Below are 144,179 nucleotides of genomic sequence, written 5' to 3'. Positions count from 1 at the left end.
CTTGTACTTAAGTCGGCATTGTGCCTATTGTATTAAATCCGGATGCAATTTCTGTGTTTCATCGTCAATAAGAAGGTCAAAGGGATACAGAGAACCTGACGTGAAGCATCGGAATCTAAAACTGGAATCACAAGAGAGATTCAAATCAAAGAAAGTTAGAGTGTCAGTCCTCTTGTACTTAGGTCGGCATTGTGCCTCTTGTATTAATTTCGGATGCAATTTCTGTGTTTCATCGTCAAAAAGAAGGTCCAAGGGATACAGTAAACCTGAAGTGAAGCATCGGAATCTAAAACTGGACTCACAAGAGAGGTTCTAAACATAGAAACTTAGAGGGTCAGTCCTCTTGTACTTAAGTCGGCATTGTGCCTTTTCTATTAATTTCGGTTTCAATTTCTGTGTTTCATCGTCAATAAGAAGGTCCAAGGGATACAGTAAACCTGAAGTGAAGCCGCGGCATCTAAAACTGTACTCACAAGAGAGGTTCAAATTAGAGAAAATTGGAGTGTCAGTCCTCTTGTACTTAAGTCGGCATTGTGCCTTTTGTATTAAAATCGGATGCAATTTCTGTGCTTCATCGTCAATAAGAAGGTCCAAGGGATACAGTAAACCTGATGTGAAGCATCGGAATCTAAAACTAGACTCACAGGAGAGGTTCAAATCATAGAAAGTTAGAGTGTCAGTCCTCTTGTACTTGAGTCGGCATTGTGCATTTTGTATTAAATTCGGATGCAATTTCCGTGTTTCATCGTCAATAAGAAGGTCCAAGGGATTCAGTTAACCTGATGTGAAGAATCGAAATCGGAAACTGGAATCACAGGTGAGTTTCAAATCATAGAAAGTTAGAGTGTCAGTCCTCTTGTACTTAAGTCGGCATTGTGCCTTTTCTATTAAATTTGGATGCAATTTCTGTGTTCAATTGTAAATATGAAGGTCCAAGGGATACAGAAAACCTGACGTGAAGCATCGGAATCTAAAACTGGAATCACAGGAGAGATTCAAATCAAAGAAAGTTAGAGTGTCAGTCCTCTTGTACTTAGGTCGGTATTGTGCCTTTTGTATTAAATTCGGATGCAATTTCTGTGTTTCATCGTCAAAAAGAAGGTCCAAGGGATACAGTAAACCTGAAGTGAAGCATCGGAATCTAAAACTGGCCTCACAGGAGAGGTTCAAATCATAGAAAGTTAGGGTGTCAGTCCTCTTGTTCTTAAGTCGGCATGGTGCCTTTTGTATTAAATTCGGATGCAATTTCTGTGTTTCATCGTCAATAAGAAAGTCCAAGGGATACAGTAAACTTGAAGTGAAGCATCGGAATCTAAAACTGGTCTCACAGGAGTGGTTCAAATCGTAGAAAGTTAGAGTGTCAGTCCTCTTTTACTTAAGCCTTCATTCTGCCTTTTGTATTAAATTCGGATGCAATTTCTGTGTTTCGTCGTCAACAAGAAGGTCCAAGGGATACAGTAAACCTGAAGTGAAGCATCGGAATCTAAAACTGGACTCACAAGAGAGGTTCAAATCACAGAAAGTTAGAGTGTCAGTCCTCATGTACTTAAGTCGGCATTGTGGATTTTGTATTAAATTCGGATGCAATTTCTGTGTTTCATCGTCAATAAGAAGGTCCAAGGGATTCAGTAAAACTGAAGTGAAGCATCAAAATCTATAACTGGAATCACAGGTGAGGTTCAAATCATAGAAAGTTAGAGTGTCAGTCCACTTGTACTTAAGTCGGCATTGTGCCTTTTGTACTAAATTTGGATGCAATTTCTGTGTTTCATCGTCAAAAAGAAGGTCCAAGGGATACAGTAAACCTGAAGTGAAGCATCGGAATCTAAAACTGGACTCATAGGATAGGTTCAAATCATAGAAAGGTAGGGTGTCAGTCCTCTTGTATATAAGTCGGCATTGTGCCTTTTGTATTAAATTCGGATGCAATTTCTGTGTTTCATCGTCAATAAGAAGGTCCAAGGGATACAGTAAACTTGAAGTGAAGCATCGGAATCTAAAACTGGAATCACAGGATAGGTTCAAATCATAAAAAGTTAGGGTGTCAGTCCTCTTGTACTTAAGTCGGCATTGTGCCTTTTGTATTAAATTCGGATGCTATTTCTGTGTTTCATCGTCAATAAGAGGGTCGAAGGGATACAGTAAACCTGAAGTGAAGCCTCGGCAACAAAAACTGGACTCACAGGAGAGGTTCAAATCATAGAAAGTTAGAGTGTCAGTCCTCTTGTACTTAAGTCGGCATTGTGCCTTTTGTGTTAATTTCGGACGCAATTTCTGTGTTTCATCGTCAATAAGAGGGTCCAAGGGATACAGTAAATCTGAAGTGAAGCATCGGAATCTAAAACTGGACTCACAGGAGAAGTTCAAATCATAGAAAGTTAGAGTGTCAGTCCTCTTGTACATAAGTCGGCATTGTGCCTTTTGTATTAAATTCGGATGCAATTTCTGTGTTTCATCGTCAATAAGAAGGTCCAAGGGATACAGTAAACCTGAAGTGAAGCATCGGAATCTGAAGCTGGCCTCACAGGAGAGGTTCAAATCATAGAAAATTGGAGTGTCTGTCCTTTTGTACTTAAGTCGGCATTGTGCCTTTTGTATTAATTTCGGATGCAATTTCTGTGTTTCATCGTCAATAAGAAGGTCCAAGATATACAGTAAACCTGAAGTGAAGCCTCGGCAACAAAAACTGGACTCACAGGAGAGGTTCAAATCATAGAAAGTTAGAGTGTCAGTCCTCTTGTACTTAAGTCGGCATTGTGCCTTTTGTATTAAATTCGGACGCAATGTCTGTGTTTCATCGTCAATAAGAAGGTCCAAGGGATACAGTAAATCTGAAGTGAAGCATCGGAATCTAAAACTGGACTCACAGGAGAGGTTCAAACCATAGAAAGTTAGAGTGTCAGTCCTCTTGTACTTAAGTCGGCATTGTGCCTTTTGTATTAAATTCGGATGCAATTTCTGTGTTTCATCGTCAATAAGACGGTCCAAGGGATGCAGTAAACTTGAAGTGAAGCATCGGAATCTAAAACAGGAATCACAGGAGAGGTTCAAATCATAGAAAGTTAGAGTGTCGGTCCTCTTGTACTTAAGCCGGCATTGTGCCTTTTGTATTAAATACGGATGCAATTTCTGTGTTTCATTGTCAATAAGAAGGTCCAAGGGATACAGTAAACCTGAAGTGAAGCATCGGAATCTAAAATTGGACTCACAGGAGAGGTTCAAATCAAAGAAAGTTAGAGTTCAGTCCTCTTTTACTTAAGTCGGCATTGTTCCTTTTGTATTAAATTCGGATGCAAATTCTGTGTTTCATCGTCAATAAGAAGGTCTAAGGGATACAGAAAACCTAAAGTGAAGCATCGGAATCTAAAACTGGAATCACAGGAGATGTTCAAATCAAAGAAAGTTCGAGTGTCAGTCCTCTTGTACTTAAGTCGGCATTGTGCCTTTTGTATTAAATTCGGATGCAATTTCTGTGTTTCATCGTCAATAAGAAGGTCCAAGGGATACAGTAAAACTGAAGTGAAGCATCGCAATCTAAAACTGGACTCACAGGAGAGGTTCAAATCATAGAAAGTTAGGGTGTCAGTCCTCTTGTACTTAAGTCGGCATTGTGCCTTTTGTATTAAATTCGGATACAATTTCTGTGTTTCTTCGCCAATAAGAAGGTCCACGGGATACAGTAAACCTGAAGTGAAGCATCGGAATCTAAAACTGGACTCAAAGGAGAGGTTCAAATCATAGGAAGTTAGAGTGTCTGTCCTCTTGTACTTAAAACGGCATTGTGCCTTTTGTATTAATTTCGGATGCAATTTCTGTGTTTCATCGTCAATACGAAGGTCCAAGGGATACAGTAAACCTGAAGTGAATCATCGGAATCTAAAACTGGACTCACAGAAGAGGTTCAAATCAGTGAAAGTTAGAGTGTCAGTCCTCTTGTACTTAAGTCGGCATTGTGCCTTTTGTATTAAATTCGGATGCAATTTCTGTGTTTCATCGTCAATAAGAAGGTCCATGGGATACAGTATACTTGAAGTGAAGCATCGGAATCTAAAACTGGAATCACAGGAGATGTTCATTTCAAAGAAAGTTAGAGTGTCAGTCCTCTTGTACTTAAGACGGCATTGTGCCTTTTGTATTAAATTCGGACGCAATGTCTGTGTTTCATCGTCAATAAGAAGGTCCAAGGGATACAGTAAATCTGAAGTGAAGCATCGGAATCTAAAACTGGACTCACAGGAGAGGTTCAAATCATAGAAAGTTAGAGTGTCAGTCCTCTTGTACTTAAGTCGGCATTGTGCCTTTTGTATTAATTTCGGATGCAATTTCTGTGTTTCATCGTCAATAAGAAGGTCCAAGGGATGCAGTAAACTTGAAGTGAAGCATCGGAATCTAAAACTGGAATCACAGGAGAGGTTCAAATCATAGAAAGTTAGAGTGTCAGTCGTCTGGTACTTAAGCCGGCATTGTGCCTTTTGTATTAAATACGGATGCAATTTCTGTGTTTCATCGTCAATAAGAAGGTCCAAGGGATACAGTAAACCTGAAGTGAAGCATCGGAATCTAAAACTGGACTCACAGGAGAGGTTCAAATCATAGAAAGTTAGAGTGTCAGTGATCTTGTACTTAAGCCGGCATTGTGCCTTTTGTATTAAATTCGGATGGAATTTCTGTGTTTCATCGTCAATTAGAAGGTCCAAGGGAAACAGTAAACCTGAAGTGAAGCATCGGAATCTAAAACTGGACTCACAGGAGAGGTTCAAATCATAGAAAGTTAGAGTGTCAGTCCTCTTTTACTTAAGTCCGGCATTGTGCCTTTTGTATTAAATTCGGATGCAATTTCTGTGTTTCATCGTGAATAAGAAGGTCCAAGGGATACAGTAAACCTGAAGTGAAGCATCTGAATCTAAAACTGGCCTCACAGGAGTGGTTCAAATCATAGAAAGTTAGAGTGTCTGTCCTCTTGTACTAAAGTCGGCCTTGTGCTTTTGTATTAATTTCGGATGCAATTTCTGTGTTTCATCGTCAATACGAAGGTCCAGGGGATACAGTAAACCTGAAGTGAAGCATCGGAATCTTAAACTGGACTCACAGAAGAGGTTCAAATCAGAGAAAGTTAGAGTGTCAGTCCTCTTGTACTTAAGTCGGCATTGTGCCTTTTGTATTAAATTCGGATGCAATTTCTGTGTTTCATCGTCAATAAGAAGGTCCATGGGATACAGTATACTTGAAGTGAAGCATCGGAATCTAAAACTGGAATCACAGGAGAGGTTCAAATCATAGAGTGACAGTCCTCTTGTACTTAAGCCGGCTTTGTGCCTTTTGTATTAAATTCGGATGCAATTTCTTTGTTTCATCGTCAATAAGAAGGACCAAGGGATACAGTAAACCTGAAGTCAAGCATCGGAATCTAAAACTGGACTCACAGGAGAGGTTCAAATCATAGAAAGTTAGAGTGTCAGTCCTCTTGTACTTAAGTCGGCATTGTGCCTTTTGTATTAAATTCGGATGCAATTTCTGTGTTTCATCATCAATAAGAATGTTAAAGGGATACAGTAAACCTGAAGTGGAGCATCGGAATCTAAAACTGGCCTCACAGGAGTGGTTCAAATCATAGAGAGTTAGAGTGTCTGTCCTCTTGTACTTAATTCTGCATTGTGCCTTTTGTATTAATTTCGGATGCAATTTCTGTGTTTCATCGTCAATAAGAAGATCCAAGGGATACAGTAAACCTGAAGTGAAGAATCGGAATCTAAAACTGGACTCACAGGGGAGGTTCAAATCATAGAAATTTAGAGTGTCGGTCCTCTTGTACTTATCTCGGCATTGTGCATTTTGTATTAAATTCGGATTCAATTTCTGTGTTTCATCGTCAATAAGAAGGTCCAAGGGATACAGTAAACCTGAAGTGAAGCATCGGAATCTAAAACTGGACTCACAGGACAGGTTCTAATAATAGACAGTTAGAGTGTCAGTCCTCTTGTACTTAAGTTGGCATTGTGCCTTTTTTTTTAAATTCGGATGCAATTTCTGTGTTTCATTGTCAATAAGAAGGTCCAAGGGTTTCAGTAAACCTGAAGGGAAGCATCGGAAACTAAAACCTGACTCACAGGAGAGGTTCAAATTATAGAGAGTGTCAATCCTCTTGTACTTAAGTCGGCATTGTTCCCTTTGTATTTAATTCGGATGCAATTTCTGTGCTTCATCGTCAATAAGAAGGTCCAAGGGATACAGAAAACCTGAAGTGTAGCATCGGAATCTAAAACTGGAATCACAGGAGATGTTCAAAGCAAAGAAAGTTAGAGTGTCAGTCCTCTAGTACTTAAGCCGGCATTGTGCGTTTTGTATTAAATTTGGATGCAATTTCTGTGTTTCATCGTCAATAAGAAGGTCCAAGGGATACACTAAACCTGAAGTGAAGCATCGGAATCTAAAACTGGACTCACAGGAGGGGTTCAAATCATAGAAACTTAGGGTGTCAGTCCGCTTGTACTGAAGTCGGCATTGTGCCTCTTGTATTAAATTCGAATACAATTTCTGTGTTTCATCATCAATAAGAAGGACCAAGGGATACAGTAAACCTGAAGTGAAGCATCGGAATCTCAAACTAGACTCACAGGAGTAGTTCAAATCATAGAAAGTTAGAGTGTCAGTCCTCTAGTACTTAAGTCGGCACTGTGGCTTTTGTATTAAATTCGGATGCAATATCTGTGTTTCATCGTCAATAAGAATGGCCAAGGGATACAGTAAACCTGAAGTGAAGCCTCGGCAACAAAAACTGGACTCACTGGACAGGTTCAAATCATAGAAAGTTAGAGTGTCAGTCCTGTTGTACTTAAGTCGGCATTGTGCCTTTTGTATTAAATTCGGACGCAATTTCTGTGTTTCATCGTCAGTAAGATGATCCAAGGGATGCAGTAAATCTGAAGTGAAGCATCGGAATCTAAAACTGGACTCACAGGAGAGGTTCAAATCATAGAAAGTTAGAGTGTCAGTCCTCTTGTACTTAAGTCGGCATTGTGCCTTTTGTATTAAATTCGGATGCAATTTCTGTGTTTCATCGTCAATAAGAACGTCCAAGGTATACAGTAAACTTGAAGTGAAGCATCGGAATCTAAAACAGGAATCACAGGAGAGGTTCAAATCATAGGAAGTTAGAGTGTCAGTAATCTTGTACTTAGGCCGGCATTGTGCCTTTTGTATTAAATTCGGATGCAATTTCTGGGTTTCATCGTCAATAAGAAGGTCCAAGGGATACAGTAAACCTGAAGTGAAGCATCGGAATCTAAAACTGGACTCACACGAGAGGTTCAAATCATAGAAAGTTAAAGTGTCAGTGATCTTGTACTTAAGCCGGCATTGTGCCTTTTGTATTAAATTGGGATGCAATTTCTGGGTTTCATCGTCAATAAGAAGGTCCAAGGGTTACAGTAAACCTGAAGTGAAGCATCGGAATCTAAAACTGGCCTCACAGGAGTGGTTCAAATCATAGAAAGTTAGAGTGTCTGTCCTCTTGTACTTAAGTCGGCCTTATGCCTTTTGTATTAATTTCGGATGCAATTTCTGTGTTTCATCGTCAATAAGAAGGTCCAAGGGATACAGTAAACCTGAAGTGAAGCATCGGAATCTAAAACTGGACTCACAGGAGAGGTTCAAATCTGAGAAAGTTAGAGTGTGATTCCTCTTGTACTGAAGTCGGCATTGTGCCTTTTGTATTAAATTCGGATGCAATTTCTGTGTTTCATCGTCAATGAGAAGGTCCATGGGATACAGTATACTTAAAGTGAAGCATCGGAATCTAAAACTGGAATCACAGGAGAGGTTCAAATCATAGAGTGACAGTCCTCTTGTACTTAAGCCGGCATTGTGCCTTTTGTATTAAATTCGGATGCAATTTCTTTGTTTCATCGTCAATAAGAAGGTCCAAGGGATACAGTAAACCTGAAGTCAAGCATCGGAATCTAAAACTGAACTCACAGGAGAGGTTCAAATCATAGAAAGTTAGGGTGTCAGTCCTCTTGTACTTAAGTCGGCAATTTGCCTTTTGTATTAAATTCGGACGCAATTTCTGTGTTTCATCGTCAATAAGAAGATCCAAGGTATACAGTAAACCTGAAGTGGAGCATCGGAATCTAAAACTGGCCTCACAGGAGTGGTTCAAATCATAGAAAGTTAGAGTGTCTGTCCTCTTGTACTTAAGTCGGCATTGTGCCTTTTGTATTAATTTCGGATGCAATTTCTGTGTTTCATCGTCAATAAGAAGGTCCAAGGGATACAGTAAACCTGAAGCGAAGAATCGGAATCTAAAACTGGACTCACAGGGGAGGTTCAAATCATAGAAATTTAGACTGTCGGTCCTCTTGTACTTAAGTTGGCATTGTGCCTTTTTTTTTAAATTCGGATGCAATTTCTGTGTTTCATTGTCAATAAGAAGGTCCAAGGGTTTCAGTAAACCTGAAGGGAAGCATCGGAAACTAAAACCTGACTCACAGGAGAGGTTCAAATTATAGAGAGTGTCAATCCTCTTGTACTTAAGTCGGCATTGTTCCCTTTGTATTTAATTCGGATGCAATTTCTGTGCTTCATCGTCAATAAGAAGGTCCAAGGGATACAGAAAACCTGAAGTGTAGCATCGGAATCTAAAACTGGAATCACAGGAGATGTTCAAAGCAAAGAAAGTTAGAGTGTCAGTCCTCTAGTACTTAAGCCGGCATTGTGCGTTTTGTATTAAATTTGGATGCAATTTCTGTGTTTCATCGTCAATAAGAAGGTCCAAGGGATACACTAAACCTGAAGTGAAGCATCGGAATCTAAAACTGGACTCACAGGAGGGGTTCAAATCATAGAAACTTAGGGTGTCAGTCCGCTTGTACTGAAGTCGGCATTGTGCCTCTTGTATTAAATTCGAATACAATTTCTGTGTTTCATCATCAATAAGAAGGACCAAGGGATACAGTAAACCTGAAGTGAAGCATCGGAATCTCAAACTAGACTCACAGGAGTAGTTCAAATCATAGAAAGTTAGAGTGTCAGTCCTCTAGTACTTAAGTCGGCACTGTGGCTTTTGTATTAAATTCGGATGCAATATCTGTGTTTCATCGTCAATAAGAATGGCCAAGGGATACAGTAAACCTGAAGTGAAGCCTCGGCAACAAAAACTGGACTCACTGGACAGGTTCAAATCATAGAAAGTTAGAGTGTCAGTCCTGTTGTACTTAAGTCGGCATTGTGCCTTTTGTATTAAATTCGGACGCAATTTCTGTGTTTCATCGTCAGTAAGATGATCCAAGGGATGCAGTAAATCTGAAGTGAAGCATCGGAATCTAAAACTGGACTCACAGGAGAGGTTCAAATCATAGAAAGTTAGAGTGTCAGTCCTCTTGTACTTAAGTCGGCATTGTGCCTTTTGTATTAAATTCGGATGCAATTTCTGTGTTTCATCGTCAATAAGAACGTCCAAGGTATACAGTAAACTTGAAGTGAAGCATCGGAATCTAAAACAGGAATCACAGGAGAGGTTCAAATCATAGGAAGTTAGAGTGTCAGTAATCTTGTACTTAGGCCGGCATTGTGCCTTTTGTATTAAATTCGGATGCAATTTCTGGGTTTCATCGTCAATAAGAAGGTCCAAGGGATACAGTAAACCTGAAGTGAAGCATCGGAATCTAAAACTGGACTCACACGAGAGGTTCAAATCATAGAAAGTTAAAGTGTCAGTGATCTTGTACTTAAGCCGGCATTGTGCCTTTTGTATTAAATTGGGATGCAATTTCTGGGTTTCATCGTCAATAAGAAGGTCCAAGGGTTACAGTAAACCTGAAGTGAAGCATCGGAATCTAAAACTGGCCTCACAGGAGTGGTTCAAATCATAGAAAGTTAGAGTGTCTGTCCTCTTGTACTTAAGTCGGCCTTATGCCTTTTGTATTAATTTCGGATGCAATTTCTGTGTTTCATCGTCAATAAGAAGGTCCAAGGGATACAGTAAACCTGAAGTGAAGCATCGGAATCTAAAACTGGACTCACAGAAGAGGTTCAAATCTGAGAAAGTTAGAGTGTGAGTCCTCTTGTACTTAAGTCGGCATTGTGCCTTTTGTATTAAATTCGGATGCAATTTCTGTGTTTCATCGTCAATGAGAAGGTCCATGGGATACAGTATACTTAAAGTGAAGCATCGGAATCTAAAACTGGAATCACAGGAGAGGTTCAAATCATAGAGTGACAGTCCTCTTGTACTTAAGCCGGCATTGTGCCTTTTGTATTAAATTCGGATGCAATTTCTTTGTTTCATCGTCAATAAGAAGGTCCAAGGGATACAGTAAACCTGAAGTCAAGCATCGGAATCTAAAACTGAACTCACAGGAGAGGTTCAAATCATAGAAAGTTAGGGTGTCAGTCCTCTTGTACTTAAGTCGGCAATGTGCCTTTTGTATTAAATTCGGACGCAATTTCTGTGTTTCATCGTCAATAAGAAGATCCAAGGTATACAGTAAACCTGAAGTGGAGCATCGGAATCTAAAACTGGCCTCACAGGAGTGGTTCAAATCATAGAAAGTTAGAGTGTCTGTCCTCTTGTACTTAAGTCGGCATTGTGCCTTTTGTATTAATTTCGGATGCAATTTCTGTGTTTCATCGTCAATAAGAAGGTCCAAGGGATACAGTAAACCTGAAGTGAAGAATCGGAATCTAAAACTGGACTCACAGGGGAGGTTCAAATCATAGAAATTTAGACTGTCGGTCCTCTTGTACTTAAGTCGGCATTGTGCCTTTTGTATTAAATTCGGATGCAATTTCTGTGTTTCATCGTCAATGAGAAGGTCCATGGGATACAGTATACTTGAAGTGAAGCATCGGAATCTAAAACTGGAATCACAGGAGAGGTTCAAATCATAGAGTGACAGTCCTCTTGTACTTAAGCCGGCATTGTGCATTTTGTATTAAATTCGGATGCAATTTCTGTGTTTCATCGTCAATAAGAAGGTCCAAGGGATACAGTAAACCTGAAGTGAAGCATCGGATTCTAAAACTGGACTCACAGGACAGGTTCTAATAATAGACAGTTAGAAAGTCAGTCCTCTTGTACTTAAGTTGGCATTGTGCCTTTTGTATTAAATTCGGATGCAATTTCTGTGTATCATCGTCAATAAGATGGTCCAAGGGATACAGAAAACCAGAAGTGAAGCATCGGAATTTAAAACTGGAATCACAGGAGAGGTTCAAATCAAAGAAAGTTAGAGTGTCAGTACTCTTGTACTTAAGTCGGCATTGATCCTTTTGTATTAATTTCGGATGCCATTTCTGTGTTTCAACGTCAATAAGAAGGTCCAAGGGATACAGTAAACCTGAAGTGAAGCATCGGAATCTAAAACTGGACTCACAGGAGAGGTTCAAATCATAGAAAGTTAGGGTGTCAGTCCTCTTGTACTTACGTCGGCATTGTGCCTTTTGTATTAAATTCGGATGCAATTTCTGTGCTTCATTGTCAATAAGAAGGTCCAAGGGATTCAGTAAACCTGAAGTGAAGCATCGGAAACTAAAACCAGACTCACAGGAGACGTTCAAATTATAGAGAGTGTCAATCCTCTTGTACTTAAGTCGGCATTGTGCCTTTTGTATTAATTTCGGATGCAATTTCTGTGTTTCATCGTCAATAAGAAGGTCCAAGGGATACAGTAAACTTGAAGTGAAGCATCGGAATCTAAAACTGGACTCACAGGAGTGGTTCAAATCGTAGAAATTTAGAGTGTCGGTCCTCTTGTACTTAAGTCGGCATTGTGCATTTTGTATTAAATTCGGATGCAATTTCTGTGTTTCATCGTCAATAAGAAGGTCCAAGGGATACAGTAAACCAGAAGTGAAGCATCGGAATCTAAAACTGGAATCACAGGACAGGTTCTAATAATAGACAGTTAGAGTGTCAGTCCTCTTGTACTTAAGTCGGCATTGTGCCATTTGTATTAAATTCGGACGCAATTTCTGTGTTTCATCATCAATAAGAAGGTCCAAGGGATACAGTAAACTTAAAGTGAAGCCACGGCAACAAAAACTGGACTCTCAGGAGAAGTTCAAATCAGAGAAAGTTAGGGTGTCAGTCCTCTTGTACTTACGTCGGCATTGTGCCTTTTGTATTAAATTCGGATGCAATTTCTGTGTTTCATTGGCAATAAGAAGGTCCAAGGGATTCAGTAAACCTGAAGTGAAGCATCGGAAACTAAAACCTGACTCACAGGAGAGGTTCAAATTATAGAGAGTGTCAGTCCTCTTGTACTTAAGTCGGCATTGTGCCTTTTGTATTAAATTCGGATACAATTTCTGTGTTTCATCAACAATAAGAAGGTCCAAGAGATACAGTAAACCTGAAGTGAAGCATCGGAATCTCAAACTGGACTCACAGGAGTAGTTCAAATCATAGAAAATTAGAGTGTCAGTCCTCTTGTACATAAGTCGGCACTGTGCCTTTTGTATTAAATTCGTATGCAATTTCTGTGTTCCATTGTCAATAAGAAGGTCCAAGGGATTCAGTAAACCTAAAGTGAAGCATCGGAAACTAAAACCTGACTCACAGGAGAGGTTTAAATCATAGAAACTTAGAGTGTCAGTCCTCTTGTACTTATGTCGGCATTGTGCCTTTTGTATTAATTTCGGATGTAGTTTCTGTGTTTCATCGTCAATAAGAAGGGCCAAGGGATACAGTAAACCTGAAGTGAAGCCTCGGCAACAAAAACTGGACTCACAGGAGAGGTTCAAATCATAGAAAATTAGAGTGTCAGTGATCTTGTACTTAAGCCGGCATTGTGCCTTTTGTATTAAATTGGGATGCAATTTCTGTGTTACATCGTCAATAAGAAGGTCCAAGGGATACAGTAAGCCATAAGTCAAGCATCGGAATCTAAAACTGGAGTCACAGGAGATGTTCAAACCATAGAAAGTTAGAGTGTCAGTAATCTTGTCCTCAAGCCGGCATTGTGCCTTTTGTATTAAATTCGGATGCAATTTCTGTGTTTCATCGTCAATAAGAAGGTCCATGGGATACAGTATACTTGAAGTGAAGCATCGGAATCTAAAACTGGAATCACAGGAGAGGTTCAAATCATAGAGTGACAGTCCTCTTGTACTTAAGCCGGCATTGTGCCTTTTGTATTAAATTCGGATGCAATTTCTTTGTTTCATTGTCAATAAGAAGGTCCAAGGGATACAGTAAACCTGAAGTCAAGCATCGGAATCTAAAATTGGACTCACAGGAGAGGTTCAAATCATAGAAAGTTAGAGTGTCAGTCCTCTTGTACTTAAGTCTGCATTGTGCCTTTTGTATTAAATTCGGATGCAATTTCTGTGTTTCATCGTCAATAAGAAGATCCGAGGGATACAGTAAACCTGAAGTGGAGCATCGGAATCTAAAACTGGCCTCACAGGAGTGGTTCAAATCATAGAAAGTTAGAGTGTCTGTCCTCATGTACTTAAGTCGGCATTGTGCCTTTTGTATTAATTTCGGATGCAATTTCTGTGTCTCATCGTCAATAAGAAGGTCCAAGGGATACAGTAAACCTGAAGTGAAGAATCGGAATCTAAAACTGGACTCACAGGGGAGGTTCAAATCATAGAAATTTAGAGTGTCGGTCCTCTTGTACTTCTGTCGGTATTGTGCATTTTGTATTAAATTCGGATGCAATTTCTGTGTTTCGTCGTCAATAAGAAGGTCCAAGGGATACAGTAAACCTGAAGTGAAGCATCGGAATCTGAAACTGGACTTACAGGACAGGTTCTAATAATAGACAGTTAGAGTGTCAGTCCTCTTGTACTTAAGTTGGCATTGTGAATTTTGTATTAAATTCGGATGCAATTTCTGTGTTTCATCGTCAATAAGATGGTCCAAGGGATACAGAAAACCAGAGGTGAAGCATCGGAATCTAAAACTGGAATCACAGGAGAGGTTCAAATCAAAGAAAGTTAGAGTGTCAGTCCTCTTGTACTTAAGTTGGCATTGATCCTTTTGTATTAATTTCGGATGCCATTTCTGTGTTTCATCGTCAATAAGAAGGTCCAAGGGATACAGTAAACCTGAAGTGAAGCATCGGAATCTAAAACTGGACTCACAGGAGAGGTTCAAATCATAGAAAGTTAGGGTGTCAGTCCTCTTGTACTTACGTCGGCATTGTGCCTTTTGTATTAAATTCGGATGCAATTTCTGTGCTTCATTGTCAATAAGAAGGTCCAAGGAATTCAGTAAACCTGAAGTGAAGCATCGGAAACTAAAACCTGACTCACAGGAGAGGTTCAAATTATAGAGAGAGTCAGTCCTCTTGTACTTAAGTCGGCATTGTGCCTTTTGTATTAATTTCGGATGCAATTTCTGTGTTTCATCGTCAATAAGAAGGTCCAAGGGATACAGTAAACTTGAAGTGAAGCATCGGAATCTAAAACTGGACTCACAGGAGTGGTTCAAATCATAGAAATTTAGAGTGTCGGTCCTCTTGTACTTAAGTCGGCATTGTGCATTTTGTATCAAATTCGGATGCAATTTCTGTGTTTCATCGTCAATGAGAAGGTCCAAGGGATACAGTAAACCTGAAGTGAAGCATCGGAATCTAAAACTGGACTCACAGGACAGGTTCTAAAAATAGACAGTTAGAGTGTCAGTCCTCTTGTACTTAAGTCGGCATTGTGCCTTTTGTATTAAATTCGGACGCAATTTCTCTGTTTCACCGTCAATAAGAAGGTCCATGGGATACAGTAAACCTGAAGTGAAGCATCGGAATCTAAAACTGGCCTCACAGGAGTGGTTCAAATCATAGAAAGTTAGAGTGTCTGTCCTCTTGTACTTAAGTCGGCATTGTGCCTTTTGTATTAATTTTGGATGCAATTTCTGTGTTTCATCGTCAATAAGAAGGTCCAAGGGAAGCAGTAAACCTGAAGTGAAGCATCGGAATCTAACACTGGACTCACAGAAGAGGTTCAAATCAGAGAATGTTACAGTGTCAGTCCTCTTGTACTTAAGTCGGCATTGTGCCTTTTGTATTAAATTCATATGCAATTTCTGTGTTTCGTCGTCAATAAGATGGTCCAAGGGATACAGAAAACCAGAAGTGAAGCATCGGAATCTAAAACTGGAATCACAGGACAGGTTCAAATCAAAGAAAGTTAGAGTGTCAGTCCTCTTGTACTTAAGTCGGCATTGATCCTTTTGTATTAATTTCGGATGCAATTTCTGTGCATCATCGTCAATAAGAAGGTCCAAGGGATACAGTAAACCTGAAGTGAAGCATCGGAATCTAAAACTGGACTCACAGGAGAAGTTCAAATCATAGAAAGTTAGGGTGTCAGTCCTCTTGTACTTACGTCGGCATTGTGCCTTTTGTATTAAATTCGGATGAAATTTCTGTGTTTCATCGTCAATATGAGGGTCCAAGGGATACAGTAAACCTGAAGTGGAGCATCGGAATCTAAAACTGGCCTCACAGGAGTGGTTCAAATCATAGAAAGTTAGAGTGTCTGTCCTCTTGTACTTAAGTCGGCATTGTGCCTTTTGTATTAATTTCGGATGCAATTTCTGTGTTTCATCGTCAATAAGAAGGTCCAAGGGATACAGTAAACCTGAAGTGAAGAATCGGAATCTAAAACTGGACTCACAGGGGAGGTTCAAATCATAGAAATTTAGAGTGTCGGTCCTCTTGTACTTATGTCGGCATTGTGCATTTTGTATTAAATTCGGATGCAATTTCTGTGTTTCATCGTCAATAAGAAGGTCCAAGGGATACAGTAAACCTGAAGTGAAGCATCGGAATCTGAAACTGGACTTACAGGACAGGTTCTAATAATAGACAGTTAGAGTGTCAGTCCTCTTGTACTTAAGTTGGCATTGTGCCTTTTGTATTAAATTCTAATGCAATATCTGTGTTTCATCGTCAATAAGATGGTCCAAGGGATACAGAAAACCAGAGGTGAAGCATCGGAATCTAAAACTGGAATCACAGGAGAGGTTCAAATCAAAGAAAGTTAGAGTGTCAGTCCTCTTGTACTTAAGTTGGCATTGATCCTTTTGTATTAATTTCGGATGCCATTTCTGTGTTTCATCGTCAATAAGAAGGTCCAAGGGATACAGTAAACCTGAAGTGAAGCATCAGAATCTAAAACTGGACTCACTGGAGAGGTTCAAATCATAGAAAGTTAGGGTGTCAGTCCTCTTGTACTTACGTCGGCATTGTGCCTTTTGTATTAAATTCGGATGCAATTTCTGTGCTTCATTGTCAATAAGAAGGTCCAAGGGATTCAGTAAACCTGAAGTGAAGCATCGGAAACTAAAACCTGACTCACAGGAGAGGTTCAAATTATAGAGAGTGTCAGTCCTCTTGTACTTAAGTCGGCATTGTGCCTTTTGTATTAATTTCGGATGCAATTTCTGTGTTTCATCGTCAATAAGAAGGTCCAAGGGATACAGTAAACTTGAAGTGAAGCATCGGAATCTAAAACTGGACTCACAGGAGTGGTTCAAATCATAGAAATTTAGAGTGTCGGTCCCCTGGTACTTACGTCGGCATTGTGCCTTTTGTATTAATTTCGGATGCAATTTCTGTGTTTCATCGTCAATAAGGAGGTCCAAGGGATACAGTAAACCTGAAGTGAAGCATCGGAATCTAAAACTGGACTCACAGAAGAGGTTCAAATCAGAGAAAGTTAGAGTGTCAGTCCTCTTGTACTTAAGTCGGCATTGTGCCTTTTGTATTAAATTCGGATGCAATTTCTGTGTTTCATCGTCAATAAGATGGTCCAAGGGATACAGTAAACCTGAAGTGAAGCATCGGAACCTAGAACTGGACTCACAGGAGAGGTTCAAATCATAGAAAGTTAGGGTGTCAGTCCTCTTGTACTTACGTCGGCATTGTATCTTTTGTATTAAATTCGGATGAAATTTATGTGTTTCATCGTCAATATGAAGGTCCAAGGGATACAGTAAACCTGAAGTGAAGCATCGGAATCTAAAACTGGACTCACATGAGAGGTTCTAATAATAGACAGTTAGAGTGTCAGTCCTCTTGTACTTAAGTCGGCATTGTGCCTTTTGTATTAAAATCGGACGCAATTTCTGTGTTTCATCGTCAATAAGAATGTCCAAGGGATACAGTAAACCTGAAGTGAAGCATCGGAATCTAAAACTGGACTCACAGGACAGGTTCAAATCATAGAAATTTAGAGTGTCAGTCCTCTTGTACTTAAGTCGCCATTGTGCCTTTTGTATTAATGTCGGTTGCAATTTCTGTGTTTCATCGTCAATAAGAAGGTCCAAGGGATACAGTAAACCTGAAGTGAAGCTTCGGCAAAAAAAACTGGACTCACAGGAGAGGTTCACATCATAGAAAGATAGAGTGTCAGTTATCTTGTACTTAAGCCGGCATTGTGCCTTTTGTACTAAATTCGGATGCAATTTCTGTGTTTCATCGTCAATAAGAAGGTCCAAGGGATACAGTAAACCTGAAATGAAGCATCGGAATCTAAAACTGGACTCACAAGAGAGGTTCAAATCATACAAACTTAGAGTGTCAGTCCTCTTGTACTTAAGTCGGCATTGTGCCTTTTGTATTAATGTGGGTTGCAATTTCTGTGTTTCATCGTCAATAAGAAGGTCCAAGGGATACAGTAAACCTGAAGTGAAGCCTCGGCAACAAAAACTGGACTCACAGCAGAGGTTCAAATCATAGAAAGTTAGAGTGTCAGTCCTCTTGTACATAAGTGGGCATTGTGCCTTTTGTATTACATTAGGATGCAATTTCTGTGTTTCATCGTCAATAAGAAGGTCCAAGGGATACAGTAAACTTGAAGTGTAGCATCGGAATCTAAAACTGGAATCACAGGAGAGGTTCAAATCATAGAAAGTTTGAGTGTCAGTCCTCTTGTACTTAAGCCGGCATTGTGCCTTTTGTATTAAATACGGATGCAATTTCTGTGTTTCATCGTCAATAAGAAGGTCCAAGGGATACAGTAAACCTGAAGTGAAGCATCGGAATCTAAAACTGGACTCACAGGACAGGTTCAAATCATAGAAAGTTAGAGTGTCAGGCCTCTTGTACTTAAGTCGGCATTGTTCCTTTTGTATTAAATTCGGATGCAATTTCTGTGTATCATAATCATTAAGAAGGTCCAAGGGATACAGAAAACCTGAAGTGAAGCATCGGAATCTAAAACCTGACTCACAGGAGGGGTTCAAATTATGGAAACTTAGAGAGTCAGTCCTCTTGTACTTAAGTCGGCATTATGCCTTTTGTATTAAATTCGGATGCAATTTCTGTGCTTCATCGTCAATAAGAAGGTCCAAGGTATACGGTAAACCTGAAGTGAAGCATCGGAATCTAAAACTGGAATCACAGAAGAGGTTCAAATCATAGAAAGTTAGAGTGTCAGTCCTCCTGTACTTAAGTCGGCATTGTGCTTTTTATATATTAAATTGGGATGCAATTTCTGTGCTTCATCGTCAATAAGAAGGTCCAAGGGATACAGTAAACTTGAAGTGAAGCATCGGAATCTAAAACTGGAATCACAGGAGATATTCAAATCATAGAAAGTTAGAGTGTCAGTCCTCTTGTACTTAAGCCGCCATTGTGCCTTTTGTATTAAATACGGATGCAATTTCTGTGTTTCATCGTCAATAAGAAGGTCCAAGGGATACAGTAATCCTGAAGTGAAGCATCGGAATCTAAAACTGGACTCACAGGAGAGGTTCAAATCATAGAAAGTTAGAGTGTCAGTCTTCTTGTACTTAAGTCGGCATTGTTCCTTTTGTATTAAATTCGGATGCAATTTCTGTGTTTCATCGTCAATAAGAAGGTCCAAGGGAAACAGAAAACCTGAAGTGAAGCATCGGAATCTAAAACCTGACTCACAGGAGAGGTTCAAATCATAGAAACTTAGAGAGTCAGTCCTCTAGTACTTAAGTCGGCATTGTGCCTTTTGTATTAATTTCGGATGCAATTTCTGTGTTTCATTGTCAATAAGAAGGTCCAAGGGATACAGTAATTTGAAGTGACGCCTCGGCAACAAAAACTGGACTCACAGGAGAGGTTCAAATCATAGAATGTTAGAGTGTCTGTCCTCTTGTACTTAAGTCGGCATTGTGCCTTTTGTATTAAATTCGGACGCAATTTCTGTGTTTCATCGTCAATAAGAAGGTCCAAGGGATACAGTAATCCTGAAGTGAAGCATCGGAATCTAAAACTGGACTCACAAGAGAGGTTCTAAACATAGAAAGTAAGAGTGTCAGTCCTCTTGTACTTAAGTCGGCATTGTGCCTTTTGTATTAAATTCGGATGCAATTTCTGTGTTTCATCGTCAATAAGAAGGTCCAAGGGAAACAGTTAACCTGAAGTGAAGCATCGGAATCTAAAACTGGCCTCACAGGTGTGGTTCAAATCATAGAAAGTTAGAGTGTCTGTCCTCTTGTACTTAAGTCGGCATTGTACCTTTTGTATTAATTTCGGATGCCATTTCTGTGTTTCATCGTCAATAAGAAGGTCCAAGGGATAAAGTAAACCTGAAGTGAAGCATCGGAATCTAAAACTGGACTCACAGAAGAGGCTCATATCAGAGAAAGTTAGAGTGTCAATCCTCTTGCACTTAAGTCGGCATTGTACCTTTTGTATTAATTTCGTATGCAATTTCTGCGTTTCACTGTCAATAAGAAGGTCCAAGGGATTCAGTAAACCTGAAGTGAAGAATCGGAATCTAAAACTGGCCTCACAGGTGTGGTTCAAATCATAGAAAGTTAGAGTGTCTGTCCTCTTGTACTTAAGTCGGCATTGTGCTTTTTATATATTAAATTGGGATGCAATTTCTGTGTTTCATCGTCAATAAGAAGGTCCAAGGGATACAGTAAACTTGAAGTGAAGCATCGGAATCTAAAACTGGAATCACAGGAGAGGTTCAAATCATAGAATGTTAGAGTGTCTGTCCTCTTGTACTTAAGTCGGCATTGTGCCTTTTGTATTAAATTCGGACGCAATTTCTGTGTTTCATCGTCAATAAGAAGGTCCAAGAGATACAGTAAACCTGAAGTGAAGCCTTGGCAACAAAAACTGGACTCACAGGAGAGGTTCAAATCATAGAAAGTTTGAGTGTCAGTCCTCTTGTACTTAAGCCGGCATTGTGCCCTTTGTATTAAATACGGATGCAATATCTGTGTTTCATCGTCAATAAGAAAGTCCAAGGGATACAGTAAACCTGAAGTGAAGCATCGGAACCTAAAACTGGACTCACAGAAGAGGTTCATATTACAGAAAGTTAGAGTGTCAGTCCTCTTGTACTTATGTCGGCATTGTGCCTTTTGTATTAAATTCGGATGCAATTTCTGTGTTTCATCGTCAATAAGAAGGTCCAAGGGATACAGTAAACCTGAAGTGAAGCATCGGAGTCTATATCTGGACTCACAGGAGTGGTTCAAATCATTGAAAGTTAGAGTGTCAGTCCTCTTGCACTTAAGTCGGCACTGTGCCTTTTGTATTACATTCGTATGCTATTTTTCTGTGTTTCATTGTCAATAAGAAGGTCCAAGGGATTCAGTAAACCTGAAGTGAAGCATCAGAAACTAAAACCTGACTCACAGGAGAGGTTCAAATCATATAAACATAGAGTGTCAGTCCCCTTGTACTTAGGTTGTCATTGTGCCTTTTGTATTAATTTCGGATGCAATTTCTGTGTTTCATCGTCAATAAGAAGGTCCAAGGGATACAGTAAACCTGAAGTGAAGCCTCGGCAACAAAAACTGGACTCACAGGATAGGTTCAAACAATAGAAAGTTAGAGTGTCAGTCCTCTTGTACTTAAGTCGGCACTGTGCCTTTTGTATTAAATTCGGATGCAATTTCTGTGTTTCATCGTCAATAAGAAGGTCCAAGGGAGACAGTAAACCTGAAGTGAAGCATTAGAATCTAAAACTGGACTCACAGGAGAGGTTCAAATCATAGAAAGTTAGAGTGTCAGACCTCTTGTACTTAGGTCGGCATTGTACCTTTTGTATTAAATTCGGATGTAATTTCTGTGTTTCATCGTTTATAAGAAGGTCCAAGGATACAGTAAACCTGAAGTGAAGCATCAGAATCTAACACGGGACTCACAGGAGTGGTTCAAATATTAGAATGTTAGAGTGTCAGTCCTCTTGTACTTAAGTCAGCATTGTGCATTTTGTATTAAATTCGGATGCAATTTCTGTGTTTCATCGTCAATAAGAAGGTCCAAGGGATACAGTAAACCTGAAGTGAAGCATCGGAAACTAAAACCTGACTCACAGGAGAGGTTCAAATCATAGAAACTTAGAGTGTCAGACCTCTTGTACTTAAGTCGGCATTGCGCCTTTTGTATTAATTTCGGAAGCAATTTCTGTGTTTCATCGACAATAAGAAGGTCCAAGGGATACGGTAAACCTGAAGTGAAGCCTCGGCAACAAAAACTGGACTCACCGGATAGGTTCAAATAAGAGAAAGTTAGGGTGTCAGTCCTCTTGTACTTAAGTCGGCATTGTGCCTTTTGTATTAAGTTCGGATGCAATTTCTGTGTTTCATCGTCAATAAGAAGGTCCAAGGGATACAGAAAACCTGAAGTGAAGCATCGGAATCTAAAACTGGACTCACAGGAGTGGTTCAAATCATAGAAAGATAGAGTGTCAGTCCTCTTGTACTTAAGTCGGCACTGTGCCTTTTGTATTACATTCGTGTGCTATTTTTCTGTGTTTCATTGTCAATAAGAAGGTCCAAGGGATTCAGTAAACCTGAAGTGAAGCATCGGAAACTAAAACCTGACTCACAGGAGAGGTTCAAATCATAGAAACATAGAGTGTCAGTCTTCTTGTACTTAAGTCGGCGTTCTGCCTTTTGTATTAATTTCGGATGCAATTTCTGTGTTTCATCGTAAATAAGAAGGTCCAAGGGATACAGTAAACCTGAAGTGAAGCCTCGGCAACAAAAACTGGACTCACAGGATAGGTTCAAACCATAGAAAGTTAGAGTGTCCGTCCTCTTGTACTTAAGTCGGCATTGTTTCTTTTTTATTAAAATCGCATGCAATTTCTGTGCTTCATCGTCAATAAGAAGGTCCAAGGGATACAGTAAACCTGAAGTGAAGCTTCGGAATCTAAAACTTGACTCACAGGAGAGGTTCATATCATAGAAAGTTATAGTGTAGTCCTCTTGTACTTAAGTCGGCATTGTTCCTTTTGTATCAAATTCGGATGCAATTTCTGTGCTTCATCGTCAATAACAAGGTCCAAGGGATACAGTAAACCTAAAGTGAAGCATCGGAATCTAAAACTGGACACATAGGAGAGGTTCAATCATAGAATGTTAGTGTGTCAGTCATCTTGTACTGATGTCGGCATTGTGCCTTTTGTATTAAATTCGGATGCAATTTCTGTGTTGCATCGTCAATAAGAAGGTCCAAGGGATACAGTAAACCTGAAGTGAAGCGTCGGAATCTAAAACTGGACTCACAGGAGAGGTTCATATCATAGAAAGTTAGAGTGTCAGTCCTCTTTTACTTAAGACGGCATAGTTCCTTTTGTATTAAATTCGGATGCTATTTCTGTGTTTCATTGTCAGTAAGAAGGTCCATGGGATACAGTAAACCTGAAGTGAGGCATCGGAATCTAAAACTGGACTCACAGGAGAGGATCAAATCATAGAAAGTTAGAGTGTCAGTGCTCCTGTACTTAAGTGGCCATTGTGCCTTTTGTATTAAATTCGGATGCAATTTCTGTGTTTGATCGTCAATAAGAAGGTCCAAGGGATAGAGTAAAGCTGAAGTGAAGCATCGGAATCTAAAACTGGACTCACAGGAGAGGTTTCACATCATAGAAAGTTATAGTGTCAGTCATCTTGTAATTAAGTCCGCAATGTGGCTTTTGTATTAAATTCGGATGCAATTTCTGTGTTTCTTCGTCAATAAGAAGGTCCAAGAGATACAGTAAACCTGAAGTGAAGCATCGGAATCTAAAACTTGACTCACAGGAGAGGTTCATATCATAGAAAGTTATAGTGTAGTGCTCTTGTACTTAAGTCGGCATTGTGCCTTTTGTATTAAATTCTGATGCAATTTCTGTATTTCATCTTCAACAAGAAGGTCCAAGGGATACAGTAAACCTGAAGTGAAGCATCGGAATCTAAAACTGGACTCACAGGAGAGGTTCAAATCATAGTAAGTTAGAGTGTGAGTGCTCTTGTACTTAAGTCGGCATTGTGCCTTTTGTATTAAATTCGGATGCAATTTCTGTGTATCTTCGTCAATAAGAAGGTCCAAGAGATACAGTAAACCTAAAGTGAAGCATCAGAATCTAAAACGTGACTCACAGGAGAGGTTCAAATCATAGAAAATTTGAGTGTCAGTCCTCTTGTACTTAAGTCGGCATTGTTCCTTTTGTATTAAATTCGGATGCAATTTCTGCGCTTCATCATCAATAAGAAGGTCCAAGGGATACAGTAAACCTAAAGTGAAGCATCGGAATCTAAAACTGGACACATAGGAGAGGTTCAATCATAGAATGTTAGTGTGTCAGTCATCTTGTACTTAAGTCGGCATTGTGCCTTTTGTATTAAATTCGGATGCAATTTCTGTGCTTCATCGACAATAAGAAGGTCCAAGTAATACAGTATACCTGAAGTGAAGCATCGGAATCTAAAACTGGACTCACAGGAGAGATTCATATCATAGAATGTTAGAGTGTCAGTCCTCTTGTACTTAAGTCGGCATTGTTCCTTTTGTATCAAATTCGGATGCAATTTCTGTGTTTCATCGTCAATAAGAAGGTCCAAGGGATACAGTAAACCTGAAGTGAAGCATCGGAATCTAAAACTGGACTCACAGGAGAGGTTCAAATCATAGAATGTTAGAGTGTCAGTCATCGTGTACTTAAGTCAGCATTGTGCCTTTTGTATTAAATTCGGATGCAATATCTGTCTTCATCGTTAATAAGAAGGGCCAAGGGATACAGTAAACCTGAGGTGAAGCATCGGAACTAAAACTGGACTCACAGGAGAGGATCATATCATTGAAAGTTATAGTGTCAGTCCTCTTGTACTTAAGTCGACATTGTTCCTTTTGTATTAAATTCGGAAGCAATTCCTGTGTTTCATCGTCAATAAGAAGGTCCAAGGTATACAGTAAACCTGAAGTGAGGCATCGGAATCTAAAACTGGACTCACAGGAGAGGATCAAATCATAGAAATTTAGAGTGTCAGTCATCTTGTACTTAAGTCGGCATTGTGCCTTTTGTTTTAAATTCGAATGCAATTTCTGTGTTTCATCGCCAATATGAAGGTCCAAGGGATACAGTAAACATGAAGTGAAGCATCGGAATCTAAAACTGGACTCACAGGAGAGGTTCATATCATGGAAGGATAGAGTGTCAGTCCTCTTTTACTTAAGTCGGCATTGTTCCTTTTGTATTAAATTCGGAAGCAATTTCTATGCTTCATCGTCAATAAGAACGTCAAAGGGATACAGTAAACCTGAAGTGAAGCATCGGAATCTAATACAGGACTCACAGGAGACGTTTAAATCATAGAAAGTTAGAGTGTCAGTCATCTTGTACTGATGTCGGCATTGTGCCTTTTGTATTAAATGCGGATGCAATTTCTGTGTTGCATCGTCAATCAGAAGGTCCAAGGGATACAGTAAACCTGAAGTGAAGCATCGGAATCTAAAATTGGACTCACAGGAGAGGTTCATATCATAGAAAGTTAGAGTGTCAGTCCTCTTTTACTTAAGACGGCATTGTTCCTTTTGTATTAAATTCGGATGCTATTTCTGTGCTTCATCGTCAATAAGACGGTCAAAGGGATACAGTAAACCTGAAGTGAAGCATCGGAATCTAATACCGGACTCACAGGAGAGGTTTAAATCATAGAAAGTTAGAGTGTCAGTCATCTTGTACTTATGTCGGCATTGAACCTTTTGTATTAAATTCGGATGCAATTTCTGTGTTTCATCGTCTATAAGAAGGTCCAAGGGACACAGTAAACCTGAAGTGAAGCATCGGAATCTAAAACTGGACTCACAGGAGAGGTTCAAATCATAGTAAGTTAGAGTGTGAGTGCTCTTGTACATAAGTCGGCATTGTGCCTTTTGAATTAAATTCGGATGCAATTTCTGTGTTTCTTCGTCAATAAGAAGGTCCAAGAGATACAGTAAACCTGAAGTGAGGCATCAGAATCTAAAACTTGACTCACAGGAGAGGTTCAAATCATAGAAAGTTAGTGTGTCAGTCATCTTGTACTGATGTCGGCATTGTGCCTTTTGTATTAAATTCGGATGCAATTTCTGTGTTGCATCGTCAATAAGAAGGTCCAAGGGATACAGTAAACCTGAAGTGAAGCATCGGAATCTAAAACTTGACTCACAGGAGAGGTTCATATCATAGAAAGTTATAGTGTAGTGCTCTTGTACTTAAGTCGGCATTGTGCCTTTTGTATTAAATTCTGATGCAATTTCTGTATTTCATCTTCAACAAGAAGGTCCAAGGGATACAGTAAACCTGAAGTGAAGCATCGGAATCTAAAACTGGACTCACAGGAGAGGTTCAAATCATAGTAAGTTAGAGTGTGAGTGCTCTTGTACTTAAGTCGGCATTGTGCCTTTAGTATTAAATTCGGATGCAATTTCTGTGTTTCTTCGTCAATAAGAAGGTCCAAGAGATACAGTAAACCTAAAGTGAAGCATCAGAATCTAAAACGTGACTCACAGGAGAGGTTCAAATCATAGAAAATTTGAGTGTCAGTCCTCTTGTACTTAAGTCGGCATTGTTCCTTTTGTATTAAATTCGGATGCAATTTCTGTGCTTCATCATCAATAAGAAGGTCCAAGGGATACAGTAAACCTAAAGTGAAGCATCGGAATCTAAAACTGGACACATAGGAGAGGTTCAATCATAGAATGTTAGTGTGTCAGTCATCTTGTACTTAAGTCGGCATTGTGCCTTTTGTATTAAATTCGGATGCAATTTCTGTGCTTCATCGACAATAAGAAGGTCCAAGGAATACAGTATACCTGAAGTGAAGCATCGGAATCTAAAACTGGACTCACAGGAGAGGTTCATATCATAGAATGTTAGAGTGTCAGTCCTCTTGTACTTAAGTCGGCATTGTTCCTTTTGTATCAAATTCGGATGCAATTTCTGTGTTTCATCGTCAATAAGAAGGTCCAAGGGATACAGTAAACCTGAAGTGAAGCATCGGAATCTAAAACTGGACTCACAGGAGAGGTTCAAATCATAGAATGTTAGAGTGTCAGTCATCGTGTACTTAAGTCGGCATTGTGCCTTTTGTATTAAATTCGGATGCAATTTCTGTCTTCATCGTTAATAAGAAGGGCCAAGGGATACAGTAAACCTGAGGTGAAGCATCGGAACTAAAACTGGACTCACAGGAGAGGATCATATCATTGAAAGTTATAGTGTCAGTCCTCTTGTACTTAAGTCGACATTGTTCCTTTTGTATTAAATTCGGAAGCAATTCCTGTGTTTCATCGTCAATAAGAAGGTCCAAGGTATACAGTAAACCTGAAGTGAGGCATCGGAATCTAAAACTGGACTCACAGGAGAGGATCAAATCATAGAAATTTAGAGTGTCAGTCATCGTGTACTTAAGTCGGCATTGTGCCTTTTGTTTTAAATTCGAATGCAATTTCTGTGTTTCATCGCCAATATGAAGGTCCAAGGGATACAGTAAACATGAAGTGAAGCATCGGAATCTAAAACTGGACTCACAGGAGTGGTTCATATCATAGAATGTTAGAGTGTCAGTCCTCTTGTACTTAAGTCGGCATTTTTCCTTTTGTATTAAATTCGGATGCAATTTCTGTGTTTCATCGTCAATAAGAAGGTCCAAGGGATACAGTAAACCTGAAGTGAAGCATCGGAATCTAAATTGGTCTCACAGGAGAGGATCAAATCATAGAAAGTTAGAGTGTCAGTCCTCTTGTACTTAAGTCGGCATTGTGCCTTTTGTATTAAATTCGGATGCAATTTCTGTGTTTGATCGTCAATAAGAAGGTCCAAGGGATAGAGTAAACCTGAAGTGAAGCATCGGAGTCTAAAACTGGTCTCACAGGAGAGGTTTCAAGTCATAGAAAGTTATAGTGTCAGTCATCTTGTAATTAAGTCGGCATTGTGGCTTTTGTATTAAATTCGGATGCAATTTCTGTGTTTCTTCGTCAATAAGAAGGTCCAAGAGATACAGTAAACCTGAAGTGAAGCATCGGAATCTAAAACTTTACTCACAGGAGAGGTTCATATCATAGAAATCTATAGTGTAGTGCTCTTGTACTTAAGTCGGCATTGTGCCTGTTGTACTAAATTCTGATGCAATTTCTGTGTTTCATCGTCAATAAAAAGGTCCAAAGGATACAGTAAACCTGAAGTGAAGCATCGGAACCTAAAACTGGACTCACAGGAGAGGTTCAAGTCATAGAATGTTAGAGTGTCTGTCATCGTGTACTTAAGTCGGCATTGTGCCTATTGTATTAAATTCGGATGCAATTTCTGTGTTTCATCGTTAATAAGAAGGTCCAAGGGATACAGTAAACCTGAAGTGAAGCATCGGAACTAAAACTGGACTCACAGGAGAGGATCATATCATTGAAAGTTATAGTGTCAGTCCTCTTGTACTTAAGTCATCATTGTTCCTTTTGTATTAAATTCGGATGCAATTTCTGTGATTCATGGTCAATAAGAAGGTCCAAGGGATACAGTAAACCTGAAGTGAGGCATCGGAATCTAAAACTGGACTCACTAGAGAGGATCAAATCATAGAAAGTTAGAGTGTCAGTCATCTTGTACTTAAGTCGGCATTGTGCCTTTTGTTTTAAATTCGGATGCAATTTCTGTGTTTCATCGCCAATAAGAAGGTCCAAGGGATACAGTAAACATGAAGTGAAGCATCGGAATCTAAAACTGGACTCACAGGAGAGGTTCATATCATAGAAAGTTAGAGTGTCAGTCCTCTTTTACTTAAGTCGGCATTGTTCCTTTTGTATTAAATTCGGAAGCAATTTCTGTGTTTCATGGTCAATAAGAAGGTCCGAGGGATACAGTAAACCTGAAGTGAGGCATCGGAATCTAAAACTGGACTCACAGGAGAGGATCAAATCATAGAAAGTTAGAGTGTCAGTCCTCTTGTACTTAAGTCGGCATTGTGACTTTTGTATTAAATTCGGATGCAATTTCTGTGTTTCATCGTTAATAAGAAGGTCCAAGGGATAGAGTAAACCTGAAGTGAAGCATCGGAATCTAAAACTGGTCTCACAGGAGAGGTTTCAAGTCATAGAAAGTTATAGTGTCAGTCATCTTGTAATTAAGTCGGCATTGTGGCTTTTGTATTAAATTCGGATGCAATTTCTGTGTTTCTTCGTCAATAAGAAGGTCCAAGAGATACAGTAAACCTGAAGTGAAGCATCGGAATCTAAAACTTGACTCACAGGAGAGGTTCATATCATAGAAATCTATAGTGTAGTGCTCTTGTACTTAAGTCGGCATTGTGCCTTTTGTACTAAATTCTGATGCAATTTCTGTGTTTCATCGTCAATAAGAAGGTCCAAAGGATACAGTAAACCTGAAGTGAAGCATCGGAACCTAAAACTGGACTCACAGGAGAGGTTCAAGTCATAGAATGTTAGAGTGTCTGTCATCGTGTACTTAAGTCGGCATTGTGCCTATTGTATTAAATTCGGATGCAATTTCTGTGTTTCATCGTTAATAAGAAGGTCCAAGGGATACAGTAAACCTGAAGTGAAGCATCGGAACTAAAACTGGACTCACAGGAGAGGATCATATCATTGAAAGTTATGGTGTCAGTCCTCTTGTACTTAAGTCATCATTGTTCCTTTTGTATTAAATTCGGATGCAATTTCTGTGACTCATGGTCAATAAGAAGGTCCAAGGGATACAGTAAACCTGAAGTGAGGCATCGGAATCTAAAACTGGACTCACTAGAGAGGATCAAATCATAGAAAGTTAGAGTGTCAGTCCTCTTTTACTTAAGTCGGCATTGTTCCTTTTGTATTAAATTCGGAGGCAATTTCTGTGTTTCATGGTCAATAAGAAGGTCCAAGGGATACAGTTAACCTGAAGTGAGGCATCGGAATCTGAAACTGGACTCACAGGAGAGGATCAAATCATAGAAAGTTAGAGTGTCAGTCCTCTTGTACTTAAGTCGGCATTGTGCCTTTTGTATTAAATGCGGATGCAATTTCTGTGTTTCATCGTTAATAAGAAGGTCCAAGGGATACAGTAAACCTGACGTGAAGCATCGGAACTAAAACTGGACTCACAACAGAGGATCATATCATTGAAAGTTATAGTGTCAGTCCTCTTGTACTTAAGTCGGCATTCTTCCTTTTGTATTAAATTCGGATGCAAATTCTGTGTTTCATGGTCAATAAGAAGGTCCAAGGTATACAGTAAACCTGAAGTGAGGCATCGGAATCTAAAACTGGACTCACAGGAGAGGATCAAATCATAGAAAGTTAGAGTGTCAGTCCTCTTGTACTTAAGTCGGCATTGTTCCTTTTGTATTAAATTCGGATGCAATTTCTGTGTTTCATGGTCAATAAGAAGGCCCAAGGGATACAGTAAACCTGAAGTGAAGCATCGGAATCTAAAACTGGACCCACAGGAGAAGATCAAATCATAGAAAGTTAGAGTGTCAGTGCTCCTGTACTTAAGTGGCCATTGTGCCTTTTGTATTAAATTCGGTTGCAATTTCTGTGTTTGATCGTCAATAAGAAGGTCCAAGGGATAGAGTAAAGCTGAAGTGATGCATCGGAATCTAAAACTGGACTCACAGGAGAGGTTTCAAATCATAGAAAGTTATAGTGTCAGTCATCTTGTAATTAAGTCGGCATTGTGGCTTTTGTATTAAATTCGGATGCAATTTCTGTGTTTCTTCGTCAATAAGAAGGTCCAAGAGATACAGTAAACCTGAAGTGAAGCATCGGAATCTAAAACTTGACTCACAGGAGAGGTTCATATCATAGAAAGTTATAGTGTAGTGCTCTTGTACTTAAGTCGGCATTGTGCCTTTTGTATTAAATTCTGATGCAATTTCTGTGTTTCATCTTCAACAAGAAGGTCCAAGGGATACAGTAAACCTGAAGTGAAGCATCGGAATCTAAAACTGGACTCACAGGAGAGGTTCTTATCATAGAATGTTAGAGTGTCAGTCCTCTACTACTTAAGTCGGCATTGTTCCTTTTGTATCAAATTCTGATGCAATTTCTGTGTTTCATCGTCAATAAGAAGGTCCAAGGGATACAGTAAACCTGAAGTGAAGCATCGGAATCTAAAACTGGACTCACAGGAGAGGTTCAAATCATAGAATGTTAGAGTGTCAGTCATCCTGCACTTAAGTCGGCATTGTGCCTTTTGTATTAAATTCGGATGCAATTTCTGTGTTTCATCGTTAATAAGAAGGTCCAAGGGATACAGTAAACCTGAAGTGAGGCATCGGAATCTAAAACTGGACTCACAGGAGAGGAGTAAATCATAGAAATTTAGAGTGTCAGTCATCTTGTACTTAAGTCGGCATTGTGCCTTTTGTTTTAAATTCGAATGCAATTTCTGTGTTTCATCGCCAATAAGTAGGTCCAAGGGATACAGTAAACATGAAGTGAAGCATCGGAATCTAAAACTGGACTCACAGGAGAGGTTTAAATCATAGAAAGTTAGAGTGTCAGTCATCTTGTACTGATGTCGGCATTGTGCCTTTTGTATTAAATTCGGATGCAATTTCTGTGTTGCATCGTCAATAAGAAGGTCCAAGGGATACAGTAAACCTGAAGTGAAGCATCGGAATCTAAAACTGGACTCACAGGAGAGGTTCATATCATAGAAAGTTTGAGTGTCAGTCCTCTTTTACTTAAGACGGCATTGTTCCTTTCGTATTAAATTCGGATGCTATTTCTGTGCTTCATCGTCAATAAGAAGGTCAAAGGGATACAGTAAACCTGAAGTGAAGCATCGGAATCTAATACCGGACTCACAGGAGAGGTTTAAATCATAGAAAGTTAGAGTGTCATTCATCTTGTGCTTATGTCGGCATTGAGCCTTTTGTATTAAATTCGGATGCAATTTCTGTGTTTCATCGTCTATAAGAAGGTCCAAGGGATACACTAAACCTGAAGTGAAGCATCGGAATCTAAAACTGGGCTCACAGGAGAGGTTCATATCATTGAAAGTTATTGTCAATCCTCTAGTTCTTAAGTCGGCATTGTGCTTTTGTATTATATTCGGATGCAATTTCTGTGTTTCAACGTCAATAAGAAGGTCCAAGGGGTACAGTAAACCTGAAGTGAAGCATCGGAATCTAAAATTTGACTCACAGGAGAGGTTCATACCATAGAAAATTATAGTGTCAGTCATCTTGTACTTAAGTCGGCATTGTGCTTTTTGTATTAAATTCGGATGTAATTTTTATGTTTAATCGTCAATAAGAAGGTCCAAGAGATACAGTAAACCTGAAGTGAAACATCGGAATCTAAAACTTGTCTCACAGGAGAGGTTCATATCATAGATAGTTAGAGTGTCAGTGCTCCTGTACTTCAGTGGTCATTGTGCCTTTTGTATTAAATTCGAATGCAATTTCTGTGTTTGATCGTCAATAAGAAGGTCCAAGGGATAGTGTAAACCTGAAGTGAAGCATCGGAATCTAAAACTGGACTCACAGGAGAGGTTTCAAATCATAGAAAGTTATAGTGTCAGTCATCTTGTAATTAAGTCGGCATTGTGGCTTTTGTATTAAACTCGGATGTAATTTCTGTGTTTCTTCGTCAATAAGAAGGTACCAGAGATAGAGTAAACCTGAGGTGAAGCAACGGAATCTAAAACTTGACTCACAGGAAAGGTTCATATCATAGAAAGTTATAGTGTAGTGCTCTTGTACTGAAGTCGGCATTGTGCCTTTTGTATTAATTTCTGATGCAATTTCTGTGTTTCATCGTCAATAATTAGGTCCAAGGGATACAGTAAACCTGAAGTGAAGCATCGGAATCTAAAACTGGACTCACAGGAGAGGTTCAAATCATAGTAAGTTAGAGTGTGGGTGCTCTTGTACATAAGTCGGCATTGTGCCTTTTGAATTAAATTCGGATGCAATTTCTGTGTTTCTTCGTCAATAAGAAGGTCCAAGAGATACAGTAAACCTGAAGTGAGGCATCAAAATCTAAAACTTGACTCACAGGAGAGGTTCAAATCATAGAAAGTTAGAGTGTCAGTCCTCTTGTACTTAAGTCGGCATTATTCCTTTTGTATTAAATTCGGATGCAATTTCTGTGCTTCATCGTCAATAAGAAGGTCCAAGGGATACAGTAAACCTGAAGTGAAGCATCGGAATCTAAAACTGGACTCACAGGAGAGGTTCAAATCATAGAAAGTTAGTGTGTCAGTCATCTTGTACTTAAGTCGGCATTGTTCCTTTTGTATTAAATTCGGATGCAATTTCTGTGTTTCATCGTCAATAAGAAGGTCCAAGGAATACAGTATACCTGAAGTGAAGCATCGGAATCTAAAACTGGACTCACAGGAGAGGTTCATATCATAGAATGTTAGAGTGTCAGTCCTCTTGTACTTAAGGCGGCATTGTTCCTTTTGTATTAAATTCGGATGCAATTTCTGTGTTTCATCGTCAATAAGAAGGTCCAAGGGATACAGTAAACCTGAAGTGAAGCATCGGAATCTAAAACTGGACTCACAGGAGTGGTTCAAATCATAGAATGTTAGAGTGTCAGTCATCGTGTACTTAAGTCGGCATTGTGCCTTTTGTATTAAATTCGGATGCAATTTCTGTGTTTCATCGTTAATAAGAAGGTCCAAGGGATACAGTAAACCTGAAGTGAAGCATCGGAACTAAATCTGGACTCACAACAGAGGATCATATCATTGAAAGTTAGTGTGTCAGTCATCTTGTACTTAAGTCGGCATTGTGCCTTTTGTATTAAATTGGGATGCAATTACTGTGTTTGATCGTCAATAAGAAGGTCCAAAGGATAGAGTAAACCTGAAGTGAAGCATCGGAATCTAAAACTGGACTCACAGGAGAGGTTCATATCATAGAATTTTATAGTGTAGTGCTCTTGTACTTACGTCGGCATTGTGCCTTTTGTATTAAATTCTGATGCAATTTCTGTGTTTCATCGTCAAGAAGAAGGTCCAAGGGATACAGTAAACCTCAAGTGAAGCATCGGAATCTAAAACTGGACTCACAGGTGAGGTTCAAATCATAGTAAGTTAGAGTGTGAGTGCTCTTGTACTTAAGTCGGCATTGTGCCTTTTGTATTAAATTCGGATGCAATTTCTGTGTTTCATCGTCAATAAGAAGGTCCAAGGAATACAGTATACCTGAAGTGAAGCACCGGAATCTAAAACTGGACTCACAGGAGATGTTCATATTATAGAATGTTAGAGTGTCAGTCCTCTTGTACTTAAGTCGGCATTGTTCTTTTTGTATTAAATTCGGATGCAATTTCTGTGTTTCATCGTCAATAAGAAGGTCCAAAGGATACAGTAAACCTGAAGTGAAGCATCGGAACCTAAAACTGGACTCACAGGAGAGGTTCAAGTCATAGAATGTTAGAGTGTCTGTCATCGTGAACTTAAGTCGCCATTGTGCCTATTGTATTAAATTCGGATGCAATTTCTGTGTTTCATCGTTAATAAGAAGGTCCTAGGGATACAGTAAACCTGAAGTGAAGCATCGGAACTAAAACTGGACTCACAGGAGAGGATCATATCATTGAAAGTTATAGTGTCAGTCCTCTTGTACTTAAGTCATCATTGTTCCTTTTGTATTAAATTCGGATGCAATATCTGTGATTCATGGTCAATAAGAAGGTCCAAGGGATACAGTAAACGTGAAGTGAGGCATCGGAATCTAAAACTGGACTCACAGGAGAGGATCAAATCATAGAAAGTTAGAGTGTCAGTCATCTTGTACTTAAGTCGGCATTGTGCCTTTTGTTTTAAATTCGGATGCAATTTCTGTGTTTCATCGCCAATAAGAAGGTCGAAGGGATACAGTAAACATGAAGTGAAGCATCGGAATCTAAAACTGGACTCACAGGAGAGGTTCATATCATAGAAAGTTAGAGTGTCAGTCCTCTTTTACTTAAGTCGGCATTGTTCCTTTTGTATTAAATTCGGAAGCAATTTCTGTGTTTCATGGTCAATAAGAAGGTCCAAGGGATACAGTAAACCTTAAGTGAGGCATCGGAATCTAAAACTGGACTCACAGGAGAGGATCAAATCATAGAAAGTTAGAGTGTCAGTCCTCTTGTACTTAAGTCGTCATTGTGCCTTTTGTATTAAATTCGGATGCAATTTCTGTGTTTCATCGTTAATAAGAAGGTCCAAGGGATACAGTAAACCTGAAGTGAAGCATCGGAATCTAAAACTGGACTCACAGGAGAGGTTCAATCATAGAAAGTTAGTGTGTCAGTCATCATGTATTTAAGTCGGCATTGTGCCTTTTGTATTAAATTCGGATGGAATTTCTGTGATTCATGGTCAATAAGAAGGTCCAAGGGATACAGTAAACATGAAGTGAAGCATCGGAATCTAAAACTGGACTCACAGGAGAGGTTCATATCATAGAAAGTTATAGTGTCAGTCCTCTTTTACTTAAGTCGGCATTGCTCCTTTTGTATTAAATTCGGAAGCAATTTCTATGCTTTATCGTCAATAAGAACGCCAAAGGGATACAGTAAACCTGAAGTGAAGCATCGGAATCTGAAACTGGACTCACAGGAGAGGTTTAATTCATAGAAAGTTAGAGTGTCAGTCATCTTGTACTTATGTCGGCATTGTGCCCTTTGTATTAAATTCGAATGCAATTTCTGTGTTTCATCGTCAATAAGAAGGTCCAAGAGATACAGTAAACCTGAAGTGAAGCATTGGAATCTAAAACTGGACTCACAGGAGAGGTTCAAATCATAGAAAGTTAGGGTCAGTCCTCTTGTACTTAAGTCGGCATTGTTCCTATTGTATTAATTTCGGGTGCAATTTCTGTGTTTCATCGTCAATAAGAAGGTCCAAGGGATCCAGTAAACCTGAAGTGAAGCATCGGAATCTAAATCTGGTCTCACAGGAGAGGTTCAAATCATAGAAAGTTAGAGTGTCAGTCATCGTGTACTTAAGTCAGCATTGTGCCTTTTGTATTTAATTCGGATGCAATTTCTGTGTTTCATCGTCCATAAGAAGGTCCATGGGATACAGTAAACGTGAAGTGAAGCATCGGAATCTAAAACTGGCCTCACAGGAGAGGATCAAATCATAGAAAGTTAGAGTGTCAGTCATCTTGTACTTAAGTCGGCATTGTGCCTTTTGTATTAAATTCGGATGCAATTTCTGTGCTTCATTGTCAATAAGAAGGTCAAAGGGATACAGTAAACCTGAAGTGAAGCATCGGAATATAATACCGGACTCACAGGAGAGGTTGAAATCATAGAAAGTTATTGTGTCAGTCATCTTGTAATTAAGTCGGCATTGTGCCTTTTGTATTAAATTCGAATGCAATTTCTGTGTTGCTTCGTCAATAAGAAGGTCCAAGGGATACAGTAAACCTGAAGTGAAGCATCGGAATGTAAAACTGAACTCACAGGAGAGGTTCATATCAAAGAAAGTTAGAGTGTCAGTCCTCTTGTACTTAAGTCGGCATTGTTCCTTTTGTATTAAATTCGGATGCAATTTCGGTGTTTCATCGTCAATAAGATGGTCCAAGGGATACAGTAAACCTGAAGTGAAGCATCGGAATCTAAAACTGGACTCACAGGAGAGGTTCAAATCATTGAAAGTTATAGTGTCAGTCATCTTGTAATTAAGTCGGCATTGTGCCTTTTGTATTAAATTCGAATGCAATTTCTGTGTTGCTACGTCAATAAGAAGGTCCAAGAGATACAGTAAACTTGAAGTGACGCTTCGGAATCTAAAACTTGACTCACAGGAAGGGTTCATATCATAGAAAGTTATAGTGTAGTGCTCTTGTACTTAAGTCGGCATTTTGCCTTTTGTATTAAATTCGGATGCAATTTCTGTGTTTCATCGTCAATAAGGAGGTCCAAGGGATACAGTAAACCTGAAGTGAAGCATCGGAATGTAAAACTGAACTCACAGGAGAGGTTCAAATCATAGAAAGTTAGAGTGTCAGTGCTCTTGTACTTAAGTCGGCATTGTGCCTTTTGTATTAAATTCGGATGCTATTTCTGTGTTTCTTCGTCAATAAGAAGGTCCAAAAGATACAGTAAACCTGAAGTGAAGCATCAGAATCCAAAACTTGACTCACAGGAGAGGTTCAAATCATAGAAAGTTAGAGTGTCAGTCCTCTTGTACTTCAGTCGGCATATTTCCTTTTGTATTAAATTCGGATGCAATTTCTGTGCTTCATCGTCAATAAGAAGGTCCAAGGGATACAGTAAACAGGATGTGAAGCATCGGAATCTAAAACTGGACTCACAGGAGAGGTTCAAATCATAGAAAGTTAGAGTGTCAGTCATCGTGTACTTAAGTCGGCATTGTGCCTTTTGTATTAAATTCGGATGCAATTTCTGTGTTGCTTCGTCAATAAGAAGGTCCAAGGAATACAGTAAACCTGAAGTGAAGCATCGGAATCTAAAACTGGACTCACTGGAGAGGTTCAAATCATAGAAAGTTAGAGTGTCAGTCATCGTGTACTTAAGTCGGCATTGTGCCTTTTGTATTAAATTCGGATGCAATTTCTGTGTTGCTTCGTCAATAAGAAGGTCCAAGGAATACAGTAAACCTGAAGTGACGCATCGGAATCTAAAACTTGACTCACAGGAGAGGTTCATATCATAGAAAGTTATAGTGTAGTGCTCTTGTACTTAAGTCGGCATTGTTCTTTTTGTATTAAATTCGGATGCAATTTCTGTGTTTCATCGTCAATAAGAAGGTCCAAAGGATACAGTAAACCTGAAGTGAAGCATCGGAACCTAAAACTGGACTCACAGGAGAGGTTCAAGTCATAGAATGTTAGAGTGTCTGTCATCGTGAACTTAAGTCGCCATTGTGCCTATTGTATTAAATTCGGATGCAATTTCTGTGTTTCATCGTTAATAAGAAGGTCCTAGGGATACAGTAAACCTGAAGTGAAGCATCGGAACTAAAACTGGACTCACAGGAGAGGATCATATCATTGAAAGTTATAGTGTCAGTCCTCTTGTACTTAAGTCATCATTGTTCCTTTTGTATTAAATTCGGATGCAATATCTGTGATTCATGGTCAATAAGAAGGTCCAAGGGATACAGTAAACGTGAAGTGAGGCATCGGAATCTAAAACTGGACTCACAGGAGAGGATCAAATCATAGAAAGTTAGAGTGTCAGTCATCTTGTACTTAAGTCGGCATTGTGCCTTTTGTTTTAAATTCGGATGCAATTTCTGTGTTATCGCCAATAAGAAGGTCGAAGGGATACAGTAAACATGAAGTGAAGCATCGGAATCTAAAACTGGACTCACAGGAGAGGTTCATATCATAGAAAGTTAGAGTGTCAGTCCTCTTTTACTTAAGTCGGCATTGTTCCTTTTGTATTAAATTCGGAAGCAATTTCTGTGTTTCATGGTCAATAAGAAGGTCCAAGGGATACAGTAAACCTTAAGTGAGGCATCGGAATCTAAAACTGGACTCACAGGAGAGGATCAAATCATAGAAAGTTAGAGTGTCAGTCCTCTTGTACTTAAGTCGGCATTGTGCCTTTTGTATTAAATTCGGATGCAATTTCTGTGTTTCATCGTTAATAAGAAGGTCCAAGGGATACAGTAAACCTGAAGTGAAGCATCGGAATCTAAAACTGGACTCACAGGAGAGGTTCAATCATAGAGAGTTAGTGTGTCAGTCATCATGTATTTAAGTCGGCATTGTGCCTTTTGTATTAAATTCGGATGCAATTTCTGTGATTCATGGTCAATAAGAAGGTCCAAGGGATACAGTAAACATGAAGTGAAGCATCGGAATCTAAAACTGGACTCACAGGAGAGGTTCATATCATAGAAAGTTATAGTGTCAGTCCTCTTTTACTTAAGTCGGCATTGCTCCTTTTGTATTAAATTCGGAAGCAATTTCTATGCTTTATCGTCAATAAGAACGCCAAAGGGATACAGTAAACCTGAAGTGAAGCATCGGAATCTGAAACTGGACTCACAGGAGAGGTTTAATTCATAGAAAGTTAGAGTGTCAGTCATCTTGTACTTATGTCGGCATTGTGCCTTTTGTATTAAATTCGAATGCAATTTCTGTGTTTCATCGTCAATAAGAAGGTCCAAGAGATACAGTAAACCTGAAGTGAAGCATTGGAATCTAAAACTGGACTCACAGGAGAGGTTCAAATCATAGAAAGTTAGGGTCAGTCCTCTTGTACTTAAGTCGGCATTGTTCCTATTGTATTAATTTCGGGTGCAATTTCTGTGTTTCATCGTCAATAAGAAGGTCCAAGGGATCCAGTAAACCTGAAGTGAAGCATCGGAATCTAAATCTGGTCTCACAGGAGAGGTTCAAATCATAGAAAGTTAGAGTGTCAGTCATCGTGTACTTAAGTCAGCATTGTGCCTTTTGTATTTAATTCGGATGCAATTTCTGTGTTTCATCGTCCATAAGAAGGTCCATGGGATACAGTAAACGTGAAGTGAAGCATCGGAATCTAAAACTGGCCTCACAGGAGAGGATCAAATCATAGAAAGTTAGAGTGTCAGTCATCTTGTACTTAAGTCGGCATTGTGCCTTTTGTATTAAATTCGGATGCAATTTCTGTGCTTCATTGTCAATAAGAAGGTCAAAGGGATACAGTAAACCTGAAGTGAAGCATCGGAATATAATACCGGACTCACAGGAGAGGTTGAAATCATAGAAAGTTATTGTGTCAGTCATCTTGTAATTAAGTCGGCATTGTGCCTTTTGTATTAAATTCGAATGCAATTTCTGTGTTGCTTCGTCAATAAGAAGGTCCAAGGGATACAGTAAACCTGAAGTGAAGCATCGGAATGTAAAACTGAACTCACAGGAGAGGTTCATATCAAAGAAAGTTAGAGTGTCAGTCCTCTTGTACTTAAGTCGGCATTGTTCCTTTTGTATTAAATTCGGATGCAATTTCGGTGTTTCATCGTCAATAAGATGGTCCAAGGGATACAGTAAACCTGAAGTGAAGCATCGGAATCTAAAACTGGACTCACAGGAGAGGTTCAAATCATTGAAAGTTATAGTGTCAGTCATCTTGTAATTAAGTCGGCATTGTGCCTTTTGTATTAAATTCGAATGCAATTTCTGTGTTGCTTCGTCAATAAGAAGGTCCAAGAGATACAGTAAACTTGAAGTGACGCTTCGGAATCTAAAACTTGACTCACAGGAAGGGTTCATATCATAGAAAGTTATAGTGTAGTGCTCTTGTACTTAAGTCGGCATTTTGCCTTTTGTATTAAATTCGGATGCAATTTCTGTGTTTCATCGTCAATAAGGAGGTCCAAGGGATACAGTAAACCTGAAGTGAAGCATCGGAATGTAAAACTGAACTCACAGGAGAGGTTCAAATCATAGAAAGTTAGAGTGTCAGTGCTCTTGTACTTAAGTCGGCATTGTGCCTTTTGTATTAAATTCGGATGCTATTTCTGTGTTTCTTCGTCAATAAGAAGGTCCAAAAGATACAGTAAACCTGAAGTGAAGCATCAGAATCCAAAACTTGACTCACAGGAGAGGTTCAAATCATAGAAAGTTAGAGTGTCAGTCCTCTTGTACTTCAGTCGGCATATTTCCTTTTGTATTAAATTCGGATGCAATTTCTGTGCTTCATCGTCAATAAGAAGGTCCAAGGGATACAGTAAACAGGATGTGAAGCATCGGAATCTAAAACTGGACTCACAGGAGAGGTTCAAATCATAGAAAGTTAGAGTGTCAGTCATCGTGTACTTAAGTCAGCATTGTGCCTTTTGTATTAAATTCGGATGCAATTTCTGTGTTGCTTCGTCAATAAGAAGGTCCAAGGAATACAGTAAACCTGAAGTGAAGCATCGGAATCTAAAACTGGACTCACTGGAGAGGTTCAAATCATAGAAAGTTAGAGTGTCAGTCATCGTGTACTTAAGTCGGCATTGTGCCTTTTGTATTAAATTCGGATGCAATTTCTGTGTTGCTTCGTCAATAAGAAGGTCCAAGGAATACAGTAAACCTGAAGTGACGCATCGGAATCTAAAACTTGACTCACAGGAGAGGTTCATATCATAGAAAGTTATAGTGTAGTGCTCTTGTACTTAAGTCGGCATTGTGCCTTTTGTATAAAATTTGGATGCAATTTCTGTCTTTCATCGTCAATAAGAAGTTCCAAGGGATACAGTAAACCTGAAGTGAAGCATCGGAATGTAAAACTGACTCACAGGAGAGGTTCATATCAAAGAAAGTTAGAGTGTCAGTCCTCTTGTACTTAAGTCGGCATTGTTAATTTTGTATTAAATTCAAATGCAATTTCTGTGTTTCATCGTCATATGATTGTCCAAGGGATACAGTAATCCTTAAGTGAAGCATCGAAATCTAAAACTGGACTCACTAGAGAGGTTCAAGTCATTGAAAAGTAGAGTGTCAGCCATTTTGTACTTATGTCGGCATTATGCCTTTTGTACTAATTCGGATGCAATTTCTGTGTTTCATCGTCAATAAGAAGGTCCAAGGGATACAGTAAACCTGAAGTGAAGCATCGGAATCTAATACCGGACTCACAGGAGAGGTTTAAATCACAGAAAGTTAGAGTGTCAGTCATCTTTTACTTATGTCGGCATTGTGCCTTTTGTATTAAATTCGGATGCAATGTCTGTGTTTCATCGTCAATAAGAAGGTCCAAGGGATACAGTAAACCTGAAGTGAAGCATCGGAATCTAAAACTGGACTCACAGGAGAGGTTCATATCATAGAAAGTTATTGTCAATTCTCTTGTACTTAAGTCGGCATTGTGCTTTTGTATTATATTCGGTTGCAATTTCTGTGTACTCATCGTCAATAAGAAGGTCCAAGGGATACAGTAAACCTGAAGTGAAGCTTCGGCATCTAAAACTTGACTCACAGGAAAGGTTCATACCATAGAAAATTATAGTGTCAGTCATCTTGTACTTAAGTCCGTATTGTGCTTTTTGTATTAAATTCGGATGCAATTTCTATGTTTCATCGTCAATAAGAAGGTCCAAGAGATACAGTAATCCTGCAGTGAAGCTTCGGAATCTTAAACTTGTCTCACAGGAGGGGTTCATATCATAGAAAGTTATAATGTCAGTCATCTTGTAATTAAGTCGGCATTGTGCCTTTTGTATTAAATTCGGATGCAATTTCTGTGTTTCTTCGTCAATAAGAAGGTCTAAGAGATACAGTAAACCTGAAGTGAAGCAGCAGAATCTAAAACTTGACTCACAGGAGAGGTTCGAATCATAGAAAGTTAGAGTGTCAGTCCTCTTGTACTTAAGTCGGCATTGTTCCTTTTGTATTAAGTTCGGATGGAATTTCTGTGCTTCATCGTCAATAAGAAGGTCCAAGGGATACAGTAAACCTGAAGTGAAGCATCGGAAAGTAAAACTGGACTCACAGGAGAGGTTCAATCATAGAAAGTTAGTGTGTCAGTCATCTTGTACTTACGTCGGCATTGTGCCTTTTGTATTAAATTCGGATGCAATTTCTGTGATTCATCGTCAATAAGAAGGTCCAAGGAATACAGTATACCTGAACTGAAGCATCGGAATCTAAAACTGGACTCACAGGAGAGGTTCATATCATAGAATGTTAGAGTGTCAGTCCTCTTGTACTTAAGTCGGCATTGTTCCTTTTGTATTAAATTCGGATGCAATTTCTGTGTTTCATCGTCAATAAGAAGGTCCATGGTATACAGTAAACCTGAAGTGAAGCATCGGAATCTAAAACTGGACTCACACGAGAGGTTCAAATCATAGAATGTTAGAGTGTCAGTCATCGGGTACTTAAGTCGGCATTGTGCCTTTTGTATTAAATTCGGATGCAATTTCTGTGTTTCATTGTTAAAAAGAAGGTCCAAGGGATACAGTAAACCTGAAGGGCAGCATCGGAACTAAAACTGGACTCACAGGAGAGGATCATATCATTGAAAGTTATAGTGTCAGTCCACTTCTACTTAAGTCGGCATTGTTACTTTTGTATTAAATTCGGATGCAATTTCTGTGTTTCATGGGCAATAAGAAGGTCCAAGGGATACAGTAAACCTGAAGTGAGGCATCCGAATCTAAAACTGGACTCACAGGAGAGGATCAAATCATAGAAAGTTAGAGCGTCAGTCATTTTGTACTTAAGTCGGCATTGTGCCTTTTGGATTAAATTCGGATGCAATTTCTGTGTTTCATCGTCAATAAGAAGGTCCAAGGGATACAGTAAACATGAAGTGAGGCATCGGAATCTAAAACTGGACTCACAGGAGAGGTTCATATCATAGAAAGTTAGAGTGTCAGTCCTCTTTTACTTAAGTCGGCATTGTTGCTTTTGTATTAAATTCGGAAGCAATTTCTGTGCTTCATCGTCAATAAGATGGCCAAAGGGATACAGTAAACCTGAAGTGAAGCATCAGAATCTAATACCGGACTCACAGGAGAGGTTTAAATCATAGAAAGTTAGAGTGTCAGTCATCTTGTACTTATGTCGGCATTGTGCCTTATGTATTAAATTCGGATGCAATTTCTGTGTTTCATCGTCAATAAGAAGGTCCAAGGGATACAGTAAACCTGAAGTGAAGCATCGGAATCTAAAACTTGACTCACAGGAGAGGTTCATACCATAGAAAATTATAGTGTCAGTCATCTTGTACTTAAGTCGGCATTGTGCTCTTTGTATTAAATTCGGATGCAATTTCTGTGTTTGATCGTCAATAAGAAGGTCCAAGGGATTGAGTAAACCTGAAGTGAAGCATCGGAATCTAAAACAGGTCTCACAGGAGAGGTTCAAATCATAGAAAAATATAGTGCCAGACATCTTGTAATTAAGTCGGCATTATGCCCTTTGTATTAGATTCGGATGTAATTTCTGTGTTTCATCGTCAATAAGAAGGTCCAAGGGATATAGTAAACCTGAAGCGAAGCATCGGAATCTGAAACTGGACTCACAGGAGAGGTTTATTTCATAGAAAGTTAAAGTGTCAGTCATCTTGTACTTAAGTCAGCATTGTGCCTTTTGTATTAAATTCGGATGAAATTTCTGTGGTTTATCGTTAATAAGAAGGTCCAAGGGATACAGTAAACCTGAAGTGAAGCATCGGAACTTAAACGTGACTCACAGGAGAGTTTCATACCATTGAAATATATAGTGTCAGTCCTCTTGTACTCAAGGCCGCATTGTTCCTTTTGTATTAAATTGGGATGCAATTCCTGTGTTTCATCATCAATAAGAAGGTCCAAGGGATACAGTACACCTGAAGTGAAGCACCGGAATCTAAAACTGGCCTCACAGGAGAAGATCAAATCATAGAAAGTTAGAGTGTCAGTCATCTTGTACTTAAGTCGGCATTGTGCCTTTTGTATTAAATTCGGATGCAATTTCTGTGCTTCATCGTCACTAAGAAGGTCAAAGGGATACAGTAAACCTGAAGTGAAGCATCGGAATCCAATACCGGACTCACAGGAGAGGTTTAAATCATAGAAAGTTAGAGTGTCACTCATCTTGTACTTATTTCGGCATTGTGCCTTTTGTATTAAATTCGGATGCAATTTCTGTGTTTCATCGTCAATAAGAAGGTCCAAAGGATACAGTTAACCTGAAGTGTAGCATCGGAATCTAAAACTGGACTCACAGGAGAGGTTAATATCATAGAAAGTTATTGTCAATCCTCTTGTACTTAAGTCGGCATTTCGCTTTTGTATTAAATTCGGATGCAATTTCTGTGTTTCATGGTCAATAAGAAGGTCCAAGAGATACAGTAAACCTGAAGTGAAGCATCGGAATCTAAATCTTGTCTCACATTAGAGGTTCATATCATAGAAATTAGAGTGTCAGTGCTCCTGTACTTAAGTGGGCATTGTGCCTTTTGTATTAAATTCGGATGCAATTTCTGTGTTTGATCGTCAATAAGAAGGTCCAAGGGATAGAGTAAACCTGAAGTGAAGCATCGGAACCTAAATCTGGACTCACAGGAGAGCTTCAAATCATAGTAAGTTATAGTGTCAGTCCTCTTCTACTTAAGTCGGCATTGCTCCTTTAGTATTAAATTCGGATGCAATTTCTGTGTTTCATGGTCAATAAGAAGGTCCAAGGGATACAGTAAACCTGAAGTGAGGCATCCGAATCTAAATTTGGACTCACAGGAGAGGTTCATATCATAGAAAGTTAGAGTGTCAGTCATCTTTTACTTAAGTCGGCATTGCTCCTTTTGTATTACATTCGGAAGCAATTTCTGTGCTTCATCGTCAATAAGAAGGCCAAAGGGATACAGTAAACCTGAAGTGAAGCATCGGGATCTAATACCGGACTCACAGGAGAGGTTTAAATCATAGAAAGTTAGAGTGTCAGTCATCTTGTACTTATGTCGGCATTGTGCCTTTTGTATTAAATTCGGATGCAATTTCTGTGTTGCATCGTCAATAAGAAGGTCCAAGGGATACAGTAAACCTGAAGTGAAGCATCGGAATCTAAAACTGGTCTCACAGGAGAGGTTCATGTCTTAGAAAGTTAGTGTCAATCCTCTTGTACTTAAGTCGGCATTGTGCCTTTTGTATTAAATTCGGATGCAATTTCTGTGTTTCATCGTCAATAAGAAGGTCCAAGGGATACAGTAAACCTGAAGTGAAGCATCGGAATCTAAAACTTGACTAACAGGAGAGGTTCATACCATAGAAAATTATAGTGTCAGTCATCTTGTACTTAAGTCGGCATTGTGCTTTTTGTATTAAATTCGGATGCAATTTCTGTGTTTGATCGTCAATAAGAAGGTCCAAGGGATAGAGTAAACCTGAAGTGAAGCATCGGAATCTAAAACTGGTCTCACAGGATAGGTTCAAATCATAGAAAAATATAGTGCCAGACATCTTGTAATTAAGTCGGCATTATGCCCTTTGTATTAGATTCGGATGTAATTTCTGTGTTTGATCGTCAATAAGAAGGTCCAAGGGATACAGTAAACCTGAAGCGAAGCATCGGAATCTGAAACTGGACTCACAGGAGAGGTTTATTTCATAGAAAGTTAGAGTGTCAGTCATCTTGTACTTATGTCGGCATTGTGCCTTTTGTATTAAATTCGAATGTTATTTCTGTGTTTCATCGTCAATAAGAAGGTCCAAGGGATACAGTAAACCTGAAGTGAAGCATCGGAATCTTAAACTGGACTCACAGGAGAGGTTCAAATCATAGAAAGTTGGAGTCAGTCCTCTTGTACTTACGTCGGTATTGTTCCTTTTGTATTAATTTCGGATGCAATTTCTGTGTTTCACCGTCAATAAGAAGGTCCAAGGGATCCAGAAAACCTGAAGTGAAGCATCGGAATCTAAATCTGGACTCACAGGAGAGGTTCAAATCATAGAAAGTTATAGTGTCAGTCATCTTGTACTTAAGTCAGCATTGTGGCTTTTGTATTAAATTCGGATGCAATTTCTGTGTTTTATCGTTCATAAGAAGGTCCAAGGGATACAGTAAACCTGAAGTGAAGCATCGGAACTAAAACGTGACTCACAGGAGAGTTTCATATCATTGAAATATATAGTGTCAGTCCTCTTGTACTTAAGTCGGCATTGTTCCTTTTGTATTAAATTGGGATGCAATTTCTGTGTTTCATCGTCAATAAGAAGGTCCAAGGGATACAGTACACCTGAAGTGAAGCACCGGAATCTAAAACTGGCCTCACAGGAGAGGATCAAATCTTAGAAAGTTATAGTGTCAGTCATCTTGTACTTAAGTCAGCATTGTGCCTTTTGTATTAAATTCGGATGCAATTTCTGTGTTTTATCGTTAATAAGAAGGTCCAAGGGATACAGTAAACCTGAAGTGAAGCATCGGAATCTAAAACTTGACTCACAGGAGAGATTCATACCATAGAAAATTATAGTGTCAGTCATCTAGTACTTTAGTCGGCATTGTGCTTTTTGTATTCAATTCGGATGCAATTTCTATGTTTCATCGTCAATAAGAAGGTCCAAGAGATACAGTAAACCTGAAGTGAAGCATCGGAATCTAAAACTTGTCTCACAGGAGAGGTTCATATCATAGAAAGTTAGAGTGTCAGTGCTCCTGTACTTAAGTGAGCATTGTGCCTTTTGTATTAAATTCGGTTGCAATTTCTGTGTTTCATCGTCAATAAGAAGGTCCAAGGGATACAGTAAACCGGAAGTGAAGCATCGGAATCTGAAACTGGACTCACAGCAAAGGTTCAAATCATAGAAAGTTAGAGTGTCAATGCTCTTGTACTTAAGTCGGCATTGTGCCTTTTGTATTAAATTCGGATGCAATTTCTGTGTTTCTTCGTCAATATGAAGGTCCAAGAGATACAGTAAACCTGAAGTGAAGCATCAGAATCTAAAACTTGACTCACAGGAGAGGTTCAAATCTTAGAAAGCTAGGGTGTCAGTCCTCTTGTACTTAAGTCGGTACTGTTCCTTTTGTATTAAATTCGGATGCAATTTATGTGTTTCATCGTTAATAAGAAGGTCCAAAGGATACAGTAAACCTGAAGTGAAGCATCGGAACTAAAACTTGACTCACAGGACAGGATCATATCATTGAAAGTAATAGTGTCAGTCCTCCTGTACTTAAGTCGGCATTGTTCCATTTGTATTAAACTCGGATGCAATTTCTGTGTTTCATCGTCAATAGGAAGGTCCAAGGGATACAGTAAACCTGAAGTGAAGCATCGGAATCTAAAACTGGAGTCACAGGACAGGATCAAATCATCGAAAGTTAGAGTGTCAGTCATCTAGTACTTAAGTCGGCATTGTGCCTTTTGTATTAAATTCGAATGCAATTTCTGTGTTTCATCGTCAATAAGAAGGTCCAAGGGATACAGTAAACCTGAAGTGAAGCATCGGAATCTAAAACTGGACTCACAGGAGAGGTTCATATCATTGAAAGTTAGAGTGTCAGTCCTCTTTTACATAAGTCGGCATTGTTCCTTTTGTATTAGATTCGGATGCAATTTCTGTGCTTCATCGTCAATAAGAAGGTCAAAGGGATACAGTAAACCTGAAGTGAAGCATCGGAATTTAATACCGGACTCACAGGAGAGGATCAAATCATAGAAAGTTAGAGTGTCAGTCATCTTGTACTTATGTCAGCATTGTGCCTCTTGTATTAAATTCGGATGCAATTTCTGTGTTTCATCGTCAATAAGAAGGTCCAAGGGATACAGAAAACCTGAAGTGAAGCATCGGAATCTAAAACTGGTCTCACAGCAGAGATTCATATCATTGAAAGTTAGTGTCAATCCTCTTGTACTTAAGTCGGCATTGTGCATTTTGTATTAAATTCGGATGCAATTTTTGTGTTTCATCGTCAATAAGAAGGTCCAAGGGTTACAGTAAACCTGAATTGAAGCATCGGAATCTAAAACTTGACTCACAGGAAAGGTTCATACCATAGAAAATTATAGTGTAAGTCATCTTGTACTTAAGTCGGCATTATGCTTTTTGTATTAAATTCGGATGCAATTTCTATGTTTCATCGTCAATAGGAAGGTCCAAGAAATACAGTAAACCTGAAGTGAAGCATCGGAATCTAAAACTTGTCTCACAGGAGAGGTTCATACCATAGAAAGATAGAGTGTCAACGCACCTGTATTTAAGTCGGCATTGTGCCTTTTGTATTAAATTCGAATGCAATTTCTGTGTTTGATCGTCAATAAGAAGGTCTAAAGGATAGAGTAAACCTGAAGTGAAGCATCGGAATCTAAAACTGGTCTCACAGGAGAGGTTCAAATCACAGAAAAATATAGTGTCAGTCATCTTGTACTTAAGTCGGCATTGTGCCTTTTGTATTAAATTCGGATGCAATTTCTGTGCTTCATCGTCTATAAGAAGGTCCAAGGATACAGTAAACCTGAAGTGAAGCATCGGAATCTAAAACTTGACTCACAGGAGAGGTTCATATCATAGAAAGTTATAGTGTCAGTCCTACTGTACTTAAGTCGGCATTGTTCCTTTTCTATTAAATTCGGATGCAATTTCTGTGTTTCATCGTCAATAGGAAGGTCCAAGGGATACAATAAACCTGAAGTGAAGCATCGGAATCTAAAACTGGACTCACAGGAGAGGATCAAATCATAGAAAGTTAGAGTGTCAGTCATCTTGTACTTAAGTCGGCATTGTGCCTTTTGTATTAAATTCGGATGCAATTTCTGTGTTTCATCGTCAATAAGAAGGTCCAAGGGATACAGTAAACCTGAAGTGAAGCATCGGAATCTAAAACTGGACTCACAGGAGAGGTTCATATCATAGAAAGTTAGAGTGTCAGTCCTCTTTTACTTAAGTCGGCATTGTTCCTTTTGTATTAAATTCGGACGCAATTTCTGTGCTTCATCGTCAATAAGAAGGTCAAAGGGATACAGTAAACCTGAAGTGAAGCATCGGAATCTAATACCGGACTCACAGGAGAGGTTCAAATCACAGAAAAATATAGTGTCAGTCATCTTCTACTTAAGTCGGCATTGTGCATTTTGTATTAAATTCGGATGCAATTTCTGTGCTTCATCGTCAATAAGAAGGTCCAAGGTTAGAGTAAACCTGAAGTGAAGCATCGGAACTAAAACTTGACCCACAGGAGAGGTTCATATCATAGAAAGTTATAGTGTCAGTGCTCTTGTACTTAAGAAGGCATTGTGCCTTTTGTATTAAATTCGGATGCAATTTCTGTGTTTCATCGTCAATAAGAAGGTCCAAGGATTACAGTACCTGAAGTGAAGCATCGGAATCTAAAACTGGACTCACAGGAGAGGTTCAAATCATAGAAAGTTAGAGTGTCAGTGCTCTTTTACTTAAGTCGGCATTGTGCCTTTTGTATTAAATTCGGATGCAATTTCTGTGTTTCTTCGTCAATAAGAAGGTCCAAGAGATAGAGTAAACCTGAAGTGAAGCATCGGAGTCTAAAACTTGACTCACAGGAGAGGTTCATATCATAGAAAGTTATAGTGTGGTTCTCTTGTACTTAAGTCGGCATTGTGCCTTTTGTATTAAATACGGATGCAATTTCTGTGATTCATCGTCAATAAGAAGGTCCAAGGAATACAGTATACCTGAAGTGAAGCATCGGAATCTAAAACTGGACTCACAGGAGAGGTTCAAATCATAGAATGTTATGGTGACAGTGCTCTTGTACTTAAGTCGGCATTGTGCCTTTTGTATTAAATTCGGATGCAATTTCTGTGTTTCTTCGTCAATAAGAATGTCCAAGAGATACAGTAAACCTGAAGTGAAGCATCGGAATCTAAAACTTGACTCACAGGGGAGGTTCAAAACATAAATAGTTAGAGTGTCAGACCTCTTGTTCTTAAGTCGGCATTTTTCCTTTTGTATTAAATTCGGGCTCAAATTCTGTGTTTCATCGTCAATAAGAAGGTCCAAGGGATATAGTAAACCTTAAGTGAAGCATCGGAATCTGAAACTGGACTCACAGGAGAGGTTCAAATCATAGAAAGTTAGAGTGTCAGTGCTCTTGTACTTAAGTCGGCATTGTGCCTTTTGTATTAAATTCGGATGCAATTTCTGTGTTTCATCGTCAATAAGAGGGTCCAAGGGATACAGTAAACCTGAAGTGAAGCATCGGAATCTAAAACTGGACTCATAGGAGAGGTTCAAATCATAGACAGTTAGAGTGTCAGTCTTCTTGTACTTAAGTCGGCATTGTGCCTTTTGTATTAAATTCGGATGCAATTTCTGTGTTTCATCGTCAATAAGAAGGTCCAAGGAATACAGTATACCTGAAGTGAAGCATCGGAATCCAAAACTGGACTCACAGGAGAGGTTTATATCATAGAATGTTAGAGTGTCAGTCCTCTTGTACTTAAGTCGGCTTTGTTCCTTTTGTATTACATTCGGATGCAATTTCTGTGTTTCATCGTCAATAAGAAGGTCCAAGATATAGAGTAAACCTGAAGTGAAGCATCGGAGTCTAAAACTTGACTCACAGGAGAGGTTCATATCATAGAAAGTTATAGTGTAGTTCTCTTGTACTTAAGTCGGCATTGTGCCTTTTGTATTAAATTCAGATGCAATATCTGTGTTTCATCGTCAATAAGAAGGTCCAAGGGATACAGTAAACCAGAAGTGAAGCATCGGAATCTTAAACTGGACTCATAGGAGAGGTTCAAATCATAGAAAGTATTGGGTGTCAGTCATCTTGTACTTAAGTCGGCATTGTGCCTTTTGTATTAAATTCGGATGCAATTTCTGTGTTTCATCGCCAATAAGAAGGTCCAAGGAATACAGTATACCTGAAGTGAAGCATCGGAATCTAAAACTGGACTCACAGGAGAGGTTCATATCATAGAATGTTAGAGTGTCTGTCCTCTTGTACTTAAGTCGGCTTTGTTCCTTTTGTATTACATTCGGATGCAATTTCTATGTTTCATCGTCAATAAGAAGGTCCAAGGGATACAGTAAACCTGACGTGAAGCATCGGAATCTAAAATCGGACTCACAGGAGAGGTTTAAATCATAGAAAGTTAGAGTGTCAGTCGTCTTGTACTTATGTCTGCATTGTGCCTTTTGTATTAAATACGGATGCAATTTCTGTGTTTAATCGTCAATAAGAAGGTCCAAGGGATACAGTAAACCAGAAGTGAAGCATCGGAATGTAACACTGGACTCACAGGAGAGGTTCAAATCATAGAAAGTTAGAGTGTCAGTGCTCTTGTACTTAAGTCGGCATTGTGCCTTTTGTATTAAATTCGGATGCAATTTCTTTGTTTCATCGTCAATAAGAGGGTCCAAGGGATACAGTAAACCTGAAGTGAAGCATCGGAATCTAAAACTGGACTCACAGGAGAGGTTCAAATCATAGACAGTTAGAGTGTCAGTCATCTTGTACTTAAGTCGGCATTGTGCCTTTTGTATTAAATTTGGATGCAAATTCTGTGTTTCATCGTCAATAAGAAGGTCCAAGGAATACAGTATACCTGAAGTGAAGCATCGGAATCTAAAACTGGACTCACAGGAGAGGTTCATATCATAGAATGTTAGAGTGTCTGTCCTCTTGTACTTAAGTCGGCTTTGTTCCTTTTGTATTACTTTCGGATGCAATTTCTGTGTTTCATCGTCAATAAGAAGGTCCAAGGTATACAGTAAACCTGAAGTGAAGCATCGGAATCTAACACTTGACTCACAGGAGAGGTTCATACCATAGAAAATTATAGTGTCAGTCATGTTGTACTTAAGTCGGCATTGTTCCTTTTGTATTAAATTCGGATGCAATTTCTGTGGTTCATCGTGAATAAGAAGGTCCAAGGGATACAGTAAACCTGAAGTGGAGCATCGGAATCTAAAACTGGACTCACGGGAGAGGTTCAAATCATAGAAAGTTAGAGTGTCAGTCATCGTGTACTTAAGTCGGCATTGTGCCTTTTGTATTAATTTCGGATGCAATTTCTGTGTTTCATCGTCAATAAGAAGGTCCAAGGAATACAGTATACCTGAAGTGAAGCATCGGAATCCAAAACTGGACTCACAGGAGAGGTTTATATCATAGAATGTTAGAGTGTCAGTCCTCTTGTACTTAAGTCGGCTTTGTTCCTTTTGCATTACATTCGGATGCAATTTCTGTGTTTCATCGTCAATAAGAAGGTCCAAGATATAGAGTAAACCTGAAGTGAAGCATCGGAGTCTAAAACTTGACTCACAGGAGAGGTTCATATCATAGAAAGTTATAGTGTAGTTCTCTTGTACTTAAGTCGGCATTGTGCCTTTTGTGTTAAATTCAGATGCAATATCTGTGTTTCATCGTCAATAAGAAGGTCCAAGGGATACAGTAAACCAGAAGTGAAGCATCGGAATCTTAAACTGGACTCACAGGAGAGGTTCAAATCATAGAAAGTATTGGGTGTCAGTCATCTTGTACTTAAGTCGGCATTGTGCCTTTTGTATTAAATTCGGATGCAATTTCTGTGTTTCATCGCCAATAAGAAGGTCCAAGGAATACAGTATACCTGAAGTGAAGCATCGGAATCTAAAACTGGACTCACAGGAGAGGTTCATATCATAGAATGTTAGAGTGTCTGTCCTCTTGTACTTAAGTCGGCTTTGTTCCTTTTGTATTACATTCGGATGCAATTTCTATGTTTCATCGTCAATAAGAAGGTCCAAGGGATACAGTAAACCTGACGTGAAGCATCGGAATCTAAAATCGGACTCACAGGAGAGGTTTAAATCATAGAAAGTTAGAGTGTCAGTCGTCTTGTACTTATGTCTGCATTGTGCCTTTTGTATTAAATACGGATGCAATTTCTGTGGTTAATCGTCAATAAGAAGGTCCAAGGGATACAGTAAACCAGAAGTGAAGCATCGGAATGTAACACTGGACTCACAGGAGAGGTTCAAATCATAGAAAGTTAGAGTGTCAGTGCTCTTGTACTTAAGTCGGCATTGTGCCTTTTGTATTAAATTCGGATGCAATTTCTTTGTTTCATCGTCAATAAGAGGGTCCAAGGGATACAGTAAACCTGAAGTGAAGCATCGGAATCTAAAACTGGACTCACAGGAGAGGTTCAAATCATAGACAGTTAGAGTGTCAGTCATCTTGTACTTAAGTCGGCATTGTGCCTTTTGTATTAAATTTGGATGCAAATTCTGTGTTTCATCGTCAATAAGAAGGTCCAAGGAATACAGTATACCTGAAGTGAAGCATCGGAATCTAAAACTGGACTCACAGGAGAGGTTCATATCATAGAATGTTAGAGTGTCTGTCCTCTTGTACTTAAGTCGGCTTTGTTCCTTTTGTATTACTTTCGGATGCAATTTCTGTGTTTCATCGTCAATAAGAAGGTCCAAGGTATACAGTAAACCTGAAGTGAAGCATCGGAATCTAACACTTGACTCACAGGAGAGGTTCATACCATAGAAAATTATAGTGTCAGTCATCTTGTACTTAAGTCGGCATTGTGCCTTTTGTATTAGATTCGGATGCAATTTCTGTGTTTCATCGTCAATACGAAGGTCCAAGGATACAGTAAACCTGAAGTGAAGCATCGGAATCTAAAACTGGACTCACAGGAGAGGTTTATATCATAGAAAGTTAGAGTGTCAGTCCTCTTTTACATAAGTCGGCATTGTTCCTTTTGTATTAAATTCGGAAGCAATTTCTGTGCTTCATCGTCAATAAGAAGGTCAAAGGGATACAGTAAACCTGAAGTGAAGCATCGGAATCTAATACCGGACTCACAGGAGAGGTTTAAATCATAGAAAGTTAGAGTGTCAGTCATCTTGTACTTATGTCAGCATTGTGCCTTTTGTATTAAATTCGGATGGAATTTCTGTGTTTCATCGTCAATAAGAAGGTCCAAGGGATACAGTAAACCTGAAGTGAAGCATCGGAATCTAAAACAGGTCTCACAGGAGAGGTTCAAATCATAGAAAAATATAGTGTCAGTCATCTTGAACTTAAGTCGGCATTGTCCCTTTTGTATTAAATTCGGATCCAATTTCTGTGCTTCATCGTCAATAAGAAGGTCCAAGGTTACAGTAAACCTGAAGTGAAGCATCGGAATCTAAAACTTGACTCACAGGAGAGGTTCATATCATAGAAAGTTATAGTGTCAGTGCTCTTGTACTTAAGAAGGCATTGTGCCTTTTGTATTAAATTCGGATGCAATTTCTGTGTTTCTTCGTCAATAAGAAGGTCCAAGAGATACAGTAAACCTGAAGTGAAGCATCGGAGTCTAAAACTTGACTCACAGGAGAGGTTCATATCATAGAAAGTTATAGTGTAGTTCTCTTGTACTTAAGTCGGCATTGTGCCTTTTGTATTAAATTCGGATGCAATATCTGTGTTTCATTGTCAATAAGAAGGTCCAAGGGATACAGTAAACCAGAAGTGAAGCATCGGAATCTTAAACTGGACTCACAGGAGAGGTTCAAATCATAGAAAGTTAGAGTGTCACTTCTCTTGTACTTAAGTCGGCATTGTGCCTTTCGTATTAAATTCGGATGCAATTTCTGTGTTTCATCGTCAATAAGAAGGTCCAAATGATACAGTAAACCTGAAGTGAAGCATCGGAATCTAAAACTGGACTCACAGGAGATGTTCAAATCATAGAAAGCAATAGTGTCAGTCATCTTGTACTTAAGTCGGCATTGTGCCTTTTGTATTAAATTCGGATGCAATTTCTGTGTTTCATCGCCAATAAGAAGGTCCAAGGAATACAGTATACCAGAAGTGAAGCATCGGAATCTAAAACTGGACTCACAACAGAGGTTAATATCATAGAATGTTAGAGTGTCTGTCCTCTTGTACTTAAGTCGGCTTTGTTCCTTTTGTATTACATTCGGATGCAATTTCTGTGTTTCATCGTCAATAAGAAGGTCCAAGGGATACAGTAAACCTGACGTGAAGCATCGGAATCTAAAATTGGACTCACAGGAGAGGTTCAAATCATAGACAGTTAGAGTGTCAGTCATCTTGTACTTAAGTCGGCATTGTGCCTTTTGTATTAAATTCGGATGCAATTTCTGTGTTTCATCATCAATAAGAAGGTCCAAGGGATACAGTAAACCAGAAGTGAAGCATCGGAATCTAACACTGGACTCACAGTAGAAGTTCAAATCATAGAAAGTTAGAGTGTCAGTGCTCTTGTACTTAAGTCGGCATTGTGCCTTTTGTATCAAATTCGGATGCAATTTCTGTGTTTCATCGTCAATAAGAGTGTCCAAGGGATACAGTAAACCTGAAGTGAAGCATCGGAATCTAAAACTGGACTCACAAGAGAGGTTCAAATCATAGACAGTTAGAGTGTCAGTCATCTTGTACTTAAGTCGGCATTGTGCCTTTTGTATTAAATTCGGATGCAATTTCTGTGTTTCATCGTCAATAAGAAGGTCCAAGGAATACAGTATACCTGAAGTGATGCATCGGAATCTAAAACTGGACTCACAGGAGAGCTTCATATCATAGAATGTTAGAGTGTCAGTCCTCTTGTACTTAAGTCGGCTTTGTTCCCTTTGTATTACATTCGGATGCAATTTCTGTGTTTCATCGTCAATAAGAAGGTCCAAGGGATACAGTAAACCTCAAGTGAGCATCGGAATCTAAAACTTGACTCACTGGAGAGGTTCATACCATAGAAAATTATACTGTCACTCATCTTGTACTTAAGTCGACATTGTGCCTTTTGTATTAGATTCGGATGCAATTTCTGTGTTTCATCGTCAATACGAAGGTCCAAGGATACAGTAAACCTGAAGTGAAGCATCAGAATCTAAAACTTGACTCTCAGGACAGGTTCATATCATAGAAAGATATAGTGTCAGTGGTCTTGTGCTTAAGTCGGCATTGTGACTTTTGTATTAAATTCGAATGCAATTTCTGTGTTTCATCGTCAATAAGAAGGTCCAAGAGATACAGTAAACCTGAAGTGAAGCATCGGAATCTATAACTGGACTCACAGGAGAGGTTCAAATCATAGAAAGTTATGGTGTCAGTGCTCTTGTACTTAAGTCGGCATTGTGCCTTTTGTATTAAATTCGGATGCAATTTCTGTGTTTCTTCGTCAATAAGAATGTCCAAGAGATACAGTAAACCTGAAGTGAAGCATCGGAATCTAAAACTTGACTCACAGGAGAGGTTAAAAACATAGATAGTTAGAGTGTCAGACCTCTTGTACTTAAGTCGGCATTTTTCGTTTTGTACTAAATTCGGGCGCAATTTCTGTGTTTCATCGACAATAAGAAGGTCCAAGGGATACAGTAAACCTTAAGTGAAGCATCGGAATCTGAAACTGGACTCACAGGAGAGGTTCAAATCATAGAAAGTTAGAGTGTCTGTCATCTGGTACTTAAGTCGGCATTGTGCCTTTTGTATTAAATTCGGATGCAATTTCTGTGTTTCATCGTCAATAAGAAGGTCCAAGGATTATAGTAAACCTGAAGTGAAGCATCGGAATCTAAAACTGGACTCACATTAAAGGTTCAAATCATAGAAAGTTAGAGTGTCTGTCATCTGGTACTTAAGTCGGCATTGTGCCTTTTGTATTAAATTCGGATGCAATTTCTGTGTTTCATCGTCCGTAAGAAGGTCCAAGGAATACAGTAAACCTGAAGTGAAGCATCGGAATCTAAAACTGGACTCACAGGAGATGTTTAAATCATAGAAAGTTTGAGTGTCAGACATCCTGTACTTATGTCGGCATTGTGCCTTTTGTATTAAATTCGGATGCAATTTCTGTGTTCCGTCGTCAATAAGAAGGTCAAAGGGATACAGTAAACCTGAAGTGAAGCATCGGAATCTAAAACTAGACTCACAGTAGTGGTTCATATCATAGAATGTTAGTGTGTCAGTCCTCTTGTACATAAGTCGGCATTGTTCCTTTTGTATTAAATTCGGATGCAATTTTTGTGTTTCATCGTCAATAAGAAGGTCCAAGGGATACAGTAAACCTGATGTGAAGCATCGGAATCTAAAACTAGACTCACAGGAGAGGTTCAAATCATAGAAAGTTCGAGTGTCAGTTATCTTGTACTTAAGTCGGCATTGTGCCTTTTGTATTAAATTCGAATGCAATTTCTGTGTTTCATCGTCAATAAGAAGGTCCAAGTTATACAGTAAACCTGAAGTGTAGCATCGGAACTAAAACTTGACTCACAGGAGAGGTTCATATCATTGAAAGTTATAGTGTCAGTCCTCTTGTACTTAAGTCGGCATTGTTCCTTTTGTAATAAATTCGGATGCAATTTCTGTGTTTCATCGTCAATAAGAAGGTCCAAGGCATACAGTAAACCTGAAGTGAAGCATCGGAATCTAAAACTGGTCTCACAGGAGAGGTTCAAATCATAGAAAGTTAGAGTGTCAGTCTTCTTGTACTTAAGTCGGCATTGTGCCTTTTGTATTAAATTCGGATGCAATTTCTGTGTTTCATCGTCAATAAGAAGGTCCAAGGGATACAGTAAACCTGAAGTGAAGCATTGGAATCCAAAACTTGACTCACAGGAGAGGTTAAAGTCATAAAAAGTTAGATTGTCAGTCCACTTGTACGTAAGTCGGCATTGTTCCTTTTGTATGAAATTCGGATGCAATTTCTGTGTTTCATCGTCAATAAGAAGGTCCAAGTTATACAGTAAACCTGAAGTGAAGCATCGGAATCTAAAACTGGACTCACAGGAGAGGTTCAAATCATAGTAAGTTAGAGTGTCAGTCATCTTGTACTTAAGTTGGCTTTGAGCCTTTTGTATTAAATTCGGATGCAATTTCTGTGTTTCATCGTCAATAAGAAGGTCCAAGGGATACAGTAAACATGAAGTGAAGCATCGGAATCTATAACTGGACTCACAGGAGAGGCTCAAATTGTAGGAAGTTAGAGTGTCAGTCATCTTGTAGTTAAGCCTTCACTGTGCCTTTTGTATTAAATTCCGATGCAATATCTGTGTTTCATTGTCAATAAGAAGGTCCAAGGGATACAGTAAACCTGAAGTGAAGCATCGGAATCTATAACTTGACTCAGAGGAGAGGTTCATATCATAGAAAGTTAAAGTGTCAGTGCTCTTGTACTTAAGTCGGCATTGTTCCTTTTGTATTAAATTCGGATGCAATTTCTGTAATTCATCGTCAATAAGAAGGTCCAAGGTACACAGTAAACCTGAAGTGAAGCATCGGAATCTAAAACTGGACTCACAGGAGAGGATCAAATCATAGAAAGTTAGAGCGTCAGTCCTCTTGCACTTAAGTTGGCATTGTTCCTTTTGTATTAAATTCGGATGCAATTTCTGTGTTTCATCGTCAATAAGAAGGTCCAAGGGATACAGTAAATCTGAAGTGAAGCATCGGAATCTAAAACTTGACTCACAGGAGACGTTCATATCAAAGAAAGTTATAGTGTCAGTGCTATTGTACTTAAGTCGGCAATGTGACTTTTGTATTAAAGTCGGATGCAATTTCTGTGTTTCATCGTCAATAAGAAGGTCCAAGAGATACAGTAAACCTGAAGTGAAGCATCGGAATCTAAAACTTGACTCACAGGAGAGGTTCATATCATAGAAAGTTATTGTGTCAGTGCTCTTGTACTTAAGTCGGCATTGTGACTTTTGTATTAAATTCGGATGCAATTTCAGTGTTTCATCGTCAATAAGAAGGTCCAAGGTATACAGTAAACCTGAAGTGAAGCATCGGGATCCAAAACTGGACTCACAGGAGAGGCTCAAGTCATAGAAAGTTAGAGTGACAGTCCTCTTTTACTTAAGTGGGCATTGTTCCGTTTGTATTAAATTCGGATGCAATTTCTGTGCTTCATCGTCAATAAGAAGGTCCAAGGGGTACAGTAAACCTGAAGTGAAGCATCGGAATCTAAAACTTGACTCACAGGAGAGGTTAAAAACATAGATAGTTAGAGTGTCAGACCTCTTGTACTTAAGTCGGCATTTTTCGTTTTGTACTAAATTCGGGCGCAATTTCTGTGTTTCATCGACAATAAGAAGGTCCAAGGGATACAGTAAACCTTAAGTGAAGCATCGGAATCTGAAACTGGACTCACAGGAGAGGTTCAAATCATAGAAAGTTAGAGTGTCTGTCATCTGGTACTTAAGTCGGCATTGTGCCTTTTGTATTAAATTCGGATGCAATTTCTGTGTTTCATCGTCAATAAGAAGGTCCAAGGATTATAGTAAACCTGAAGTGAAGCATCGGAATCTAAAACTGGACTCACATTAAAGGTTCAAATCATAGAAAGTTAGAGTGTCTGTCATCTGGTACTTAAGTCGGCATTGTGCCTTTTGTATTAAATTCGGATGCAATTTCTGTGTTTCATCGTCCGTAAGAAGGTCCAAGGAATACAGTAAACCTGAAGTGAAGCATCGGAATCTAAAACTGGACTCACAGGAGATGTTTAAATCATAGAAAGTTTGAGTGTCAGACATCCTGTACTTATGTCGGCATTGTGCCTTTTGTATTAAATTCGGATGCAATTTCTGTGTTCCGTCGTCAATAAGAAGGTCAAAGGGATACAGTAAACCTGAAGTGAAGCATCGGAATCTAAAACTAGACTCACAGTAGTGGTTCATATCATAGAATGTTAGTGTGTCAGTCCTCTTGTACATAAGTCGGCATTGTTCCTTTTGTATTAAATTCGGATGCAATTTTTGTGTTTCATCGTCAATAAGAAGGTCCAAGGGATACAGTAAACCTGATGTGAAGCATCGGAATCTAAAACTAGACTCACAGGAGAGGTTCAAATCATAGAAAGTTCGAGTGTCAGTTATCTTGTACTTAAGTCGGCATTGTGCCTTTTGTATTAAATTCGAATGCAATTTCTGTGTTTCATCGTCAATAAGAAGGTCCAAGTTATACAGTAAACCTGAAGTGTAGCATCGGAACTAAAACTTGACTCACAGGAGAGGTTCATATCATTGAAAGTTATAGTGTCAGTCCTCTTGTACTTAAGTCGGCATTGTTCCTTTTGTAATAAATTCGGATGCAATTTCTGTGTTTCATCGTCAATAAGAAGGTCCAAGGCATACAGTAAACCTGAAGTGAAGCATCGGAATCTAAAACTGGTCTCACAGGAGAGGTTCAAATCATAGAAAGTTAGAGTGTCAGTCTTCTTGTACTTAAGTCGGCATTGTGCCTTTTGTATTAAATTCGGATGCAATTTCTGTGTTTCATCGTCAATAAGAAGGTCCAAGGGATACAGTAAACCTGAAGTGAAGCATTGGAATCCAAAACTTGACTCACAGGAGAGGTTAAAGTCATAAAAAGTTAGATTGTCAGTCCACTTGTACGTAAGTCGGCATTGTTCCTTTTGTATGAAATTCGGATGCAATTTCTGTGTTTCATCGTCAATAAGAAGGTCCAAGTTATACAGTAAACCTGAAGTGAAGCATCGGAATCTAAAACTGGACTCACAGGAGAGGTTCAAATCATAGTAAGTTAGAGTGTCAGTCATCTTGTACTTAAGTTGGCTTTGAGCCTTTTGTATTAAATTCGGATGCAATTTCTGTGTTTCATCGTCAATAAGAAGGTCCAAGGGATACAGTAAACATGAAGTGAAGCATCGGAATCTATAACTGGACTCACAGGAGAGGCTCAAATTGTAGGAAGTTAGAGTGTCAGTCATCTTGTAGTTAAGCCTTCACTGTGCCTTTTGTATTAAATTCCGATGCAATATCTGTGTTTCATTGTCAATAAGAAGGTCCAAGGGATACAGTAAACCTGAAGTGAAGCATCGGAATCTATAACTTGACTCAGAGGAGAGGTTCATATCATAGAAAGTTAAAGTGTCAGTGCTCTTGTACTTAAGTCGGCATTGTTCCTTTTGTATTAAATTCGGATGCAATTTCTGTAATTCATCGTCAATAAGAAGGTCCAAGGTACACAGTAAACCTGAAGTGAAGCATCGGAATCTAAAACTGGACTCACAGGAGAGGATCAAATCATAGAAAGTTAGAGCGTCAGTCCTCTTGCACTTAAGTTGGCATTGTTCCTTTTGTATTAAATTCGGATGCAATTTCTGTGTTTCATCGTCAATAAGAAGGTCCAAGGGATACAGTAAATCTGAAGTGAAGCATCGGAATCTAAAACTTGACTCACAGGAGACGTTCATATCAAAGAAAGTTATAGTGTCAGTGCTATTGTACTTAAGTCGGCAATGTGACTTTTGTATTAAAGTCGGATGCAATTTCTGTGTTTCATCGTCAATAAGAAGGTCCAAGAGATACAGTAAACCTGAAGTGAAGCATCGGAATCTAAAACTTGACTCACAGGAGAGGTTCATATCATAGAAAGTTATTGTGTCAGTGCTCTTGTACTTAAGTCGGCATTGTGACTTTTGTATTAAATTCGGATGCAATTTCAGTGTTTCATCGTCAATAAGAAGGTCCAAGGTATACAGTAAACCTGAAGTGAAGCATCGGGATCCAAAACTGGACTCACAGGAGAGGCTCAAGTCATAGAAAGTTAGAGTGACAGTCCTCTTTTACTTAAGTGGGCATTGTTCCGTTTGTATTAAATTCGGATGCAATTTCTGTGCTTCATCGTCAATAAGAAGGTCCAAGGGGTACAGTAAACCTGAAGTGAAGCATCGGAATCTAAAACTGGACTCACAGGAGAGGTTCAAATCATACAAAGTTAGAGTGTCAGTCATCTTATACTTAAGTCGGCATTATACCCTTTGTATTAAATTCAGATGCAATTTCGGTGTTTCATCGTCAATAAGAAGGTCCAAGGGATACAGTAAACCTGAAGTGAAGCATCGGAATGTAAAACTGACTCACAGGAGAGGTTCATATCATAGAAAGTTATAGTGTCAGTCCTCTTGTACCTAAGTCGGCATTCTTCCTTTTGTATTAAATTCGGATGCAATTTCTGTGTTTCATTGTCAATAAGAAGTTCCAAGGTATACAGTAAACCTGAAGTGAAGCATCGGAATCTAAAACTGGACTCACAGGAGAGATTCAAATCATAGAAAGTTAGAGTGTCAGTCATCTTGTACTTAAGTCGGCATTGTGCCTTTTGTATTAAATTCCGATGCAATTTCTGTGTTTCATTGTCAATAAGAAAGTCCAAGGGATACAGTTAACCCAAAGTGAAGCATCTGAATCAAAACTTGACTCACAGGAGAGGTTCATATCATAGAAAGTTATAGTGTCAGTGCTCTTGTACTTAAGTCGGCATTGTGCCTTTTGTTTTGAATTCGGATGCAATTTCTGTGTTTCATCGTCAATAAGAAGGTCCAAGGGATTCAGTAAACCTGAAGTGAAGCATCGGAATCTAAAACTGGACTCACAAGAGAGATTTAAATCATAGAAAGTTAGAGTGTCAGTCATCTTTTCCATAAGTCGGCATTGTGCCTTTTGTATTAAATTCGGATGCAATTTCTGTGTTTCATCGTCAATAAGAAGGTCCAAGGGATACAGTAAACCTGAAGTGAAGCATCGGAATCTAAAACTGGACTTTCATGAGAGGCTCAAGTCATAGAAAGTTTGAGTGTCAGTCATCTTGTACTTATGTCGGCATTGTGACTTTTGTATTAAATTCGGATGCAATTTCTGTGTGTCATCGTCAATAGGAAGGTTCAAGGGATACAGTAAACCTGAAGTGAAGCATCGGAATCTAAATCCGGTCTCACAGGAGAGGCTCAAATTGTAGAAAGTTAGAGTGTCAGTCATCTTGTACTTAATACTTCATTGTGCCTTTTGTATTAAATTCGGATGCAATTTCTGTGTTTCGTCGTCGATAAGAAGGTCCAAGGGATACAGTAAACCTGAAGTGAAGCATCGGAATCTAAAACTTGACTCACAGAAGAGGTTCATATCATAGAAAGTTATAGAGTCAGTGCTCTTGTACTTAAGTCGGCATCGTGCCTTTTGTATTAAAGTCAGATGCAATTTCTGTGTTTCATCGTCAATAAGAAGGTCCAAGGGATACAGTAAACCTGAAGTGAAGCTTCGCAAAGTGAAACTTGACTCACAGGAGAGGTTCATATCATAGAAAGTTATAGTGTCAGTGCTCTTGTACTTAAGTCGGCATTGTGCCTTTTGTATTAAATTCAGATGCAATTTCTGTGTTTCATCGTCAATAAGAAGGTGCAAGGGACACAGTAAACCTGAAGTGAAGCATCGGAATCTAAAACTTGACTCACAGGAAACGTTCTAATCATAGAAAATTAGAGTGTCAGTCATCTTGTACTTAAGTCGGCATTGTGCCTTTTGTATTAAATTCCGATGCAATATCTGCGTTTCATCGTCAATAAGAAGGTCCAAGGGATACAGTAAACCTGAAGGGTAGCATCGGAATCTAAAACTGGACTCACAGGAGAGATTCAAATCATAGAAAGTTAGAGTGTCAGTCATCTTGTACTTAAGTCGGCATTGTGCCTTTTGTATTAAATTCGGATGCAATTTCTGTGTTTCGTCGTCGATGAGAAGGTCCAAGGGATACAGTAAGCCTGAAGTCAAGCATCGGAATCTAAAACTTGACTCACAGAAGAGGTTCATATCATAGAAAGTTATAGAGTCAGTGCTCTTGTACTTAAGTCGGCATTGTGCCTTTTGTATTAAAGTCAGATTCAATTTCTGTGTTTCATTGTCAATAAGAAGGTCCAAGGGATACAGTAAACCTGAAGTGAAGCATCGGAATCTAAAACCGGTCTCACAGGAGAGGTTCAAATCATAAAAAGTTAGAGTGTCAGTCATCTTATACTTAAGTCGGATTATACCCTTTGTATTAAATTCAGATGCAATTTCTGTGTTTCATCGTCAATAAGAAGGTGCAAGGGACACAGTAAACCTGAAGTGAAGCATCGGAATCTAAAACTTGACTCACAGGAAAGGTTCTAATCATAGAAAGTTAGAGTGTCAGTCATCTTGTACTTAAGTCGGCATTGTGCCTTTTGTATTAAATTCGGATGCAATATCTGCGTTTCATCGTCAATAAGATGGTCCAAGGGATACAGTAAACCTGAAGGGTAGCATCGGAATCTAAAACTGGACTCACAGGAGAGATTCAAATCATAGAAAGTTAGAGTGTCAGTCATCTTGTACTTAACTCGGCATTGTGCCTTCTGTATTAAATTCCGATGCAATTTCTGTGTTTCATCATCAATAAGAAGGTCCAAGGGATACAGTAAACCTGAAGTGAAGCATCGGAATCTAAAACTTGATTCACAGGAGAGGTTCGTACCATAGAAAGTTATAGTGTCGGTGCTCTTGTCCTTAAGTCGGCATTGTGCCTTTAGTATTAAATTCGGATGCTATTTCTGTGTTTCATCGTCAATAAGAAGGTCCAAGGTATACAGTAAACCCGAAGTGAAGCATCGGAATCTAAAACTGGACTCACAGGAGAGATTCAAATCATAGAAAGTTAGAGTGTCAGTCATCTTGTACTTAAGTCGGCATTGTGCCTTTTGTATTAAATTCGGATGCAATTTCTGTGTTTCGTCGTCGATGAGAAGGTCCAAGGGATACAGTAAACCTGAAGTGAAGCATCGGAATCTAAAACTTGACTCACAGAAGAGGTTCATATCATAGAAAGTCATAGAGTCAGTGCTCTTGTACTTAAGTCGGCATTGTGCCTTTTGTATTAAAGTCAGATGCAATTTCTGTGTTTCATCGTCAATAACGATGTCCAAGGGATACAGTAAACCTGAAGTGAAGCATCGGAATCTAAAACCGGTCTCACAGGAGAGGTTCAAATCATAAAAAGTTAGAGTGTCAGTCATCTTATACTTAAGTCGGATTATACCCTTTGTATTAAATTCAGATGCAATTTCTGAGTTTCATCGTCAATAAGAAGGTGCAAGGGACACAGTAAACCTGAAGTGAAGCATCGGAATCTAAAACTTGACTCACAGGAAAGGTTCTAATCATAGAAAGTTAGAGTGTCAGTCATCTTGTACTTAAGTCGGCATTGTGCCTTTTGTATTAAATTCGGATGCAATATCTGCGTTTCATCGTCAATAAGAAGGTCCAAGGGATACAGTAAACCTGAAGGGTAGCATCGGAATCTAAAACTGGACTCACAGGAGAGATTCAAATCATAGAAAGTTAGAGTGTCAGTCATCTTGTACTTAACTCGGCATTGTGCCTTCTGTATTAAATTCCGATGCAATTTCTGTGTTTCATCATCAATAAGAAGGTCCAAGGGATACAGTAAACCTGAAGTGAAGCATCGGAATCTAAAACTTGATTCACAGGAGAGGTTCGTACCATAGAAAGTTATAGTGTCGGTGCTCTTGTCCTTAAGTCGGCATTGTGCCTTTAGTATTAAATTCGGATGCAATTTCTGTGTTTCATCGTCAATAAGAAGGTCCAAGGTATACAGTAAACCTGAAGTGAAGCATCGGAATCTAAAACTGGACTCACAGTAGAGGTTGAAATCATAGAAAGTTAGAGTGTCAGTCATCTTGTACTTAAGTCGGCATTGTGCCTTTTGCTTTAAATTCGGATGCAATTTCTGTGTTTCATCGTCAATAAGAAGGTCCAAGGGATACAGTAAACCCGAAGTGAAGCATCTGAATCTAAAACTTGACTCACAGTAGAGGTTCATATCATAGAAAGTTATAGTGTCAGTGCTCTTGTACTTAAGTCGGCATTGTGCCTTTTATATTGAATTCGGATGCAATTTCTGTGTTTCATCGTCAATAAGAAGGTCCAAGGGATACAGTAAACCTGAAGTGAAGCATCGGAATCTAAAACTTTACTCACAGGAGAGGTTCAATTCATAGAACGTTAGAGTGTCGGTCCTCTTGTACCTAAGTCGGCATTGTTCCTTTTGTATTAAATTCGGATGCAATTTCTGTGTTTCATCGTCAATAAGAAGGTCCAAGGGATACAGTAAACCTGAAGTGAAGCATCGGAATCTAATACTGAACTCACAGGAGAGGTTCAAATCATAGAAAGCTATAGTGTCAGTGCTCTTGTAGTTAAGTCGGCATTGTGCCTTTTGTACGAAATTCGGATGCAATTTCTGTGTTTCATCTTCAATAAGAAGGTCCAAGGGATACAGTAAACCTGAAGTGAAGCATCGGAATCTAGAACTGGACTCACAGGAGAGGTTCATATCATAGAAAGTTTGAGTGTCAGTCCTCTTTTACTTAAGTCGGCATTGTTCCTTTTGTATTAAATTCGGATGCAATTTCTGTGTTTCATCGTGATAAAGTAGGTCCAAGGGATACAGTAAACCTGAAGTGATGCATCGGAATGTAAAACTGGAATCACAGGAGAGGTTCAAATCATAGAAATTTAGAGTGTCAGTCATCTTGTACTTAAGTCGGCATTATGAACTTTGTATTAAATTCGGACGTAATTTCTGTGTTTCATCGTCAATAAGAAGGTTCATGGGATACAGTAAACCTGAAGTGAAGCATCGGAATCTAAGACTTGACTCACAGGAAAGGTTCAAATCATAGAAAGTTAGAGTGTCAGTCATCTTGTACTTAAGTCGGCATTGTGCCTTTTGTATTAAATTCGGATGCAATATCTGCGTTTCATCGTCAATAAGAAGGTCCAAGGGATACAGTTAACCTGCAGGGTAGCATCGGAATCTAAAACTGGACTCACAGGAGAGATTCAAATCATAGAAAGTTAGAGTGTCAGTCATCTTGTACTTATGTCGGCATTGTGCCTTCTGTATTAAATTCCGATGCAATTTTTGTGTTTCATCGTCAATAAGAAGGTCCAAGGGATACAGTAAACCTGAAGTGAACCATCGGAATCTAAAACTTGATTCACAGGAGAGGTTCGTATCATGGAAAGTTATAGTGTCGGTGCTCTTGTCCTTAAGTCGGCATTGTGCCTTTAGTATTAAATTCGGATGCAATTTCTGTGTTTCATCGTCAATAAGAAGGTCCAAGGTATACAGTAAACCCGAAGTGAAGCATCTGAATCTAAAACTTGACTCACAGTAGAGGTTCATATGATAGAATGTTATAGTGTCAGTGCTCTTGTACTTAAGTCGGCATTGTGCCTTTTATATTGAATTGGGATGCAATTTCTGTGTTTCATCGTCAATAAGAAGGTCCAAGGGATACAGTAAACCTGAAGTGAAGCATCGGAATCTAAAACTTGACTCACAGGACAGGTTCAATTCATAGAACGTTAGAGTGTCGAACCTCTTGTACCTAAGTCGGCATTGTTCCTTTTGTACTAAATTCGGATGCAATTTCTGTGTTTCATCGTCAATAAGAAGATCCAAGAGTAACAGTAAACCTGAAGTGAAGCATCGGAATCTAAAACTGAACTCACAGGAGAGGTTCAAATCATAGAAAGCTATAGTGTCAGTGCTCTTGTAGTTAAGTCGGCATTGTGCCTTTTGTACTAAATTCGGATGCAATTTCTGTGTTTCATCGTCAATAAGAAGGTCCAAGGGATACAGTAAACCTGAAGTGAAGCATCGGAATCTACAACTGGACTCACAGGAGAGGTTCATATCATAGAAAGTTTGAGTGTCAGTCCTCTTTTACTTAAGTCGGCATTGTTCCTTTTGTATTAAATTCGGATGCAATTTCTGTGCCTCATCGTCAATAAGAAGGTCCAAGGGAGACAGTAAACCTGAAGTGAAGCATCAGAATCTAAAACTGGACTCACAGGAGAGGTTCAAATCATAGAAAGTTAGAGTGTCAGTCATCTTATACTTAAGTCGGCATTATACCCTTTGTATTAAATTCAGATGCAATTTCTGTGTCTCATCGTCAATAAGAAGGTCCAAGGAATACAGTAAACCTGAAGTGAAGCATTGGAATCTAAAACTGGACTCACAGGAGAGGTTCATATCATAGAAAGTTAGAGTGTCAGTCCTCTTTTACTTAAGTGGGCATTGTTCCTTTTGTATTAAATTCGGATGCAAATTCTGTGCTTCATCGTCAATTAGAAGGTCCAAGGAATACAGTAAACCTGAAGTGAAGCCCGGAATCTAAAACTTGACTCACAGGAGAGGTGGAATTCATAGAACGTTAGAGTGTCGGTCCTCTTGTACCTAAGTCGGCATTGTTCCTATTGTATTAAATTCGGATGTAATTTCTGTGTTTCATCGACAATAAGAAGGTCCAAGGGATACAGTAAACCTGAAGTGAAGCATCGGAATCTAAAACTTGACTCACAGGAAAGGTTCAAATCATAGAAAGTTAGAGTGTCAGTCATCTTGTACTTAAGTCGGCATTGTGCCTTTTGTACTAAATTCGGATGCAATTTCTGTGTTTCATCGTCAATAAGAAGGTCCAAGGGATACAGTAAACCTGAAGTGAAGCATCGGAATCTAGAACTGGACTCACAGGAGAGGTTCATATCATAGAAAGTTAGAGTGTCAGTCCTCTTTTACTTAAGTGGGCATTGTTCCTTTTGTATTAAATTCGGATGCAATTTCTGTGCTTCATCGTCAATAAGAAGGTCCAAGGAATACAGTAAACCTGAAGTGAAGCCCGGAATCTAAAACTTGACTCACAGGAGAGGTTGAATTCATAGAACGTTAGAGTGTCGGTCCTCTTGTACCTAAGTCGGCATTGTTTCTATTGTATTAAATTCGGATGTAATTTTTGAGTTTCATCGACAATAAGAAGGTCCAAGGGATACAGTAAACCTGAAGTGAAGCATCGGAATCTAAAACTTGACTCACAGGAAAGGTTCAAATCATAGAAAGTTAGAGTGTCAGTCATCTTGTACTTAAGTCGGCATTGTGCCTTTTGTACTAAATTCGGATGCAATTTCTGTGTTTCATCGTCAATAAGAAGGTCCAAGGGATACAGTAAACCTGAAGTGAAGCATCGGAATCTAGAACTGGACTCACAGGAGAGGTTCATATCATAGAAAGTTTGAGTGTCAGTCCTCTTTTACTTAAGTCGGCATTGTTCCTTTTGTATTAAATTCGGATGCAATTTCTGTGTTTCATCGTGATAAAGTAGGTCCAAGGGATACAGTAAACCTGAAGTGATGCATCGGAATGTAAAACTGGAATCACAGGAGAGGTTCAAATCATAGAAATTTAGAGTGTCAGTCATCTTGTACTTAAGTCGGCATTATGAACTTTGTATTAAATTCGGATGTAATTTCTGTGTTTCACCGTCAATAAGAAGGTTCAAGGGATACAGTAAACCTGAAGTGAAGCATCGGAATCTAAGACTTGACTCACAGGAAAGGTTCAAATCATAGAAAGTTAGAGTGTCAGTCATCTTGTACTTAAGTCGGCATTGTGCCTTTTGTATTAAATTCGGATGCAATATCTGCGTTTCATCGTCAATAAGAAGGTCCAAGGGATACAGTAAACCTGATGTGAAGCATCGGAATCTAAAACTGGACTCACAGGTGAGGTTCAAATCATAGACAGTTACAGTGTCGGTCCTCTTGTACTTAAGTCAGCATTGTGCCTTTTGTATTAATTTCGGATGCAATTTCTTTGTTTCATCGTCAATAAGAAGGTCCAAGGGATACAGTAAACCTGAAGTGAAGCACCGGAATCTAAAACTGGACTCACAGGTGAGGTTCAAATCATAGACAATTACAGTGTCGGTCCTCTTGTACTTAAGACGGCATTGTGCATTTTGTATTAAATTCGGATGCAATTTCTGTGTTTCATCGTCAATAAGAAGGTCCATGGGATACAGTAAACCTGAAGAGAAGCATCGGAATCTAAAACTGGACTCACAGGACAGGTTCTAATAATAGACAGTTAGAGTGTCGGCCCTCTTGTACTTAAATCGGCACTGTGCCTTTTGCATTAAGTTCGTATGCAATTTCTGTGTTTCATTGTCAATAGGAAGGTCCAAGGGATTCAATAAACCTGAAGTGAAGCATCGGAAACTAAAACCTGACTCACAGGAGAGGTTCAAATCATAGAAACTTAGAGTGTCAGTCATCTTGTACTTAAGTCGGCATTGTGCCTTTTGTATTAATTTCGGATGCAATTTCTGTGTTTCATCGTCAACAAGAGGGTCCAAGGGATACAGAAAAACCTGAAGTGAAGCCTTGGCAACAAAAACTGGACTCACAGGAGCGGTTCAAGTCATGGAAAGTTAGAGTGTCAGTCCTCTTGTACTTAAGTCGGCATTGTGCCTTTTGTATGAAATTCGGATGCAATTTCTGTGTTTCATCGTCAATAAGAAGGTCCAAGGGATACAGTAAACCTGAAGTGAAGCATCGGAATCTAAAACTTGATTCACAGGAGAGGTTCGTATCATAGAAAGTTATAGTGTCGGTGCTCTTGTCCTTAAGTCGGCATTGTGCCTTTAGTATTAAATTCGGATGCAATTTCTGTGTTTCCTCGTCAATAAGAAGGTCCAAGGGATACAGTAAACCTGAAGTGAAGCATCGGAATCTACAACTGGACTCACAGGAGAGGTTCATATCATAGAAAGTTTGAGTGTCAGTCCTCTTTTACTTAAGTCGGCATTGTTCCTTTTGTTTTAAATTCGGATGCAATTTCTGTGCCTCATCGTCAATAAGAAGGTCCAAGGGAGACAGTAAACCTGAAGTGAAGCATCGGAATCTAAAACTGGACTCACAGGAGAGGTTCAAATCATAGAAAGTTAGAGTGTCAGTCATCTTATACTTAAGTCGGCATTATACCCTTTGTATTAAATTCAGATGCAATTTCTGTGTCTCATCGTCAATAAGAAGGTCCAAGGAATACAATAAACCTGAAGTGAAGCATCGGAATCTAAAACTGACTCACAGGAGAGGTTCATATCATAGAAAGTTATAGTGTCAGTCCTCTTCTACCTAAGTCGGCATTTTTCCTATTGTATTAAATTCGGATATAATTTCTGTGTTTCATCGTCAATAAGAAGGTCCAAGGGATACAGTAAACCTGAAGTGAAGCATCGGAATGTAAAACTGGAATCACAGGAGAGGTTCAAATCATAGAAACTTAGAGTGTCAGTCATCTTGTACTTAACTCGGCATTATGCCCTTTGTATTAAATTCGGATGTAATTTCTGTGTTTCATCGTCAATAAGAAGGTTCAAGGGATACAGTAAACCTGAAGTGAAGCATTGGAATCTAAAACTGGAGTCACAGGAGAGGTTCATATCATAGAAAGTTAGAGTGTCAGTCCTCTTTTACTTAAGTGGGTATTGTTCCTTTTGTATTAAATTCGGATGCAAATTCTGTGCTTCATCGTCAATAAGAAGGTCCAAGGAATACAGTAAACCTGAAGTGAAGCCCGGAATCTAAAACTTGACTCACAGGAGAGGTTGAATTCATAGAACGTTAGAGTGTCGGTCCTCTTGTACCTAAGTCGGCATTGTTCCTATTGTATTAAATTCGGATGTAATTTCGGTGTTTCATCGACAATAAGAAGGTCCAAGGGATACAGTAAACCTGAAGTGAAGCATCGGAATCTAAAACTTGACTCACAGGAAAGGTTCAAATCATAGAAAGTTAGAGTGTCAGTCATCTTGTACTTAAGTCGGCATTGTGCCTTTTGTACTAAATTCGGATGCAATTTCTGTGTTTCATCGTCAATAAGAAGGTCCAAGGGATACAGTAAACCTGAAGTGAAGCATCGGAATCTAGAACTGGACTCACAGGAGAGGTCCATATCATAGAAAGTTTGAGTGTCAGTCCTCTTTTACTTAAGTCGGCATTGTTCCTTTTGTATTAAATTCGGATGCAATTTCTGTGCCTAATCGTCAATAAGAAGGTCCAAGGGAAACAGTAAACCTGAAGTGAAGCTTCGGAATCTAAAACTGGACTCACAGTAGAGGTTGAAATCATAGAAAGTTAGAGTGTCAGTCATCTTGTACTTAAGTCGGCATTGTGCCTTTTGTATTAAATTCGGATGCAATTTCTGTGTTTCATCGTTAATAAGAAGTTCCAAGGGATACAGTAAACCCGATGTGAAGCATCTGAATCTAAAACTTGACTCACAGTAGAGGTTCATATCATAGAATGTTATAGTGTCAGTGCTCTTGTACTTAAGTCGGCATTGTGCCTTTTATATTGAATTGGGATGCAATTTCTGTGTTTCATCGTCAATAAGAAGGTCCAAGGGATACAGTAAACCTGAAGTGAAGCATCGGAATCTAAAACTTGACTCACAGGAGAGGTTCAATTCATAGAACGTTAGAGTGTAGAACCTCTTGTACCTAAGTCGGCATTGTTCCTTTTGTATTAAATTCGGGTGCAATTTCTGTGTTTCATCGTAAATAAGAAGGTCCAAGAGTAACAGTAAACCTGAAGTGAAGCATCGGAATCTAAAACTGAACTCACAGGAGAGGTTCAAATCATAGAAAGCTATAGTGTCAGTGCTCTTGTAGTTAAGTCGGCATTGTGCCTTTTGTACTAAATTCGGATGCAATTTCTGTGTTTCATCGTCAATAAGAAGGTCCAAGGGATACAGTAAACCTGAAGTGAAGCATCGGAATCTACAACTGGACTCACATTAGAGGTTCATATCATAGAAAGTTTGAGTGTCAGTCCTCTTTTACTTAAGTCGGCATTGTTCCTTTTGTATTAAATTCGGATGCAATTTCTGTGCCTCATCGTCAATAAGAAGGTCCAAGGGAGACAGTAAACCTGAAGTGAAGCATCGGAATCTAAAACTGGACTCACAGGAGAGGTTCAAATCATAGAAAGTTAGAGTGTCAGTCATCTTATACTTAAGTCGGCATTATACCCTTTGTATTAAATTCAGATGCAATTTCTGTGTCTCATCGTCAATAAGAAGGTCCAAGGAATACAATAAACCTGAAGTGAAGCATCGGAATCTAAAACTGACTCACAGGAGAGGTTCATATCATAGAAAGTTATAGTGTCAGTCCTCTTCTACCTAAGTCGGCATTTTTCCTATTGTATTAAATTCGGATATAATTTCTGTGTTTCATCGTCAATAAGAAGGTCCAAGGGATACAGTAAACCTGAAGTGAAGCATCGGAATGTAAAACTGGAATCACAGGAGAGGTTCAAATCATAGAAACTTAGAGTGTCAGTCATCTTGTACTTAACTCGGCATTATGCCCTTTGTATTAAATTCGGATGTAATTTCTGTGTTTCATCGTCAATAAGAAGGTTCAAGGGATACAGTAAACCTGAAGTGAAGCATTGGAATCTAAAACTGGACTCACAGGAGAGGTTCATATCATAGAAAGTTAGAGTGTCAGTCCTCTTTTACTTAAGTGGGTATTGTTCCTTTTGTATTAAATTCGGATGCAAATTCTGTGCTTCATCGTCAATAAGAAGGTCCAAGGAATACAGTAAACCTGAAGTGAAGCCCGGAATCTAAAACTTGACTCACAGGAGAGGTTGAATTCATAGAACGTTAGAGTGTCGGTCCTCTTGTACCTAAGTCGGCATTGTTCCTATTGTATTAAATTCGGATGTAATTTCGGTGTTTCATCGACAATAAGAAGGTCCAAGGGATACAGTAAACCTGAAGTGAAGCATCGGAATCTAAAACTTGACTCACAGGAAAGGTTCAAATCATAGAAAGTTAGAGTGTCAGTCATCTTGTACTTAAGTCGGCATTGTGCCTTTTGTACTAAATTCGGATGCAATTTCTGTGTTTCATCGTCAATAAGAAGGTCCAAGGGATACAGTAAACCTGAAGTGAAGCATCGGAATCTAGAACTGGACTCACAGGAGAGGTCCATATCATAGAAAGTTTGAGTGTCAGTCCTCTTTTACTTAAGTCGGCATTGTTCCTTTTGTATTAAATTCGGATGCAATTTCTGTGCCTAATCGTCAATAAGAAGGTCCAAGGGAAACAGTAAACCTGAAGTGAAGCTTCGGAATCTAAAACTGGACTCACAGTAGAGGTTGAAATCATAGAAAGTTAGAGTGTCAGTCATCTTGTACTTAAGTCGGCATTGTGCCTTTTGTATTAAATTCGGATGCAATTTCTGTGTTTCATCGTTAATAAGAAGTTCCAAGGGATACAGTAAACCCGATGTGAAGCATCTGAATCTAAAACTTGACTCACAGTAGAGGTTCATATCATAGAATGTTATAGTGTCAGTGCTCTTGTACTTAAGTCGGCATTGTGCCTTTTATATTGAATTGGGATGCAATTTCTGTGTTTCATCGTCAATAAGAAGGTCCAAGGGATACAGTAAACCTGAAGTGAAGCATCGGAATCTAAAACTTGACTCACAGGAGAGGTTCAATTCATAGAACGTTAGAGTGTAGAACCTCTTGTACCTAAGTCGGCATTGTTCCTTTTGTATTAAATTCGGGTGCAATTTCTGTGTTTCATCGTAAATAAGAAGGTCCAAGAGTAACAGTAAACCTGAAGTGAAGCATCGGAATCTAAAACTGAACTCACAGGAGAGGTTCAAATCATAGAAAGCTATAGTGTCAGTGCTCTTGTAGTTAAGTCGGCATTGTGCCTTTTGTACTAAATTCGGATGCAATTTCTGTGTTTCATCGTCAATAAGAAGGTCCAAGGGATACAGTAAACCTGAAGTGAAGCATCGGAATCTACAACTGGACTCACATTAGAGGTTCATATCATAGAAAGTTTGAGTGTCAGTCCTCTTTTACTTAAGTCGGCATTGTTCCTTTTGTATTAAATTCGGATGCAATTTCTGTGCCTCATCGTCAATAAGAAGGTCCAAGGGAGACAGTAAACCTGAAGTGAAGCATCGGAATCTAAAACTGGACTCACAGGAGAGGTTCAAATCATAGAAAGTTAGAGTGTCAGTCATCTTATACTTAAGTCGGCATTATACCCTTTGTATTAAATTCAGATGCAATTTCTGTGTCTCATCGTCAATAAGAAGGTCCAAGGAATACAATAAACCTGAAGTGAAGCATCGGAATCTAAAACTGACTCACAGGAGAGGTTCATATCATAGAAAGTTATAGTGTCAGTCCTCTTCTACCTAAGTCGGCATTTTTCCTATTGTATTAAATTCGGATATAATTTCTGTGTTTCATCGTCAATAAGAAGGTCCAAGGGATACAGTAAACCTGAAGTGAAGCATCGGAATGTAAAACTGGAATCACAGGAGAGGTTCAAATCATAGAAACTTAGAGTGTCAGTCATCTTGTACTTAACTCGGCATTATGCCCTTTGTATTAAATTCGGATGTAATTTCTGTGTTTCATCGTCAATAAGAAGGTTCAAGGGATACAGTAAACCTGAAGTGAAGCATTGGAATCTAAAACTGGACTCACAGGAGAGGTTCATATCATAGAAAGTTAGAGTGTCAGTCCTCTTTTACTTAAGTGGGCATTGTTCCTTTTGTATTAAATTCGGATGCAAATTCTGTGCTTCATCGTCAATAAGAAGGTCCAAGGAATACAGTAAACCTGAAGTGAAGCCCGGAATCTAAAACTTGACTCACAGGAGAGGTTGAATTCATAGAACGTTAGAGTGTCGGTCCTCTTGTACCTAAGTCGGCATTGTTCCTATTGTATTAAATTCGGATGCAATTTCGGTGTTTCATCGACAATAAGAAGGTCCAAGGGATACAGTAAACCTGAAGTGAAGCATCGGAATCTAAAACTTGACTCACAGGAAAGGTTCAAATCATAGAAAGTTAGAGTGTCAGTCATCTTGTACTTAAGTCGGCATTGTGCCTTTTGTACTAAATTCGGATGCAATTTCTGTGTTTCATCGTCAATAAGAAGGTCCAAGGGATACAGTAAACCTGAAGTGAAGCATCGGAATCTAGAACTGGACTCACAGGAGAGGTCCATATCATAGAAAGTTTGAGTGTCAGTCCTCTTTTACTTAAGTCGGCATTGTTCCTTTTGTATTAAATTCGGATGCAATTTCTGTGCCTTATCGTCAATAAGAAGGTCCAAGGGAAACAGTAAACCTGAAGTGAAGCATCGGAATCTAAAACTGGACTCACAGTAGAGGTTGAAATCATAGAAAGTTAGAGTGTCAGTCATCTTGTACTTAAGTCGGCATTGTGCCTTTTGTATTAAATTCGGATGCAATTTCTGTGTTTCATCGTTAATAAGAAGTTCCAAGGGATACAGTAAACCCGATGTGAAGCATCTGAATCTAAAACTTGACTCACAGTAGAGGTTCATATCATAGAAAGTTATAGTGTCAGTGCTCTTGTACTTAAGTCGGCATTGTGCCTTTTATATTGAATTTGGATGCAATTTCTGTGTTTCATCGTCAATAAGAAGGTCCGAGGGATACAGTAAACCTGAAGTGAAGCATCGGAATCTAAAACTTGACTCACAGGAGAGGTTCAATTCATAAAACGTTAGAGTGTCGGTCTTCTTGTACCTAAGTCGGCATTGTTCCTTTCGTATTAAATTCGGATGCAATTTCTGTGTTTCATCGTCAATAAGAAGGTCCAAGGGTAACAGTAAACCTGAAGTGAAGCATCGGAATCTAAAACTGAACTCACAGGAGAGGTTCAAATCATAGAAAGCTACAGTGTCAGTGCTCTTGTAGTTAAGTCGGCATTGTGCCTTTTGTACTAAATTCGGATGCAATTTCTGTGTTTCATCGTCAATAAGAAGGTCCAAGGGATACAGTAAACCTGAAGTGAAGCATCGGAATCTACAACTGGACTCACAGGAGAGGTTCATATCATAGAAAGTTTGAGTGTCAGACCTCTTTTACTTAAGTCGGCATTGTTCCTTTTGTATTAAATTCGGATGCAATTTCTGTGCCTCATCGTCAATAAGAAGGTCCAAGGGAGACAGTAAACCTGAAGTGAAGCATCGGAATCTAAAACTGGACTCACAGGAGAGGTTCAAATCATAGAAAGTTAGAGTGTCAGTCATCTTATACTTAAGTCGGCATTATACCCTTTGTATTAAATTCAGATGCAATTTCTGTGTCTCATCGTCAATAAGAAGGTCCAAGGAATACAATAAACCTGAAGTGAAGCATCGGAATCTAAAACTGACTCACAGGAGAGGTTCATATCATAGAAAGTTATAGTGTCAGTCCTCTTCTACCTAAGTCGGCATTTTTCCTATTGTATTATATTCGGATGCAATTTCTGTGCTTCATCGTCAATAAGAAGGTCCAAGGAATACAGTAAACCTGAAGTGAAGCCCGGAATCTAAAAATTGACTCATAGGAGAGGTTGAATTCATAGAACGTTAGAGTATCGGTCCTCTTGTACCTAAGTCGGCATTGTTCCTATTGTATTAAATTCGGATGTAATATCTGTGTTTCATCGTCAATAAGAAGGTCCAAGGGATACAGTAAACCTGAAGTGAAGCATCGGAAACTAAAACTTGACTCACAGGAAAGGTTCAAATCATAGAAAGTTAGAGTGTCAGTCATCTTGTACTTAAGTCGGCATTGTGCCTTTTGTACTAAATTCGGATGCAATTTCTGTGTTTCATCGTCAATAAGAAGGTCCAAGGGAAACAGTAAACCTGAAGTGAAGCATCGGAATCTAGAACTGGACTCACAGGAGAGGTTCATATCATAGAAAGTTTGAGTGTCAGTCCTCTTTTACTTAAGTCGGCATTGTTCCTTTTGTATTAAATTCGGATGCAATTTCTGTGTTTCATCGTGAAAAAGTAGGTCCAAGGGATACAGTAAACCTGAAGTGATGCATCGGAATGTAAAACTGGAATCACAGGAGAGGTTCAAATCATAGAAATTTAGAGTGTCAGTCATCTTGTACTTAAGTCGGCATTGTGCCTTTTGTATTAAATTCGGATGCAATATCTGCGTTTCATCGTCAATAAGAGTATCCAAGGGATACAGTAAACCTGTAGGGTAGCATCGGAATCTAAAACTGGACTCACAGGAGAGATTCAAATCATAGAAAGTTAGAGTGTCAGTCATCTTGTACTTAAGTCGGCATTGTGCCTTCTGTATTGAATTCCGATGGAATTTCTGTGTTTCATCGTCAATAAGAAGGTCCAAGGGTAACAGTAAACCTGAAGTGAAGCATCGGAATCTAAAACTTGATTCACAGGAGAGGTTCGTATCATAGAAAGTTATAGTGTCGGTGCTCTTGTCCATAAGTCGGCATTGTGCCTTTAGTATTAAATTCGGATGTAATTTCTGTGTTTCATCGTCAATAAGAAGGTCCAAGGGATACAGTAAACCTGAAGTGAAGCATCGGAATGTAAAACTGAAATCACAGGAGAGGTACAAATCATAGAAAGTTAGAGTGTCAGTCATCTTGTACTTAAGTCGGTATTATGCCCTCTGTATTAAATTCGGATGTAATTTCTGTGTTTCATCGTCAATAAGAAGGTTCAAGGGATACAGTAAACCTGAAGTGAAGCATCGGAATCTAAAACTGGACTCACAGGAGAGGTTCATATCATAGAAAGTTAGAGTGTCAGTCCTCTTTTACTTAAGTGGGCATTGTTCCTTTTGTATTAAATTCGGATGCAATTTCTGTGCTTCATCGTCAATAAGAAGGTCCAAGGAATACAGTAAACCTGAAGTGAAGCCCGGAATCTAAAACTTGACGCACAGGAGAGGTTGAATTCATAGAACGTTAGAGTGTCGGTCCTCTTGGACCTAAGTCGGCATTGTTCCTATTGTATTAAATTCGGATGTAATTTCTGTGTTTCATCGTCAATAAGAAGGTCCAAGGGATACAGTAAACCTGAAGTGAAGCATCGGAATCTAAAACTTGACTCACAGGAAAGGTTCAAATCATAGAAAGTTAGCTCGCCAGTCATCTTGTACTTAAGTCGGCATTGTGCCTTTTGTACTGAATTCGGATGCAATTTCTGTGTTTCATCGTCAATAAGAGGGTCCAAGGGATACAGTAAACCTGAAGTGAAGCATCGGAATCTAGAACTGGACTCACAGGAGAGGTTCATATCATAGAAAGTTTGAGTGTCAGTCCTCTTTTACTTAAGTCGGCGTTGTTCCTTTTGTATTAAATTCGGATGCAATTTCTGTGCCTCATCGTCAATAAGAAGGTACAAGGGAAACAGTAAACCTGAAGTGAAGCATCGGAATCTAAAACTGGACTCACAGGAGAGGTTCAAATCATAGAAAGTTAGAGTGTCAGTCATCTTATACTTAAGTCGGCATTATACGCTTTGTATTAAATTCAGATGCAATTTCTGTGTCTCATCGTCAATAAGAAGGTCCAAGGGATACAGTAAACCTGAAGTGAAGCATCGGAATCTAAAACTGACTCACAGGAGAGGTTCATATCATAGAAAGTTATAGTGTCAGTCCTCTTCCACCTAAGTCGGCATTTTTCCTATTGTATTAAATTCGGATGTAATTTCTGTGTTTCATCGTCAATAAGAAGGTCCAAGGGATACAGTAAACCTGAAGTGAAGCATCGGAATGTAAAACTGGAATCACAGGAGAGGTTCAAATCATAGAAAGTTAGAGTGTCAGTCATCTTGTACTTAAGTCGGCATTATGCCCTTTTTATAGAATTCGGATGTAATTTCTGTGTTTCATCGTCAATAAGAAGGTTCAAGGGATACAGTAAACCTGAAGTGAAGCATCGGAATCTAAAACTGGACTCACAGGAGAGGTTCATTTCATAGAAAGTGAGAGTGTCAGTCCTCTTTTACTTAAGTGGGCATTGTTCCTTTTGTTTTAAATTCGGATGCAATTTCTGTGCTTCATCGTCAATAAGAAGGTCCAAGGAATACAGTAAACCTGAAGTGAAGCCCGGAATCTAAAACTTGACTCACAGGAGAGGTTGAATTCATAGAACGTTAGAGTGTCGGTCCTCTTGTACCTAAGTCGGCATTGTTCCTATTGTATTAAATTCGGATGTAATTTCTGTGTTTCATCGTCAATAAGAAGGTCCAAGGGATACAGTAAACCTGAAGTGAAGCATCGGAATCTAAAACTTGACTCACAGGAAAGGTTCAAATCATAGAAAGTTAGAGTGTCAGTCATCTTGTACTTAAGTCGGCATTGTGCCTTTTGTATTAAATTCGGATGCAATATCTGCGTTTCATCGTCAATAAGAAGGTCCAAGGGATACAGTAAACCTGAAGGGTAGCATCGGAATCTACAACTGGACTCACAGGAGAGGTTCATATCATAGAAAGTTTGAGTGTCAGTCCTCTTTTACCTAAGTCGGCATTGTTCTTTTTGTATTAAATTCGGATGCAATTTCTGTGCTTCATCGTCAATAAGAGGGTCCAAGGGATGCTGTAAACCTGTAGTGAAGCATCGGAATCTAAAACTGGACTCACAGGAGAGGTTCAAATCATAGAAGTTTGAGTGTCAGTCATCTTATTGTTAAGTCGGCATTATACCCTTTGTATTAAATTCAGATGCAATTCCTGTGTTTCATCGTCAATAAGAAGGTCCAAGGGATACAGTAAACCTGAAGTGAAGCATCGGAATCTAAAACTGACTCACAGGAGAGGTTCATATCATAGAAAGTTATAGTGTCAGTCCTCTTGTACTTAAGTCGGCATTGTTCCTTTTGTATTAAATTCGGATGCAATTTCTGTGTTTCATCGTCAATACAAAGGTCCAAGGTATACAGTGAACCTGAAGTGAAGCATCGGAATCTAAAACTGGACTCACAAGAAAGGTTCAAATCATTGAATGTTAGAGTGTCAGTCATCTTGTACTTAAGTCGGCATTGTGCCTTTTGTACTAAATTCGGATGCAATTTCTGTGTTTCATCGTCAATAAGAAGGTCCAAGGGATACAGTAAACCTGAAGTGAAGCATCGGAATCTAGAACTGGACTCACAGGAGAGGTTCACATCATAGAAAGATTGAGTGTCAGTCCTCTTTTACTTAAGTCGGCTTTGTTCCTTTTGTATTAAAATCGGATGCAATTTCCGTGTTTCATCGTGAAAAAGTAGGTCCAAGGGATACAGTAAACCTGAAGTGAAGCATCGGAATGTAAAACTGGAATCACAGGAGAGGTTCAAATCATAGAAATTTAGAGTGTCAGTCATCTTGTACTTAAGTCGGCATTATGAACTTTGCATTAAATTCGGATGTAATTTCTGTGTTTCATCGTCAATAGGAAGGTTCAAGGGACACAGTAAACCTGAAGTGAAGCATCGGAATCTAAAACTGGACTCACAGGAGAGGTTCATATCATAGAAAGTTAAAGTGTCAGTCCTCTTTTACTTAAGTGGGCATTGTTCCTTTTGTATTCAATTCGGATGCAATTTCTGTGCTTCATCGTCAATAAGAAGGTCCAAGGGATACTGTAAACCTGTAGTGAAGCATCGGAATCTAAAACTGGACTCACAGGAGAGGTTCAAATCATAGAAAGTTAGAGTGTCAGTCATCTTATAGTTAAGTCGGCATTATACCCTTTGTATTAAATTCAGATGCAATTCCTGTGTTTCATCGTCAATAAGAAGGTCCAAGGGATACAGTAAACCTGAAGTGAAGCATCGGAATCTAAAACTGACTCACAGGAGAGGTTCATATCATAGAAAGTTATAGTGTCAGTCCTCTTGTACTTAAGTCGGCATTGTTCCTTTTGTATTAAATTCGGATGCAATTTCTGTGTTTCATCGTCAATACGAAGGTCCAAGGTATACAGTGAACCTGAAGTGAAGCATCGGAATCTAAAACTGGACTCACAGGAGAGGTTCAAATCATAGAAAGTTAGAGTGTCAGTCATCTTGTACTTAAGTCGGCATTGTGCCTTTTGTATTAAATTCGGATGCAATTTCTGTTTTCATCGTCATTAAGAAGGTCCAAGGGATACAGTAAACCCGAAGTGAAGCATCTGAATCTAAAACGTGACTCACAGGAGAGGTTCATATCATAGAAGGTAAGAGTGTCAGTCCTCTTGTACATAAGTCGGCATTGTTCCTTTTGTATTAAATTCGGATGCAATTTCTGTGTTTCATCATCAATAAGAAGGTCCAAGGGATACAGTAAACCAGAAGTGATGCATCGGAATCTAAAACTGGACTCACAGGAGAGGTCCAAATCATAGAAAGTTAGAGTGTGATTCATCTTGTACTTAAGTCGGCATTGTGCCTTTTGTATTAAATTCGGATGCAATTTTTGTGTTTCATCGTCAATAAGAAGGTCCAAGGGATACAGTAAACCTGAAGTGAAGCATCGGAATCTAAACCTGGGCTCACTGGAGAGGCTCAAGTCATAGAAAGTTCAAGTGTCAGTCATCTTGTACTTATGTCGGTATTGTGGCTTTTGTATTAAATTCCGATGCAATTTCTGTGTTTCATCGTCAATAAGAAGGTCCAAGGGAAACAGTAAAACCTGAAGTGAAGCATCGGAATCTAAAACTGGACTCACAGGAGAGGCTCAAATCGTACAAAGTTAGAGTGTGAGTCATCTTGTACTTAAGTCGGCATTGTGCCTTTTGTATTAAATTCGGATTCAATTTCTGTGTCTCATCGTCAATAAGAAGGACCAAGAGATACAGTAAACCTGAAGTGAAGCATCGGAATCTAGAACTGGACTCACAGGAGGGGTTCATATCATAGAAAGTTAGAGTGTCAGTCCTCCTTTACTTACGTCGCCATTGTTCCTTTTGTATTAAATTCGGATACAATTTCTGTGTTTCATCATCAATAAGAAGGTCCAAGGGATACAGTAAACCAGAAGTGAAGCATCGGAATCTAGAACTGCACTCACAGGAGAGGTTCATATCATAGAAAGTTAGAGTGTCAGTCCTCTTTTACTTAAGTCGGCGTTATTCCTTTTGTATTAAATTCGAATGCAATTTCTGTGTTTCATCGTCAATAAGAAAGTCCAAGGGCACAGTAAACCCGAAGTGAAGGATCGGAATCTAAAACTTCACTCACAGGAGAGGTTCAAATCATAGAAAGTAAGAGTGTCAGTCCTCTTGTACTTAAGTCGGCATTGTTCCTTTTGTATTAAATTCGGATGCAATTTCTGTGTTTCATCATCAATAAGAATTTCCAAGGGATGCAGTAAACCAGAAGTGAAGCATCGGAAACTAAAACTGGACTCACAGGAGAGGTCCAAATCATAGAAAGTTAGAGTGTGACTCATCTTGTACTTAAGTCGGCATTGTGCCTTTTGTATTAAATTCGGATGCAATTTCTTTGTTTCATCGTCAATAAGAAGGTCCAAGGGACACAGTAAACCTGAAGTGAAGCATTGGAATCTTAACCTGGGCTCACAGGAGAGGCTCAAGTCATATAAATTTAGTGTGTCAGTCATCTTGTACTTATGTCGGCATTGTGCATTTTGTATTAAATTCGGATGCAATTTCTGTGTTGCATCGTCAATAAGAAGGTCCAAGGGATACAGTAAACCTGAAGTGAAGCATCGGAATCTAGAAATGGACTCACAGGAGAGGTTCATATCATAGAAAGTTTGAGTGTCAGTCCTCTTTTACTTAAGTCGGCATTGTTCCTTTTGTATTAAATTCGGATGCAATTTCTGTGTTTCATCGTGAAAAAGTAGGTCCAAGGGATACAGTAAACCTGAAGTGAAGCATCGGAATGTATAACTGGAATCACAGGAGAGGTTCAAATCATAGAAATTTAGAGTGTCAGTCATCTTGTACTTAAGTCGGCATTATGAACTTTGTATTAAATTCATATGTAATTTCTGTGTTTCATCGTCAATAAGAAGGTTCAAGGGATACAGTAAACCTGAAGTGAAGCATCGGAATCTAAAACTGGACTGACAGGAGAGGTTCATATCATAGAAAGTTAGAGTGTCAGTCCTCTTTTACTTAAGTGGGCATTGTTCCTTTTGTATTCAATTCGGATGCAATTTCTGTGCTTCATCGTCAATAAGAAGGTCCAAGGGATACTGTAAACCTGTAGTGAAGCATCGGAATCTAAAACTGACTCACAGGAGAGGTTCATATCATAGAAAGTTATAGTGTCAGTCCTCTTGTACTTATGTCGGCATTGTTCCTTTTGTATTAAATTCGGATGCAATTTCTGTGTTTCATCGTTAATGCGAAGGTCCAAGGAATACAGTGAACCTGAAGTGAAGCATCGGAATCTAAAACTGCACTCACAGGAGAGGTTCAAATCATAGAAAGTTAGAGTGTCAGTCATCTTGTACTTAAGTCGGCATTGTGCCTTTTGTATTAAATTCGGATGCAATTTCTGTTTTCATCGTCATTAGGAAGGTCCAAGGGATACAGTAAACCCGAAGTGAAGCATCTGAATCTAAAACGTGACTCACAGGAGAGGTTCATATCATAGGAAGTTATAGTGTCAGTGCTGTTGTACTTAAGTCGGCATTGTGCCTTTTATATTGAATTCGGATGCAATTTCTGTGTTTCATCGTCAATAAGAAGGTCCAAGGGATACAGTAAACCCGAAGTGAAGCATCGGAATTTAAAACTTGACTCACAGGAGAGATTCAATTCATAGAACGTTAGAGTGTCAGTCCTCTTGTACCTAAGTCGGCATTGTTCCTTTTGTATTAAATTCGGATGTAATTTCTGTGTTTCATCGTCAATAAGAAGGTCCTAGGGATACAGTAAACCTGAAGTGAAGCATCGGAATCTAAAACTTGACTCACAGGAGAGGTTCAAATCATAGAAAGTTAGAGTGTCAGTCATCTTATACTTAAGTCGGCATTATACCCTTTGTATTAAATTCAGATGCAATTCCTATGTTTCATCGTCAATAACAAGGTCCAAGGGATACAGTAAACCTGAAGTGAAGCATCGGAATCTAAAACTGACTCACAGGAGAGGTTCATATCATAGAAAGTTATAGTGTCAGTCCTCTTGTACTTATGTCGGCATTGTTCCTTTTGTATTAAATTCGGATGCAATTTCTGTGTTTCATCGTTAATGCGAAGGTGCAAGGAATACAGTGAACCTGAAGTGAAGCATCGGAATCTAAAACTGCACTCACAGGAGAGGTTCAAATCATAGAAAGTTAGAGTGTCAGTCATCTTGTACTTAAGTCGGCATTGTGCCTTTTGTATTAAATTCGGATGCAATTTCTGTTTTCGTCGTCATTAAGAAGGTCCAAGGGATACAGTAAACCCGAAGTGAAGCATCTGAATCTAAAACGTGTCTCACAGGAGAGGTTCATATCATAGGAAGTTATAGTGTCAGTGCTGTTGTACTTAAGTCGGCATTGTGCCTTTTATATTGAATTCGGATGCAATTTCTGTGTTTCATCGTCAATAAGAAGGTCCAAGGGATACAGTAAACCCGAAGTGAAGCATCGGAATTTAAAACTTGACTCACAGGAGAGATTCAATTCATAGAACGTTAGAGTGTCAGTCCTCTTGTACCTAAGTCGGCATTGTTCCTTTTGTATTAAATTCGGATGTAATTTCTGTGTTTCATCGTCAATAAGAAGGTCCAAGGGATACAGTAAACCTGAAGTGAAGCATCGGAATCTAAAACTTGACTCACAGGGAAGGTTCAAATCATAGAAAGTTAGAGTGTCAGTCATCTTGTACTTAAGTCGGCATTGTGCCTTTTGTATTAAATTCCGATGCAATTTCTGTGTTTCATCGTCAATAAGAAGGTCCAAGGGATACTGTAATCCTGAAGTGAAGCATCGGAATCTAAAACTTGATTCACAGGAGAGGTTCATATCATAGAAAGTTATAGTGTCAGTGCTCTTGTCCTTAAGTCGGCATTGTGCCTTTAGTATTAAATTCGGATGCAATTTCTGTGTTTCATCGTCAATAAGAAGGTCCAAGGGATACAGTAAACCTGAAGTAAAGCATCGGAATCTAAAACTTGACTCTCAGGAGAGGTTCCAATCATAGAAAGTTAGAGTGTCAGTCATCTTGTACTTAAGTCGGCATTGTTCCTTTTGTATTAAATTCGGTGCAATTTCTGTGTTTCATCGTCAATAAGAAAGTCCAAGGGCACAGTAAACCTGAAGTGAAGCATCGGAATCCAAACTTTCACTCACAGGAGAGGTTCAAATCTTAGAAAGTAAGAGTGTCAGTCCTCTTGTACATAAGTCGGCATTGTTCCTTTTGTATTAAATTCGGATGCAATTTCTGTGTTTCATCATCAATAAGAAGGTCCAAGGGATACAGAAAACCAGAAGTGATGCATCGGAATCTAAAACTGGACTCACAGGAGAGGTCCAAATCGTAGAAAGTTTGAGTGTGATTCATCTTGTACTTAAGTCGGCATTGTGCCATTTGTATTAAATTCGGATGCAATTTCTGTGTTTCATCGTCAATAAGAAGGTCCAAGGGATACAGTAAACCTGAAGTGAAGCATCGGAATCTAAACCTGGGCTCACAGGAGAGGCTCAAGTCATAGAAAGTTCGAGTGTCAGTCATCTTGTACTTATGTCGGTATTGTGGCTTTTGTATTAAATTCGGATGCAATTTCTGTGTTTCATCGTCAATAAGAAGGTCCAAGGGAGACAGTAAAACCTGAAGTGAAGCATCGGAATCTAAAACTGGACTCACAGGAGAGGCTCAAATCGTACAAAGTTAGAGTGTCAGTCATCTTGTACTTAAGTCGGCATTGTGCCTTTTGTATTAAATTCGGATTCAATTTCTGTGTTTCATCGTCAATAAGAAGGTCCAAGAGATACAGTAAACCTGAAGTGAAGCATCGGAATCTAGAACTGGACTCACAGGAGGGGTTCATATCATAGAAAGTTAGAGTGTCAGTCCTCCTTTACTTAAGTCGGCATTGTTCCTTTTGTATTAAATTCGGATGCAATTTCTGTGTTTCATCATCAATAAGAAGGTCCAAGGGATACAGTAAACCAGAAGTGAAGCATCGGAATCTAGAACTGGACTCACAGGATAGGTTCATATCATAGAAAGTTAGAGTGTCAGTCCTCTTTTACTTAAGTCGGCGTTATTCCTTTTGTATTAAATTCGAATGCAATTTCTGTGTTTCATAGTCAATAAGGAAGTCCAAGAGCACAGTAAACCTGAAGTGAAGGATCGGAATCTAAAACTTCACTCACAGGAGAGGTTCAAATCATAGAAAGTAAGAGTGTCAGTCCTCTTGTACTTAAGTCGGCATTGTTCCTTTTGTATTAAATTCGGATGCAATTTCTGTGTTTCATCATCAATAAGAAGGTCCAAGGGATGCAGTAAACCAGAAGTGAAGCATCGGAATCTAAAACTGGACTCACAGGAGAGGTCCAAATTATAGAAATTTAGAGTGTGACTCATCTTGCACTTAAGTCGGCATTGTGCCTTTTGTATTAAATTCGGATGCAATTTCTGTGTTTCATCGTCAATAAGAAGGTCCAAGGGATACAGTAAACCTGAAGTGAAGCATCGGAATCTTAACCTGGGCTCACAGGAGAGGCTCAAGTCATATAAATTTAGAGTGTCAGTCATCTTGTACTTATGTCAGCATTGTGCATTTTGTATTAAATTCGGATGCAATTTCTGTGTTGCATCGTCAATACGAAGGTCCAAGAGATACGGTAAACCTGAAGTGAAGCATCGGAATCTAGAACTGGACTCACAGAGGAGGATCATATCATAGAAAGTTTGAGTGTCAGTCCTCTTTTACTTAAGTCGGCATTGTTCCTTTTGTATTAAATTCGGATGCAATTTCTGTGTTTCATCGTCAATAAGTAGGTCCAAGGGATACAGTAAAAATGAAGTGAAGCATCGGAATGTAAAACTGAAATCACAGGAGAGGTTCAAATCATTGAAAGTTAGAGTGTCCGTCATCTTGTACTTAAGTCGGCATTATGCCCTTTGTATTAAATTCGCATGTGATTTCTGTGTTTCATCGTCAATAAGAAGGTTCAAGGGATACAGTAAACCTAAAGTGAAGCATTGGAATCTAAATCTGGACTCACAGGAGAGAATTAAATCATAGAAAGTTAGAGTGTCAGTCATCTTGTACTTATGTCGGCATTGTGCCTTTTGTTTTAAATTCGGATGCAATCTCTGTGTTTCATCGTCAATAAGAAGGTCCAAGGGTATACAGTAAACCTGAAGTGAAGCATCGGAATCTAAAACTGGACTCACAGGAGAGGTTCTTATCATAGAAAGTTAGAGTGTCAGTCCTCTTTTACTTAAGTGGGCATTGTTCCTTTTGTATTAAATTCGGATGCAATTTCTGTGTTTCATCATCAATAAGAAGGTCCAAGGGATACAGTAACCAAAAGTGAAGCATCGGAATCTAGAAGTGGACTCACAGGTGAGGTTCATATCATAGAAAGTTAGAGTGTCAGTCCTCTTTTACTTAAGTCGGCATTATTGTTTTTCTATTAAATTCGGATGCAATTTCTGTGTTTCATCGTCAATAAGAAAGTCCAAGGGCACAGTAAACCTGAAGTGAAGGATCGGAATCTAAAACTTCACTCACAGGAGAGGTTCAAATCATAGAAAGTAAGAGTGTCAGTCCTCTTGTACTTAAGTCGGCATTGTTATTTTGTATTAAATTCGGATGCAATTCCTGTGTTTCATCATCAATAAGAAGGTCCAAGGGATGCAGTAAACCAGAAGTGAAGCATCGGCATCTAAAACTGGACTCACAGGAGAGGTCCAAATCATAGAAAGTTAGAGTGTGACTCATCTTGTACTTAAGTCGGCAATGTGCCTTTTGTATTAAATTCGGATGCAATTTCTGTGTTTCATCGTCAATAAGAAGGTCCAAGGGATACAGTAAACCTGAAGTGAGGCATCGGAATCTTAACCTGGGCTCACAGGAGAGGCTCAAGTCATATAAATTTAGAGTGTCAGTCATCTTGTACTTATGTCGGCATTGTGCATTTTGTATTAAATTCCGATGCAATTTCTGTGTTGCATCGTCAATAAGAAGGTCCTAGAGATACAGTAAACCTGAAGTGAAGCATCGGAATCTAGAACTGGACTCACAGAGGAGGATCATATCATAGAAAGTTAGAGTGTCAGTCCTCTATTACTTAAGTCGGCATTGTTCCTTTTGTATTAAATTCGGATGCAATTTCTGTGTTTCATCGTCAATAAGTAGGTCCAAGGGATACAATAAACCTGAAGTGAAGCATCGGAATGTAAAACTGAAATCACAGGAGAGATTGAAATTATAGAAAGTTAGAGTGTCAGTCATCTTGTACTTATGTCGGCATTGTGCCTTTTGTATTAAATTCGGATGCAATCTCTGTGTTTCATCGTCAATAAGAAGGTCCAAGGGTATACAGTAAACCTGAAGTGAAGCATCGGAATCTAAAACTGGACTCACAGGAGAGGTTCATATCATAGAAAGTTAGAGTGTCAGTCCTCTTTTACTTAAGTGGGCATTGTTCCTTTTGTATTAAATTCGGATGCAATTTCTGTGCTTCATCGTTAATAAGAAGGTCCAAGGGATACAGTAAACCTGAAGTGAAGCATCGGAATCTAAAACTGGACTCACAGGAGAGGTTCAAATCATAGAAAGTTAGAGTGTCAGTCATCTTGTACTTAAGTCGGCATTATACCCTTTGTATTAAATTCAGATGCAATTTCTGTGTTTCATCGTCAATAAGAAGGTCCAAGGGATACAGTAATTCTGAAGTGAAGCATCGGAATCTAAAACTAACTCACAGAAGACGTTCATATCATAGAAAGTTATAGTGTCAGTCCTCTTGTACTTAAGTCGGCATTGTTCCGTTTGTATTAAATTCGGATGCAATTTCTGTGTTTCATCGTCAATAAGAAGGTCCAAGGTATACAGTAAACCTGAAGTGAAGCATCAGAATCTAAAACTTGACTCACAGGAGAGGTTCAAATCATAGAATGTTAGTGTTTCAGTCCTCTTGTACTTATGTTGGCATTGTTCTTTCGTATTAAATTCGGATGCAATTTCTGTGTTTCATCGTCAATAAGAAGGTCCAAGGGATACAGTGAACCTGAAGTGAACCGTCGGAATCTAAAACTGGACACTCAGGAGAGATTCCAATCATAGAAAGTTAAAGTGTCAGTCATCTTGTACTTAAGACGGCATTGTGCCTTTTGTATTACATTCCGATGCAATTTCTGTGTTTCATCGTCAATAAGTAGGTCCAAGGGCTACAGTAAACCTGAAGTTAAGCATCGGAATCTAAAACTTGACTCACAGGAGAGGTTCAATTCATAGATCGTTAGAGTTTCGGTCCTCTTGTACCTAAGTCGGCATTGTGCCTTTTGTATTAAATTCCGATGCTATTTCTGTGTTTAATCGTCAGTAAGAAGGTCCACGGGATACAGAAAAAATGAAGTGAAGCATCGGAATCTAAACCTTGGCTCACAGGAGAGGTTCAAATCATAGAAAGTTAGAGTGTCGGTCCTCTTGTACTTAAGTCGGCATTGTGCCTTCTGTATTTAATTCCGATGCAATTTCTGTGTTTCATCGTCAATAAGATGGTCCAAGGGATACAGTAAACCTGAAGTTAAGCATCGGAATCTAAAACTTGATTCACAGGAGAGGTTCGTATGATAGAAAGTTATAGTGTCGGTGCTCTTGTCCTTAAGTCGGCATTGTGCCTTTAGTATTAAATTCGGATGCAATTTCTGTGTTTCATCGTCAATAAGAAGGTCCAAGGTATACAGTAAACCTGAAGTGAAGCATCGGAATCTAAAACTGGACTCACAGTAGAGGTTGAAATCATAGAAAGTTAGAGTGTCAGTCATCTTGTACTTAAGTCGACATTGTGCCTTTTGTATTAAATTCGGATGCAATTTCTGTGTTTCATCGTCAATAAGAAGGTCCAAGGGATACAGTAAACCCAAAGTGAAGCATCTGAATCTAAAACTTGACTCACTGTAGAGGTTCATAACATAGAAAGTTATAGTGTCAGTGCTCTTGTACTTAAGTCGGCATTGTGCCTTTTATATTGAATTTGGATGCAATTTCTGTGTTTCATCGTCAATAAGAAGGTCCAAGGGATACAGTAAACCTGAAGTGAAGCATCGGAATCTAAAACTTGACTCACAGGAGAGGTTCAATTCATAGAAAGTTTGAGTGCCAGTCCTCTTTTACTTAAGTCGGCATTGTTCATTTTGTATTAAATTCGGATGCAATTTCTGTGCCTCATCGTCAATAAGAAGGTCCAAGGGATACAGTAAACCTTAAGTGAAGCATCGGAATCTAAAACTGGACTCACAGGAGAGGTTCAAATCATAGAAAGTTTGAGTGTCAGTCATCTTATACTTAAGTCGGCATTATACTCTTTGTATTAAATTCAGATGCAATTTCTGTGTTTCATCGTCAATAAGAAGGTCCAAGGGATACTGTAAACCTGAAGTGAAGCATCGGAATCTAAAACTGGACTCACAGGAGAGGTTCAAATCATAGAAAGTTAGAGTGTCAGTCATCTTATACTTAAGTCGGCATTATACCCTTTGTATTAAATTCAGATGCAATTTCTGTGTTTCATCGTCAATAAGAAGGTCCAAGGAATACAGTAAACCTGAAGTGAAGCATCGGAATCTAAAACTGACTCACAGGAGAGGTTCATATCATAGAAAGTTATAGTGTCAGTCCTGTTCTACCTAAGTCGGCATTTTGCCTATTGTATTAAATTCGGATGTAATTTCTGTGTTTCATCGTCAATAAGAAGGTCCAAGGGATACAGTAAACCTGAAGTGAAGCATCGGAATGTAAAACTGGAATCACAGGAGAGGTTCACATCATAGAAAGTTAGAGTGTCAGTCCTCTTTTACTTAAGTCGGCATTGTTCCTTTTGTATTAAATTCCGATGCAATTTCTGTGTTTCATCGTGAAAAAGTAGGTCCAAGGGGTACAGTAAACCTGAAGTGAAGCATCGGAATGTAAAACTGGAATCACAGGAGAGGTTCAAATCATAGAAATTTAGAGTGTCAGTCATCTTGTACTTAAGTCGGCATTATGAACTTTGTGTTAAATTCGGATGTAATTTCTGTGTTTCATCGTCGATAAGAAGGTTCAAGGGATACAGTAAACCTGAAGTGAAGCATCGGAATCTAAAACTGGACTCACACGAGAGGTTCATATCATAGAAAGTTAGAGTGTCAGTCCTCTTTTACTTAAGTGGGCATTGTTCCTTTTGTATTAAATTTGGATGCAATTTCTGGGCTTCATCGTCAATAAGAAGGTCCAAGGGATACTGTAAACCTGAAGTGAAGCATCGGAATCTAAAACTGGACTCACAGGAGAGGTTCAAATCATAGAAAGTTAGAGTGTCAGTCATCTTATACTTAAGTCGGCATTATACCCTTTGTATTAAATTCAGATGCAATTTCTGTGTTTCATCGTCAATAAGAAGGTCCAAGGGATACAGTAAACCTGAAGTGAAGCATCGGAATCTAAAACTGACTCACAGGAGAAGTTCATATCATAGAAAGTTATAGTGTCAGTCATCTTGTACTTATGTCGGCATTGTTCCTTTTGTATTAAATTCTGATGCAATTTCTGTGTTTCATCGTCAATAAGAAGGTCCAAGGTGTACAGTGAACCTGAAGTGAAGCATCGGAATCTAAAACTGGACTAGCAGGAGAGGTTCAAATCATAGAAAGTTAGAGTGTCAGTCATCTTGTACTTAAGTCGGCATTGTGCCTTTTGTAGTAAATTCGGATGCACTTTCTGTGTTACATCGTCAATAAGAAGGTCCAAGGGATGCAGGAAACCTGAAGTGAAACATCGGAATCTAAAAGTGGACTCACAGGAGAGTTTCAAATCATAGAAAGTTAAAGTGTCAGTCATCTTGTACTTAAGTCGGCATTGCGCCTTTTGTATTACATTCCGATGCAATTTCTGTGTTTCATCGTCAATAAGAAGGTCCGAGGGATACAGTAAACCCGAAGTGAAGCATCTGAATCTATAACTTGACTCACAGGAGAGGTTCAAATCACAGAAAGTTAAAGTGTCAGTCATCTTGTACTTAAGACAGCTTTGTGCCTTTAGTATTACATTCCGATGCAATTTCTGTGTTTCATCGTCAATAAGTAGGTCCAAGGGCTACAGTAAACCTGAAGTTAAGCATCGGAATCTAAAACTTGACTCACAGGAGAGGTTCAATTCATAGATCGTTAGAGTTTCGGTCCTCTTGTACCTAAGTCGGCATTGTGCCTTTTGTATTAAATTCCGATTCAATTTCTGTGTTTAATCGTCAGTAAGAAGGTCCACGGGATACAGTAAAAATGAAGTGAAGCATCGGAATCTAAACCTTGACTCACAGGAGAGGTTCAAATCACAGAAAGTTAGAGTGTCGGTCCTCTTGTACTTAAGTCGGCATTGTTCCTTTTGTATTAAATTCGGATGCAATTTCTGTGTTTTATCGTCAATAAGAAGGTCCAAGGGATACAGTGAACCTGAAGTGAAGCGTCGGAATCTAAAACTGGACTCACAGGAGAGATTCAAATCATAGAAAGTTAAAGTGTTAGTCATCTTGTACTTAAGACGGCATTGTGCCTTTTGTAATACATTCCGATGCAATTTCTGTGTTTCATCGTCAATAAGTAGGTCCAAGGGCTACAGTAAACCTGAAGTTAAGCATCGGAATCTAAAACTTGACTCACAGGAGAGGTTCAATTCATAGATCGTTAGAGTTTTGGTCCTCTTGTACCTAAGTCGGCATTGTGACTTTTGTATTAAATTCCGATGCTATTTCTGTGTTTAATCGTCAGTAAGAAGGTCCACGGGATGCAGAAAAAATGAAGTGAAGCATCGGAATCTAAACCTTGACTCACAGGAGAGGTTCAAATCATAGAAAGTTAGAGTGTCGGTCCTCTTGTACTTAAGTCGGCATTGTGCCATCTGTATTAAATTCCGATGCAATTTCTGTGTTTCATCGTCAATAAGAAGGTCCAAGGGATACAGTAAACCTGAAGTGAAGCATCGGAATCTAAAACTTGATTCACAGGAGAGGTTAGTATCATAGAAAGTTATAGTGTCGGTGCTCTTGTCCTTAAGTCGGCATTGTGCCTTTAGTATTAAATTCGGATGCAATTTCAGTGTTTCATCGTCAATAAGAAGGTCCAAGGTATACAGTAAACCTGAAGTGAAGCATCGGAATCTAAAACTGGACTCACAGTAGAGGTTGAAATCATAGAAAGTTAGAGTGTCAGTCATCTTGTACTTAAGTCGACATTGTGCCTTTTGTATTAAATTCGGATGCAATTTCTGTGTTTCATCGTCAATAAGACGGTCCAAGGGATACAGTAAACCCGAAGTGAAGCATCTGAATCTAAAACTTGACTCACTGTAGAGGTTCATATCTTAGAAATTTATAGTGTCAGTGCTCTTGTACTTAAGTCGGCATTGTGCCTTTTATATTGAATTTGGATGCAATTTCTGTGTTTCATCGTCAATAAGAAGGTCCAAGGGATACAGTAAACCTGAAGTGAAGCATCGGAATCTAAAACTTGACTCACAGGAGAGGTTCAATTCATAGAACGTTAGAGTGTCGGTCCTCTTGTACCTAAGTCGGCATTGTTCCTTTTGTATTAAATTCGGATGCAATTTCTGTGTTTCATCGTCAATAAGAAGGTCCAAGGGATACAGTAAACCTGAAGTGAAGCATCGGAATCTAAAACTGAACTCACAGGAAAGGTTCAAATCATAGAAAGCTGTAGTGTCAGTGCTCTTGTAGTTAAGTCGGCATTGTGCCTTTTGTACTAAAATCGGATGCAATTTCTGTGTTTCATCGTCAATAAGAAGGTCCAAGGGATACAGTAAACCTGAAGTGAAGCATCGGAATCTAGAACAGGACTCACAGGAGAGGTTCATATCATAGAAAGTTTGAGTGTCAGTCCTCTTTTACTTAAGTCGGCATTGTTCCTTTTGTATTAAATTCGGATGCAATTTCTGTGCCTCATCGTCAATAAGAAGGTCCAAGGGATACAGTAAACCTTAAGTGAAGCATCGGAATCTAAAACTGGACTCACAGGAGAGGTTCAAATCATAGAAAGTTAGAGTGTCAGTCATCTTATACTTAAGTCGGCATTATACCCTTTGTATCAAATTCAGATGCATTTTCTATGTTTCATCGTCAATAAGAAGGTCCAAGGGATACAGGAAACCTGAAGTGAAGCATCGGAATGTAAAACTGACTCACAGGAGAGGTTAATATCATAGAAAGTTATAGTGTCAGTCCTGTTCTACCTAAGTCGGCATTTTTCCTATTGTATTAAATTCGGATGTAATTTCTATGTTTCATCGTCAATAAGAAGGTCCAAGGGCTACAGTAAACCTGAAGTTAAGCATCGGAATCTAAAACTTGACTCACAGGAGAGGTTCAATTCATATATCGTTAGAGTTTCGGTCCTCTTGTACCTAAGTCGGCATTGTGCCTTTTGTATTAAATTCCGATTCAATTTCAGTGTTTAATCGTCAGTAAGAAGGTCCACGGGATACAGTAAAAATGAAGTGAAGCATCGGAATCTAAACCTTGACTCACAGGAGAGGTTCAAATCACAGAAAGTTAGAGTGTCGGTCCTCTTGTACTTAAGTCGGCATTGTTCCTTTTGTATTAAATTCGGATGCAATTTCTGTGTTTTATGGTCAATAAGAAGGTCCAAGGGATACAGGAAACCTGAAGTGAAGCATCGGAATCTAAAACTGGACTCACAGGAGAGGTTCAAATCATAGAATGTTAGTGTTTCAGTCCTCTTGTACTTATGTTGGCATTGTTCTTTCGTATTAAATTCGGATGCAATTTCTGTGTTTCATCGTCAATAAGAAGGTCCAAGGGATACAGTGAACCTGAAGTGAACCGTCGGAATCTAAAACTGGACTCACAGGAGAGATTCCAATCATAGAAAGTTAAAGTGTCAGTCATCTTGTACTTAAGACGGCATTGTGCCTTTTGTATTACATTCCGATGCAATTTCTGTGTTTCATCGTCAATAAGTAGGTCCAAGGGCTACAGTAAACCTGAAGTTAAGCATCGGAATCTAAAACTTGACTCACAGGAGAGGTTCAATTCATAGATCGTTAGAGTTTCGGTCCTCTTGTACCTAAGTCGGCATTGTGCCTTTTGTATTAAATTCCGATGCTATTTCTGTGATTAATCGTCAGTAAGAAGGTCCACGGGATACAGAAAAAATGAAGTGAAGCATCGGAATCTAAACCTTGGCTCACAGGAGAGGTTCAAATCATAGAAAGTTATAGTGTCGGTGCTCTTGTCCTTAAGTCGGCATTGTGCCTTTAGTATTAAATTCGGATGCAATTTCTGTGTTTCATCGTCAATAAGAAGGTCGAAGGTATACAGTAAACCTGAAGTGAAGCATCGGAATCTAAAACTGGACTCACAGTAGAGGTTGAAATCATAGAAAGTTAGAGTGTCAGTCATCTTGTACTTAAGTCGACATTGTGCCTTTTGTATTAAATTCGGATGCAATTTCTGTGTTTCATCGTCAATAAGAAGGTCCAAGGGATACAGTAAACCCAAAGTGAAGCATCTGAATCTAAAACTTGACTCACTGTAGAGGTTCATAACATAGAAAGTTATAGTGTCAGTGCTCTTGTACTTAAGTCGGCATTGTGCCTTTTATATTGAATTTGGATGCAATTTCTGTGTTTCATCGTCAATAAGAAGGTCCAAGGGATACAGTAAACCTGAAGTGAAGCATCGGAATCTAAAACTTGACTCACAGGAGAGGTTCAATTCATAGAAAGTTTGAGTGCCAGTCCTCTTTTACTTAAGTCGGCATTGTTCATTTTGTATTAAATTCGGATGCAATTTCTGTGCCTCAACGTCAATAAGAAGGTCCAAGGGATACAGTAAACCTTAAGTGAAGCATCGGAATCTAAAACTGGACTCACAGGAGAGGTTCAAATCATAGAAAGTTTGAGTGTCAGTCATCTTATACTTAAGTCGGCATTATACTCTTTGTATTAAATTCAGATGCAATTTCTGTGTTTCATCGTCAATAAGAAGGTCCAAGGGATACTGTAAACCTGAAGTGAAGCATCGGAATCTAAAACTGGACTCACAGGAGAGGTTCAAATCATAGAAAGTTAGGGTGTCAGTCATCTTATACTTAAGTCGGCATTATACCCTTTGTATTAAATTCAGATGCAATTTCTGTGTTTCATCGTCAATAAGAAGGTCCAAGGAATACAGTAAACCTGAAGTGAAGCATCGGAATCTACAACTGACTCACAGGAGAGGTTCATATCATAGAAAGTTATAGTGTCAGTCCTGTTCTACCTAAGTCGGCATTTTGCCTATTGTATTAAATTCGGATGTAATTTCTGTGTTTCATCGTCAATAAGAAGGTCCAAGGGATACAGTAAACCTGAAGTGAAGCATCGGAATGTAAAACTGGAATCACAGGAGAGGTTCACATCATAGAAAGTTAGAGTGTCAGTCCTCTTTTACTTAAGTCGGCATTGTTCCTTTTGTATTAAATTCCGATGCAATTTCTGTGTTTCATCGTGAAAAAGTAGGTCCAAGGGGTACAGTAAACCTGAAGTGAAGCATCGGAATGTAAAACTGGAATCACAGGAGAGGTTCAAATCATAGAAATTTAGAGTGTCAGTCATCTTGTACTTAAGTCGGCATTATGAACTTTGTGTTAAATTCGGATGTAATTTCTGTGTTTCATCGTCAATAAGAGGGTTCAAGGGATACAGTAAACCTGAAGTGAAGCATCGGAATCTAAAACTGGACTCACACGAGAGGTTCATATCATAGAAAGTTAGAGTGTCAGTCCTCTTTTACTTAAGTGGGCATTGTTCCTTTTGTATTAAATTTGGATGCAATTTCTGGGCTTCATCGTCAATAAGAAGGTCCAAGGGATACTGTAAACCTGAAGTGAAGCATCGGAATCTAAAACTGGACTCACAGGAGAGGTTCAAATCATAGAAAGTTAGAGTGTCAGTCATCTTATACTTAAGTCGGCATTATACCCTTTGTATTAAATTCAGATGCAATTTCTGTGTTTCATCGTCAATAAGAAGGTCCAAGGGATACAGTAAACCTGAAGTGAAGCATCGGAATCTAAAACTGACTCACAGGAGAAGTTCATATCATAGAAAGTTATAGTGTCAGTCATCTTGTACTTATGTCGGCATTGTTCCTTTTGTATTAAATTCTGATGCAATTTCTGTGTTTCATCGTCAATAAGAAGGTCCAAGGTGTACAGTGAACCTGAAGTGAAGCATCGGAATCTAAAACTGGACTAGCAGGAGAGGTTCAAATCATAGAAAGTTAGAGTGTCAGTCATCTTGTACTTAAGTCGGCATTGTGCCTTTTGTAGTAAATTCGGATGCACTTTCTGTGTTACATCGTCAATAAGAAGGTCCAAGGGATGCAGGAAACCTGAAGTGAAACATCGGAATCTAAAAGTGGACTCACAGGAGAGTTTCAAATCATAGAAAGTTAAAGTGTCAGTCATCTTGTACTTAAGTCGGCATTGCGCCTTTTGTATTACATTCCGATGCAATTTCTGTGTTTCATCGTCAATAAGAAGGTCCGAGGGATACAGTAAACCCGAAGTGAAGCATCTGAATCTATAACTTGACTCACAGGAGAGGTTCAAATCACAGAAAGTTAAAGTGTCAGTCATCCTGTACTTAAGACAGCTTTGTGCCTTTAGTATTACATTCCGATGCAATTTCTGTGTTTCATCGTCAATAAGTAGGTCCAAGGGCTACAGTAAACCTGAAGTTAAGCATCGGAATCTAAAACTTGACTCACAGGAGAGGTTCAATTCATAGATCGTTAGAGTTTCGGTCCTCTTGTACCTAAGTCGGCATTGTGCCTTTTGTATTAAATTCCGATTCAATTTCTGTGTTTAATCGTCAGTAAGAAGGTCCACGGGATACAGTAAAAATGAAGTGAAGCATCGGAATCTAAACCTTGACTCACAGGAGAGGTTCAAATCACAGAAAGTTAGAGTGTCGGTCCTCTTGTACTTAAGTCGGCATTGTTCCTTTTGTATTAAATTCGGATGCAATTTCTGTGTTTTATCGTCAATAAGAAGGTCCAAGGGATACAGTGAACCTGAAGTGAAGCGTCGGAATCTAAAACTGGACTCACAGGAGAGATTCAAATCATAGAAAGTTAAAGTGTTAGTCATCTTGTACTTAAGACGGCATTGTGCCTTTTGTAATACATTCCGATGCAATTTCTGTGTTTCATCGTCAATAAGTAGGTCCAAGGGCTACAGTAAACCTGAAGTTAAGCATCGGAATCTAAAACTTGACTCACAGGAGAGGTTCAATTCATAGATCGTTAGAGTTTTGGTCCTCTTGTACCTAAGTCGGCATTGTGACTTTTGTATTAAATTCCGATGCTATTTCTGTGTTTAATCGTCAGTAAGAAGGTCCACGGGATGCAGAAAAAATGAAGTGAAGCATCGGAATCTAAGCCTTGACTCACAGGAGAGGTTCAAATCATAGAAAGTTAGAGTGTCGGTCCTCTTGTACTTAAGTCGGCATTGTGCCATCTGTATTAAATTCCGATGCAATTTCTGTGTTTCATCGTCAATAAGAAGGTCCAAGGGATACAGTAAACCTGAAGTGAAGCATCGGAATCTAAAACTTGATTCACAGGAGAGGTTAGTATCATAGAAAGTTATAGTGTCGGTGCTCTTGTCCTTAAGTCGGCATTGTGCCTTTAGTATTAAATTCGGATGCAATTTCAGTGTTTCATCGTCAATAAGAAGGTCCAAGGTATACAGTAAACCTGAAGTGAAGCATCGGAATCTAAAACTGGACTCACAGTAGAGGTTGAAATCATAGAAAGTTAGAGTGTCAGTCATCTTGTACTTAAGTCGACATTGTGCCTTTTGTATTAAATTCGGATGAAATTTCTGTGTTTCATCGTCAATAAGACGGTCCAAGGGATACAGTAAACCCGAAGTGAAGCATCTGAATCTAAAACTTGACTCACTGTAGAGGTTCATATCTTAGAAAGTTATAGTGTCAGTGCTCTTGTACTTAAGTCGGCATTGTGCCTTTTATATTGAATTTGGATGCAATTTCTGTGTTTCATCGTCAATAAGAAGGTCCAAGGGATACAGTAAACCTGAAGTGAAGCATCGGAATCTAAAACTTGACTCACAGGAGAGGTTCAATTCATAGAACGTTAGAGTGTCGGTCCTCTTGTACCTAAGTCGGCATTGTTCCTTTTGTATTAAATTCGGATGCAATTTCTGTGTTTCATCGTCAATAAGAAGGTCCAAGGGATACAGTAAACCTGAAGTGAAGCATCGGAATCTAAGACTGAACTCATAGGAAAGGTTCAAATCATAGAAAGCTGTAGTGTCAGTGCTCTTGTAGTTAAGTCGGCATTGTGCCTTTTGTACTAAAATCGGATGCAATTTCTGTGTTTCATCGTCAATAAGAAGGTCCAAGGGATACAGTAAACCTGAAGTGAAGCATCGGAATCTAGAACAGGACTCACAGGAGAGGTTCATATCATAGAAAGTTTGAGTGTCAGTCCTCTTTTACTTAAGTCGGCATTGTTCCTTTTGTATTAAATTCGGATGCAATTTCTGTGCCTCATCGTCAATAAGAAGGTCCAAGGGATACAGTAAACCTTAAGTGAAGCATCGGAATCTAAAACTGGACTCACAGGAGAGGTTCAAATCATAGAAAGTTAGAGTGTCAGTCATCTTATACTTAAGTCGGCATTATACCCTTTGTATCAAATTCAGATGCATTTTCTATGTTTCATCGTCAATAAGAAGGTCCAAGGGATACAGTAAACCTGAAGTGAAGCATCGGAATGTAAAACTGACTCACAGGAGAGGTTAATATCATAGAAAGTTATAGTGTCAGTCCTGTTCTACCTAAGTCGGCATTTTTCCTATTGTATTAAATTCGGATGTAATTTCTGTGTTTCATCGTCAATAAGAAGGTCCAAGGGATACAGTAAACCTGAAGTGAAGCATCGGAATGTAAAACTGGAATCACAGGAGAGGTTCACATCATAGAAAGTTAGAGTGTCAGTCCTCTTTTACTTAAGTCGGCATTGTTCCTTTTGTATTAAATTCGGATGCAATTTCTGTGTTTCATCGTGAAAAAGTAGGTCCAAGGGGTACAGTAAACCTGAAGTGAAGCATCGGAATGTAAAACTGGAATCACAGGAGAGGTTCAAATCATAGAAATTTAGAGTGTCAGTCATCCTGTACTTAAGTCGGCATTATGAAATTTGTGTTAAATTCGGATGTAATTTCTATGTTTCATCGTCAATAAGAAGGTTCAAGGGATACAGTAAACCTGAAGTGAAGCATCGGAATCTAAAACTGGACTCACACGAGTGGTTCATATCATAGAAAGTTAGAGTGTCAGTCCTCTTTTACTTAAGTGGGCATTGTTCCTTTTGTATTAAATTCGGATGCAATTTCTGGGCTTCATCGTCAATAAGAAGGTCCAAGGGATACTGTAAACCTGAAGTGAAGCATCGGAATCTAAAACTGACTCACAGGAGATGTTCATATCATAGAAAGTTAGAGTGTCAGTCATCTTATACTTAAGTCGGCATTATACCCTTTGTATTAAATTCAGATGCAATTTCTGTGTTTCATCGTCAATAAGAAGGTCCAAGGGATACAGTAAACCTGAAGTGAAGCATCGGAATCTAAAACTGACTCACAGGAGATGTTCATATCATAGAAAGTTATAGTGTCAGTCATCTTGTACTTATGTCGGCATTGTTCCTTTTGTATTAAATTCTGATGCAATTTCTTTGTTTCATCGTCAATAAGAAGGTCCAAGGTGTACAGTGAACCTGAAGTGAAGCATCGGAATCTAAAACTGGACTAGCAGGAGAGGTTCAAATCATAGAAAGTTAGAGTGTCAGTCATCTTGTACCTAAGTCGGCATTGTGCCTTTTGTAGTAAATTCGGATGCAATTTCTGTGTTACATTGTCAATAAGAAGGTCCAAGGGATGCAGGAAACCTGAAGTGAAACATCGGAATCTGAAAGTGGACTCACAGGAGAGTTTCAAATCATAGAAAGTTAAAGTGTCAGTTTTCTTGTCCTTAAGTCGGCATTGTGCCTTTTGTATTACATTCCGATGCAATTTCTGTGTTTCATCGTCAATAAGAAGGTCCGAGGGATACAGTAAACCCGAAGTGAAGCATCTGAATCTACAACTTGACTCACAGGAGAGGTTCAAATCATAGAAAGTTAAAGTGTCAGTCATCTTGTACTTAAGACGGCTTTGTGCCTTTAGTATTACATTCCGATGCAATTTCTGTGTTTCATCGTCAATAAGTAGGTCCAAGGGCTACAGTAAACCTGAAGTTAAGCATCGGAATCTAAAACTTGACTCACAGGAGAGGTTCAATTCATAGATCGTTAGAGTTTCGGTCCTCTTGTACCTAAGTCGGCATTGTGCCTTTTGTATTAAATTCCGATTCAATTTCTGTGTTTAATCGTCAGTAAGAAGGTCCACGGGATACAGTAAAAATGAAGTGAAGCATCGGAATCTAAACCTTGACTCACAGGAGAGGTTCAAATCACAGAAAGTTAGAGTGTCTGTCCTCTTGTACTTAAGTCGGCATTGTTCCTTTTGTATTAAATTCGGATGCAATTTCTGTGTTTTATCGTCAATAAGAAGGTCCAAGGGATACAGGAAACCTGAAGTGAAGCATCGGAATCTAAAACTGGACTCACAGCAGAGGTTCAAATCATAGAATGTTACTGTGTCAGTCCTCTTGTACTTATAATGGCATTGTTCTTTAGTATTAAATTCGGATGCAATTTCTGTGTTTCATCGTCAATAAGAAGGTCCAAGGGATACAGTGAACCTGAAGTGAAGCGTCGGAATCTAAAACTGGACTCACAGGAGAGATTCAAATCATAGAAAGTTAAAGTGTCAGTCATCTTGTACTTAAGACGGCATTGTGCCTTTTGTAATACATTCCGATGCAATTTCTGTGTTTCATCGTCAATAAGTAGGTCCAAGGGCTACAGTAAACCTGAAGTTAAGCATCGGAATCTAAAACTTGACTCACAGGAGAGGTTCAATTCATAGATCGTTAGAGTTTTGGTCCTCTTGTAATTAAGTCGGCATTGTGCCTTTTGTATTAAGTTCCGATGATATTTCTGTGTTTAATCGTCAGTAAGAAGGTCCACGGGATACAGAAAAAATGAAGTGAAGCATCGGAATCTAAACCTTGACTCACAGGAGAGGTTCAAATCATAGAAAGTTAGAGTGTCGGTCCTCTTGTACTTAAGTCGGCATTGTGCCATCTGTATTAAATTCCGATGCAATTTCTGTGTTTCATCGTCAATAAGAAGGTCCAAGGGATACAGTAAACCTGAAGTGAAGCATCGGAATCTAAAACTGGACCCACAGTAGAGGTTGAAATCATAGAAAGCTATAGTGTCAGTGCTCTTGTAGTTAAGTCGGCATTGTGCCTTTTGTACTAAATTCGGATGCAATTTCTGTGTTTCATCGTCAATAAGAAGGTCCAAGGGATACAGTAAACCTGAAGTGAAGCATCGGAATCTACAACTGGACTCACAGGAGAGGTTCATATCATAGAAAGTTTGAGTGTCAGTCATCTTGTACTTAAGTCGACATTGTGCCTTTTATATTAAATTCGGATGCAATTTCTGTGTTTCATCGTCAATAAGAAGGTCCAAGGGATACAGTAAACCCGATGTGAAGCATCTGAATCTAAAACTTGACTCACTGTAGAGGTTCATATCTTAGAAAGTTATAGTGTCAGTGCTCTTGTACTTAAGTCGGCATTGTGCCTTTTATATTGAATTTGGATGCAATTTCTGTGTTTCATCGTCAATAAGAAGGTCCAAGGGATACAGTAAACCTGAAGTGAAGCATCGGAATCTAAAACTTGACTCACAGGAGAGGTTCAATTCATAGAACGTTAGAGTGTCGGTCCTCTTGTACCTAAGTCGGCATTGTTCCTTTTGTATTAAATTCGGATGCAATTTCTGTGTTTCATCGTCAATAAGAAGGTCCAAGGGATACAGTAAACCTGAAGTGAAGCATCGGAATCTAAAACTGAACTCACAGGAGAGGTTCAAATCATAGAAAGCTGTAGTGTCAGTGCTCTTGTAGTTAAGTCGGCATTGTGCCTTTTGTACTAAATTCGGATGCAATTTCTGTGTTTCATCGTCAATAAGAAGGTCCAAGGGATACAGTAAACCTGAAGTGAAGCATCGGAATCTAGAACTGGACTCACAGGAGAGGTTCATATCATAGAAAGTTTGAGTGTCAGTCCTCTTTTACTTAAGTCGGCATTGTTCCTTTTGTATTAAATTCGGATGCAATTTCTGTGCCTCATCGTCAATACGAAGGTCCAAGGGATACAGTAAACCTTAAGTGAAGCATCGGAATCTAAAACTGGACTCACAGGAGAGGTTCAAATCATAGAAAGTTAGAGTGTCAGTCATCTTATACTTAAGTCGGCATTATACCCTTTGTATTAAATTCAGATGCAATTTCTGTGTTTCATCGTCAATAAGAAGGTCCAAGGAATACAGTAATCCTGAAGTGAAGCATCGGAATCTAAAACTGACTCACAGGAGAGGTTCATATCATAGAAAGTTATAGTGTCAGTCCTGTTCTACCTAAGTCGGCATTTTTCCTATTGTATTAAATTCGGATGTAATTTCTGTGCTTCATCGTGAATAAGAAGGTCTAAGGGATACAGTAAACCTGAAGTGAAGCATCGGAATGTAAAACTGGAATAACAGGAGAGGTTCACATCATAGAAAGTTAGAGTGTCAGTCATCTTGTACTTAAGTCGGCATTATGCCCTTTGTATTAAATTCGGATGTAATTTCTGTGTTTCATCGTCAATAAGAAGGTTCAAGGGATACAGTAAACCTGAAGTGAATCATCGGAATCTAAAACTGGACTCACAGGAGAGGTTCATATCATAGAAAGTTAGAGTGTCAGTCCTCTTTTACTTAAGTGGGCATTGTTCCTTTTGTACTAAATTCGGATGCAATTTCTGTGCTTCATCGTCAATAAGAAGGTCCAAGGAATCCAGTAAACCTGAAGTGAAGCATCGGAATCTAAAACTTGACTCACAGGAGAGGTTGAATTCATAGAACGTTAGAGTGTCGGTCCTCTTCTACCTAAGTCGGCATTGTTCCTACTGTATTAAATTCGGATGTAATTTCTGTGTTTCATCGTCAATAAGAAGGTCCAAGGGATACTGTAAACCTGAAGTGAAGCATCGGAATCTAAAACTGGACTCACAGGAGAGGTTCAACTCATAGAAAGTTAGAGTGTCAGTCATCTTATACTTAAGTCGGCATTATACCCTTTGTATTAAATTCAGATGCAATTCCTGTGTTTCATCGTCAATAAGAAGGTCCAAGGGATACAGTACACCTGAAGTGAAGCATCGGAATCTAAAACTGACTCACAGGAGAAGTTCATATCATAGAAAGTTATAGTGTCAGTCATCTTGTACTTAAGTCAGCATTGTTCCTTTTGTATTAAATTCGGATGCAATTTCTGTGTTTCATCGTCAATAAGAAGGTCCAAGGTATACAGTGAACCTGAAGTGAAGCATCGGAATCTAAAACTGGACTCACAGGAGAGGTTCATATCATAGAAAGTTTTAGTGTCAGTCCTCTTTTACTTAAGTCGGCATTGTTCCTTTTGTATTAAATTCGGATACAATTTCTGTGTTTCATCGTGAAAAAGTAGGTCCAAGGGGTACAGTAAACCTGAAGTGAAGCATCGGAATGTAAAACTGGAATCACAGGAGAGGTTCAAATCATAGAAATTTAGAGTGTCAGTCATCTTGTACTTAAGTCGGTATTATGAACTTTGTGTTAAATTCGGATGTAATTTCTGTGTTTCATCGTCAATAAGAAGGTTCAAGGGATACAGTAAACCTGAAGTGAAGCATCGGAATCTAAAACTGGACTCACAGGAGAGGTTCAAATCATAGAAAGTTAGAGTGTCAGTCATCTTATACTTAAGTCGGCATTATACCCTTTATATTAAATTCAGATGCAATTTCTGTGTTTCATCGTCAATAAGAAGGTCCAAGGGATACAGTAAACCTGAAGTGAAGCATCGGAATCTAAAACTGACTCACAGGAGAAGTTCATATCATAGAAAGTTATAGTGTCAGTCATCTTGTACTTAAGTCGGCATTGTTCCTTTTGTATTAAATTCTGATGCAATTTCTGTGTTTCATCGTCAATAAGAAGGTCCAAGGTATACAGTGAACCTGAGGTGAAGCATCGGAATCTAAAACTGGACTCACAGGAGAGGTTCAAATCATAGAAAGTTAGAATGTCAGTCATCTTGTACTTAAGTCGGCATTGTGCCTTTTGTATTAAATTCGGATGCAATTTCTGTGTTTCATCGTCATTAAGAAGGTCCAAGGGATACAGTAAACCCGAAGTGAAGCATCTGAATCTAAAACGTGACTCACAGGAGAGGTTCAAATCATAGAAAGTTATAGTGTCAGTGCTCTTGTGCTTAAGTCGGCATTGTGCCTTTTATATTGAATTCGGATTCAATTTCTGTGTTTCATCGTCAACAAGAAGGTCCAAGAGATACAGTAAACCTGAAGTGAAGCATCGGAATTTAAAACTTGACTCACAGGAGAGATTCAGTTCATAGAACGTTAGAGTGTCGGTCCTGTTGTACCTAAGTCGGCATTGTGCCTTTTGTATTAAATTCGGATGCAAATTCTGTGTTTCATCGTCAATAAGAAGGTCCAAGGGATACAGTAAACCTGAAGTGAAGCATCGGAATCTAAACCTGGGCTCACAGGAGAGGCTCAAGTCATAGAAAGTTCGAGTGTCAGTCATCTTGTACTTATGTCGGCATTGTGGCTTTTGTATTAAATTCGGATGCAATTTCTGTGTTTCATCGTCGATAAGAAGGTCCAAGGGAAACAGTAAAACCTGAAGTGAAGCATCGGAATCTAAAACTGGACTCACAGGAGAGGCTCAAATCGTACAAAGTTAGAGTGTCAGTCATCTTGTACTTATATCGGCATTGTGCCTTTTGTATTAAATTCGGATTCAATATCTGTGTTTCATCGTCAATAAGAAGGTCCAAGAGATACAGTAAACCTGATGTGAAGCATCGGAATCTAGAACTGGACTCACAGGATGGGTTCATATCATAGAAAGTTAGAGTGTCAGTTCTCCTTTACTTAAGTCGGCATTGTTCCTTTTGTATTAAATTCGGATGCAATTTCTGTGTTTCATCATCAATAAGAAGGTCCAAGGGTTACAGTAAACCAGAAGTGAAGCATCGGAATCTAGAACTGGACTCACAGGAGAGGTTCATATCATAGAAAGTAAGAGTGTCAGTCCTCTGTTACTTAAGTCGGCATTGTTCCTTTTGTATTAAATTCGGATGCAATTTCTGTGTTTCATCGTCAATAAGTAGGTCCAAGGGATACAGTAAACATGAAGTGAAGCATCGGAATGTAAAACTGGAATCACAGGAGAGGTTCAAATCATTGAAAGTTAGAGTGTCCGTCATCTTGTACTTAAGTCGGCATTATGCCCTTTGTATTAAATTCGCATGTGATTTCTGTGTTTCATCGTCAATAAGAAGGTTCAAGGGATACAGTAAACCTGAAGTGAAGCATTGGAATCTAAAACTGGACTCACAGGAGAGATTTAAATCATAGAAAGTTAGAGTGTCAGTCATCTTGTGCATATGTCGGCATTGTGCCTTTTGTATAAAATTCGGATGCAATCTCTGTGTTTCATCGTCAATAAGAAGGTCCAAGGGTATACAGTAAACCTGAAGTGAAGCATCGGAATCTAAGACTGGACTCACAGGAGAGGTTAATATCATAGAAAGTTATAGTGTCAGTCCTCTGTTACTTAAGTGGGCATTGTTCCTTTTGTATTAAATTCGGGTGCAATTTCTATGCTTCATCGTCAATAAGAAGGTCCAAGGGATACAGTAAACCTGAAGTGAAGCATCGGAATCTAAAACTGGACTCACAGGAGAGGTTCAAATCATAGAAAGTTAGAGTGTCAGTCATCTTGTACTTAAGTTGGCATTATACCCTTTGTATTAAATTCTGATGCAATTTCTGTTTTTCATCGTCAATAAGAAGGTCCAAGGGATACAGTTATTCTGAAGTGAACCATCGGAATCTAAAACTGACTCACAGGAGACGTTCATATCATAGAAAGTTATAGTGTCAGTCCTCTTGTACTTAAGTCAGCATTGTTCCTTTTGTATTAAATTCGGATGCAATTTCTGTGTTTCATCGTCAATAAGAAGGTCCAAGGTATACAGTAAACCTGAAGTGAAGCATCGGAATCTAAAACTTGACTCACAGGAGAGTTAAAATCATAGAAAGTTAGAGTGTCAGCCCTCTTGTACTTAAGTTGGCATTGTTCCTTTTGTATTAAATTGGGATGGAATTTCTGTGTTTCATCGTCAATAAGAAGGTCCAAGGGATGCAGGAAACCTGAAGTGAAGCATCGGAATCTAAAACTGGACTCACAGGAGAGTTTCAAATCATAGAAAGTTAAAGTGTCAGTCATCTTGTACTTAAGACGGCATTGTGCCTTTTGTATTACATTCCGATGCAATTTCTGTGTTTCATCGTCCATAAGAAGGTCCGAGGGATACAGTAAACCCGAAGTGAAGCATCTGAATCTATAACTTGACTCACAGGAGAGGTTCAAATCATAGAAAGTTAAAGTGTCAGTCATCTTGTACTTAAGACGGCTTTGTGCCTTTTGTATTACATTCCGATGCAATTTCTGTGTTTCATCGTCAATAAGTAGGTCCAAGGGCTACAGTAAACCTGAAGTTAAGCATCGGAACCTAAAACTTTACTCACAGGAGAGGTTCAATTCATAGATCGTTAGAGTTTCGGTCCTCTTGTACCTAAGTCGGCATTGTGCCTTTTGTATTAAATTCCGATGCAATTTCTGTGTTTAATCGTCAGTAAGAAGGTCCACGGGATACAGTAAAAATGAAGTGAAGCATCGGAATCTAAACCTTGACTCACAGGAGAGGTTCAAATCATAGAAAGTTAGAGTGTCGGTCCTCTTGTACTTAAGTCGGCATTGTTCCTTTTGTATTAAATTCGGATGCAATTTCTGTGTTTTATCGTCAATAAGAAGGTCCAAGGGATACAGCAAACCTGAAGTGAAGCATCGGAATCTAAAACTGGACTCACAGGAGAGGTTCAAATCATAGAAAGTTAGTGTGTCAGTCCTCTTGTACTTATGTTGCCATTGATCTTTTGTATTAAATTCCGATGCAATTTCTGTGTTTCATCGTCAATGAGAAGGTCCAAGGGATACAGTGAACCTGAAGTGAAGCGTCGGAATCTAAAACTGGACTCACAGGAGAGATTCAAATCATAGAAAGTTAAAGTGTCAGTCATCATGTACTTAAGACGGCATTGTGCCTTTTGTATTACATTCCGATGCAATTTCTGTGTTTCATCGTCAATAAGTAGATCCAACGGCTACAGTAAACCTGAAGTTAAGAATCGGAATCTAAAACTTGACTCACAGGAGAGGTTCAATTCATAGATCGTTAGAGTTTCGGTCCTCTTGCACCTAAGTCGGCATTGTGCCTTTTGTAATGAATTCCGATGCAATTTCTGTGTTTAATCGTCAGTAAGAGGGTCCACGGGATACAGTAAACCTGAAGTGAAGCATCGGAATCTAAAACTGGACCCACAGGAGAGGTTCATATCATTGATAGGTAGAGTGTCAGTTCTCTTTTACTTAAGTTGGCATTGTTTCTTTTGTATTAAATTCGGATGCAATTTCTGTGTTTCATCGTCAATAAGAAGGTCCAAGGAATACAGTAAACCTGAAGTGATTCATCGTAATCTAAAACTGGACTCACAGGAGAGGTTCAAATCATAGGAAGTTAGAGTGTCAGTCATCTTGTACTTAAGTCGGCATTGTGCCTTTTGTATTAAATTCCGATGCAATTTCTGTGTTTAATCATCAATAAGAAGGTCCAAGGGATTCAGTAAACCTGAAGTGAAGCATCGGAATCTAAAACTTGACTCACAGGAGAGGTTCAAATCATAGAAAGTTAGAGTGTCGGTCCTCTTGTACTTAAGTCGGCATTGTTCTTTGTATTAAATTCGGATGCAATTTCTGTGTTTCATCGTCAATAAGAAGGTCCAAGGGATAGAGTAAAGCTGAAGTGAAGCATCGGAATCTAAAACTTCACTCACAGGAGAGGTTCAAATCATAGAAAGTAAGAGTGTCAGTCCTCTTGTACTTATGTTGGCATTGTTCTTTTGTATTAAATTCCGATACAATTTCTGTGTTTCATCGTCAATAAGTAGGTCCAAGGGCTACAGTAAACCTGAAGTTAAGCATCGGAATCTAAAACTTTACTCACAGGAGAGGTTCAATTCATAGATCGTTAGAGTTTCGGTCCTCTTGTACCTAAGTCGGCATTGTGCCTTTTGTATTAAATTCCGATGGAATTTCTGTGTTTAATCGTCAGTAAGAAGGTCCACGCGATACAGTAAAAATGAAGTAAAGCATCGGAATCTAAACCTTGACTCACAGGAGAGGATCAAATCATAGAAAGTTAGAGTGTCGGTCCTCTTGTACTTAAGTCAGCATTGTTCCTTTTGTATTAAATTCGGATGCAATTTCTGTGTTTTATCGTCAATAAGAAGGTCCAAGGTATACAGTAAACCTGAAGTGAAGCATCGGAATCTAAAACTTGACTCACAGGAGAGTTAAAATCATAGAAAGTTATAGTGTCAGCCCTCTTGTACTTAAGTTGGCATTGTTCCTTTTGTATTAAATTGGGATGGAATTTCTGTGTTTCATCGTCAATAAGAAGGTTCAAGGGATACAGTAAACCTGAAGTGAAGCATCGGAATCTAAAACTGGACTCACAGGAGAGGTTCAAATCATAGAAAGTTAGAGTGTCAGTCATCTTATACTTAAGTCGGCATTATACCCTTTGTATTAAATTCAGATGCAATTTCTGTGTTTCATCGTCAATAAGAAGGTCCAAGGGATACAGTAAACCTGAAGTGAAGCATCGGAATCTAAAACTGACTCACAGGAGAAGTTCATATCATAGAAAGTTATAGTGTCAGTCATCTTGTACTTAAGTCGGCATTGTTCCTTTTGTATTAAATTCTGATGCAATTTCTGTGTTTCATCGTCAATAAGAAGGTCCAAGGTATACAGTGAACCTGAGGTGAAGCATCGGAATCTAAAACTGGACTCACAGGAGAGGTTCAAATCATAGAAAGTTAGAATGTCAGTCATCTTGTACTTAAGTCGGCATTGTGCCTTTTGTATTAAATTCGGATGCAATTTCTGTGTTTCATCGTCATTAAGAAGGTCCAAGGGATACAGTAAACCCGAAGTGAAGCATCTGAATCTAAAACGTGACTCACAGGAGAGGTTCAAATCATAGAAAGTTATAGTGTCAGTGCTCTTGTGCTTAAGTCGGCATTGTGCCTTTTATATTGAATTCGGATTCAATTTCTGTGTTTCATCGTCAACAAGAAGGTCCAAGAGATACAGTAAACCTGAAGTGAAGCATCGGAATCTAAAACTGACTCACAGGAGAAGTTCATATCATAGAAAGTTATAGTGTCAGTCATCTTGTACTTAAGTCGGCATTGTTCCTTTTGTATTAAATTCTGATGCAATTTCTGTGTTTCATCGTCAATAAGAAGGTCCAAGGTATACAGTGAACCTGAGGTGAAGCATCGGAATCTAAAACTGGACTCACAGGAGAGGTTCAAATCATAGAAAGTTAGAATGTCAGTCATCTTGTACTTAAGTCGGCATTGTGCCTTTTGTATTAAATTCGGATGCAAATTCTGTGTTTCATCGTCAATAAGAAGGTCCAAGGGATACAGTAAACCTGAAGTGAAGCATCGGAATCTAAACCTGGGCTCACAGGAGAGGCTCAAGTCATAGAAAGTTCGAGTGTCAGTCATCTTGTACTTATGTCGGCATTGTGGCTTTTGTATTAAATTCGGATGCAATTTCTGTGTTTCATCGTCAATAAGAAGGTCCAAGGGAAACAGTAAAACCTGAAGTGAAGCATCGGAATCTAAAACTGGACTCACAGGAGAGGCTCAAATCGTACAAAGTTAGAGTGTCAGTCATCTTGTACTTATATCGGCATTGTGCCTTTTGTATTAAATTCGGATTCAATATCTGTGTTTCATCGTCAATAAGAAGGTCCAAGAGATACAGTAAACCTGATGTGAAGCATCGGAATCTAGAACTGGACTCACAGGATGGGTTCATATCATAGAAAGTTAGAGTGTCAGTCCTCCTTTACTTAAGTCGGCATTGTTCCTTTTGTATTAAATTCGGATGCAATTTCTGTGTTTCATCATCAATAAGAAGGTCCAAGGGTTACAGTAAACCAGAAGTGAAGCATCGGAATCTAGAACTGGACTCACAGGAGAGGTTCATATCATAGAAAGTAAGAGTGTCAGTCCTCTTGTACTTAAGTCGGCATTGTTCCTTTTGTATTAAATTCGGATGCAATTTCTGTGTTTCATCATCAATAAGAAGGTCCGAGGGAAACAGTAAAACCTGAAGTGAAGCATCGGAATCTAAAACTGGACTCACAGGAGAGGTCCAAATCATAGAAAGTTAGAGTGTGACTCATCTTGTACTTAAGTCGGCATTGTGCCTTTTGTATTAAATTCGGATGCAATTTGTGTATTTCATCGTCAATAAGAAGGTCCAAGGGATACAGTAAACCTGAAGTGAAGCATCGGAATCTAAACCTGGGCTCTCAGGAGAGGCTCAAGTCATAAAAATTTAGAGTGTCAGTCATCTTGTACTTATGTCGGCATTGTGCATTTTGTATTAAATTCGGATGCAATTTCTGTGTTGCATCGTCAATAAGAAGGTCCTAGAGATACAGTAAACCTGAAGTAAAGCATCGGAATCTAGACCTGGACTCACAGAGGAGGTTCATTTCATAGAAAGTTAGAGTGTCAGTCCTCTGTTACTTAAGTCGGCATTGTTCCTTTTGTATTAAATTCGGATGCAATTTCTGTGTTTCATCGTCAATAAGTAGGTCCAAGGGATACAGTAAACATGAAGTGAAGCATCGGAATGTAAAACTGGAATCACAGGAGAGGTTCAAATCATTGAAAGTTAGAGTGTCCGTCATCTTGTACTTAAGTCGGCATTATGCCCTTTGTATTAAATTCGCATGTGATTTCTGTGTTTCATCGTCAATAAGAAGGTTCAAGGGATACAGTAAACCTGAAGTGAAGCATTGGAATCTAAAACTGGACTCACAGGAGAGATTTAAATCATAGAAAGTTAGAGTGTCAGTCATCTTGTACATATGTCGGCATTGTGCCTTTTGTATAAAATTCGGATGCAATCTCTGTGTTTCATCGTCAATAAGAAGGTCCAAGGGTATACAGTAAACCTGAAGTGAAGCATCGGAATCTAAGACTGGACTCACAGGAGAGGTTAATATCATAGAAAGTTATAGTGTCAGTCCTCTGTTACTTAAGTGGGCATTGTTCCTTTTGTATTAAATTCGGGTGCAATTTCTATGCTTCATCGTCAATAAGAAGGTCCAAGGGATACAGTAAACCTGAAGTGAAGCATCGGAATCTAAAACTGGACTCACAGGAGAGGTTCAAATCATAGAAAGTTAGAGTGTCAGTCATCTTGTACTTAAGTTGGCATTATACCCTTTGTATTAAATTCTGATGCAATTTCTGTTTTTCATCGTCAATAAGAAGGTCCAAGGGATACAGTTATTCTGAAGTGAACCATCGGAATCTAAAACTGACTCACAGGAGACGTTCATATCATAGAAAGTTATAGTGTCAGTCCTCTTGTACTTAAGTCAGCATTGTTCCTTTTGTATTAAATTCGGATGCAATTTCTGTGTTTCATCGTCAATAAGAAGGTCCAAGGTATACAGTAAACCTGAAGTGAAGCATCGGAATCTAAAACTTGACTCACAGGAGAGTTAAAATCATAGAAAGTTAGAGTGTCAGCCCTCTTGTACTTAAGTTGGCATTGTTCCTTTTGTATTAAATTGGGATGGAATTTCTGTGTTTCATCGTCAATAAGAAGGTCCAAGGGATGCAGGAAACCTGAAGTGAAGCATCGGAATCTAAAACTGGACTCACAGGAGAGTTTCAAATCATAGAAAGTTAAAGTGTCAGTCATCTTGTACTTAAGACGGCATTGTGCCTTTTGTATTACATTCCGATGCAATTTCTGTGTTTCATCGTCCATAAGAAGGTCCGAGGGATACAGTAAACCCGAAGTGAAGCATCTGAATCTATAACTTGACTCACAGGAGAGGTTCAAATCATAGAAAGTTAAAGTGTCAGTCATCTTGTACTTAAGACGGCTTTGTGCCTTTTGTATTACATTCCGATGCAATTTCTGTGTTTCATCGTCAATAAGTAGGTCCAAGGGCTACAGTAAACCTGAAGTTAAGCATCGGAACCTAAAACTTTACTCACAGGAGAGGTTCAATTCATAGATCGTTAGAGTTTCGGTCCTCTTGTACCTAAGTCGGCATTGTGCCTTTTGTATTAAATTCCGATGCAATTTCTGTGTTTAATCGTCAGTAAGAAGGTCCACGGGATACAGTAAAAATGAAGTGAAGCATCGGAATCTAAACCTTGACTCACAGGAGAGGTTCAAATCATAGAAAGTTAGAGTGTCGGTCCTCTTGTACTTAAGTCGGCATTGTTCCTTTTGTATTAAATTCGGATGCAATTTCTGTGTTTTATCGTCAATAAGAAGGTCCAAGGGATACAGCAAACCTGAAGTGAAGCATCGGAATCTAAAACTGGACTCACAGGAGAGGTTCAAATCATAGAAAGTTAGTGTGTCAGTCCTCTTGTACTTATGTTGCCATTGATCTTTTGTATTAAATTCCGATGCAATTTCTGTGTTTCATCGTCAATGAGAAGGTCCAAGGGATACAGTGAACCTGAAGTGAAGCGTCGGAATCTAAAACTGGACTCACAGGAGAGATTCAAATCATAGAAAGTTAAAGTGTCAGTCATCATGTACTTAAGACGGCATTGTGCCTTTTGTATTACATTCCGATGCAATTTCTGTGTTTCATCGTCAATAAGTAGATCCAACGGCTACAGTAAACCTGAAGTTAAGAATCGGAATCTAAAACTTGACTCACAGGAGAGGTTCAATTCATAGATCGTTAGAGTTTCGGTCCTCTTGCACCTAAGTCGGCATTGTGCCTTTTGTAATGAATTCCGATGCAATTTCTGTGTTTAATCGTCAGTAAGAGGGTCCACGGGATACAGTAAACCTGAAGTGAAGCATCGGAATCTAAAACTGGACCCACAGGAGAGGTTCATATCATTGATAGGTAGAGTGTCAGTTCTCTTTTACTTAAGTCGGCATTGTTTCTTTTGTATTAAATTCGGATGCAATTTCTGTGTTTCATCGTCAATAAGAAGGTCCAAGGAATACAGTAAACCTGAAGTGATTCATCGTAATCTAAAACTGGACTCACAGGAAAGGTTCAAATCATAGGAAGTTAGAGTGTCAGTCATCTTGTACTTAAGTCGGCATTGTGCCTTTTGTATTAAATTCCGATGCAATTTCAGTGTTTAATCATCAATAAGAAGGTCCAAGGGATTCAGTAAACCTGAAGTGAAGCATCGGAATCTAAAACTTGACTCACAGGAGAGGTTCAAATCATAGAAAGTTAGAGTGTCGGTCCTCTTGTACTTAAGTCGGCATTGTTCTTTGTATTAAATTCGGATGCAATTTCTGTGTTTCATCGTCAATAAGAAGGTCCAAGGGATAGAGTAAAGCTGAAGTGAAGCATCGGAATCTAAAACTTCACTCACAGGAGAGGTTCAAATCATAGAAAGTAAGAGTGTCAGTCCTCTTGTACTTATGTTGGCATTGTTCTTTTGTATTAAATTCCGATACAATTTCTGTGTTTCATCCTCAATAAGTAGGTCCAAGGGCTACAGTAAACCTGAAGTTAAGCATCGGAATCTAAAACTTTACTCACAGGAGAGGTTCAATTCATAGATCGTTAGAGTTTCGGTCCTCTTGTACCTAAGTCGGCATTGTGCCTTTTGTATTAAATTCCGATGGAATTTCTGTGTTTAATCGTCAGTAAGAAGGTCCACGCGATACAGTAAAAATGAAGTAAAGCATCGGAATCTAAACCTTGACTCACAGGAGAGGATCAAATCATAGGAAGTTAGAGTGTCGGTCCTCTTGTACTTAAGTCGGCATTGTGCCTTTTGTATTAAATTCGGATGCAATTTCTGTGTTTTATCGTCAATAAGAAGGTCCAAGGGATACAGGAAACCTGAAGTGAAGCATCGGAATCCAAAACTGGACTCACAGGAGAGGTTCAAATCATAGAAAGTTAGTGTGTCAGTCCTCTTGTACTTATGTTGGCATCGTTCTTTTGTATTAAATACCGATGCAATTTCTGTGTATCATCGTCAATAAGAAGGTCCAAGGGATACAGTGAATCTGAAGTGAAGCGTCGGAATCTAAAACTGGACTCACAGGAGAGATTCAAATCATAGAAAGTTAGAGTGTCGGTCCTCTTGTACTTATGTTGGCATTGTTCTTTTGTATTACATTCCGATGCAATTTCTGTGTTTCATCGTCAATAAGTAGGTCCAACGGCTACAGTAAACCTGAAGTTAAGCATCGGAATCTAAAACTTGACTCACAGGAGGGGTTCAATTCATAGATCGTTAGAGTTTCGGTCCTCTTGCACCTAAGTCGGCATTGTGTCTTTTGTAATGAATTCCGATGCAATTTCTGTGTTTAATCGTCAGTAAGAGGGTCCACGGGATACAGTAAACCTGAAGTGAAGCATCGGAATCTAAAACTGGACCTACAGGAGAGGTTCATATCATTGATAGGTAGAGTGTCAGTTCTCTTTTACTTAAGTCGGCATTGTTTCTTTTGTATTAAATTCGGATGCAATTTCTGTGTTTCATCGTCAATAAGAAGGTCCAAGGAATACAGTAAACCTGAAGTGAAGCATCGTAATCTAAAACTGGACTCACAGGAGAGGTTCAAATCATAGGAAGTTAGAGTGTCAGTCATCTTCTACTTAAGTCGGCATTGTGCCTTTTGTATTAAATTCCGATGCAATTTCTGTGTTTAATCTTCAATAAGAAGGTCCAAGGGATTCAGTAAACCTGAAGTGAAGCATCGGAATCTAAAACTTGACTCACAGGAGAGGTTCAAATCATAGAAAGTTAGAGTGTCGGTCCTCTTGTACTTAAGTCGGCATTGTTCTTTGTATTAAATTCGGATGCAATTTCTGTGTTTCATCGTCAATAAGAAGGTCCAAGGGATAGAGTAAAGCTGAAGTGAAGCATCGGAATCTAAAACTTCACTCACAGGAGAGGTTCAAATCATAGAAAGTAAGAGTGTCAGTCCTCTTGTACTTATGTTGGCATTGTTCTTTTGTATTAAATTCCGATACAATTTCTGTGTTTCATCGTCAATAAGTAGGTCCAAGGGCTACAGTAAACCTGAAGTTAAGCATCGGAATCTAAAACTTTACTCACAGGAGAGGTTCAATTCATAGATCGTTAGAGTTTCGGTCCTTTTGTACCTAAATCGGCATTGTGCCTTTTGTATTAAATTCCGATGGAATTTCTGTGTTTAATCGTCAGTAAGAAGGTCCACGCGATACAGTAAAAATGAAGTAAAGCATCGGAATCTAAACCTTGACTCACAGGAGAGGATCAAATCATAGAAAGTTAGAGTGTCGGTCCTCTTGTACTTAAGTCGGCATTGTTCCTTTTGTATTAAATTCGGATGCAAATTCTGTGTTTTATCGTCAATAAGAAGGTCCAAGGGATACAGGAAACCTGAAGGGGAGCATCGGAATCCAAAACTGGACTCACAGGAGAGGTTCAAATCATAGAAAGTTAGTGTGTCAGTCCTCTTGTACTTATGTTGGCATCGTTCTTTTGTATTAAATACCGATGCAATTTCTGTGTTTCATCGTCAATAAGAAGGTCCAAGGGATACAGTGAACCTGAAGTGAAGCGTCGGAATCTAAAACTGGACTCATAGGAGAGGTTCGAATCATAGAAAGTTAAAGTGTCAGTCATCTTGTACTTAAGACGGCATTGTGCCTTTTGTATTACATTCCGATGCAATTTCTGTGTTTTATCGTCAGTAAGTAGGTCCAACGGCTACAGTAAACCTGAAGTTAAGCATCGGAATCTAAAACTTGACTCACAGGAGAGGTTCAATTCATAGATCGTTAGAGTGTCGGTCCTCTTGTACTTAAGTCGGCATTGTGCCTTCTGTAATAAATTCCGATGCAATTTCTGTGTTTAATCGTCAGTAAGAGGGTCCACGGGATACAGTAAAATTGAAGTGAAGCATCGGAATCTAAACCTTGACTCACAGGAGAGGTTCAAATCATAGAAAGTTAGAGTGTCGGTCCTCTTGTACTTAAGTCGGCATTGTGCCTTCTGTATTAAATTCCGATGCAATTTCTGTGTTTCATCGTCAATAAGAAGGTCCAAGGGATACAGTAAACCTGAAGTGAAGCATCGGAATCTAAAACTGGACTCACAGGAGAGGTTCAAAACATAGAAAGTAAGAGTGTCAGTCCTCTTGTACTTAAGTCGGCATTGTTCCTTTTGTATTAACTTCGGATGCAATGTCTGTGTTTCATCATCAATAAGAAGGTCCAAGGGATACAGTAAAACTGATGTGAAGCATCGGAATCTAAAACTGGACTCATAGGAGAGGTTCGAATCATAGAAAGTTAGAGTGTCAGTCAACTTGTACTTAAGTCAGCGTTGTACGTTTTGTATTAAATTCGGATGCAATTTCTGTGTTTCATCGTCAATAAGAAGGTCCAAGGGATACAGTAAACCTGAAGTGAAGCATCGGAATCTAGAACCTGACTCACAGGAGAGGTTCAAATCATAGAAAGTTAGAGTGTCTGTCCTCTTGTACTTAAGTTGGCATTGTTCCTTTTGTATTAAATTCGGATGCAATTTCTGTATTTCATCGCTAATAAGAAGGTCCAAGGGATACAGTAAACCTGAAGTGAAGCATCGGAATCTAAAACTTGACCCACAGGTGAGGTTCATATCATAGAAAGGTAGAGTGTCAGTCATCCTGTACTTAAGTCGGCATTGTGCCTTTTGTATTATATTCGGATGCAATTTCTGTGTTTCATCGTAAATAAGAAGGTCCAAGGAATACAGTAAACCTGAAGTGAAGCATCGTAATCTAAAACTGGACTCACAGGAGAGGTTCAAATCATAGGAAATTAGAGTGTCAGTCATCTTGTACTTAAGTCGGCATTGTGCCTTTTGTATTAAATTCCGATGCAATTTCTGTGTTTAATCTTCAATAAGAAGGTCCAAGGGATTCAGTAAACCTGAAGTGAAGCATCGGAATCTAAAACTTGACTCACAGGAGAGGTTCAAATCATAGAAAGTTAGAGTGTCGGTCCTCTTGTACTTAAGTCGGCATTGTTCTATTGTATTAAATTCGGATGCAATTTCTGTGTTTCATCGTCAATAAGAAGGTCCAAGGGATAGAGTAAAGCTGAAGTGAAGCATCGGAATCTAAAACTTCACTCACAGGAGAGGTTCAAATCATAGAAAGTAAGAGTGTCAGTCCTCTTGTACTTACGTCGGCGTTGTTCCTTTTGTATTAACTTCGGATGCAATTTCTGTGTTTCATCATAAAAATAAAGGTCCAAGAGATACAGTAAAACTGAAGTGAAGCATCGGAATCTAAAACTCGACTCACAGGAGAGGTTCAAATCATGGAAAGTTAGAGTGTCGGTCCTCTTGCACTTAAGTCGGCATTGTTCCTTTTGTATTAAATTCGGATGCAATTTCTGTGTTTCATCGTCAATAAAAAGGTCCAAGGGGTACAGGAAACCTGAAGTGAAGCATCGGAAACTAAAACTGGACTCACAGGAGAGGTTCAAATCATAGAAAGTTAGAGTGTCAGTCATCTTGTACTTATGTCGGCACTGTTCCTTTTGTATTAAATTCGGATGCAATTTCTGTGTTTCATCGTCAATAAGAAGGTCCAAGGGATACAGTAAAACTAAAGTGAAGCATCGGAATCTTAAACTGGACTCACAGGTGAGGTTCAAATCACGGAAAGTTAGAGTGCCACTCAACTTGTACTTAATTCGGCGTTGAGCCTTTTGTATTAAATTCGGATGCAATTTCTGTGTTTCATCGGCAATAAGAAGGTCCAAGGGATACAGTTAACCTGAGGTGATGCATCGGAATCTAGAACTTGACTCACAGGAGTGGTTCATATCATAAAAAGTTAGAGTGACAGTCCACTTTTACATAAGTCGGCATTGTTCCTTTTGTATTAAATTCGGATGCAATTTCCGTGTTTCATCGTCAATAGGTAGGACCAAGGGATACAGTAAACCTGAAGTGAAACATCGGAATGTAAAACTGGACTCACAGGAGAGGTTCAAATCATAGGAGGTTAGATTGTCAGTCATCTTGTACTTAACTCGGCATTATGCCCTTTGTATTAAATTCGCATGTAATTTCTGTGTTTCGTCGACAATATGAAGGTCCAGGGGATACAGTAAACCTAAAGTGAAGCATCGGAATCTAAAACTTGACTCACAGGAGAGGTTCAAATCATAGAAAGTTAGTGTGTCTGTCCTCTTGTACTTAAGTTGGCATTGTTCTTTTGTATTAAATTCGGATGCAATTTCTGAGTTTCATCGTCAATAAGAAGGTCCAAGGGATACAGTGAACCTGAAGTGGAGCGTCGGAATCTAAAACTGGACTCACAGGAGAGATTCAAATCATAGAAAGTTAAAGTGTCAGTCATCTTGTACTTAAGACGGCATTGTGCCTTTTGTATTACATTCCGATGCAATTTCTGTGTTTCATCGTCAATAAGAACATCCAAGGGATACAGGAAACCTGAAGTGAAGCATCGGAATCTAAAATGTGACTCAGAGGAGAGGTTCAATTCATAGATCGTTAGAGTGTCCGTCCTCTTGTACCTAAGTCGGCATTCTGCCTTTTGTATTAAATTCCGATGCAATTTCTGTAATTAATCGTCAATAAGAAGGTCCAAGGGAGACAGTAAAAATGAAGTGAAGCATCGGAATCTAAAACTTGACTCACAGGAGAGGCTCAAATCATAGAAAGTTAAAGTGTCGGTCCTCTTGCACTTAAGTCGGCATTGTTCCTTTTGTATTAAATTCGGATGCAATTTCTGTATTTCATCGTCAATAAGAAGGTCCAAGGGATACAGTAAACCTAAAGTGAAGCATCGGAATCTAAAACTTGACTCACAGGTGAGTTTCATATTATAGAAAGGTAGAGTGTCAGTCATCTTGTACTTAAGTCGGCATTGTGCCTTTTGTATTACATTCGGATGCAATTTCTGTGTTTCATCGGAAATAAGAAGGTCCAAGGAATACAGTAAACCTGAAGTGAAGCATCGTAATCTAAAACTGGACTCACAGGAGAGGTTCAAATCATAGGAAGTTAGAGTGTCAGTCATCTTGTACTTAAGTCGGCATTGTGCTTTTGTATTAAATTCCGATGCAATTTCTGTGTTTAATCGTAAATAAGAAGGTCCAAGGGATTCAGTAAACCTGAAGTGAAGCATCGGAATCTAAATCTTGACTCACAGGAGAAGTTACAATCATAGAAAGTTAGAGTGTCGGTCCTCTTGTACTTAAGTCGGCATTGTTCTTTTGTATTAAATTCGGATGCAATTTCTGTGTTTCATCGTCAATAAGAAGGTCCAAGGGATAGAGTAAAGCTGAAGTGAAGCATCGGAATCTAAAACTTCACTAACAGGAGAGGTTCAAATCATAGAAAGTAAGAGTGTCAGTCCTCTTGTACTTAAGTCGGCATTGTTCCTTATGTATTAACTTCGGATGCAATTTCTGTGTTTCATCATCAATAAGAAGGACCAAGGGATACAGTAAAACTGAAGTGAACCATCGGAATCTAAAACTGGACTCATAGGAGTGGTTCAAATCATAGAAAGTTAGAGTGTCAGTCAACTTGTACTTAAGTCAGCGTTGTGCCTTTTGTATTAAATTTGGATGCAATTTCGGTGATTCATCGTCAATAAGGAGGTCCAAGCGTATACAGTAAACCTGAAGTGACGCATCGGAACCTAAAACTGGACTCACAGTAGAGGTTCATATCATAGAAAATTAGAGTGTCAGTCCTCCTTTACTTAAAAGGGTATTGTTCCCTTTGTATTAAATTCGGATTCAATTTCTGTGCTTCAGCGTCAGTAAGAAGGTCCAAGGGATACAGTAAACCTGAAGTGAAGCATCGGAATCTAAAACTGGACTCACAGGAGAGGTTCAAATCATAGAAAGTTAGAGTGTCAGTCATCATGTACTTAATTCGGCATTATGCCCTTTGTATTAAATTCGGATGCAATTTCTGTGTTTCATCGTCAATACGAAGGTCCAAGGGATACAGTAAACCTGAAGTGAAGCTTCGGAATCTAAAACTGACTCACAGGAGAGGTTCATATCATAGAAAGTTAGAGTGTCAGTCCTCTTGTACTTAAGTCGGCATTGTTCCTTTTTTATTAAATTCGGATGCAATTTCTGTGTTTCATCGTCAATAAGAATGTCCAAGGGATACAGTAAACCTGAAGTGAAGCATCGGAATCCAAAACTTAACTCACAGGAGAGGTTCATATCATAGAAAGTTAGAGTGTCAGTCATCATGTACTTAAGTCAGCATTGTGCCTTTTGTATTAAATTTGGATGCAATTTCTGTGTTTCATCGTCAATAAGAAGGTCCAAGGAATACAGTAAACCGGAAGTGAAGCATCGGAATCTAAAACTGGACTCAAAGGAGAGATTCAAATCATAGGAAGTTAGAGTGTCAGTCATCTTGTACTTAAGTCGGCATTGTGCCTTTTGTATTAAATTCCGATGCAATTTCTGTGTTTAATCGTCAATAAGAAGGTCCAAGGGATACAGTAAACCTGAAGTGAAGCATCGGAATCTAAAACTTGACTCACAGGAGAGGTTCTAATCATAGATTGTTGAAGTGTCGGTCCTCTTGTACTGATGTCGGCATTGTTCTTTTGTATTAAATTCGGATGCAACTTCTGTGTTTCATCGTCAATAAGAAGGTCCAAGGGATACAGTAAACCTGAAGTGAAGCATCGGAATCTAAAACTTGACTCACAGGAGAGGTTCAAATCATAGAAAGTTAGAGTGTCAGTCATCTTGTCCTTAAGTCGGCATTGTGCCTTTTGTACTAAATTCGGACGCAACTTCTGAGTTTCATCGTCAATACGAAGGTCCAAAGGAAAACAGTAAACCTGAAGTGAAGCATCGGAATCTAAAACTTGACTCACAGGAGAGGTTCATATCATAGAAAGTTATAGTGTCAGTGCTCTTGTACTTAAGTCGGCATTGTGCCTTTTGTAATAAATTCGGATGCAATTTCTGTGTTTCATCGTCAATAAGAAGGTCCAAGGGATACAGTAAACCTGAAGTGAAGCATCGGAGTCTAAAACTGGACTCACAGGAGAGGTTCAAATCATAGAAAGTTAGAGAGTCCGTAATCTTGTACTTAAGTCGGCATTGTTCCTTTTGTATTAAATTGGGATGCAATTTCTCTGTTTCATCGTCAATAAGTAGGTTTAAGGGATACAGTAAACCTGAAGTGCAGCATCGGAATCTAAAGCTTGAGTCACAGGAAAGGTTCAAATCATAGAAATTAAGAGTGTCAGTCATCTAGTACTTAAGTCGACATTGTTCCTTTTGTATTAAATTCGGATGCAACTTCTGTGTTTCATCGTCAATAGGAAGGTCCAAGGGATACACTAAACCTGAAGTGAAGCATCGGAATCTAAAACTTAACTCACAGGAGAGGTTCAAAACATAGAAAGTTAGAGTGTCAGTCATCTTGTACTTAAGTCGGCATTATGCCTTTTGTATTAAAGTCGGATGCAATTTCTGAGTTTCATCGTCGATACGAAGGTCCAAGGGAAACAGTAAACCTGAAGTGAAGCATCGGAATCAAAAACTTGACTCACGGGAGATGTTCATATCATAGAAAGTTATAGTGTCAGTGCTCTTGTACTTAAGTCGGCATTGTGCCTTTTGTATTAAATTCGGATGCAATTTCTGTGTTTCATCTTCAATAAGAAGGTCCAAGGGATACAGTAAACCTGTAGTGATGCATCGGTATCTAAAACGTGACTCTCAGGAGAGGTTCAAATCATAGAAAGTTAGAGTGCCAGTAATCTTGTACTTAAGTCGGCATTGTTCCTTTTGTGTTAAATTCGGATGCAATTTCTGTGTTTCATCGTCAATAAGAAGGTTCAAGGGATACAGTAAACCTGAAGTGCAGCTTCGGAATCTAAAACTTGACTCACAGGAAAGGATCAAATCATAGAAAGTGAGAGTGTCAGTCCTCTAGTACTTAAGTCGGCATTGTTCCTTTTGTTTTAAATTCGGATGCAATTTCTGTGTTTCATCGTCAATACGTAGGTCGAAGGGATACAGTAAACCTGAAGTGAAAAATCGGAATGTAAAACTGGATTCACAGGTGAGGTACAAATCATAGAAAGTTAGAGTGTCAGTCATCTTGTACTTAAGTCGGCATTATGCCCTTTGTATTAAATTCGGATGCAATTTCTGTGTTTCATCGTCAATAAGAAGGTCCAAGGGATACAGGAAACCTGAAGTAAAGCATCTGAATCTAAAACTGGACTCACAGGAGAGGTTCAAATCATAGAAAGTTAGAGTGTCAGTCATCTTGTACTTATGTCGGCATTGGGCCTTATGTATTACATCCGGATGCAATTTCTGTGTTTCATCATCAATAAGAAGGTCCAAGGGATACAGTAAACCTGAAGTGAAGCATCGGAATCTAAAACTGGACCCACAGGAGAGGTTCATATCATAGAAAGGTAGAGTGTCAGTCCTCTTTTAATTAAGTCGGCATTGTTCCTTTTGTATTAAATTCGGATGCAATTTCTGTGTTTCATCGTCAATAAGTAGGTCCAAGGGATACAGTAAACCTGAAGTGAAACATCGGAATGTAAAACTGGATTCACAGGTGAGGTACAAATCATAGAAAGTTAGAGTGTCAGTCATCTTGTACTTAAGTCGGCATTATGCCCTTTGTATTAAATTCGGATGTAATTTCTGTGTTTCATCGTCAATAAGGAGGTCCAAGCGTATACAGTAAACCTGAAGTGACGCATCGGAATCTAAAACTGGACTCACAGTAGCGGTTCATATCATAGAAAATTAGAGTGTCAGTCCTCTTTTACTTAAAAGGGTATTGTTCCCTTTGTATTAAATTCGGATTCAATTTCTGTGCTTCAGCGTCAGTAAGAAGGTCCAAGGGATACAGTAAACCTGAAGTGAAGCATCGGAATCTAAAACAGGACTCACAGGAGAGGTTAAAATCATAGAAAGTTAGAGTGTCAGTCCTCTTGTACTTAAGTCGGCATTGTTCCTTTTGTATTAAATTCGGATGCAATTTCTGCGTTTCATCGTCAATAAGAAGGTCCAAGGGATACAGTAAACCTGAAGTGAAGCATCGGAATCTAGAACTTGACTCACAGGAGAGGTTCAAATCATAGAAAGTTAGAGTGTCAGTCCTCTTGTACTTAAGTCGGCATTGTTCCTTTTGTATTAAATTCGGATGCAATTTCTGCGTTTCATCGTCAATAATAAGGTCCAAGGGATACAGTAAACCTGAAGTGAAGCATCGGAATCTAAAACTAGACTCACAGGAGAGATTCAAATCATAGAAAGTTAGAGTGTCAGTCATATTGTACTTAACTCGGCATTGTGCCTTTTGTATTAAACTCCGATGCAATTTCTGTGTTTCATCGTCAATAACAAGGTCCAAGGGATACAGTAAAGCTGAAGTGAAGCATCGGAATCTAAAACTTGACTCACAGGAGAGGTTCAAATCATTGAAAGTTAGTGTGTCGGTCCTATTGTACTTAAGTCGGTATTGTTCCTTTTTTATTAAATTCGGATGCAATTTCTGTGTTTCATCGTCAATAAGAATGTCCAAGGGATACAGTAAACCTGAAGTGAAGCATCGGAATCTAAAACTTAACTCACAGGAGAGGTTCAAATCATAGAAAGTTAGAGTGTCAGTCATCATGTACTTATGTCGGCATTGTGCCTTTTGTATTAAATTTGGACGCAATTTCTGTGTTTCATCGTCAATAAGAAGGTTCAAGGAATACAGTAAACCGGAAGTGAAGCATCAGAATCTAAAACTGGACTCAAAGGAGAGATTCGAATCATAGGAAGTTAGAGTGTCAGTCATCTTGTACCTAAGTCGGCATTGTGCCTTTTGTATTAAATTCCGATGCAATTTCTGTGTTTAATCGTCAATAAGAAGGTCCAAGGGATACAGTAAACCTGAAGTGAAGCATCGGAATCCAAAACTTGACTCACAGGAGAGGTTCTAATCATAGAATGTTAGAGTGTCGGTCCTCTTGTACTGATGTCGGCATTGTTCCTTTTGTATTAAATTCGGATGCAACTTCTGTGTTTCATCGTCAATAAGAAGGTCCAAGGGATACAGTAAACCTGAAGTGAAGCATCGGAATCTAAAACTTGACTCACAGGAGAGGTTCAAAACATAGAAAGTTAGAGTGTCAGTCATCTTGTACTTAAGTCGGCATTGTGCCTTTTGTACTAAATTCGGACGCAATTTCTGAGTTTCATCGTCAATACGAAGGTCCAAGAGATACAGTAAACCTGAAGTGAAGCATCGGAATCTAAAACTTGACTCACAGGAGAGGTTCATATCATAGAAAGTTATAGTGTCAGTGCTCTTGTACTTAAGTCGGCATTGTGCCTTTTGTATTAAATTCGGATGCAATTTCTGTGTTTCATCGTCAATTAGAAGGTCCAAGGGATACAGTAAACCTGAAGTGAAGCATCGGTATCTGAAACTGGACTCACAGGAGAGGTTCAAATCATAGAAAGTTAGAGAGTCAGTAATCTTGTACTTAAGTCGGCATTGTTCCTTTTGTATTAAATTGGGATGCAATTTCTGTGTTTCATCGTCAATAAGAAGGTTCAAGGGATACAGTAAACCTGAAGTGCAGCATCGGAATCTAAAACTTGACTCACAGGAAAGGTTCAAATCATAGAAAGTAAGAGTGTCAGTCATCTAGTACTTAAGTCGACATTGTTCCTTTTGTATTAAATTCGGATGCACCTTCTGTGTTTCATCGTCAAAAGGAAGGTCCAAGGGATACAGTAAACCTCAAGTGAAGCATCGGAATCTAAAACTTGACTCACAGGAGAGGTTCAAATCATAGAAAGTTTGAGTGTCAGTCATCTTGTACTTAAGTCGGCATTGTGCCTTTTGTATTAAAGTCGGATGCAATTTCTGAGTTTCATCGTCGGTACGAAGGTCCAAGGGAAACAGTAAACCTGAAGTGAAGCATCGGAATCTAAAACTTGACTCACAGGAGATATTCATATCATAGAAAGTTATAGTGTCAGTGCTCTTGTACTTAAGTCGGCATTGTGCCTTTTGTATTAAATTCGGATGCAATTTCTGTGTTTCATCTTCAATAAGAAGGTCCAAGGGATACAGTAAACCTGTAGTGAAGCATCGGTATCTAAAACTTGACTCTCAGGAGAGGTTCAAATCATAGAAAGTTAGAGTGTTGGTCCTCTTGTACTTAAGTCGGCATTGTTCTTTTGTATTAAATTCGGATGCAATTTCTGTGTTTCATCTTCAATAAGAAGGTCCAAAGGATACAGGAAACCTGAAGTGAAGCATCTGAATCTGAAACCGGACTCACAGGAGAAGTTCAAATCATAGAAAGTTAGAGTGTCAGTAATCTTGTACTTAAGTCGGCATTGTTCCTTTTGTATTAAATTCGGATGCAATTTCTGTGTTTCATCGTCAATAAGAATGTTCAAGGGATACAGTAAACCTGAAGTGCAGCTTCGGAATCTAAAATTTGACTCACAGGAAAGGTTCAAATCATAGAAAGTGAGAGTGTCAGTCCTCTAGTACTTAAGTCGGCATTGTTCCTTTTGTATTAAATTCGGATGCAATTTCTGTGTTTCATCGTCAATAAGTAGGTCCAAGGGATACAGTAAACCTGAAGTGAAGCATCGGAATCTAAAACTGGACTCACAGGAGAGGCTCAAGTCATAGAAAGTTAGAGTGTCAGTCATCTTGTACTTATGTCGGCATTGTGCCTTTTGTATTAAATTCGGATGCAATTTCTGTGTTTCATCATCAATGAGAAGGTCCAAGGGATACAGTAAACCTGAAGTGAAGCATCGGAATCTAAAACTGGACTCACAGGAAAAATTCAAATCGGAGAAAGTTAGAGTGTCAGTCATCTTGTACTTAAGTCGGCATTGTTCCATTTGTATTAAATTCGGATGAAATTTCTGTGTTTCATCGTCAATAAGAAGGTCCAAGGCATACAGTAAACCTGAAGTGAAGCATCGGAATCTAAAACTGGACTCACAGGAGTGGCTCAAGTCATAGAAATTTAGAGTGTCAGTCATCTTGTACTTATGTCGGCATTGTGCCTTTTGCATAAATTTGGATGCAATTTCTGTGTTTAATCGTCAGTAAGAAGGTCCAAGGGATACAGTAAACCTGAAGTGAAGCATCGGAATCTAAAACTGGACTCACAGGAGAAGCTCAAATCATAGAAAGTTAGAGTGTCAGTCATCTTGTACCTTAGTCGGCATTGTGCATTTTGTATTAATTTCGAATGCAATTTCTGTATTTCATCGTCAATAAGAAGGTCCAAGAGATACAGTTAACCTGAAGTGAAGCATCCGAATCTAGAACAGGACTAACAGGAGAGGTTCATAACATAGAAAGTTAGTGTGTCAGTCCTCTTGAACTTAAGTCGGCATTTTTCCTTTTGTGTTAAATTCGGATGCAATTTCTGTGTTACATCGTCAATAAGTAGGTCCAAGGGATACAGTAAACCTGAAGTGAAACATCGGAATGTAGAACTGGACCCACAGGAGAGGTTCAAATCATAGGAAGTTAGAGTGTCAGTCATCTTGTACTTAAGTCGGCATTGTGCCTTTTGTATTAAATTCGGATGCAATTTCTGTGTTTCATCGTCAATAAGAAGGTCCAAGGGATACAGTAAACCTGAAGTGAGGCATCGGAATCTAAAACTTGACTCACAGGAGAGTTTCATATGATAGAAAGTTATAGTGTCAGTCCTCTTGTACTTAAGTCGGCATTGTTCCTTTTGTATTAAATTCGGATGCAATTTCTGTGTTTCATCGTTAATAAGAAGGTCCAAGGGATACAGTAAACCTTCAGTGAAGCATCGTAATCTAAAACTGAAGTCACAGGAGAGGTTCATATCATAGAAAGTTAGAGTGTCAGTCCACTTGTACTTAAGTCGGCATTGTGCCTTTTGTATTATATTCGGATGCAATTTCTGTGTTTCATCGTTAATAAGAAGGTCCATGGGATACAGTAAACCTGAAGTGAAGCATCGGAATCTAAAACTGGACTCACAGGAGAGGTTCAAGTCATAGAAAATTAGTGTGTCAGTCATCTTGTACTTATGTCGGCATTCTGCCTTTTGTATTAAATTCGGATGCAATTTCTGTGTTTCATCGTCAATAAGAAGGTCCAAGGGATACAGAAAAACCTGAAGTGAAGCATCGGAATCTAAGACTGGACTCACAGGAGAGGTTCATATCATAGAAAGTAAGAGTGTCAGTCCTCTTGGACTTGAGTCAGCATTGTGCCTTTTGTATTAAATTCGGATGCAATTTCTGTGTTTCATCGTCAATAAGAAGGTCCAAGGGATACAGTAAGCCTGAAGTGAAGCATCGGAATCTAAAACTGGACTCATAGGAGAGGTGCAGGTCATAGAGTGTCAGTCATCTTGTACTTATGCCGACATTGTGCCTTTTGTATTAAATTCGGATGCAATTTCTGTGTTTCATCGTCAATAAGAAGGTCCAAGGGATACAGTAAACCTTGAAGTGTAGTATCGGAAACTAAAACTGGACTCACAGGAGAGGATCAAATCATAGGAAGTTAGAGTGTCAGTCATCTTGTACTTAAGTCGACATTGTGCCTTTTGTATTAAATTCGGATGCATTTTCTGTGTTTCTTCGTCAATAAGAAGGTCCACGGGACACAGTAAACCTAAAGTGAAGCATCGGAATCTAAAACTTGACTCACAGGAGAGGTTCATATCATAGAAATTTATAGTGTCAGTGCTCTTGTACTTAATTCGGCATTGTGCCTTTTGTATTGAATTCGGAAGCAATTTCTGTGTTTCAACGTCAATAAGAAGGTCCAAGGGTTACAGTAAACCTGAAGTGCAGCATCGGAATCTAAAACTTGACTCACAGGAGAGTTTCATATGATAGAAAGTTATAGTGTCAGTCCTCTTGTACTTAAGTCGGCATTGTTCCTTTTGTATTAAATTCGGATGCAATTTCTGTGTTTCATCGTCAATAAGAAGGTCCAAGGGATACAGTAAACCTTCAGTGAAGCATCGTAATCTAAAACTGAAGTCACAGGAGAGGTTCATATCATAGAAAGTTAGAGTGTCAGTCCACTTGTACTTAAGTCGGCATTGTGCCTTTTGTATTATATTCGGATGCAATTTCTGTGTTTCATCGTTAATAAGAAGGTCCATGGGATACAGTAAACCTGAAGTGAAGCATCGGAATCTAAAACTGGACTCACAGGAGAGGTTCAAGTCATAGAAAATTAGTGTGTCAGTCATCTTGTACTTATGTCGGCATTCTGCCTTTTGTATTAAATTCGGATGCAATTTCTGTGTTTCATCGTCAATAAGAAGGTCCAAGGGATACAGAAAAACCTGAAGTGAAGCATCGGAATCTAAGACTGGACTCACAGGAGAGGTTCATATCATAGAAAGTAAGAGTGTCAGTCCTCTTAGACTTGAGTCAGCATTGTGCCTTTTGTATTAAATTCGGATGCAATTTCTGTGTTTCATCTTCAATAAGAAGGTCCAAGGGATACAGTAAACCTGTAGTGAAGCATCGGTATCTAAAACTTGACTCTCAGGAGAGGTTCAAATCATAGAAAGTTAGAGTGTTGGTCCTCTTGTACTTAAGTCGGCATTGTTCTTTTGTATTAAATTCGGATGCAATTTCTGTGTTTCATCTTCAATAAGAAGGTCCAAAGGATACAGGAAACCTGAAGTGAAGCATCTGAATCTGAAACCGGACTCACAGGAGAAGTTCAAATCATAGAAAGTTAGAGTGTCAGTAATCTTGTACTTAAGTCGGCATTGTTCCTTTTGTATTAAATTCGGATGCAATTTCTGTGTTTCATCGTCAATAAGAATGTTCAAGGGATACAGTAAACCTGAAGTGCAGCTTCGGAATCTAAAATTTGACTCACAGGAAAGGTTCAAATCATAGAAAGTGAGAGTGTCAGTCCTCTAGTACTTAAGTCGGCATTGTTCCTTTTGTATTAAATTCGGATGCAATTTCTGTGTTTCATCGTCAATAAGTAGGTCCAAGGGATACAGTAAACCTGAAGTGAAGCATCGGAATCTAAAACTGGACTCACAGGAGAGGCTCAAGTCATAGAAAGTTAGAGTGTCAGTCATCTTGTACTTATGTCGGCATTGTGCCTTTTGTATTAAATTCGGATGCAATTTCTGTGTTTCATCATCAATGAGAAGGTCCAAGGGATACAGTAAACCTGAAGTGAAGCATCGGAATCTAAAACTGGACTCACAGGAAAAATTCAAATCGGAGAAAGTTAGAGTGTCAGTCATCTTGTACTTAAGTCGGCATTGTTCCATTTGTATTAAATTCGGATGAAATTTCTGTGTTTCATCGTCAATAAGAAGGTCCAAGGCATACAGTAAACCTGAAGTGAAGCATCGGAATCTAAAACTGGACTCACAGGAGTGGCTCAAGTCATAGAAATTTAGAGTGTCAGTCATCTTGTACTTATGTCGGCATTGTGCCTTTTGCATAAATTTGGATGCAATTTCTGTGTTTAATCGTCAATAAGAAGGTCCAAGGGATACAGTAAACCTGAAGTGAAGCATCGGAATCTAAAACTGGACTCACAGGAGAAGCTCAAATCATAGAAAGTTAGAGTGTCAGTCATCTTGTACCTTAGTCGGCATTGTGCATTTTGTATTAATTTCGAATGCAATTTCTGTATTTCATCGTCAATAAGAAGGTCCAAGAGATACAGTTAACCTGAAGTGAAGCATCCGAATCTAGAACAGGACTAACAGGAGAGGTTCATAACATAGAAAGTTAGTGTGTCAGTCCTCTTGAACTTAAGTCGGCATTTTTCCTTTTGTGTTAAATTCGGATGCAATTTCTGTGTTACATCGTCAATAAGTAGGTCCAAGGGATACAGTAAACCTGAAGTGAAACATCGGAATGTAAAACTGGACCCACAGGAGAGGTTCAAATCATAGGAAGTTAGAGTGTCAGTCATCTTGTACTTAAGTCGGCATTGTGCCTTTTGTATTAAATTCGGATGCAATTTCTGTGTTTCATCGTCAATAAGAAGGTCCAAGGGATACAGTAAACCTGAAGTGAGGCATCGGAATCTAAAACTTGACTCACAGGAGAGTTTCATATGATAGAAAGTTATAGTGTCAGTCCTCTTGTACTTAAGTCGGCATTGTTCCTTTTGTATTAAATTCGGATGCAATTTCTGTGTTTCATCGTCAATAAGAAGGTCCAAGGGATACAGTAAACCTTCAGTGAAGCATCGTAATCTAAAACTGAAGTCACAGGAGAGGTTCATATCATAGAAAGTTAGAGTGTCAGTCCACTTGTACTTAAGTCGGCATTGTGCCTTTTGTATTATATTCGGATGCAATTTCTGTGTTTCATCGTTAATAAGAAGGTCCATGGGATACAGTAAACCTGAAGTGAAGCATCGGAATCTAAAACTGGACTCACAGGAGAGGTTCAAGTCATAGAAAATTAGTGTGTCAGTCATCTTGTACTTATGTCGGCATTCTGCCTTTTGTATTAAATTCGGATGCAATTTCTGTGTTTCATCGTCAATAAGAAGGTCCAAGGGATACAGAAAAACCTGAAGTGAAGCATCGGAATCTAAGACTGGACTCACAGGAGAGGTTCATATCATAGAAAGTAAGAGTGTCAGTCCTCTTGGACTTGAGTCAGCATTGTGCCTTTTGTATTAAATTCGGATGCAATTTCTGTGTTTCATCGTCAATAAGAAGGTCCAAGGGATACAGTAAGCCTGAAGTGAAGCATCGGAATCTAAAACTGGACTCATAGGAGAGGTGCAGGTCATAGAGTGTCAGTCATCTTGTACTTATGCCGACATTGTGCCTTTTGTATTAAATTCGGATGCAATTTCTGTGTTTCATCGTCAATAAGAAGGTCCAAGGGATACAGTAAACCTTGAAGTGTAGTATCGGAAACTAAAACTGGACTCACAGGAGAGGATCAAATCATAGGAAGTTAGAGTGTCAGTCATCTTGTACTTAAGTCGACATTGTGCCTTTTGTATTAAATTCGGATGCATTTTGTGTGTTTCTTCGTCAATAAGAAGGTCCACGGGACACAGTAAACCTAAAGTGAAGCATCGGAATCTAAAACTTGACTCACAGGAGAGGTTCATATCATAGAAATTTATAGTGTCAGTGCTCTTGTACTTAATTCGGCATTGTGCCTTTTGTATTGAATTCGGAAGCAATTTCTGTGTTTCAACGTCAATAAGAAGGTCCAAGGGTTACAGTAAACCTGAAGTGCAGCATCGGAATCTAAAACTTGACTCAAAGGAGAGGTTCAAGTCGTAGAAAGTTAGAGTGTCGGTCATCTTGTACTTATGTCGGCATTGTGCCTTTTGTATTAAATTCAGATGCAGTTTCTGTGTTTCATCGTCAATAAGAAGGTCCAAGAGATACAGCAAACCTGAAGTGAAGCATCGGAATCTAAAACTGGACTCACAGGAGAGGTTCATATCATAGATAGTTAGAGTGTCAGTCCTCTTTTACTTAAGTCGGCATTGTTCCTTTTGTATTAAATTCGGAGGCAATTTCTGTGTTTCATCGTCAATAAGAAGGTCCAAGGGATTCAGTAAACCTGAAGTGAAGCATCGGAATCTAAAACTTGACTCACAGGAGAGGTTCATATCATAGAAAGTTATAGTATCAGTGCCCTTGTACTTAAGTCGGCATTGTGCCTTTTGTAATAAATTCGTATGCAATTTCTGTGTTTCATCGTCAATAAGAAGGTCCAAGGGATACAGTATACCTGAAGTGAAGCATCGGAATCTAAAACTGGACTCACAGGAGAGGTTCATATCATAGAAAGTTAGAGTGTCAGTCATCTTGTACTTATGTCGGCATTGTGCCTTTTGTATTAAATTCGGATACAATTTCTGTATTTCATCGTCAATAAGAAGGTCCAAGGGATACAGTATACCTGAAGTGAAGCATCGGAATCTAAAACTGGACTCACAGGAGAGGTTCATATTATAGAAAGTTAGAGTGTCAGTCCTCTTGTACAAAAGGCGGCATTGTTCCTTTTGTCTTAAATTCGATGCAATTTCTGTGTTTCATGAAGGTCCAAGGGATACAGTAAACCTGAAGTGAAGCATCGGAATCTAAAACTGAACTCACAGGAGAGGTTCAAGTCGTAGATAGAGTGTCAGTCATCTAGTACTTATGTCGGCATTGTGCCTCTTGTATTAAATTCAAATGCAATTTCTGTGTTTCATCGTCAATAAGAACGTCCAAGGGATACAGTAAACCTGAAGTGAAGCATCGGAATCTAAAACTTCACTCACAGGAGAGGTACAAATCATAGAAAGTTAGAGTGTCAGTCATCTTTTACTTGAGTCGGCATTGTGTATTTTGTATTAAATACGGATGCGATTTCTGTGTTTCATCGTCAATAAGAAGGTCCAAGAGATACAGTAAACCTGAAGTGAAGCATCGGAATCTAAAACTTGACTCACAGGAGAGATTCTTATGATAGAAAGTTATGGTGTCTGTCCCCTTGTACTTAAGTCGGCATTGTTTCTTTTGTATTAAATTCGGATGCAATTTCTGTGTTTCATCGTCAATAAGAAGGGCCAAGGGATACAGTAAACCTGAAATGAAGCATCGGAATCTAAAACTTGACTCACAGGAGAGGTTCAAGTCATAGAAAGTTAGAGTGTCAGTCATCTTGTACTTATTTCGGCATTGTGCCTTTTGTATTAAATTCGGATGCAATTTCTGTGTTTCATCGTCAATAAGAAGGTCCAAGGGATACAGTGAAACTGAAGTGAAGCATCGGAATCTAAAACTTGACTGACAGGAGAGGTTCATATCATAGAAAGTTATAGTGTCAGTGCTCTTGTACTTAGGTCGGCATTGTGCCTTTTGTAATAAATTCGGATGCAATTTCTGTGTTTCATCGTCAATAAGATCCCAAGGATTCTGTAAACATGAAGTGAAGCATCGGAATCTAAAACTGGACTCACAGGAGAGGTTCATCTCATAGATAGTTAGAGTGTCAGTCCTCTTGTACTTAAGTCGGCATTGTTCCTTTTGCATTATATTCGGATGCAATTTCTGTGTTTCATCGTCAATAAGAAGGTCCATGGGATACAGTAAACCTGAAGTGAAGCATCGGAATCTAAAACTGGACTCACAGGAGAGGTTCAAGTCATAGACAGTTAGAGTGTCAGTCATCTTGTACTTATGTCGGCATTGTGCCTTTTGTATTGAATTCGGATACAATTTCTGAGTTTCATCGTCAATAAGAAGGTCCAAGGGATACAGTATACCTGAAGTGTAGCATCTTAATCTAAAACTGGACTCACAGGAGAGGTTCATATCATAGAAAGTTAGCGTGTCAGTCCTCTTGTACGTAAGTCGGCACTGTTCCTTTTGTATTAAATTCGATGCAATTTCTGTGTTTCATCGTCAATATGAAGGTCCAAGGGATACAGTAAACCTGAAGTGAAGCATCGGAATCTAAAACTGGACTCTCAGGAGAGGTTCAAGTCGTAGAAAGTTAGAGGTTCAGTCATCTTGTACTTATGTCGGCATTGTGCCTTTTGTATTAAATTCGGATGCAATTTCTGTGTTTCATCGTCAATAAGAAGGTCCAAGGGATACAGTAAAATTGAAGTGAAGCATCGGAATCTAAAACTGGACTCACAGGAGAGGTTCAAATCATAGAAAGTTAGCGTGTCAGTCCTCTTGTACGTAAGTCGGCATTGTTCCTTTTGTATTAAATTCGATGCAATTTCTGTGTTTCATCGTCAATAAGAACGCCCAAGAGATACAGTAAACCTGAAGTGAAGCATCGGAATCTAAAACCGGACTCACAGGAGAGGTTCATATCATAGAAAGTTAAAGTGCCAGTCCTCTTTTACTTAAGTCGGCATTGTTCCTTTTGTGTTAAATTCGGAAGCAATTTCTGTGTTTCAACGTCAATAAGAAGGTCCAAGGGATACAATAAACCTGAAGTGAAGCATCGGAATCTAAAACGGGACTCACAGGAGAGGTTCAAATCATAGAAAGTTAGAGTGTCAGTCATCTTGTACTTAAGTCGGCATTATGCCCTTTGTATTGAATTCGGATGCAATTTCTGTGTTTCATCGTCAATAAGAAGGTCCAAACGATACATTAAACCTGAAGTGAAGCATCGGAATCTAAAACTGGACTCACAGGAGAGGTTCAAATCATAGAAATTTAGAGGATCAGTCAACTTGTACTTATGTCGGCATTGCGCCTTTTGTATTAAATTCGGATGCAATTTCTGTGTTTCACCGTCAATAAGAAGGTCCAAGGGATACAGTAAACCAGAAGTGAAGCATCGGAATCTAAAACTGGACTCACAGGAGAGGTTCAAGTCATAGAAAGTTAGAGTGTCAGTCCTCGTGTGCTTATGTCGGCATTGTGCCTTTTGTATTAAATTCGGATGCAATTTCTGTCTTTCATCGTCAATAATAAGGTCCGAGGGATACAGTAAACCTGAAGTGAAGCATCGAAATCTAAAACTTCACTCACAGGAGAGGTACAAATCATAGAAAATTAGAGTGTCAGTCATCTTGTACTTGAGTCGGCATTGTGCATTTTGTATTAAATACGGATGCAATTTCTGTGTTTCATCGTCAACAAGAAGGTCCAAAAGATACAGTAAACCTGAAGTGAAGCATCGGAATCCAAAACTGCACTCACAGGAGAGGTTCATATCATAGAAAGTTAGTGTCAGTCCTCTTGTACTTAAGTCGGCATTGTGCATTTTATATTAAATTCAGATGCAATTTCTGTGTTTCATCGTCAATAAGAAGGTCCAAGGGATACAGTAAACCTGAAGTGAAGCATCGGAATCTAGAACTGGACTCACAGGAGAGGTTCAAATCATAGAAAGATGGAGTGTCAGTCATCTTGTACTTAAGTCGGCAATGTTCCCTTTGTATTAAATTCGGATGCAATTTCGGTGTTTCATCGTCAATAAGAAGGATATAAGAGATACAGTAAACCTGAAGTGAAGCATCGGAAACTAAAACTGGACTCACAGGAGAGGTTCAAATCATAGAAAGTAAGAGTGTCAGTCCTCATGTACTTAAGTCGGCATTGTTCCTTTTGTATTACAATCGGATAAAATATCTGTATTTCATCGTCAATAAGAAGGTCCAAGGGATACAGTAAACCTGAAGTGGAGCATCGGAATCTAAAACTGGACTCACAGGAGATGTTCAAATCATAGAAAATTAGAGTGTCAGTCATCTTGTACTTATGTCGGCATTGTGCCTTTTGTATTAATTTTGGATGCAATTTCTGTGTTTCATCGTCAATATGAAGGTCCAATTGATACAGTTAACCTGAAGTGAAGCATCGGTATCTAAAACTGGACTCACAGGAGAGGTTTATATCATAGAAAGTTAGTGTCAGTCCTCTTGTACTTAAGTCGGCATTGTGCCGTTTGTATTAAATTCGCATGCAATTTCTGTGTTTCATCGTCAATTAGAAGGTCCAAGGGATACAGTAAACCTGAAGTGAAGCATCGGAATCTAAAACTGGACTCACATGAGAGGTTCATATCATAGAAAGTTAGTGTCAGTCCTCTTGTACTTAAGTCGGCATTGTGCCGTTTGTATTAAATTCGGATGCAATTTCTGTGTTTCATCGTCAATATGAAGGTCCAATAGATACAGTAAACCTGAAGTGAAGCATCGGAATCTAAAACTGGACTCACAGGAGAGGTTCATATCATAGAAAGTTAGAGTGTCAGTCCTCTTTTACTTAAGTCGGCATTGTTCATTTTGTATTAAATTCGGATGCAATTTTTGTGTTTCATCGTCAATAAGAAGGTCCAAGGGATACAGTAAACCTGAAGCGAAGCTCGGAATCTAAAACTGGACTCGCAGGAGAGGTTCAAATCATAGAAAGTTAGAGTGTCAGTCCTCTTGTACTTAAGTCGGCATTGTTCCTTTTGTATTACAATCGGATAAAATATCTGTGTTTCATCGTCAATAAGAAGGTCCAAGGGATACAGTAAACCTCAAGTGGAGCAGCGGAATCTAAAACTGGACTCACAGGAGATGTTCAAATCATAGAAAGTTAGAGTGTCAGTCATCTTGTACTTATGTCGGCATTGTGCCATTTGTATTAAATTTGGATGCAATTTCTGTGTTTCATCGTCAATATGAAGGTCCAAGTGATACAGTAAACCTGAAGTGAAGCATCGGAATCGAAAACTGGACTCACAGGAGAGGTTCATATCATAGAAAGTTAGTGTCAGTCCTCTTGTACTTAAGTCGGCATTGTTCATTTTGTATTAAATTCGGATGCAATTTTTGTGTTTCATCATCAATAAGAAGGTCCAAGGGATACAGTAAACCTGAAGCGAAGCCCGGAATCTAAAACTGGACTCGCAGGAGAGGTTCAAATCATAGAATGTTAGAGTGTCAGTCATCTTGTACTTAAGTCGGCATTATGCCCTTTGTATTGAATTCGGATGCAATTTCTGTGTTTCATCGTCAATAAGAATGTCAAAGGGATACAGTAAACCTGAAGTGAAGCATCGGAATCTAAAAGTGGACTCACAGGAGAGGTTCCATTTATAGAAAGTTAGAGTGTCAGTCATCTTGTACTTAAGACGGCATTGTGCCTTTTGTATTAAATTCGGTTGCAATTTCTGTGTTTCATCGTCAATAAGAAAGTCCAAGGGATACAGTAAACCTGAAGTGAAGCATCGGAATCTAAAACTGTACTCACAGGAGAGGTTCATATCATAGAAAGTTAGTGTCAGTCCTCTTGTACATAAGTCGGCATTGTGCCTTTTGTATTAAATTCAGATGCAATTTCTGTGTTTCATCGTCAATAAGATGGTCCAAGGGATACAGTAAACCTGAAGTGATGCATCGGAATCTAAAACTGGACTCACAGGAGAGGTTCAAATCATAGAAATTTAGAGTGTCAGTCATCTTGTACTTAAGTCGGCATTGTAACTTTTGTATGAATTTCGGATGCAATTTCTGTGTTTTTAATCGTCAATAAGAATGTCCAAGAGATACAGTATACCTGAAGTGAAGCATCGGAAACTAAAAATGGACTCACAGGAGAGGTTCAAATCATAGAAAGTAAGAGTGTCAGTCCTCTTGTACTTATGTCGGCAATGTTCCTTTTCTATTAAATTCGGATAAAATTTCTGTGTCTCATCGTCAATAAGAAGGTCCAAGGGATACAGTAAACCTGAAGTGAAGCATCGGAAGCTAAAACTGGACTCACAGGAGAGGTTCAAATCATCGAAAGTTAGTGTGTCAGTCGTCTTGTACTTATGTCGGCATTGTGCCATTTGTAATAAATTTGGATGCAATTTCTGTGTTTCATCATCAATAAGAAGGTCCCGGGGACACAGTAAACCTGAAGTGAAGCATCAGAAACTAAAACTGGACTCACAGGAGAGGTTCAAATCATCGAAAGTTAGAGTGTCAGTCCTCTAATACTTAAGTCGGCATTGTGCCTTTTGTATTAAATTCGGTTGCAATTTCTGTGTACCATCGTCAATAAGAACGTCCGAGGGATACAGTAAACCTGAAGTGAAGCATCGGAATCTAAAACTGGACTCGCAGGAGAGGTTCAAATCATCGAAATTTAGAGTGTCTGTTCTCTTGTACTTAAGTCGGCATTGTGCCTTTTGTATTAAATTCGGATGCAATTTCTGTGTTTCATCGACAATAAGAAGGTCCAACGGATACAGCAAACCTGAACTGAGGCATCGGATTCTAAAACTGAACTCACAGGAGAGGTTCAAATCATAGGAAATTTGAGTGTCAGTCCTTCTGTACTTAAGTCGGCATTGTGCCTTTTGTATTAAGTTCGGATGCAATTTCTGTGTTTCATCGCCAATAAGAAGGTCGAAGGGATACTGTAAACCTGAAGTGAAACATCAGAATCTAAAACTGGACTCACAGGAGAGGTTCAAATCATCGAAAGTTAGGGTGTCAGTCCTCTTGTACTTAAGTCGTCATTGTGCATTTTGTATTAAATTCTGATGCAATTTCTGTGTTTCATCGTCAATAAGAAGGTCCAAGGGATACAGTAAACCGGAAGTGAAGCATCGCAAGCTAAAACTGGACTCACAGGAGAGGATCAAATCATAGAGTGTTAGAGTGTCAGTCCTCTTGTACTTAAGTCGGCATTGTGCCTTTTGTATTAAATTCGGATGCTATTTCAGTGTTTCATTGTGAATAAGAAGGTCCAAGGTATACAGTAAACCTGAAGTTAAGCATCGGATTCTAAAACTTGACGCACTGGACAGGTTCAAATCATAGGAAGTTAGGGTGTCAGTCCTCTTGTACTTAAGTCGCCATTGTGCCTTTTGTATAAAATTCGGATGCAATTTCTGTGTTTCATCGTCATTAAGATAGTCCAAGGTAAACAGTAAACCTGAAGCGAAGCATCGGAATCTAAAACTGGTCTCACAGGAGAAGTTCATATCATAGAAAGTTAGTGTCAGTCCTGTTGTACTTAAGTCGGCATTGTGCCGTTTGTATTAAATTCGGATGCAATTTCTGTGTTTCATCGTCAATAAGATGGTCCAAGAGATACAGTAAACCTGAAGTGAAACATCGGAATCTAAAACTGCACTCACAGGAGAGGTTCATATCATAGAAAGTTCGTGTCAGTCCTCTTGTACTTAAGTCGGCATTGTGCATTTTATATTAAATTCAGATGCAATTTCTGTGTTTCATCGTCAATAAGAAGGTCCAAGGGATACAGTAAACCTGAAGTGAAGCATCGGAATCTATAACTGGACTCACAGGAGAGATTCAAATCATGGAAAGATGGAGTGTCAGTCATCTTGTACTTAAGTCGGTATTGTTCCTTTTGTATTAAATTCGGATGCAATTTCGGTGTTTCATCGTCAATAAGAAGGATATAAGAGATACAGTAAACCTGAAGTGATGCATCGGAAACTAAAACTGGACTCACAGAAGAGGTTCAAATCGTAGAAAGTAAGAGTATCAGTCCTCTTGTACGTAAGTCGGCATTGTTCCTTTTGTATGAAATTCGGATAAAATTTCTGTGTTTCATCGTCAATAAGAAGGTCCAAGTGATACAGTAAACCTGAAGTGGAGCATCGGAATCTAAAACTGGACTCACAGGAGACGTTCAAATCATAGAAAGTTAGAGTGTCAGTCATCTTGTACTTATGTCGGCATTGTGCCTTTTGTATTAAATTCGGATGCAATTTCTGTGTTTCATCGTCAATATGAAGGTCCAAGAGATACAGTTAACCTGAAGTGAAGCATCGGTATCTAAAACTGGACTCACAGGAGACGTTTATATCATAGAAAGTTAGTGTCAGTCCTCTTGTACTTAAGTCGGCATTGTGCCGTTTGTATTAAATTCGCATGCAATTTCTGTGTTTCATCGTCAATTAGAAGGTCCAATAGATACAGTAAACCTGTAGTGAAGCATCGGAATCTAAAACTGGACTCACAGGAGAGGTTCATATCATAGAAAGTTAGAGTGTCAGTCCTCTTTTGCTTAAGTCGGCATTGTTCATTTTGTATTAAATTCGGATGCAATTTTTGTGTTTCATCGTCAATAAGAAGGTCCAAGGGATACAGTAAACCTGAAGCGAAGCTCGGAATCTAAAACTGGACTCGCAGGAGAGGTTCAAATCATAGAAAGTTAGAGTGTCAGTCATCTTGTACTTAAGTCGGCATTATGCCCTTTGTATTAAATTCGGATGCAATTTCTGTGTTTCATCGTCAATAAGAAGGTCCAAGGGATACAGTAAACCTGAAGTGAAGCATCGGAATCTAAAACTGACTCACAGGAGAGGTTCATTTCATAGAAAGTTAAAGTGTCAGTCCTCTTGTACTTAAGTCGGCATTGTTCCTTTTGTATTAAATTCGGATGCAATTTCTGTGTTTCATCGTCAATAAGAATGTCAAAGGGATACAGTAAACCTGAAGTGAAGCATCGGAATCTAAAACTGGACTCACAGGAGATGTTCCATTCATAGAAAGTTAGAGTGTCAGTCATCTTGTACTTAAGACGGCATTGTGCCTTTTGTATTAAATTCGGATGCAATTTCTGTGTTTCATCGTCAATAAGAAAGTCCAAGGGATACAGTAAACCTGAAGTGAAGCATCGGAATCTAAAACTTCACTCTCAGGAGAGGTACAAATCATAGAAAGTTAGAGTGTCAGTCATCTTTTACTTGAGTCGGCACTGTGCATTTTGTATTAAATATGGATGCAATTTCTGTGTTTCATCGTCAATAAGAAGGTCCAAGAGATACAGTAAACCTGAAGTGAAGCATCGGAATCTAAAACTGTACTCACAGGAGAGGTTCATATCATAGAAAATTAGTGTCAGTCCTCTTGTACATAAGTCGGCATTGTGCCTTTTGTATTAAATTCAGATGCAATTTCTGTGTTTCATCGTCAATAAGATGGTCCAAGGGATACAGTAATCCTGAAGTGATGCATCGGAATCTAAATCTGGACTCACAGGAGAGGTTCAAATCATAGAAAGTTAGAGTGTCAGTCATCTTGTACTTAAGTCGGCATTGTAACTTTTGTATGAATTTCGGATGCAATTTCTGTGTTTTTAATCGTCAATAAGAATGTCCAAGAGATACAGTATACCTGAAGTGAAGCATCGGAAACTAAAAATGGACTCACAGGAGAGGTTCAAATCATAGATAGTAAGAGTGTCAGTCCTCTTGTACTTATGTCGGCAATGTTCCTTGCTTTTAAATTCGAATAAAATTTCTGTGTGTCATCGTCAATAAGAAGGTCCAAGGGATACAGTAAACCTGAAGTGAAGCATCGGAAGCTAAAACTGGACTCACAGGAGAGGTTCAAATCATCGAAAATTAATGTGTCAGTCCTCATGTACTTAAGACGGCATTGTGCCGTTTGTATTAAATTCGGATGCAATTTCTGTGTTTCATCGTCAATTAAAAGGTTCAAGGGATACAGTAAACCTGAAGTGAAGCATCGGAATCTAAAACTGGACTCACAGGAGAGGTTCAAATCATAGAGAGTTAGTGTGTCAGTCGTCTTGTACTTATGTCGGCATTGTGCCATTTGTAATAAATTTGGATGCAATTTCTGTGTTTCATCATCAATAAGAAGGTCCCGGGGACACAGTAAACCTGAAGTGAAGCATCAGAAACTAAAACTGGACTCACAGGAGAGGTTCAAATCATCGAAAGTTTGAGTGTCAGTCCTCTAATACTTAAGTCGGCATTGTGCCTTTTGTATTAAATTCGGTTGCAATTTCTGTGTACCATCGTCAATAAGAGCGTCCGAGGGATACAGTAAACCTGAAGTGAAGCATCGGAATCTAAAACTGGACTCGCAGGAGAGGTTCAAATCATCGAAATTTAGAGTGTCTGTTCTCTTGTACTTAAGTCGGCATTGTGCCTTTTGTATTAAGTTCGGAAGCAATTTCTGTGTTTCATCGCCAATAAGAAGGTCAAAGGGATACTGTAAACCTGAAGTGAAACATCAGAATCTAAAACTGGTCTCACAGGAGAAGTTCATATCATAGAAAGTTAGTGTCAGTCCTGTTGTACTTAAGTCGGCATTGTGCCGTTTGTATTAAATTCGGATGCAATTTCTGTGTTTCATCGTCAATAAGAAGGTCCAAGAGATACAGTAAACCTGAAGTGAAGCATCGGAATCTAAAACTGCACTCACAGGAGAGGTTCATATCATAGAAAGTTAGTGTCAGTCCTCTTGTACTTAAGTCGGCATTGTGCATTTTATATTAAATTCAGATGCAATTTCTGTGTTTCATCGTCAATAAGAAGGTCCAAGGGATACAGTAAACATGAAGTGAAGCATCGGAATCTAAAACTGGACTCACAGGAGAGATTCAAATCATGGAAAGATGGAGTGTCAGTCATCTTGTACTTAAGTCGGCATTGTTCCTTTTGTATTAAATTCGGATGCAATTTCGGTGTTTCATCGTCAATAAGAAGGATATAAGAGATACAGTAAACCTGAAGTGAAGCATCGGAAACTAAAACTGGACTCACAGGAGAGGTTCAAATCGTAGAAAGTAAGAGTGTCAGTCCTCTTGTACTTAAGTCGGCATTGTTCCTTTTGTATTAAATTCGGATAAAATTTCTGTGTTTCATCGTCAATAAGAAGGTCCAAGGGATACAGTAAACCTGAAGTGGAGCATCGGAATCTAAAACTGGACTCACAGGAGACGTTCAAATCATAGAAAGTTAGAGTGTCAGTCATCTTGTACTTATGTCGGCATTGTGCCTTTTGTATTAAATTCGGATGCAATTTCTGTGTTTCATCGTCAATATGAAGGTCCAAGAGATACAGTTAACCTGAAGTGAAGCATCGGTATCTAAAACTGGACTCACAGGAGAGGTTTATATCATAGAAAGTTAGTGTCAGTCCTCTTGTACTTAAGTCAGCATTGTGCCGTTTGTATTAAATTCGCATGCAATTTCTGTGTTTCATCGTCAATTAGAAGGTCCAAGGGATACAGGAAACCTGAAGTGAAGCA

This window comes from Schistocerca americana, chromosome 10 (genome assembly GCF_021461395.2).
Source record: "Schistocerca americana isolate TAMUIC-IGC-003095 chromosome 10, iqSchAmer2.1, whole genome shotgun sequence".
Classification (NCBI taxonomy): Eukaryota; Metazoa; Arthropoda; class Insecta; order Orthoptera; family Acrididae; genus Schistocerca; species Schistocerca americana.
The sequence above is the reverse complement of the archived record's forward strand: the minus strand, read 5'-3'. Positions refer to the sequence as shown.